Genomic DNA, 122,118 nt, shown 5'->3' on the forward strand with positions numbered 1-122,118 from the left:
GCCCCTCGTGTGAAATACACGCCCCTCGTGTGAAATACACGCCTCTACAACGACTGACCAATCTCAGCGTGATGACGTAATACGTAGGATTGTGATTTCCTCTCAGCGTGATGACGTAATACGTAGGATTGTGATTTCCTACTGAGATCGGGGAGTCATTTTCCAACGTAGCACAGAGACGGGAGCAGTTGTCTTGTTGAGCAACAATATCGTTAACTCTTCTGTTACGAAGCTGTTCCGTTTTTGTCAAAACCTACAAAAGTAGTTATCTTTGCCATACAGCTACACAGCCTGCCACACCATAGGTACACAAAATGGGGCTTCAATATTTCAGTTAACTTCTGTAAGTCCAGATATTGCCTGGTGTTTGTAGGCTACGGGAGGGAGTCAATTTACTGTAACAGTGTAGTTAAAAAGTTAGTGTAATATTTTGCTCATGGGCGGTGTCATTTAAATTCTGGCTCTTAATATTCAAGGGTGTGACGCCAGACGCCGTCGTGAATCAGACCAATCAGGGCCGACTAAATACACGCCCTCCTTACAAGACACGCCTCCTCAAAATACACGCCCCCGTCTTGCAGGACGCAGTCGGACCCTACTCGCGCAGGGGGTGAAACGGCGAGATCGAGCACGCATCAAGAACACTACCGGGTTTTACGACAGTACTCGCTTGATGCGTACTTAGTGAAGGCTTCCCAAAGTGAAGGCTGCAGCCTTGCTAGGACGCGTCCTTGCTAGTCGCGTCCTATGGAGATGAGACTACAGTGCTAGCTCGAGTGCTTCCTACCGTTTGTAACGTCGGACTTTGGGAACGACTTGGTAGTGTGGAAGTGCTTCCGCTTTTTAATACTGCGTGTCCGCTTGTAAACACATGTGCGCTGCTCACTGTCTCAACCCTAACCCTCATTGCTACCCCTCATTGCTAACCCTCATTGCTACCCCTAACCGATCCCCTACCAAATGGGACAACCCTACCCTGTGACGTCATCATGGCCTCCCCGTGCCCCCTAGCAGATAACCAGACCCCTGGTAATGTTACAAGAGACAGACTGGCTGCCATTGTCTCGGGCAACGAGCAAGACCCATTGTAAAGATGTTTAACCTGAAATGGTATTTATATTTTGTAATTGGCATGTTTAAATAAAGTATTAAAAAAATAAATAAAAATTAATACTATTTGTCCCTCGTAATATACCTTTATTTTGAATGTCACTTAGCTACATGTTAAAGGTGGTATTAGGGTGCACTCACACTAGGCCATCTGGCCGTGGCCGTTGGCCGTTTTCACACCTAACCGTGCTCAAATGGCCCCATTGTTCTCTGGCCTGCACTCACACTAGGCCATCTGGCCGTGGCAGTTGGCCGTCGCAGCTGTGGCCTGGCCACGGAAAGCTCTTGTACATACGTCATCACGTCGTAACACGTCATCACCAAGCGTCCGCTGCATGGACCATAATAAAGTCTGCCGCCAGTCAGAGTTTTAACAACAATGGACAACAACACAGAGAACACACCAACAGTTGAACTGCTTGACGCGATGTTTACCGTTTAATGGGAAAGAAGGCTCGTCGCCTTTATTATGTCCGTGGTCGTCGCATTGACTATACGTCATCCAGCTCAGGTTGCGTAGCCGTGCGTGTGCGCGTGTCGGCTCATTAGCATCTGTACCGTAGCGGCCCGTTCCGTAGCAGCACACCTCTCCCAAGTGGCCAAATTGGCCCGGCCTGGCCAGACTGGCCACACTCACACTGGCAGATTTGACCATGGTTAGGCCACGGCCACGGCCAGATGGCCTAGTGTGAGTGCACCCTTAGATAATAATCGGTTATGAACAAGAACACTTTAGAAGAAACACTTAATTTAAATAAGAAACACTAAACCACACATCTAAAAATACACACACACGCATCTAAAAATACACACACACGCACACCTAAAAATACACACACCAGGGATGGAAATTAACACCCGCCACACGCCATTTGCGGGTGGATTTGTATGGTGGCGGGTGAATTGTGTCACTTCACCCGCCACTGTGGCGGGTAATACTTTCCAGTCAGGTCCGATCAAATTTGCATATCTAATACATTCGTTATACGGCGCTGCACAGTTCCACAACCATTACTGTCAACATCCGGGCCCCTTCTTCCTCTACGCCTCTTTTGCTGAACTGCGACTGTCAATATCCGGGATAATATCGGCAACAGGGCTCTCAAGTCTCACGCGTTCGGCGTGAGACACACGCAATTCAACCCATGCACACGCTCACACGCCACACGGTAGGGTAACCAGACGTCCTCTTTTGCCCGGACATGCCTTCTTTTTGACACACTTTTAAAAAATGTATGTCGGAATTTCAAAATCGTCCGGGATTTTATTAAAGCCTCATATATGTTCACATTGAATTTGAGTTGCGTTTCTCTGGGTCGTTCACAAACTAGTTAGGCTACGCCCTCCCCTACTCAGTTCTGTTCGCTTCGCATTGGTGGAAGTGAGTAGGGGGAGTGGTTAAGTAGAGCCTTCAGATTGGACGGTTTGACCTACTCAGTTACCGTCGTGTTTTGTATTTATTATTTTACCATTATTGTTTTATAGGGACAAACATTAACAAATGTCTCCTACAGGGGATTGATAAAGTTATATCTATTGAACAGAAAGAAACACTTGGTCATACTTTACACACTTTACCACAGCATTGGCCTACTGAATGCCACAGATATATTTTCAGCATTGGACTGAATGCCACACATATTTTCTTCTGAATATTAGTGTTAAGGGCATATAATGCTTACTATCATATGTTAGTTACCATGTCTGTGTGGACACATTTGTATGCAGTCACATGTAAATACAAAAAAACAAATGTTCCTATTGACTTATGATGGTGTAGCCATGCATGTTGTTTTATTATTAATATGTCAATTCGTTTTTTAATGAAAATACTTTGTATAGATGAATTATCCCCAAACTTGTCATCGTAACACCAACTGATGTGTATGAAAAACATTTTTCTTATCTATTGTTACTATTATATTGTTTAAAATGTACGCATATATTATATAGCGTATAAAAAGTGGCTGGTAAAAAAGATGAGTGGCTGGTAGATTTTTAAATCTACCTGCCACAGTGGCTGGTGGGCAAAAAAGTTAATTTCCATCTCTGACACACACACACACACACTCTCTCTCTCAGCTTTTGAGAGAATGGTGGAGAATCACATCTTCTCAACCATTCCGCCAACTTTGCCTCGCTCTCCTCATGCCTCGCCTGCTCCCTGGCACTCTCCTCTTGGAAGGGGTGTCTGGGGTGGTGGAAGAGGTGCCTGGGGTGGAGGAGCATGAGGGAGAGGTGGGGGGGGGGGCTGGTGGCAGTGGACTCAACAAAGTCCTGAAAGAAAACGAATAAGAAGGAATTAGGAATTATATGCCAGAACTGGTTGATATGGCCATATGTTATGTACAATATATAATAGCTATGTACACAGTATAGTACTGCCAAAAAATACATTGATTAACCATGTAATATTACTAATATAATATAATATATTAGTATATATAATAATACTTATAGAATATTACTAATATAATATAATATATTAGTATATATAATATTACTTATAGAATATTACTAATATAATATAATATATTAGTATAAAGCTTATTTTTAACCTGGAGTCACTAGAACATGGAAGATCTGGATATCATACGACATGATATGCAGCCCGGTCTGCAGCCCGGTCGATGGCCGGGCTGCAGAGCCCGGTCGACGGCCGGGGTCGGGCGGCCCGCGAAAGTCGGCCTCGCGATCTTCCGCGAAAGTCGGCCGCGGACTTTCGCGATCTTCCAAGAGTCCACGGCCGGGCTTCGAAGCCCGCGGCTGGGCTGCAGAGTATAATTAATAAAATAATTACTAGTTAATTACAGAGAAAACACTTACATTTGGGTTTTTCCAATCCTGTCGCATCTTTTCGCCCTCCATCTTGTCTAGGATATTTCTTGATTTACCGTTTTCTCACAAGGTATTGTGGGAGCAAGTCACAACTGAAGCGCTTTGAGGGTGCCCATCGAAAATCTCAATTTTGAGGGGATGTTAGCCCTCCCCCTACCCCTTAAGCTACCTTTAAACTGGTATTGGGACATGGCTCCACGGCGCGTGAACGCGCAACAGCGAGGGTTAGGGCTGAGATTTTGAAGCGAGCCAAGTAATGGGATTCAACTATGCCTTGTGCTCTGTTATGCAAGCTCCAAGTCTACAATTGAGCGATGTCTTTTTGCAGTTTTGAGTGCTTTGTGCCAACTTGTGCTCCGTCATGCAAGCTCCAAGTGTCACACTGCTTAAGAAACAGATTCCTTCCAACTAACTATTTACGAAAAATGCAATCAATAACTTATGTACAAATAAATGGTTACATTTCAACCAGCAACGAAGTTGGAGTGGCCTACACACATAAATAATTGTAATACACCAACATTGTTATCTTTCATACATATGTAGCTAAACAAGCTAATGAAAAATTAAATACCAACGCTGAAATGTTAGACTATTAACAATAATATAAAATGATACCGTAATCTGTTCTTTGTCTTTGTATCTTTTGAATAAATGGATCAATATATGGTGAATCACATGATCGCAAGCAGAGGACCGTGAGAGTTATTGAGCAGCAGCTGAACCAGTCTAAAAATCGGATACGTTAACGGAGCACTGAACTAGGCCCTCTCGGATGCCACTTCGAAAAAAACAACATTTGTTTCACTACGACTCCTTTCAGCTGCACACCTCCTTCTCCAGCAAAAAATAATTAGAGGCCGTTTCTCAATTCGCGTACTTGTGCGTGCTCGTGGACTCATGAAACGTCATCAGTCGTTGCCCGAGCACTGTTCCAATTCTAAGGCTGTTTCCCAATGTCAAGGAAGCATGCTCAACGGCCGCCCTTTTAAGGACGCTACGTCATAGAAAGCCGACAAGCACTGTTCCAATGTTGAGGACACTCGAAAGCCGCGCCATTTTTGCGTCCTTTGTTTTTGAGAATTCCGAGATTTTTCAAGGATGCATCGCTGCATCCTAGACGAGCCAAAACTACCCACAATCCTCTGCGTTCACTGGGCGGGTTCTTGAAAATGGCAGAGCAGTACACGTTCAAACAAAGTGAAGTTATATTAGTTTTCAGAAATATTTTGTGCCGTATTGCTTTTTATAGATTTGTCATGTTAATGCAAATAATCAAGCCTAAAGACCTGTGCCACTTTTCAAACGTTTTTGCAACTTAATGATATGTTGCTATATTTTGCATGAACGTAGCTCAGGGGTGGGCAAACTTTTTGACTCTGGGGCCACATTGGGTTCTAAAATTTGACAGAGGGGCCGGGCCAGGAACAGATGGATGGAGTGTTTGTGTGAACTAATATAAATGACGTGTAAAAATCATCACACGAAAGGATTTGGCCTTTAACAGGTAACATTTTTTATTTGCAAGAACATGAACAATGCAAAAACATGTTGTAACGTGACTGATCAAACATCTGAGGCCTGCGCCCAAACAAAAATTGTAAATAATAAATAATAATAATAATAAAAAAAATATTACCTCACTGCGCCCAAACCAAAATTGTAAATAATAAATAATAATAATTTAAAAAAATAAATGTTTTTACCTCATCTTTATTATTTACATTAACAGCCACGCAGGCTGTGTGTAGGAGATTTGGCTCCTACCTCGCTGCAGCAGCACATCATCTCTTTCAGTTTCAGTGGGAACAGTGTTGTTGATCTCCCAGTTTTGCCAGTGCATCCAAGTCTGGAGTTATTTTGGTTGTGGCAATTCTCAGGATAGAGCTGAGGTGCTGATCCGTTAACCTTGATCTGTGACGGGATTTGTTGGCGTTCATGACGCTGAATGTCTGCTCACATACATAAGTCGAGCCAAACAAAGTCAGCATCTTCTGGGCAGCATTCCAGAGGTTTGGAAATGTGGCTTTGTTAAGTGAAGCATAAAAGTCATTCAGTTTAACAGAGTTGAACTTCTCTTTTAGGACGGCGTCAGACTGAAGATCTATCAGTTCCAACTGCAGCTCCTCTGGTGCTGTGTCAGGGTCTTGTGACAGGGGACAGGACACCAACTGAAGTGACGGTTCAATTTTTTCGAAATCAGAGAACCTACGGCTGAATTCTCCATGCAGGTCCTCAAGTGATTTGCAGTATTTTTTTGCGTTTCGCGGTGCCTCTTCCTGCATGGCAAGTGTGGGGAAATGAGCGAATGTTTTGTTCGCAATTTGTCTGGAAAACAAAGTGAGCTTGGAGATGAAGGCTTTCACATGTTTGTACATGTCGTGAACAAACAGATCTTTCCCCTGTAGTTTCACATTCAGCTCATTCATGTGTGACAATATGTCCACAGCAAACGCAAAGTCACTAAGCCAGTTCTTGTCGCTTAGCTCAGGGAACTTGTCAGATTTCCCCATCAACTCCAAAAATGCAATGATGTCATCTTTCAGCTCCCACACTCGTTGTAACACTTTCCCCAAACTTAGCCAGCGGACGCGAGAGTGGTACAGCAAGTCCTGATGATCCGCATCAGTTTCCTCCAGGAACGCGATAAACTGACGGTGCTGAAGTCCCCTTGCTCGTATAAAGTTCACGAGTTTTACGACTGGATTCACGACATGATTAAGCTGCAATACAGACTTGCACAGGGATTCCTGATGGATGATGCAGTGAAGGAAAATAAGATCCTGGTCAGGGTTTTCCTCTTTCACTTTATCCGCGATTCTTATCAGCAGCCCAACATTTTTGCCAGTTAAATTTGGCGATCCATCTGTTGTGACATTGACAAGTTTACTCCAAGGAAGCTTCATTCTTTCGATGACAGCAGACACCTGGTTATACAAGTCCTCTCCCCGCGTTGTTCCTTTCATTGACTCCATGGTCAAAAACTCCTCTGTTATTGTAAAACTGTCGTCAATGCCTCGGATAAAAATGAGGAGCTGAGCAGTGTCTTTTACGTCCGTACTTTCATCCAGTGCTAATGAATATAACTCAAAGGAATCAGACTTTTTGTTTAATTGGTTGACTATATTTTCATCAATCAGTTCCACACGGCGAGTCACAGTCCTGCGTGATAAACTGACATTTTCAAATTAGCTTTTGTTCTCCGGGCACAAGATACCTGCTGTCTGTACCATGCATTCTTTCACAAACTCGCCTTCAGATAAAGGCTTGCTAGCCTTTGCTATTTCGTATGAAACCAAAAAACTTGCCTTGGTAGCTGACTCTTGAATCACATTTTGTCTGTGAAAAATGTTTTGCTGAGTCTTTAAATTAGCCGCCAACCTCTGAGCCGTAGCCACCCGTTCTTGCGTTGACAGATTGCTAGCGTAGTTCGCATGTTTCGTAGTAAAGTGACGGCTGATATTGTACTCCTTGAAAACCGAGACAGTTTCTCTGCATATCAGGCATACAGCCTTCGATTGGAATTCAGTGAAGAAGTATTTTCTTGTCCACTCCGTGTTAAAAACTCGGCACTCATTGTCAACTTTTCTTTTTCGTGATCCACTCATTCCACAGCAGGGAGCACCGTATCTAATTCAGAAATATAAACAAACCCTGTAACTGGCGCTACGGCCCACACATGCATTGCGAGATCATGCGCCATCTAGAGGGGAAATGGGGGCATTACAGGGGAAAGGTAAAATGTAATTTAATAATAATAATATATGTGTCTTCCGAGGTATAAATAAATAATTAAAAAAAATAAATAATAATAATAATAATAATTATATATATATATATATATATATATATATTAGGACAAGTTCCGCGGGCCGGCTTAAAAAGCCCAAAGGGCCGTAGTTTGCCCATGCCTGACGTAGCTGGTGTTAAACACCACTGTCACCAATGTCAATTTACTCGCTCACAAGATTACATTATTTATGTATACCTATTTATGTTTGTGTTGAATCGTTTTTTTTAGGGTCAGCCCAGCAAACGGAGGCTTTTGTGCGCCTTAGGGTGGCGCACAAACATTTATTTATCGGTGGAAGGGATAGTGCCACTATCCAATGTTGTAAAATGAATGCACAAACAATCATTTGCAATGTTTGTAATTTTTAATGAACGTATATAATTGTATTTTATATTATATACTTATGTGTTCAAAGCACTGGTAGATTGTAGGCATTTATGAATGAATGAATCAGATCAGTTAAATAATATATCCAAATAAATACACGTTTATCATCTCTTTCTTTGTCTTTTTCCCCCTGCATAATAGTAATCAACCGTACTGTAAATGTGATGCATGAATTAAGTTCTCAGACAATTTCACTTAGTTTTATAAAAATTGAATGGACAATGGACAATTCGATCAACCACAACAAAGCTTTTGTGACTTCCCCAAAGAGGCTCCATGCGAAGGAGACATGACCGCATTCATAACAGACAAAAGTCAAATAAATATCGATCAGCTTGATTGCTGCCATATTTCTTTTTGAACAGCACATCCGATCCATGACCTCTGTAATTTTTGTACATTTAAATGTATGCCCATCACGAACTGAGTTTAGCTTTATCTATTATTACTTTTATTTTCTACCCTACTTTTCTTAATGTTATGTGTATTTTGTTTTTAAGATAAAACAAGAGAAACCCAAACATATCTTATTGTCTCGTAATTATGTAAATGTTTCATGTATTTATGTTTTTTACATGTTGTGACTGTCTGAGTTTGTGATGTGGGTCTATGGTCTCATAGTTATGTACATGTTTCATTTCATTTATATGGTTTTGTTTACATGTTGTGACTGTCTGAGTTTGTGATGTGAGTCTTTGTTCTATGTTCCCACTCTTGGCCTGCACCTTGACTTGGTAAGTGGGCTTTAAACTAAGACAGGCCTTTTATATATTTTTGTTTCTGATTGATTGTATGTCACAGTCTATCTTATTAATGATACAAAGCCTTAACTAAACCCCTTCTCTTCTGTTTGCAGAAACTGGAAACATCAGAGTACATTTTATCTTAAGTTAGAAAATCTTTTTTGTTTAATCATCAGATCCCAGTCCATCATGCTCCCCTACTTGTCTGCCGTGCCACCATCATGCATCACCTCTCAGCGCCCTATAGCTGCATCTTATTCCGTCGTTACTCCAGCTCTTTCCAGCTATTTCACAAAAGTGACAAACACGCTCCACCCAAGTGTTTTTAATCTATTATTAATTATACATGTAAGGTGTGCTGAAAGGTGCCCATCAATAAAATGCATTTTATTAATATTTTTATTAATAGAACATTATGGCTCCATCAAAAGCAAAGTACACCTGCCATTTACAGTTATCATTTATACTATCCTAGACATCTTTAATCTTATTTACATAGGCCTACAGTAGGCCAGATTTCCTCTGAATGTTTAAATAAAAAAAATCCCTGTCCATGTCAGATCCCTGTCCATCATACTCCTGTTGTTGTCTTCCTGCACACCTGACTGCCTCCTCCATCGATTGCTGCCACAGCCCTCTCCCTGTACAATATTTCATGTTTGTTTTTGTTTTTTTTTAACTTTTATTTTCGTGGTTTTTACACATACAACTGCACACATACAGAAAAAAAATCAGAATAAGTAGACACATACAATACGTACCCCCCCCTCCCCCCTCCCTCACACAATCAGACAGGACAGTCAAAATTACAATAATATGTAAACACTACCTGGATGTACAACTAAGTAGCAAACCTTGTAACAATGAGTCAAGATATACACAGAAAAAATAAATAAATAATAATAAATAAAATAAAATAAAAGTAAAACAATAATTAAGAGTATAAACTATAAAAGTAAATAAATAATAATAAAAAATAAATAAAAAGAAAAAAGTAATAAAGTTGGGGCAAATTTCACACGTACATCAAAATATTCTCTTCACTGCAGAATTCAAAAGAGGTACCCATCAGGGCGAGTGGCACTAAGGGGGCAGATATTTCAGTCCTTGATGTGCTGCAGCACTGGGTTCCATATGGCGAGGAACTTTTGAGAGTTGCCGGACAGGTCATATCTCAGCCTCTCAACATGTAGAATGCCCATTAGTTCGCTTAACCAAGTGTCAAACTGGGGGGCTGAATCTGATTTCCACAATTTCAGAATACATCTCTTAGCAATTACCATGCCATAAACCAGAATTGTGCGAGCATTATGGTCTAGATTTTCCAGGGTTGTGGAATGTCCGAAGAGAGCGGTTTCAGGATCAGGGGTCAAAGAAACATTCAAAACAGTAGAATACCATTGGAATACCAGACACCAAAAGTTGTAAAGATTTGGACAGTCCCAAAAGTGGTGGGCAAGCGTACCCTCGGCGATCTTACATCTGTTACATAAAGGCGAGAGATTTGGGAAAAAGTTATGCAGTTTAACCTTAGAGTAGTGCAATCTAAGTGTGACCTTAAATTTAATTAGCTGGAGCCTCGAGTTTATAGAGCAGGATTTTATGTTTTTTAGTGCTCCCTCCCAGACATCGTCAGAAATTTCGATGTTTAAGTCTCTTTCCCAGGTCTGCTTTATTTTTAAAGTGGATTTGTCCTGCTGGTTCAAAAATATTCCTACGAAAGATGAAATCAGGTTTTTAGCTTCTGGTGAGCCCAGCAAAATTTTGGACATTGAATCATCTGCAGGCAAGGACTCAAAGGATGGTATATTTTGTCTGACATAATTTCTCAGCTGTAGATACCTGAAGAATTGAGTTTTCGAGAGTGAAAACTTTGATACAAGCTGATCAAATGAAGCAAAGTGACCATTTATATAAAGGTCTTCTACTGTCACTATTCCCTACCGACTCCAATCCTTAAATGCTGAGTCTGTGAACGATGGGGGGAAGGCATGATTATGCCAGATTGGGGCATGAATGGATGTGTTCCGTAGTTCACAAGCCTTTCTAATTTGGTTCCAAATTCTCTGACCGTTGGACAGGGTAAAGTGGTCTTCCCTGAACGAGGCAAGGGGTCTGGGAGAAGAGAAAAGGGTCGCAGTAAGAGAAGTTTTTGGGGTCAGGCTTTTTTCAATGGCCAACCAGGGGGGCAGAGCAGGTCTAACGTCCTTTTCTTGTGCAAATTGCCAGTACACCATCACTCTAGCATTGGCAGCCCAATAATAGTGTAAAAAACACGGTAACCCCAGTCCACCATGCTCCCTGGGTTTCTGAAGATGGGCTTTTGAGATCCTATGCGATTTATATCCCCAAATGAAAGGCATTATAATAGAATCAATCGACTTAAAGTACGATTTGGGAATATAAATTGGCACATTCTGAAATAGATACAGAAATCTCGGCAGGGAGACCATCTTTATTGCATTCACACGGCCAATAAGGGAGATTGGTAACGTTCTCCATTTCTCTACGTTCTCCTTTAGTTTGTTCAACCTTTCCATGAAATTTATCTTAAAGAGTCTTTGGATTTTTTGATAATTTAATGCCCAGGTACTTTATACTGACCAAATTTGTTTTAAACTGCGTATTGGCTAGGAATGTTGGGTCCAGATCTGCTGTCAACGACAAGAGTTCACTTTTTTGCCAGTTTATGGTGTAGCCCGAGACTTCGCCGAAAGAATCAATTAGCTGGAGTAGGTGAGGGACGGAATTCTCGGGGTCGGATACAAAGATGGCGATGTCATCCGAGTACAGAGAAATCTTGTGATCCATCCCACCTAGTGTTATTGGCTTTATCAGTGCGTGCCCTCTTATACTAATAGCCAGAGGCTCGATGGCCAACGCAAAGAGGAGCGGCGAGAGGGGGCAGCCCTGACGCGTACCCCTCTGAAGGGCGAAGGGTGTGGACCTGTCCTGGTTCGTTAGAATGGAGGCGGTGGGATGGGCGTATATTAAACGCACCCAGGAAATAAAAGAAGCCCCGAGACCGAACTCCTCCAGTACCTTGAGCAGGTACCCCCACTCAACCTGGTCGAAAGCCTTTTCCGCGTCCAGGCACAAAACGGCTTGTTTGGAAGAGCTGTCAAATTTGTTATACATTATATTTAGGACTCTTCTAACATTAAAAAATGAGAACCTATTGGGGATGAACCCGGTCTGATCTGTGTGAATAATGGATTCTATAAACTTGTTTAGTCTAATTGCCAGAATTTTTGTGAAAATCTTAAAATCCAAGTTAAGCATAGAAATTGGTCGATATGAGGACGGGTTAGTTTCCTCCCTGTCCTGTTTCAACAAGAGAGAAATGTTTGCGTTATACAGTGTTGGTGGGAGCCTCTTCACTTCGATTGAGTCAGAAAACATTCTATGCAGGATCGGGGTTACCTGGTCTGCAAACTTCTTATAGAATTCGACTACGTAACCATCTGGCCCAGGACTCTTGCCGTTATGCAGCGACCTAATAGCGTCTGTGATTTCGGCAGGGGAAGTCACAGAGTTTAAGGCCTCACAGGAGGCGCCGTCTAGTTTTGGTATGTCTAGCTTTTTTAACCATGCGTCAATATCACCATCAGCTTTGGATTTATACAGCTCCTTGTAGTATTCCTTAAAGCGATTATTTATCTGTTTCGGATCAGTTAAAGGCATACCCCCACTAGATTTTATTGTATGTATGGATCTGCTGGCTTGTTGCCCTCTGAGCTGGCGGGCTAACAAAGTATGTGGTTTGTCCCCTAATTCAAAATAACGTTGTTTAAGTCTGAGAAGCTGATCACTGACTTGACTAGTTAAAATAGTGTTATACTCGTGTTTAAGACTAAGAATATTTTGCAAAGTTTGGGGGTTATTCGTGTTTCTGTATAATGTCTCCAGCGAAGAGAGCTCCAAGTCAGCCTCCTTTAAATGTCTTTCCCTAGATTTCTTTAAAAACCCTTCATATGAAATGATATAACCTCTCATGACCACTTTAAAAGTTTCCCACAATGTGGAGTCAGAGACATTCGAGGTATCATTGGTCTCCAAATAATCAGTGATTTTCCCCGACATGTATTTACAAAAATTTCCGTCATTGAGCAGTGAGGGGCGTAGCCGCCAATTAGCTCGCTGCTTGGATCTTTTAAAGTCAAGAATAATAGCTGTTGGGGCATGATCCGAGATCAGGATGTTGTGATATTTGGTGTCTATTACATTGGGTAAGAGTTTTGAGTCTAATAAAAAATAATCAATGCGAGAATACGAATTGTGCATTTTTGAAAAAAAGGAATAGTCTCTGTCTGTGGGGTGTTGTATTCTCCAGATGTCAACTAAATTAGTAGTTGAAATCAAGTTTTTCAGAACTGTAGATGCATTAGAAGGGTAGCTCGTTTTCTTTGACGACCTGTCCAGACACCAATCAAGGATTACATTGTAGTCCCCCGCAGCAATCACATTTGTGCCCGAAAGGTCAGGTAACGTATCAAAGGTTTTGCGGAAAAAGGCAGCGTCATCAATATTCGGACCGTAAATGTTAAGAAGCGTTACATGAACAGAGCAAAGGTACCCAGTCACTATAAGAAAACGACCATTTGGGTCACTTATTGTAGAGACATGTTTAAAATCTATGTTTTTCTTAATAATAATTGCCACACCGCGTGCTTTGCTTGAAAATGCGGATTGAAATATCTGGTCCGCCCATCTACATCGCAGCCGGTTCCGCTCTGACGGTCTAATGTGAGTTTCTTGGAGGAACGCAATATCAGCCGATAGGGATTTAAGATGCGAGAACACTTTAGCTAGTTTAATTGGATGACCCATGCCACGCACGTTCCAGCTCACCATAGTAACCCCCCCACGTGTATCATCACCCCCGGGTACCATACAAAGTTATAATTCGAAATACCCGTGCAGTGACACCATAGTTTGCCCCAAACAAAAACACAGTTAGACCACTAATACAAAAACACATACATCCCTTGAACATGCCTTCCCATCCTCCCCACTTTCCCAAACAAAGTGAGGGAAAATACCCTAGCATACTGTAACTGGGGGTTACTCCAGCCATCTAGCCTATTCAGCCCAAAGGCCAGCTAAATGCTATGCTGTAGAACCGCTAGCTAGTTAAGAACTTAGCTGCCCCCCCTCCGATGTACAAATAAAAGTATCAAACATAGTAACGTTTCCCTTAAAATAAAATAAAAGAACAGGGACCCATCCTGTACAATCAACCTGCTTCCGGAACATGTTAAGTCACATTTAACACCAACAAAACCATCAAACCATCAAAACTAAACATACATATAGCCCAGCACTGAACCTGTAAGTAAATATGTGTCCGTGGCTCAGCTTTAGCTCGTGCATGGCCCGGGCTCACGTTGGCCGATGCACGCAGTCTATTCAGTGTCGGCGGGATGGACATAGATGAACACGAACAAAGTCTGTGCAGCTGGGCTTAAGATACTGTCCTCTGGCTTCAAGCCTACCCCACAATAAAGTGACCATGGTTCCCAGTCGAGGTGGATCTTGGCTATCATGACTCTGGGGCATGCGGGGTCAGTAGCCGGCTGAGCCCCCAGTCTATGCGCTCGGTCAATCGCTATTGGGTTCGGGAAGTTTTCTGCCCCCAATAAATCTTTAATGAAGCTGGCGAAAAATTCTGTGGGGCGACCACCTTCAGCTCTTTCTGGTAGTCCGACCACTTTTATGTTTTGGCGCCTTGAGCGCGCCTCAAGATCAATCACTTTGTCCTGGAGAAGCTTGTTAGCATTCTCCAGCCGTAGCCCCTGTTGCTCTAGGATAGATAGCCGGGTATCGTGGTCGCTGCTTGCTTCTTCCACCGTAGCTATCCGTTGACCGTGTTCAGTCAGGGTAGCCTGCGTGATTTGAAGAGACACCTCCAGTGCTTGAAATCCATCGTCCATCTTCTTGCTCATGTCGCTTATGGCTGTGAGAATGACGGCCAAGTCAGGGGTACCGTCCGCTGATAGCATGGTTAGCTCGGGTGCCCCGTCGCTAGCCCCCTCGTCGGCCGACGGAGATGCTGGGCTTTCATCATTAGTTCTCGGCTTTTTACGGACCATTATGTTTCGTTGCCGGTAGAAACGTATGCAGCCTCACTTAAAAGTGGGAATTGTACAATAAATAGTCTTTCTTTCTGCAAAACTCGATTAATCGGAGAGGAGCTCAAGCAAAACACGTCTACTCCATCACTTGCTCACTAGCGCCCCCCCAATATTTCATGTTAAATACATTTCAGGATCAAGTTTGAGATTCAGTTTCAGTATTACTTGTTTTTGAAACCTGACGTGGGGCTGGCACCGCCACCATCATATCTGTCTTATTTATTGCACCCACACATAATAGGTCCATGATACCATGTGGGGTAATTTCGGCCCCTTTGTTTCCTAACACCTTGTTAGTTCCCTGGGTACACCAGCTGATGGGTCTGTATATATATTGGGCATTTGATTCTCGTTTCAGAAACAGAAATATATTAAAAAACGAGTGGTAATTATTATTTCTGTTTCAACATTCAAAAAGGTATATACAAGGTGCTTTTCTTATAAAGTCAAAAAGGGGCAAACTAATCTAAAATAATAATTGTTAAACATATAGAGAATCATCGGGGGATTACTTCCATGTGTAGCCGAGCTAAATTTAATTTTATTTTGTGTTATTTTTTTATCATTGTTCATACCTTTTTTATTGTGAACTCCACCAAATATTGGTTCCTAGTTGTAAGTTGATTTCGTTGTTCCGTATGGCATGCCTTTTGTTTCCCGGGGGAGTGGTTTGGCGTTGCACCTGTGTCTAGCGTCAGTGAGCGCTGATGCACGGAGCTGGTGAGTTCCGTTTGTGTCTCTCTCCGTTAGATTTTTATGTTAACCCCTTGTTTGTTGCCCTTGAACGGCTGTGGTGGTTCACACTGCTTTGTGACGCGCTTTTAGGCACGCGGGAGAAACTCTGGTGCTTTAGACAATTTAATTGAACTGTTGGAAGGGTGGATTTTGATTAACTCGTAACCTAGCTTGAGCCGGTGGTAGCTTAGTTTTTTCCCGCCTTGATATTTCAAATGCGGTTGTTTTATCCGGTATGTGTGGTCAATTGTTTGCTTCCTTTGTTTTGTAGAGTGGAGAGTGGTATCCCGGATTGTGTGTGACGCCCGTGTTGTTTTGTCTCCTTTGGAAAGGTATGCCTGTTATGTGTCTTTGTTTATGGTAAAATATGTAAAATGAGTGTGAGGAAAATGACAATTCTCTATTATATTTTATTTCCTTTATTAGTGTATATATTTAATATACTGTCTTTTTATTTAATTAATTTTATGCTTTGTTTACATTTTTATAATTTATTCCTTACATGTATTTATTGAAAGTCACAGGATATATGTGGCTAGCGTCAGTGAGCGCTGATGCACGGAGCTGAGTGGAGAGTGATATCCCGGATTGTGTGTGACGCCCGTGTTGTTTTGTCTCCTTTTGAAAGAATAAACCTCCAGTACTCGACTCCTGTGTGTGCCTCACTCAAAGATAAAAGACACAACGCAGAAAGACATCAGTTACAAATGGTGCCGTGACCCGGATTCTTCAGATCAGCCGCTGCAGATCGCCGAGGTTATGCTGTGAGCAAGTAAGCGTTATCGTACAGCAAGCAGGATATCGTGACTCCGTTAATTTGTGGCTGTGTTATTCCACAATTTATCATTATTTTTCCTCAAATACAGTGTCCCTGTACAGTTAGATATTATTTTAACATCACATTTCGACTGTTATATTCCACCATATTCATTGTGTTTTAATTATAATGGATTTTACACGATTTGGGATGGGTAGAGGGTGTTTGCAACCAGGGAATGCAGAGCAAACTAGGACGCCAGGCATTAGCAGCCCTCAGAGTATAGATAATGGTACGCCTGTAGCAAGGCAGATGTTTTCCACTCCCGCCACTGCTGATAATGACACTCTGGCACACCTGCGTGACCTCTTAGGGGAGCTGGGAACCCACATTGGTAACACTGTTGTGAGTCGCATATTAGCCAACCAAACACCAACCCCCAAACTCAATTGCCCACCCCCCATGACTCCCCATTCCGCCATTCGCTTTGCCACTGGGGCTCCATTCACCACCCCCCATGACTTCCCCTCCACTCGTGCCCATGCCTTCCCCAGTTGATATGTCTCGACTAAACATCATGGTAAACTGTCAAGGAACCAGTGATGTTTAGAGGAGATGGCTCTGACAAATACACAGTACAAGAGTGGATAGAGGTGATGGACACTTACCTGCATAAAAATAACTGTCCAACCTCAGAGCAGGCCGATGAAATCCTCAGTCACCTTTTGGGACGAGCTAAGAGTATCGTTAAAGTGGAGCTGAAGAGTAGTGCCGATGTCAACACACACCCTGAAGTGGTATACGACATACTCAGAAGATACTGATGGCTGATTCTACACATCCCGATGCAAATGAGAACCCAGTAGATTACTGGGTCCGGCTCAATGCAGCAGCTGAGCATGCTGACCGGTATCTGGGGAAAAGTGGAGAAAAGAGGGAGACCATGTCAGCGTAAATTGCTATGATGTTCATCAGGAAATGTCCCAATCCAGAACTCTCCAGTGTGTTCCGGTGTAAGCCTATCAGCAAATGGTCAGCCGTGGAAGTGCAAGAGGCTATCGATGAACACCAGAGGGAGCACCAGGCAAGGAGGAGGCCCATTAAAGCAGAGAAGTTCAAAATGGTGACAGCAGCTGCCACTACCTGTTTACCTGTAGTCGAAGAGCTGACTGCAATGAGGGCTGGAGTTCAAGAACCTCCTACACAGCCAAAGGTGAGTGCAGTCACCTCTTCAGAAGCGGGGGCCTTAGAACGAGTACTGAGCATGCTGGAAGGCATCATGGCCAGAGCAGCTTCACCGGTCCAACGGCCGACCCCGTGGACACGCCCCACTTCTTGCCGTGTATGTGGTGACAAGACTCGCATCACACGTGAACACTGCATGAAAGAGAACAGGTGCTTCGGGTGCCTGGAACCTGGCCATGCAAGGAGAGATTGCACATGGGCTGTATCACGGCAAACCCAAGCAGAGAACCACACACCTAACAAGGGAAACTGAGTCGCTCACACTACGGAGGGCCAAGTGTGAGTGTGTTATGTCAGACCCTCAAAACTGAAGAAGACTCGCGTTCAATATATGAAGAGAGCTGCAAGACTGCACCGAATGGCAGAGTCATTATTTTCCAGAATATACACAAGCTCGAGAAAGCAGATGATCTATTCTACACTGATGTGCTGGTTGATGACCAAGTTGCACTGCACGCAATGCTAGACACAGGTTCAATGGCTTGTACAATGAGTGAAGAAGCAGAAGAGGAGCTCCACAAGGCAGGGTTGCTCTCAGAGGGTGCTCAGTCCAGCGAAGACATCTTTCTGGTGGGTTGTGGTGGTGTGCATGTGCGGCCCAAGTGCATTCATCAGTTAAAGTTGAAAATCTAGCAATCGTGCCCACATTAGTCGTGCCAGGTCAGCGTGACCAAATGATAGTAGGCACCAATGTGCTGAAACACCTGCTACGCCAATTCAAGCAAAATCCCAGCTATTGGCGCGTGATTAGTAAAGCTGACTCCACTGGTGAACCAGGCATCGAACAGTTCTTGAGCATGCTCTCGGGCATAACAAGATGGAAAGGTGACACTATCCCAGACGTCATTGGGACTGTGAAACTTACCAATGCTGTGACGCTGATGCCCAAACAGGAGCACATAGTGTGGGGAAAGCTTCCTGGAAAGGCTCCTATCTCAGAGGGAAGTACCATACTGGTGGAACCTTCAAAGTCCCACTCAAACCGGAAAAGCATCATGGTAGGGAGAACTGTGTCATCAATGAGTGGAGACAGGTGGGTTCCTGTGAAGGTCGTGAACCCAAGCGACAAGCCTGTAACAATGAGGAGGAACATGAAGTTAGCTGATGTTTCACCATGTGTGGCACTTGAAGACTTCGAGCTCGGAGTGGACCATGTCACCGACACAGAGCTAAAAGCACAAGGCCAAAGCGTAAGAGTAAGCACTGACCATGTCCCTGATACCTCTGTAACTACCACCCTTCAGGACAAGCTTGCTGGTCTTGGATTGAACGATATAGACATCAACTCTTTTGAAGTGTCCCTGTATTGGAAGAACCAGCTTGTGGAACTCATACAGCGGCATGGAGATGTGTTCTCCAAGGACAAGCTGGACTGTGGCCTGGCCAAAGACTTTGTCCACCGGATCCATCTGACTGATGAGCGCCCCTTCCGTCTAGCATACCGCCGTGTCCCACCAAGCCAATACCAGAAACTAAGAGAAGTCCTCTCTGAGATGGAAGAGAAGAACATCATACGCAAGTTATCAAGTGAGTGGGCTTCGCCATTAGTACTGGTTTGGAAAAAAAATGGAGAGCTACGCATCTGTGTGGACTACCGGTGGCTTAATGCACGCACAGTGAAGGATGCCCACCCAGTACCGCACTAAGCTGACTGTTTGGCTGCGTTAGGGGGAAATACCATATTCAGCGCCATGGACTTGACATCGGGGTCCTACAATGTCCCCATGCATGAACAGGACAAGAAGTTTACTGCCTTCACTACACCAGTAGGCCTCCATGAGTTCAACCGACTACCCCAAGGCCTGTGCAACAGCCCGGCGAGTTTCATGCGCCTCATGATGAGTGTCTTTGGAGACCAAAACTTCTTGACCCTGCTGTGCTACCTTGACGATGTTTTGGTCTTTGCCCCAAATGAAGAGGAAGCCCTGAACAGACTCGAAATGGTCTTTAAGCGGTTGAGAGGACATGGGCTTAAGTTGGCACCGAAGAAATGCCATTACTTTAGGCGAAGCGTCAGGTTCTTGGGCCACATCATTAACGAGAACGGAGTTGCCACTGATTCTGAAAAGATACAAGTCATCACAGACATGAGTGAAGCGGATTTGATGATGGAGGATGGAGTCACACCTTCAGCAAAAAGGATCAAGTCTTTCCTCGGTATGATAATGTATTACCAGAGATTCATACAAAACTGTTCCAGCATGGCAAAGCCCCTGTTCTCTCTGACCGCCGCTGCCACTGGAAAGGCCAATGCAAAACGGGCTTCGCACTTCAAAAGGCTAAGCCCAGGTGATTGGACTCAAGAACAGAGCAACTCATTCAACCAACTCAAGGCTGCTCTACTGAACTCAGTTGTGTTGGCTCATCCAGACTTTGGTCGCCCTTTCATTCTCTCAACCGACGCTTCATTGGATGGATTGGGCGCTGTACTCTCTCAAGTCCCCGAAGGAGGGAGCAAGGCACGTCCCATAGCCTTCGCAAGCAAGGCTCTGACTCGCCCTCAAATGAAGTATCCAGCTCATCGGTTGGAGTTCCTCGCTCTCAAATGGTCTGTGTGTGATAAATTCAGCCATTGGTTAAAGGGACATTCCTTCACCGTCTGGACCGACAATAACCCGTTAACCTACATCCTCACAAAGCCAAAGTTGGATGCCTGTGAACAGCGGTGGGTGTCGAAGCTGGCTCCATTCGACTTCAGTATTCAATATATCCCAGGCAGCAAGAACATTGTCGCGGATGACTTGAGTAGACAACCCTTTGTCAAGCCACGGGTCAGCAAGAGACTTATAGCAGAGCCGTATGGAGCTCTGCTGGAAGAAGCGCAGCAGATCCGAGATGACAGGATAGAGGTTGTTCTCGGCTGAGCACCAACTGCCAAGAGGTCAAAATGGGTGGATCTGAAATGGCATGCAGTTCAATGAGCAGTGAAGAAGTGACAGCCGTCCTGGATGGTCAAGTTGAGTGGGTTGAGGGACCCAAAGGACGAGTGATCTCCTGGCTGGCAAACAATGTGCATAAGCTCGTTCCACCAGGTGAAAGTGCCTTACCTGTCTTCTCCCTTAAAGAGCTCCAAGACAAGCAACAGGAAGACACTATACTGGCAAGAGTCATACACTACGTGTCACGTGGTAGTAGACCATCGAGGAGAGAAAGAGTCAAAGAGCCTCACAAAGTCCAGAAAACTCTAAACCAGTGGGAAAAGCTCAAGTTGTTGGATGGTATCCTGTATAGAGTGATCAAAGACTCACTAACTGGGAGAAGGCGTTACCAGTATGTCGTGGCTGCATCACTGACCAAGCAGGCTCTGCAGGGTGTCCATGATGAGGCTGGAGGTTCTTCTGGATTGACATGGAACGAGATGTCCGTGAATATGTCAAGTCATGCAAGCGCTGTGTGGTAAGCAAGACACCCGAACCTGAAGGGAGAGCGCCTCTCGAGAGCATCAAAACAACAAGCCCTCTCGAGATGGTCTGCATTGACTTTTGGTCAGCCGAAATCCCAAATGGAAAAACTGTCGATGTCCTGGTCATCACTGACCATTTCACAAAAATGGCTCACGCTTTTCCATGTCACGATCAGTCAGCAAAGCAGGTTGCCCGTCAACTCAGGGATCGATACTTCTGTGTCTACGGCTTCCCAGAGAGAATTCACTCCGACCAAGGAGCCAACTTCGAGAGCCAGTTGATCCGAGAGTTACTGCTGATTTCTGGTGTAAAGAAGTCGAGGACAACGGCTTATAATCCCATGGGAAACGGTGTGGTTGAACGCTTCAACCGGACATTGGGAAGCATGATTAGAGCTCTCCCTCCAAGAGCCAAGCAAAAATGGCCCCAGATGTTACAGACGTTGACTTTCGCCTACAACTGCACTGCCCACGAGTCAACAGGCTACGCCCCGTTCTATCTAATGTATGGGAGGATCCCCAGACTCCCAGTTGACGTGATGTTCCACAATGTGGAGAGGGACTGTGACATCGCTGACTATGATAAATATGTCCTTAAACTGAGGGAGGAGTTAAAAGAGGCATTATCATCTGCTCAAGCCAATGCTGTCACCAGTCAGCAGCACCAAACTGAACTGTACAACAAGAGGACCAAAGGTCATGACATCGCTGAGGGAGACCAATCGCTCTTGTCAAACAAATGTGAAAGCGGACGCAAGAAATTGTCTGCCAAATGGGAGTCTGTCCCGTACATGGTGGTCTCAAGAGATCCTAGGTGTCATACCTATCGGATAAGGAATACAAGCAGTGGCCGTGAAAAGGTTGTGCATCGCAATCGCCTCCTGTGCGCAAACTTTCTTCCACTTGAGGTGGAAGATGAAGAGGATGTTGACGCATCGTTCACTGAGTCATCTGAGTCGAGCCATGACGAGACACAAAGCCGCGTGTCAGATGTAGCGACAGGTGATGTCACAGAAGACAGGACATCCAGTTGGGTTCTGGATAGTGCTTCAGTTGTCCAAACATGTCTTGACGATGATGAAGAGCTTGGAGACATTGACCTGCGGGAAAGTGTTAGCCGGAGGTCAATGAGTGTGTCAAGTGTGGTCGATGAAACAGGCTGTAGCAACGACCACCCAAACAGTGTTGTCTCCCGTATTAGAACAAGGGTGGGTAGGCTGGTGAAACCTGTAGATAGACTCATTCAGAACATGACCCAGAGGAAAATACTAGCTTGAGTGATGAACCTCTGTAAGCCATCAAGTACCTTAAGACAATTCTTTAATCCAGTGTTTGGGTTGAACATGTGTTAGAGTAGCAGAGATAAATATTAGGTACTCCTTGTCTTTTGAAAGGTATATTTAAGTATTACCTTTATGAAGTAATGTGTAAGGTGGTGTAAAGGGCACCCTTTTTTGCAAGTGTACCCTGGAGGGTTGCGCAGCCCTCCTCGGCCATTTTCTCAGTAATATGAGTAACTAATGAGTTGCATAACGTGAATGTATTGGAGTGTTCTGCTAAAGTCTTGAGGTATTTTGGTGAAGTTCAGAGGGGAGTATGTAGCCGAGCTAAATTTAATTTGATTTTGTTTTATTTTTTTTATCATTGTTCATACCTTTTTTATTGTGAATATATATACAAATATTGGTTCCTAAGTAAGTTGGTTTCGTTGTTCCCTATGGCATGCCTTTTGTTTCCCTGGGGAGTGGTTTGGCGTTGCACCTGTGTGTCTAGCGTCAGTGAGCGCTGATGCACGGAGCTGGTGAGTTGCGTTTGTGTCTCTCTCCGTTAAATTTTTATGTTAACCCCTTGTTTGTTGCCCTTGAACGGTTGTGGTGGTTCACACTGCTTTGCGACGTGCTTTTAGGCACGCGGGAGAAACTCTGGTGCGTAGACAATTCATTGAACTGTTGGAAGGGTGGACTTTTTAACTCGTAAACTAGCTTGAGCCGGTGGTAGCTTAGTTTTTTCCCGCCTTGATATTTCAAATGCAGTTGTGTGATCCGGTATGTGTGGTCAATTGTTTGCTTCCTTTGTTTTGTAGAGTGGAGAGTGATATCCCGGATTGTGTGTGACGCCCGTGTTGTTTTGTCTCCTTTTGAAAGGTATGCCTGCTGTTATGTGTCTTTGTTTATGGTATAATATGTAAAATGAGTGTGAGAGGAAAATGACAATTCTCTATTATATTTTATTTCCTTTATTAGTGTATATATTGAATATACCGTCTTTTTATTTAATTAATGTTATGCCTTTGTTTTACATTTTTTATAATTTTATTCCTTACTGTATGTTATTGAAAGTCACAGGATATATGTGGCTAGCGTCAGTGGAGCGCTGATGCACGGAAGCGAGCTGGAGAGTGATATCCCGGATGTGTTGTGACGCCCCGTGGTTGTTTGTCCTCCTTTGGAAAGATAAACCTCTAGTACTCGACTCCTGTGTGTGCCTCACTGGAAGATACAAGACACAACGCAGAAAGACATCGGTTACACATGGTCGGTAAACAATGCGACTGCTATCTCTCAGACCTCTCGCTTATGAGGCTACAATGCTAACAATGCTAAAAAACAAGAATATTTCTGCATCCGGTACGTCATGAAGTAGGGCGTGGCCATAGACCCACGATGCGGAAGCATATCTCTCCTTGATGTTGCCCTGCACCGCTGAGCAGTTTACATAGGAATGAATAGGCGCCATTTTTGAATCCGTTGTCCATTTTATAATATGTCCATGCTCAGTACCCCAACGGAGGAGTACTGAAGACGAGGGCAAAACGAGTACGGCTCAGTAAGGGTCCAAACAGCAGGGAGGCAGAACTCATCGCGAGCATCTTAAATGTTGCTGCAACGATGCATCATATATTCCGTTGCATCCACACGTCCAAAGCATCGATCAACGAAAGATTGGAGCATGAGTTAGAGAGAAATAGAAGAACAACGAAGAAGAAAGGCATTGCGAACGACTGCGTTACCAGAGAAAGAGTTGTTTTATTTGCTTTGTTTCACACAGGGACAAATGTAGTAGATTTCTTTGTTTAACTGAAAAAGCAGGGAGTGGAAGGCCGGGACCCTATAATGTACAGCTAACTGTTGTAAATAATAATAATACAAAATTATTTCCTATGTACTTGTGAAGCTGTGAACTCATGCATTGTAATATATTGTATGATGTGTAGTTTTAGGGTTATGATAGGGCTTAACAATTCGCATCGGCTTAGCTCAGGAGTAGAGCAGTTGTCTTGTAACCGAAAGGTTGCTAGTTCGATTCCCCAGCTCCTCCTACCAGAGTAGGACAGCAAAGTCAACCATGCAAGGCTACAGTCAGCTTGTCAGGAGCAGTTAGCGTTAAGTGTCTTTGAGCAAGACACTTAACGCTAACTGCTCCTGAAGAGCTGGCTGTCACCTTGCATGGTTGACTTTGCTGTCGGTCTGTCAATGTATTAACCGATGTAAGTCGCATTGGATAAAAGCTTCTGCTAAATGCCCTAATTGTAATTGCGGTGTCCACCACAAATGGCTCTAAAAAGCAGTGGCAGCATCCCCATTCAATGACATGCAAATGCAGACTGAAGCGTTATCGACACGCCCACTTAAATGGTGTGAAATGCCGACTTTCTCCTCCTCATTCACGCATAAAGTAATTAACAATTCAGCCGGCAAAACTACTTTCTCAGAGGTAGTATTTTTTCAAGATATTTTCAGGATACCCATTTTAGGATATGTTACATATACAGCCATCAGGAGAATAGCGGCAGAATAGCAGGACTTACGTATATGTGTGAAAGCAGCTTATATTTGTGTGTGTGTGTGTGTGTGTGTGTGTGTGTGTGTGTGTGTGTGTGTGTGTGTGTGTGTGTGTCCTTATTAGCATTCCCCTGGCTGCCAGCCAGTGTCGTCAGCCAGAGAGAGAGAGCAAGAGAGAGATAGTGGTAGAGAGAGAGACAAATTACTCAGGCTGGGTGTAACAATAAGTAGCCCGAGGGGAGAGCGAGGGGTATTGATCAAAGCTTTGCTGGAGTTGAGAGAGCCAATCACATCAAGGTGTGACAGCCTGACATCACTCCTGACTGAGGAGCAGGAGGGCATACTTTAGATTCCTCTCAACATAATTTACATAATACTCCATTGCCGTCTAAGCCAAGAGACGAATTAAAGAGCTTTTACACATGGCCTGAAGCTCTGCAGAAACAGGATTTGAATGTTGGGGGAACTCTAAAAGACAAGGAAAAACTCCTTCATAATTATGGAAAAAGCCTTTGGAAGGGACCTGGAAGGAGGTCTCACTCTCTGCGTTATTTAGGAGTGCTATGGTATGGCGACACATTAGTGCCATAATTCACTAATGTGATAAAAGATGCATTCGGGCGTATTATATTATTCCACACGCGTATACATTAATTGCACGCGCAAAACAGCCTCTCGCGCGCGCAAATTACCTCAGCGCACGCAAAACCTCTCGCGAAAGATGTTTTTACGCTCTTGCTCGAATTTAATTTTGGTACTATGGGGGAGGGAACCAAGGCAGGGCGGGCTTTCCTATGATTGGCCGTTTCTGAAGCGCGATATTTGATTGACAGCCCTCCTCTCATTAAATTCTGAATTGTACAGTAAATGGCTGAAACGATAGTTACGTATTGTAACTCTAGATTCTATGAGTATAGGCGCAGCCTTTTAAGGCTATTGCTATTGGGTTATCCCTAGGCGTGAGCCGTAGCACTGAAAAATGTGTAATCCCCGCCCGCCAACAGTGTGGGCCTCAATCACGTCCGCGTGCGGCGTGCCTCAACGTCGTCCGCATTTCGCAGATATAGTCGGGCGCCGGCGGACGTTCTGCTCCCAATAAAAAGCTTTTCTTCAGCTATTTAAAGGACAATCAGAATCAGAATCAGAATCAGAATTATTTTAATGGCCAAGTATATTCACACATACAGGAAATTGACTTGGTGTGGTTGGTGCATAAGACATGAGACATAACATAACAACAAAAAAACATAAACAAGAACAAAGGACAAATGTTTTTTAAGATAATAATAAATAATGATAAATAATTGGGCATAGAAGGGCAAGTTAGTTTGAGTACGTAAACCCAGAGTCATTGTGATGCAGGGGGCTTGTTTGTGAGCCCAACTGCCGTGGGGAAAAAACTGTTCAAGTGGCGAGAGGTTTTGGTCTTAATAGCCCGGAACCTTCTGCCGGATGGGAGACAAAGAAATAGGTGGTGACCGGGATGAGAAGGATCAGCGATGATCTTCCCTGCTCTCTTGCTGGTCCTTAAGTGAAACAGGTCTAGAAGAGACGGCAGGTCGCAGCCGATTACCTTCTCGGCTGACCGAATGATCCGCTGCAGTCGGCTTTTATCCTTTGCAGTAGAGGCAGCGAACCAGATGGTTATTGAAGAGGTGAGGATGGATTCAATGATGGCTGTGTAGAATTCCACCATCACTTTCTTCGGCATGTTGAATCTCTTTAGCTGTCGAAGGAAGAACATCCTCTGCTGGGCCTTCTTGATTTTGGAGGTGATGTTCTCCGCCCACCTTAGGTCTTGTGCCATGACTGTTCCCAGGAATCTGAAAGACTCCACCATGTTAACTGGGGAGTCACACATGATGAGGGGGATGGTTGGGGCTGGGCTCCTCCTGAAATCTGCTACCATCTCTACAGTTTTTAAAGCATTCAGCTCCAGGTGGTTCTGGCTGCACCAGAAAGCCAGGCTGTCGACTTCATTTCTGTAGGCGGCCTCATCCCCATTTGAGATTAATCCAATAATAATAATAATAATAATAATAATACATTTAATTTAGAGGCGCCTTTCAAGACACCCAAGGTCACCTTGGTGAGGGTGGTGTCATCTGCAAATTTTATGAGTTTGACAGAGGGGTGGCTGGAGGTGCAGTTGTTGGTGTAGAGGGAGAAAAGTAAAGGAGAGAGCACACAGCCTCGGGGGGCTCCAGTGCTGATGGTCCGAGGCTCCGAGACAAGCTTGCCCAGCCTCACTCGCTGCTTCCTGTCTGACAGGAAGTCAGTGATCCACCTGCAGGTGGGCTCAGGCACGTTCAGCTGTGTTAGCTTGTCTTGGAGGAGAGCTGGGGCGATGGTGTTAAATGCCGAGCTGAAATCAACAAACAGGATCCTGGCATAGGTGCCGGGGGAATCAAGGTGCTGGAGGATGTAGTGGAGTCCCATGTTGATTGCGTCATCAACAGGGTCAGCACGAGGCGCTCGAAGGTCTTCATTACCACAGAGGTCAGGGCGACTGGTCTGTAGTCATTAAGGCCTGAGATCCTCTGCTTTTTCGGAACGGGGATGATGGTGGATGTTTTAAAGCAGGCAGGTACCACACATTCAGCCAGTGAGGTGTTAAAGATGTTTGTGAACACTGGAGACAGCTGGTCAGCACAGTACCTTATTGTGGAGGGAGAGACAGCATCTGGTCCAGCTGCTTTGCGGGGGTTCTGTCTTTTTAACAGCTTGTTGACATCCCTCTCCTGAATGGAGAGAGGTGTGATGGGGGGGGAGAGGGCTGTCTGGGACCATTTTGTTGGAGAGGGTGGTGTCTATGTCCAGGCTGGGAAGAGTAGGTGTGATAGCTGTGGTGGGGACAGGGTTAGGACCAGTCCATTGTCTGTCAAATCTGCAGTAGAAGTCGTTCAGGTCATTTGCCAGTCTAAGATCTTCCATAGAGTGGGGGGATTTGGTTTTGCAGCCTGTGATCACCTGAAGGCCTTTCCAGACTGACGAGGAGTCATTGGCTGCAAATTGATGTTCCAGCTTCTTAGAGTACTGTTGTTTTGCCTCCTTTATCTCCTTGCCAAAAGAGTATTTCGCCAGTCTGAACCTATCCTTGTCCCCACTCTTGAAAGCCTCCTCCTTCTCCAAACGAAGCTGTTTGAGTCTTGCAGTGAACCAGGGCTTGTCGTTGTTGTAGCTCACCCTGGTGCGTGTTGGAATACATACGTCCTCGCAGAAGCTGATGTATGACATCACAGCATCTGTATATTCATCCAGACTGCTGGAAGAAGTTCTAAAAAGGTCCCAGTCTGTGTCATCCAGGCAGTCCCGCAGCTCATCCACAGCTTCTCTGTTGTTCCAGTTTTTTGTAGTCCGCACAGCAGGTTTTGAAATTTTAAGTTTTTGTTTATAAGCTGGGATCAGATGAATAAGAGCATGGTCGGATAGCCCCAGAGCAGCGTGTGAAACTGCACGATAAGCCCTGCTGATGGTGCTGTAGCAGTGGTCCAAAGTATTCTCCTCCCTGGTCGGGCATTTGACTAACTGTTTGTATTTCGGGAGTTCGTGAGTGAGGTTGCCCTTATTAAAATCGCCAATGACAATAACCGGAGAATATGTATTCTCTCTCCTACTCTCCACTCCTAATATCTGATCAGCGAGTTGACGTTGAGCCTCTCGCACGTCAGCTTGCGGTGGGATGTAAACTCCAGCAAGAATAAAAGAAGTGAATTCACGGGGGGGGGTAAAACGGTTTGCAGGTGATAAAAAAAGATTCCAAGTCGGGAGAACAGGATTGTAAGATCACTTTCACGTCACTGCACCAGCACTGGTTTATATAGAAACAAATACCTCCGCCTTTTGATTTGCCTGAAAGAGTTACCAATGAGGCAGACACTTAAAAGGCTGCGCCTATATAGAATCTAGAGTTACAATACGTAACTATCGTTTCAGCCATTTACTGTACAATTCAGAATTGAATGAGAGGAGGGCTGAGGAGGGCTGTCAATCAAATATCGCGCTTCAGAAACGGCCAATCATAGGAAAGCCCGCCCTGCCTTGGTTCCCTCCCCCATAGTGCCAAAACTAAATTCACGCGCGAGAGCAGAACATCATTCGCGAGAGGCTGTTACGCGCGAGAGGCTGTTTTGTGCGCGCAGAGGTAATTTGCGCACGCGAGAGGCTGTTCTGCGTGCGCAGAGGTAATTTGCGCGCGCGCAGTTAATATCTACGCGTGTGGAATAATATAATACGCCCGAATGCATCTTTTATCACATTAGTGAATTATGGCACTAATGTGTCGCCATACTATGGGACCATAATGGGGAAACATAATGGTAAAATAATGAGCAAATCAGTTTAAATACCAAAACTCTTTAAAATAAGGTTCAAATGGAAAGGTAATACATTTTGTCTGACTATCAAATTCTGTGAAATGTAATTATCAGATATGTGTGTATTGAGTGATAACTTGAGTGAAGATGAAATTGTAAAAGCATTTAAAGGGATACTTCACCGGTGGTGATATGAAGGTTATATGAAGTAAATAATTCTTCGTATAATAAATGTCCAAATAAAAATTGAAATCGGTTCATCCTAGCCCAAGAAAAGGCAGAAAGTGGTCTCTCAGTGGTCGCTCACTCGTGCGCGTGCGCGAAAGCTGCAGGCTGCCGGTTACGTAGCTCCAGCCTTTGAGTTCGCTTTTTTAAACTTTCTTAACTTTTAATACTTTTGTTCGTTCTAGTTTGTTTCACTTCTAACCCGGTGAAGTCCTACCCTCTCTAACGAGGCTGCTTTTGAGGGTTTTAGTGCTTTTTTAGTGATTGTTTTTTATGCCGCAGCAACAAGCTGCCTTTGTTTACTCCGGGGAACAGCTGTTTGCGCTAATGCCGACCGGCATAGAGGACAGACCAGCTGATATCCCACCTGAACTCTGGAGGAAAGCTCACCGGGGATGCAGAGGAGGGAAACAATGTCGTGGGATGAGAGGAGGGTCGAGACGGGAAGGGCTTATGGATAGGAGAAGATTTAAGCCGTGTCTCCCCTCGGTTGTTATGGGAAATGTGCGGTCTCTTAGCAACAAAATGGACGAGCTGACAGCGCTGACGCGGAGTCACCGGGAGTACCGGGAGTGCAGCCTGATGTGTTTTACTGAGACATGGCTGCACAGGGACATTACGGACCATATAGTCTCTGTGGATGGCTTCCACACCATCCGAGCTGACCGGGATTGTATTGAGAGCGGTAAGCGGAAAGGAGGGGGGGTTGCCGTTTTTGTAAACAGCAGTTGGTGCAATCCTGGTCACATCACCATTAAAGAACAGCTCTGTAGCCCGGATGCTGAACTGCTTGCCGTTGGACTTCGTCCATACCATCTGCCTAGAGAGATCCCGCATGTTATCATTGTTGTACTGTACATACCTCCCTCTGCAAACCCAACATCTGCCAGCAGCATCGTCCACACCACCATCTCCAAACTCCAGACTCAACACCCCAGTGCCCTCATCATCATTTCGGGAGACTTTAACCACGTCACCTTGGATAGAGTTCTGCCGACCTTCAAGCAATATGTGAGCTGTCCTACCAGAGAGGAGAGGACCCTGGACCTGATGTATGCTAACATTAAGGATGCATACATCTCCTCTTCTCTCCCCCCTCTGGGCAGGTCAGATCATAACCTGGTTCACCTCAAACCCTGCTATGTGCCGCTGGTGAAGAGGAAGCCTACGACCACAAGGACTGTGAGGAGGTGGTCGGGGGAGGCTTATGAGGCACTGCAGGGCTGCTTTGAGGTGACTGACTGGCCTGCACTCTGTGAGTCCCACGGGGAGGACATTGATGGGCTTACAGAGTGCATCACGGACTATATCAACTTCTGTGTGGACTGCAATGTCCCTGCTCGGACTGTTACCTGTTATGCCAACAATAAGCCGTGGATCACAAAGGACATTAAGGCCATCCTGAATGAAAAGAAGAGGGCGTTCAGAGATGGCAACCGTGATGAGGTGAGGAGAGTACAGGTGGTACTCAAACTTGCAATCAAGGAGGCAAAAGGTAGATACAGGAGAAAGCTGGAGAATAAACTCCAGCAAAACAACACGAGGGATGTGTGGAGTGGTATGAGAAACATCACTGGGTTCCAGAAGACTGGTGGCATGGGGTTGGAGGGCTGTGTGGACCGGGCCAATGAACTGAACCTATTTGTCAATAGGTTTGATACAGCGGCCCCTCCCCCACAAGACTCATCTGCTGGCTGCCAAACACCTACTGCCACTCCACCTCCCCCTACTCCTTCTCCTTACAGACCTCTTGTCTGCCCCTTGACACCTCAATTAACTCCTACCTACTACACCCCTCCTCCCTGCTCTGCATCATGTCCTCTACAACCTGAGGACCTCACCCCTCCCCCAACTGTCACCTCTACAGTGTCCTTCACGCCTGACCTGGTGAGAAGACAGCTAACAAGACTCCACTCCGGCAAAGCTGCAGGCCCCGATGGTGTGTTGCCCAGGGTGCTTAAAGCCTGTGCCCATCAGCTGTGTGGAGTACTGAGTCTGGTCTTCAGCCTGAGCCTGCACCTCCAGAGGGTCCCCGTGCTGTGGAAGACGTCCTGCCTCGTTCCTGTACCTAAGAAGCAGCGTCCCAACGGCCCTCAGGACTACAGACCGGTGGCCCTGACGTCCTATGTCATGAAGACCCTGGAGAGGCTCATCCTGGAGCAGCTAAGGCCTATGGTCAGGCCCTTCACTGATCCACTACAGTTCGCCTACCAGCCCCGCCTGGGAGTTGAGGACGGCATCATCTACCTGCTGAACAGAGTCTACACTCATCTGGACAAGCCGGCAAGCACTGTGAGAGTCATGTTCTTTGACTTCTCCAGTGCCTTCAACACCATCCGTCCGGCTCTACTGGGTGAGAAGATGACTGCGATGGAGGTGGAGGCCCCCATCGTGTCCTGGATTGTTGATTACCTGACGGGCAGACCACAGTACGTACGCCTACAGAACTGTGTGTCTGACAAGGTGGTCAGCAACACTGGGGCCCCACAGGGGACTGTCCTCTCTCCCTTCCTCTTCACCCTTTTCACCTCAGACTTTATCTATTGCACTGAGTCCTGCCACCTTCAGAAGTTTTCTGATGACTCAGCAATAGTTGGTTGCATTGAAAAGGGGGATGACCGTGAATACAGGACTGTTGTGGACAACTTTGTCACTTGGAGTGAGCTGAATCACCTGCAACTCAAAGTGACAAAGACGAAGGAGCTCATTGTGGATCTGAGGAGGGAGAAAACAGCAGCTGTGACCCCTGTTTCCATACAGGGGGTCCTAGTGGACACTGTTGAGGAGTACAAGTACCTGGGGGTGTACTTTAATAACAAGTTGGACTGGTCTAGAAATGCAGAGGCTGTCTACAAAAAAGGCCAAAGCCGACTCTTTTGCCTCAGGAGGCTGAGGTCCTTTAACATCTGCCGGACGATGCTGAGGATCAGGGACGTGCACAGGGGGGTTGCTCAGGTTGCTTGGGCAACTGCCCATATGCCCACCTCGACTCAGGTTGCCCTTCCGAGGAAAAAAAAAAAATATATATATATATTTTTAATCATTTAATGGATGCAGAATTTCATGTAGGCCTAGATAATAAAAATCGCCACTCGAAACATTTCATAAAGTAAGCGTAGCCTCATTCAATTCCGTTCGGGCACTGAGAGTGAAAGTCAGTAGGGGGAGGGCAAACTCTGCCGCGCGGCAACAGCCGCTTTTGCCGCCTCCCCTCTGCCGCCCTTCCCCCATTGAAATGAATGGAGGCGGTGAGTTGTCGCGCGGCGTGTGCTTTACGTATAGCTGCAGTGCTGCACGCGACCGGAACACCGGCACCTGTGAGACGACTGCCTTGATGTTCTCGGAAAAGGTGAATTTGAGATGTATAACAAACAAACAATCATCATCACGTTTTATGAAATGAATTACAATCTTCATAAATCCAGGCTCAGTATGCCACGTAACGTTTAGCCTCAATAATCAGACAGCTAGCTAGCTTGCAGACAAGCAGCCCATTATCACATAGTCTACACATTTTTTGGTAGGCAAACTAAGCTACATGTCTGCTGATAGTTAGTTTCTAACATTTCGTTTTAACAAGAAGAATAAATGATGGAAGTAATGCAACACATGAATTCTTTCATTCAAAATGGTTCATGCCTAAATCTTATCACTATTTTGGGTATTGTTTGTTATTGTTAAGTGAAGCCGAAATGCCCAGTGAAAAGAGGAGGATTCAGGAGAGAGAGAGACAACTAAAGGAGGCAGCAAAGAGGAGCACATCACTACAGGGTAGTGATGTGCTCCGAAATCCGAAATCAGTGTGGTCAAGAGCGGCTGTCTGACCTCCTCCTGCTGTCCATAGAGAAGGACATACCAATACATTTTTTTTTGGGGGGGGGGGGGGGGGGGGTGCCCTTTTTTCAGGTCAGAGCAACTGCCCCTCAAAATTCCTGTGCACGTCCCTGCTGAGGATGTTTTACTAGTCTGTTGTAGCCAGTGCAATCTTCTTCGCAATCTTCTTCGACGACCGTGGCAGAGAGGAGGATGCTGTCCAGGTTTCAGTCCATCTTGGACAATGTCTCACACCCTCTCTATGACACACTGGCCCTGCAGAGGAGCACCTTCAGCAGGAGATTCCTCTCACCCAGATGCACCACAGAGCGCCACAGGAAATCTTTCCTGCCTGTGGCCATTCAAATTTACAACGCCTCCCTTAGAATGTCAGACACCGTCCCTCTCTGTAATCTCTGACCTCAAACAAGGACTATAATTCTTGCACCTTTTGCACAATACTGTACAATTATTTTTGTACAGTGCTGTCTTTTGTGTATGTATGTGTGTGTATATATATATATATATATATATATATATATATATATATATATATATATATATATGTGTATGTATATATGTATGTATGTATATATATATATGTATGTGAATATATGGTGTTGTATATATATTTATATTGTCCTTAAATTTGTTATTTGTATATTTTGTTTTTCTTAGGTTGTATCTTTTATCTTTTGTGTATGTATGTGTATTTATGTTGTATGTATATGTATATATATATATATATATGTGTGTGTGTATGTATATGTATATATATGGATATGGATATATATATGTTATATTTTGTATTTTTTATTTTATTCTTAATATTTATTTATTTATTTGTATGTATATCTGGAGTTCGTGACAAAAATAATTTCCCTCTGGGATTATTAAAGTATTTATCTATCTATCTCTGGCTCAAAGTAAGAAATCCTCCAACTACCACAGTGCATTGCGCTCACTGCACCGCCCGCCTGTTTCCGTTTGGAGGGGGAAGGACCCATTATACTAGCGTGAGTGGTAGCGCGAGCAAACCTTGTGCAAACATATCCCTGTGATACGTTGACTAGTTTAGACCTCTGCTCTCGTTTTTTCAAACGCATCATTTGTATATTACTGTACAGCATAAAAACATTTTCTAATTACAGTAGCTCAAGCATTTGTACTCAACCTTTTCTGCCCAGTTTTAATAATTGTTTATGTAATACAGTAGGCCTACTTTAGTATAACAGCACTTGGGTTAGTCAACAAATCAGGGTGTAGGGTGCGTTTGCTAGAGTCAAAATAGTCACAGCTCATCTTGAGCATCTACTGTCTCCGCCACGGTACTGCCCATCTGGTGCTTGGTAATTATCTCTGATGGCCTGGACAACACAAGAAGCCAATACTGTCTAAGAAAGAAAGAGAAAAACATTAGCAAAGCAAGGTAAATCATGCCTTGAGTAGCCTATACAGCATTACACAGACTTCAAGCTAACGTAACGTAGTATATGCTCTGCCAATAAGATCGGCTACTTTCGGATAACTACATTGTCACGTTCCCCGGGACTCAGAACAATTGCAGCCAATGTGTTCGTAAAAAAAATCAAACACTTACTCTATGCTCAGATATCTGTTACTCCCGGCGGGCCTTGGCTGGCGTTTCCAGTTCACTTTCTGGGTCCGGAAATATGTATCCAATACCCAACTGTTCAGATGAGGCGTAAAGCCTGGGTGAGAGGTTACACACATGGCCCCGTCCTCGCCAGATTCAGCAATTAATTCTAGAAGAAACTTGCATCGCTGAAATTCGGTGCAGCACAGGTTGCTGTCCATAGGCGACGGCGTAGTTCTCGGCCCTTCTAGCAGGCAAGAAAAGTTTTGCTGAGATGACGTCAAACGCGTCACTTTAGCTCAGGAAAGCTAGGCTAAGGGAAGACTGGGTTAGACTGAGGGAAAAAAACTTTTTTTTTATATATTACTATAACGATTTTATAATGATAGAACGCCGGTTCTGAATCTGTGAAGTATCCCTTTAATTCAATTAATCTGAAAAATAATGACGGTAAGCTAATTTAGAAACAAGTAGCCTAACCTCTTAACCAGTATAATATAGTAATGGTATTACATGCTCTCGACATGCCTCATCGGTAACACCTCCAGATTGAAGCTGAAATCTTGCTCCAAAATCAAAGACATCTCACAGCTGGACTATGGTCATCGACCTCATGATGTGTGAGTTCTAGAGTTCTTAATACAAGGACTCGTCATGTGTTAAGACTGTCACAGGAAAACGGTGACATCAAAATAAGAGCAATGGAGTTTAGGACGAGGTCGAGAGTCATAATGTTAAAGCAGCAATCAGACATTTCGGCTCACCACACTGTTTGGATTCAATTGTGTTTTGATTGAGTCTCATGGTTCTCATGCATTTGTTTGGTTACTATTACCATAGAGAAATATACATGAAACTCAATCATGACCAAAGTGGGGTCAGCAAATTGCTGTTGGTAACTTATAATAAATGCATCTATCGTAAGATACTAGATGTGATAATATGAATAACTCAACCTGGAGATAGTTTTGTTCCAAACCTTAAAAAACGATCAGAGTTACTAGATGTGGTGTTGATAATATGAATAACTCTGCCTAGAGATAGTTGTGTTCTAAACATAACAAATCTATTAGATACTAGATGTGGTGTTGAAATTATGAGCTACTCTACCTGGAGATACTAGTTGTATTAGGGTGTGTGTAAAGGGCCAATTAACAAACAAACATACATGCCAACATGCACTCCTCTGCTAACTAGCCAGCCAATCTTTACATTACAATCAAATGTAATGCAACTTGATGTTTCTCTCACACAAACATCAGGTATGATGCTTATAATTAACACAGTAAGTTAAATAAATGGATCTTATCGAAACACTTAGTCGTCCAGATCAGAATCAATATCATCTGTGATTACTTATTAGATGTCCCATTGTCGCTGCCAAGGTCATGCTCTGTCCAACAGCCCCTATGTACAAGAACAACTGAAGCAGTGCACGCACACATACCCACATACACACCTTCCCATCCCCCCCACACCGATTCAGGTCATCCTTTGATCCAGCGTGGGAATTTAAAAGCAGTAGAGTACACAGCGTTCAGTCAGGGCTTTCTTCAATAATTCACAATGCCTGACGAGTGACGGGCTACAGCGTTTACTCAGTGAGCGTTAGAACCGTTTTCAAATCTCAACACCACGTGACCCTGCAGGTAACAGCTGGTAGCAGGTAGGAGGTAGGAAGAGGGTTTGATCTTTTTGAAGCTGTGCTATGAAACAGGCGCTCCAAGGAGGTACAAGCTGCGTGTGTGTTATGTATGTCGTATCTGACTATTTTAATATACATCTGTTAACGTACTGTCAACCTTTTTAGATCTTCAATCCATTAACCTCAGAGAAAAGATGGGTAGTTCAAGTATTTATTGCGGTCAGCGTCATGTTCTGAAAGCTCATTGTCACACTCAATTGATCTAATCATTAATGTATGATCTTCACTTCTAGGTTACAAATGTGTAATATGTAATATGACAAGAAAGGCATTCACTGGCAGACAGGCAGATGGGAAGACAGAGAGGCAGACTGGTATATTCACAAATTCCAGCTCAGCTGAGAAAGGTTTCGTGAGAATACTTAAATTCCCAGAGTAGCTGACAAAAGTCTCAGATCAGAATGGTTCTTACCTTGACTGTGAATGTTGGTCAAATCTTTGGGGTCGTATTAAAGCACTAGAACCTGAGAGGAAACTTAAACGATGGAAGTGAAAACAAGGTGCTTCTCAGGCTCAAACAACCCAAGAATTTTTTTTATGACATTATAAATAATTCAGACATTATACTACGGTTACGTACTCACGGCCAACGGTTTCTGAACAGTGACGTATAACGGTATACAACAAATGAGGAACTAAAATGCGCTGACAGCATGTTGTTGCACAAATTCTCACAGTTTGCCCTCCCCTTCTTCCTCCCAACATCGCTACAGGTGGTTCCAGCGACTGAAGGCCACACCGATAGAAATGCAGGACTCCATGGATTTATTTTCTTCAGCACTTATTTTTTTGTTTTGGTTGATATAATGATGTAATGATGAAATCAGTGCACAAACACAAAAAGGTTACAAAGCAAATTTTTATTTGTTTCTGTAATACAGTAAAATGTCTGCATCCCACCCCGATCCTGATCAGGCCAGAGGAGCTCATCTACAACACATTAGAGCTCCTCTGAGGCCTCTTTTATGCTCTCACACATGATTGAAGTGTTTTGCCAGTAGAGTTTGAACAAGAGAGAACTGAGTACGACTAATTGGTAATTAGGTGTTGAGTTTGGAATGCCAGTGTTTTCCAGGTGAACCAAGGATGCTAAATGATGATATTTGTGCTGAGAGTTCAGTAAACATGTGATTTAGAATTTCTAGGTGAGTGAAAACAATGGAATTGTTCTGAGAGTCCAGCAATATTCTTCTTGTCGTTGACACATTTTCAGAATTGTGTGCATGGTTCCATTTTTTTTGTGTATACAATGGGGATAAGGTGTAATGATATGTTATATTATATTCAGTAGCATGAATGGCCAAACCTCTTTATCTCGCAAATCAGCGACTCCACCACAGCTGAAACTAATTTGTCTTCTGCCAGAGAAGAAGGGAATCGGTTTCAAATGAAAGGTATACTGTGGACGTAGACTGAAATTGGGGCCAGCAGACAGAGTTCCTGCTCCAGGGAATGACATTGGCAGCCACATAGCCTTTGAAAAGGTGCTCTGTGGTCCACCTGCTGTTTATGGGACCACAGCTTCTTTCTATCACTTTATTCATTAATTTTTACAAACGTTCGATAATATCAGACTATAAATATTCTTTGAATAAGACGGTCGACCAACAGACGGAGAGAGATTATTTCTTTTTTGTATTCTGGCTTTACATTTTCATGCTTTACTATGCCAACATTTTAAATTTTCAAACAGCTTTGGCAATGTAAATGTTTATTTTGCCAATTAAGCACTTTTGAATTGAGAGAATAGATTGATGGGAGAGAGTGAGCAAGGAAGAGGGAGTGTGAGAGAAAGAAGGTGACAGAGAGAGAAAGAGAAAGAGAGAAAGAGAGAGAGAGAGGGAGAGAGAGAGAGATAGATAGAGAAAGAGACAGTGAGGGAGTGAGATAGACAAGGGAAATAGAAAGAGAGAAGAAGAGAAATAGAAAGAGAGAGAGAGAGAGAGAGAGAGAGAGAGAGAGAGAGAGAGAGAGAGAGAGAGAGGGAGAGTAAGGGAGAAAGTGAGAGAGAGAGAGAGAGAGAGAGAGAGAGAGAGAGAGAGGGAGACGGAGAGAGAGATGGAAAGATTATGACACAGCAGTTGGTAAGACAAAACATTAAAGTGCTAATTATAAAAAAACAGACGGAGGAAATAGACAGACAGACAGATAGACAGACAGACAGAGGATCATGTTTAGACCATGACACTGCTGAAAATAAGTACAAGATGACACCCTGATCACAACCACACAGATAGGCAGACAGACAGACCGGAAGACAGACAGCCAGACAGTCAAACATGCAGGAAGATAGGTAGAAGATAGACAACCAGACAGACAGATAGGCAGACAGTCACACATACAGGCGGGCAGGCAGTCAGGTAGGCAGACAGACCAGAACACACTGCAGGTAAGTGAGCGCGCTGGACTGGTGGGAACAGCAGGAATACTAACTAACAGGGTGTCAGAGAGGTGATGAATGTACAGAGACAGTGGTGTCGTGTTTCTCTCATAGAGCGATTAATAGGACGAGACTGTCAGCCAACAGATCTCCCACTCACGAGAAGAGGAGCTCGGGACAAAGACCTCCTGAACACCCATTATTCTGGGCTCGCTCCCTTGTCATTAGCTCCTAGATGGAACCGCCCCAATAGGGCTTTCTTGATCTACCGTTGTGGCAGAGGCGATGGGAAACCTCCCAGTGGCACAAGACTATTGCCTAAAACTACGTCATATGCAAATACTGCCTCGTTTGGGATGTTTAAAATCATATGTTGATTATTACCAATACAAATCAAACCGTTTTGAGAAATTATGTCTAGCATTGTCTAGCTTACATTTACCTTCTCTCTCTTCTTTGGACCCTTCCCTTCTCTCTCCACCCCCGCCTTCATCCCTGTCCTCACCCTCTCACCCCTCTCTCCTCACCTCTCTCCCCTGTCCTCACCCTCTCACCCCACCCCGCTCTCTCCTCTGTCCTCACCCTCTCACCACCTCTCTCCCCTGTCCTCACCCTCTCACCCCCTCTCTCTCCCCTGTCCTAACCCTCTCACCCCCTGTCCTCACCCTCTCACCACCTCTCTGCCCTGTCCTCACCCTCTCACCCCACTCCTCTCCTCACCCCCGCTCTCTCCCCTGTCCTCACCCTCTCACCACCTCTCTCCCCCCTGTCCTCTCCCCCGCTCTCTCCCCTGTCCTCACCCTCTCACCCCCTTTCTCTGGTCTTTCCTCACCCTGTAGTATAAACCACAACCTGTCCACCTAGATTCATTCCGTGATGTCATACTGTATTGGATCAATCTGATGTATTGATCCCCGGAGAGGTGTGAATTCTAGTCTCATTTGTAGGGGGAATATTAACCAATCATTAATCCACACCAGCCTATTAACCCATCAATATTCAGTGGCACAATTTAAAAGCCAGTTTCTGATGGCCGCTGCTCACCCCTGACCTATGGGTTATGTAGCGACGCATGTGACAAAGGAGGAGCGCAATCGCAGGTAGTTGGTTGACTGAACACCTACAGCAGGTTGTATTAAGAACGTGTCGTTTAAGAGGCTATGTTTCTCTGAATAATGTCTTTATATCTCCGTCCCTGCTGATTCGTTATATTTTTTCAACAAAGTAGCATCCAGTCCGGCGTTTGTTGGTTTATCAACACTACACGTAAGATCAGCTCATGATTTCAAAATTCACATTCAACAATGAAAAAAACATCGTTCCGATTGGAAGATTGCATCTCATTGCTCCTGTTTTCTTTCAATTGTGTAAAATCATACGACTCTACAAAATCGTATGTTTGAAGTAAGTAACTTTGTTTTTAAAGGATTTTCTAAGAACAATAAAACCTATTCTCTTTTTAAGCTTGCATAATAAAACCCACGGTAAAGTCACGCGCCACACCGAGCCACCAACCGTCCGTAGACGCAGAAAGCGCTCACAAAGTGTTAAGTGACACACCCCACGGTCAAACTGGTGACTGTGGGCCGGATCCACCAGAAAGACGGTCACCTCTCTCCTTCTTCCCATTTATAAATTGCAACCGGGCAGAGCGGCGTGCGCAGCGTGCAGACGGGGCTAACAGTGAGCGGGACCCGGGACGTGCACGGGTAGCGGTCTCGTGCCGAGGGGTCTCGCCAATGTGAGAGTAGGAGGGGGGGGGGGGGGGCGTCAGACGGGAGCGCTCCGGAAAATCCTTACTTGGTGTTTAACTGGGAGAGGAGCGGCCACGACGCCCGGGATATGAGTGGATACATTCTTCAAGTAGAAATAGGTCAACCCTGGGATTACATTGATGGGCACGTGGTGGATATCTGGATCTGTTTGAAAACAGATTCCCTTGTTTTCCTCTGCGTTTTCCCCAAAGGGCCATTTCGTCCGGTCTCTGTCCCCTGCTCCGCTTGGAATATGGGCACATTGAACGCGTTTTCCCCGCTTTTTGTGAGATGGCTTGATCGTTTTTACCGTTTGAAATGAAAAGCGGCACTTTGATTCCGAATTGTGCATGTGCGCGACGTGTGCTCATCCTCGCCCAGCCCGTCGTCTGCTTTGGAAAAAAAACGCGCAAGTTTCCCGCCAACGGGAGCTGTTCGGAGCGACGGACCGCGCGGAGTTTCAGTGTTTTAAGCTCGTGGTGCGAACATGGCGAGCGGCCCGGGAGCTCGCTTGTGGTTCCCGCTGCTGTGCGCGCTGGCGCTCGAGCTGCTGGCCCCTTACGCCTCGCACCCGCAGCCGTGCCAAGTGCTGAGGCGGATCGGCCACACGGTGCGGGTCGGGGCGCTGCACCTGCAGCCGCGCCTACTGTCCGCCGCCGGGAACGAGGACCGGGACGGGGACGCGACAACAGGTGGAGACGCGAGGGCATCAGAGGGAGAACGACGAGAGTTTGAGACGAGTGCGAGAACCAGCGCCGGTGCACCGGCCGGCTACGGGAGCATCCGAACCCGAGGTGGCACCGGCCAGAGGGGGGCTAGGAATAAGAACCTCGCACGGCAGCGCGAGGGGAACGCCTCAAAGGAGAACCGCGTGTTCGCGCCTCGGGATTCGGTTCTGCTCGCTGCCGAGGCCCTGAACCGGGACGGGGTGCTGCCCTACAACCTGACCCTGGAGCTCGTGATGGCGGTGGGCTCGGGCCTCGGGGAACTACCCGCCTTTTCGTACGCCTCCCAGGGCACCGGGGACGGCGAGGACCCGCTGTCCTTCCTGGAGAGCGTGTGCCACACTGTGGTGGTGCAGGGGGTGTCCGCCATGCTTGCCTTCCCGCGCAATCGGGACGAACTGGTCAAGCTGGAGTTCGTGTCGGTGGCGCTTCAGGTGCCCGTGGTCAGCGTGGTGCATCACGAGTTCCCGCGCAACAGTGAGGTAGGCCTACGTGGCGGGAGTTTAAAGTTACTGCGAGTGTGCGACGATGTGAAGTGATTCCCACTAGTGACTTGTTGTTCCACTTCCAGTCATGCATATGTTGGTTTACTGTGGCGTCGAAGGCACGTAACGTTGTTCTGATAATCTGCTCTCATGACGTTACGTAAGAAGTTCGGGTAATACAACGAACGAAATCAGCACCACGCTCACAGGCATGCGCACAAACGCGCGCGCAAACACACACACAAACACACACACACACACACACACACACACACACACACACACACACACACACACACACACACACACACACACACACACACCGATGCAGTCACACACACACACACACACACACACACACACACACACACACACACACACACACACACACACACACACACACACACACACACACACACAATTTGATCACTTATACAAACACAAATGTGTGTATGCACACACAGAAAGATACACACACTGATAGATACAAACAAACAAATAAAACAGACACACACACACACACACACACACACACACACCCACACACACACACACACACACACACACACACACACACACACACACACATCCTAACATCATTAGTTAGCTTGAAGGCTTCTGGGACACCTGCCACCTACAGAGCTACCATGATGTGTGACCCTGTGTGCGTGCGTGCGTGCGTGCGTGCGTGTGCGCGTGTGCGCGTGTGTGTGCGTGTGTACGTGTGTGTGAATGTACGTGTTTGTTGGGGGAGTGACAGAGAGCCTGTATGAGTGTGTGTAACACAGGGATATCTTATTTTCCTCTCTGTTAAATATGACTTGCAATCAGCAAGCAGACAGACAGACAGCCTGGCAGACAGTCAAACATTCATGCTGACACAAAGGCTGGCAGACAGACAGACAGACATACATACTGACAGACAGACAAACTGACACAAAGGCAGGCAGACAGACACAAAGAGAGGCAGGCAGACCCACAGACAGCCAGGCAGACAGACAGGAAACAGACGGACAGTGATAGATTGATGGAAAGCATAACGGTTGGATCTTTCCCTCAAAGCCTCATCTTAAAGGTCCCATAACATGCCCTTATGACATCACAGGTGGGCGTGTCCACCTAGATGAATGACAGATAGATGAGCACTGTTTGCTACAGTCCACTGGGTAGGCTGGTAGACTGATCTATCCAGCACACATCTAGTGGGACATGCCCACCTGTGATGTCATAAGGTGCAGATTTCCAAAACGGCCTCTAACGGCTAATCCCCAACACCTGGTGGCATGTTATGGGACCATTGAGAAAACGATAACCAAACTACAAACCACGGCCTGGAGCTGGTTGCCTGCGCTGGCGGGAGAACAGCTCCGAGGCTCTCATCCCCGGACCACCAAAATACAAAGTACATGGTGTAATATAACTAATATATATATATATATATATATATATATATGTATACATCTAAAAATTTATATATATTTGTATTTATATTTGGAATAAAATAAAACATTATCTTGCAAAATGATTATCCTGCGGCGCATTTAAAATGTCAGTGGAGAGAGATCCCATTAAGGGGAGCATTATTTCGAATCCAGAACAGATCAGAGAGCAGTGGTTTGGCTGCTCAGGAGGCATCCCAGGTACATCCTGATCACAAGGACCTGCACATACATATCATTTAGATATAATTTACACATTTATTGGTAGTACTTTGTAGTCTTATTTGCATTTGTATCTATCATACTCTCCACTTCCAGCCAGACTGTTCTAGTTCTCTCCCCTGCGTTTGTGTTTGTGTGCGTGCATGCTGTGTGTGTATGTGTGTGCGTGCGTGCGTGCATGCATGTGTGTGTGTGTGTGCGTTTGGTCGTGGCCAAGCCTCCAGCTTTCTAGTACACGTCATCCCCTCAACCTGCTCGGTCTACACATCATCTCATCACCACCTTGCATTATTTAAACCCGGCCCCACATCATGTCAACGGCAGATTGTTTGTTGCCTTTCGATGTCAGTCCCTCTTTTGGCCGCTGAGCCACGTTTATTACTGAGAAGTGTTTGAGTCCGAACGCGTTATCTTTAGTTAATTGGTGCTACTTGCCGGTCTGCCTCTCTGGTCACCCGTTTGCGCTGGTGTCCTGGCCTGCTGTATTCGCCCCTCCATCATTAAAACGCTTCCCTTCACACACGTGTCTCAACTTTGTTTCCTGTGCTTGGCTTCTTTGGCTCTGACCGTAAGAGTATATCCATAATTCCTATGAATTTCCTTATGAATGTACTTTGCTGTGTCACTCTCATTTCCGGTGTCAGTCATATAGATATCTTGGATGTCTTCTTACATCTATATCTTCGTACATCTTCTTATCGTTACTTAGAGTTTGGCACTCATCCTCATCGGTCATCACAGAGCCAAAGAGCTGTCTGCTATGACAGAGTCATCTCATCGGTACCAGAGAGTTCACACTCATGTGTAGTCATCACAGAAAGGTTTCAATCTGTCTTCACCTGATGGGGATGAATACAGAGATACCACGTGTAGCTGTGATAGGACAGTAGATGGAATCGCTACAGTTGTCTCGGTCCAGAACAGGCTTTGTCTTTACAGACAGCACTTTATTCTGCCCTATCAATCTCACTCTGTTGTTGCTTCCCCAGCGCTTTTTGGTCAAAAATAAAATAGCAATTAGCAAATTAGTTTTAGGGCAATTAACATATTTATAGTCCAATGTGATTCATTACACAACTTAGCTAATTGGCCCTTGTTTGAAAAGATCAAGGATCAATTTAACAGTATTGATATCCAGGTGAGTTTGTGAGTGTGTGTGTGTGTGTGTGTGTGTGTGTGTGTGTGTGTGTGTGTGTGTGTGTGTGTGTGTGTGTGTGTGTGTGTGTGTGTGTGTGTGTGAGGAGAGACAGAGACAGAGAGAGGGCAAGATAAAGAGGGGGACATAGAAATAGGGAGCCAGAGAGAGAGAGAGAGAGAGAGAGAGAGAGAGAGAGAGAGAGAGAGAGAGAGAGAGAGAGAGAGAGAGAGAGAGAGAGAGAGAGAGAGAGAGAGAGAGAGAGAGAGAGAGAGAGAGAGAGAGAGAGAGCAGGACAGGCTTTTATATGACTATAAGACCTTGAGTATCGGAAGACATGCTCATTGCTGCATGATTGACTGAAAGCTGGGTTTCACTTTGGTTGATTGCTCCTTTATGCTGAAGTGCTATTATTTGTTAAAGCCCTGTCTGTGTATGCCTGTCTGACTCTTCAGTCTGTCTTCATGTCTCTGTCAGCCTGTCCAACTGTCATTCATGATCTCATATTGTTATTAAATATGTATTCCTGATGTCACCAAACCATGATTATGAAGTCATGATCATATTAACTTAACTATATAAAGCACATTTTATGTAAAAAATGATGTACCAAGATGTCATCAAATTAACTAGATCATGACGAAGGCACGATGTCATCAAATGAACAAAATCATGAAGAGGTCACGATGTCCTCAAATTATCAATAGCAATGCGAACAAACTGGCTGTTTGGTGTGTGTGTGTGTGAGAGAGTGACAGAGTGTCTGTGAGTGAGACAGTGGGTGTGTGTGGGAGCGTCATTGTGGTTCAGTTTGCCTGTATGTGTGTGTGTGTGTGTTTGGTGTGTGTGTGTGTGTGAGAGAGAGTGCAAGGGAGAATATGGGACTGTGCGTGAATGTGTCTTTGTGTGTATATGTGTGAGGGTGAGTCAGTGCATGTTTGTTCATGTGTGTGTGAACATGAGCCATGCATGGTGAAGCTCCGATTGGCCACACTGTCCGCAGATAGGCAGCATTATATAAATGGGGTTTAGCATCAACCCAGTGGTCTACAAACCAGATTACCCTGCAACATGGCCTCCCCACCTCCTCCCCCACCTGTCCCATACATCCAGGGCGCAGCGCATGTCAGGGTGTTGATAATCATATTCATGAGAGCGGGCAGAGTCATTGGAGGCAGAAACCATTATGTTCTACAACCCGGGTTCAACAGGAACACACTGATCTTAGAGAAGGCTTTAAGTCTACAGGAGCGCTTTAAAAACAGATCCTCCTTCTCATTGTTCTCTCCTCACCTCCCTATCTCCCCTCACACCCTCTCTGATGTTTCATGGGCTATGTCTCTGAGGCTTGCTCTCTCTCCGTTCTCCATCACCTGTTATCCAACCCCAACCTCTTTCACAACCTTTGACTCAATCGTCTGCAACATCACCTCTCAAATCTTCTCCTTCTCCTCCTCCCATTAGATCGTCAACCCTCTTCCCTGCTCCTTGTCCAGATAACTTCACCTCTAGCTATTCCTGTCCATTCCTCCCTCGGTTTCTCCACACCCTGAAATCCACCTGATTTTCATTTTCCCGTTTACCCCTATCAATGTCCCTTCAATCTTTCTCCCCATCGATCTGTCTCTCGTTTTTTCCACTCTCTGGCCCCTATTTCAATCCCTCGCTCCTTCCTCCTCCCTCTTTCTCCCTTCCTACACCGCTCTCACTCCCCTCACCTCTTCACCTCTACATCTTCCCCTCCTCTACACCACACTTCCCCTCCTTTTGATGGCTCTCTCTCAAATCACCTCTGGCTTCTCTTTCTACAGCTAAACTCCCTCCCCTCACTGGTACTCAGATCCTCTCTTCCTCCATCCCCCGGCACATTCCTCACCTGACCTCCCCAGCGCTGTACTGTTCCATCCCTTCGTCCATCAGACGCCTTCCCACAGTGAACCTGAGGAGCAGGTCGGGATTAGACATCTTCTTCTAGGATGTCCACAGGCAGACTGAGAGTCACACACTATAATCAGTACTCTTTCCTGTGCCCCTCCCCTATCTCTGATCGACCCTTCCTCGGACCCCTTCCCAGAATCCTCTCCACCTCCAGGTGGCGATGCGGTCGGTGGAGGCGGCCCCTGCCCGGCTCCTGTACGCCCTGCTGATGAGGAATGGCTGGTGGGACCTTAGCGTCCTGCTCTGTCAGGAGGTGGACGTCTCCCAGTTCCTCCACCTTGTGAAGAACAACACACACTTCCATCTGGGGGCCTTCGTCAACCTCACCAACACACCTACATCCTCGTCCTCCTCTTCCTCCTCATCCCCATCCTCTTCGCCACCGTCGTCCTCGTGGTCGGGCGCAGGAGTCCCAGCGGCGGGCGGAGAGGTGCGGGCGGAGACCTCGTCTTCGCTGTCGTCCGGGCCTTCTTCGTCTTTCCCCTCTTTCTTCTCGGGAGCCTCATCTTCCTCGCCGTCCTCGCCGTCCAAGTGGGACCAGCAGCAGGGTGTGATGCGCCGCCTGGAGGCTCTGAGGGACCCCCGCTCGGCCTCCTCGACGGTCGCCGTGGTGACCTTTGGCTGCGAGATGCGGGAGGTGCGGCGGCTCTGGACGCTCGCCACCCGGATGATGCTGCCGGACTTCCACTGGGTGCTGGGGGACAGCCAGAACGTGGCCGAGCTGCGGACTGAGGGGCTGCCACTGGGCCTGCTGGCCCACGGGGGGATGGGTTCCCCCTCGCTGGACCACTACGTCCAGGACGCCCTGGAGCTGGTGGCCCGCGCCGTTGGGAGCGCCGCCCTGGAGAACCCCGCAATGGCCCTCATCCCCGGGACCACCAACTGTATGGACCTCCAGGGGAGGAACGGCAGCTCTGGAGCGTACCTGGCCAGGTGAGATGGCCACTCCCACACACACCTGTCTGGAGGCGCTGAGGCGCCAGCTCTCCTTTCTTCTATTTTTCCTCCAATCAAAGGCGTAGAGCTACACATTACTCACACACAATGCTACGGGCACCAATAGATGCACTCGGTTGCAGGCACGTATATGTGCAAGCGCCCGTCCAGCGCTCTAATGGTACGGTATGTGCTGAAAGCGTCATGTGATGGATGGCATTAGGCTGCATGAGGCAGTGAAGCCCAGCTGGGTGCTTTGCATTCGTCCAGGGCACAGCCCGTGAACGATGATGGAGTGCAATCACACACCACTGGGTTACAATTAGACTTTGGCCTCCCCTGCCATGATCGTCTTATAATCCCCCAATCAGCCACATAGATAGCAACAACTTGCATTACAAGGCTTGTTAAGACAGCAAGAACATTCTTTGCTATAGATGGTATTTCCCATGCAGAGTGTATATAGACGAGAAATATAAATCATCCCCAGTAACATACTGTGAAAACAGATACATTTGATATTTATGGGTAGACCGCAGAAACAGGGTTTGAACCGAGAACACAGAGTATGATGTGGGGGAAGAGAAGAGTCTTATCCTGATGGGACCCCATAGTCTGGGAGCGTTGAGGCTGTTCTGCTGAGGACTTCTCGAGCAGCATTCAGAGCAGGAGGCTGTATCCTTCAGGAGTGGGGAGTGGACATTTTCATCTGGGAAAATTCATCTGAACTCCATAGCTGCTATGCAATTGCTCAGCGGTAAGATATTTTAATAGAACTCGCTGCGATGGAGTTCTTAAGATCGTTGTACGATATAAACACAAATAACAGAACATCTGGTGAGCTGGTATTTGGGTTAGCCTGACTGTGGAAACCGTCAGGAAACAAATTGATGTCTATTCTATCATATGGGTCCAGAAAACTAAATAAAAGGCCACTGCTACAGACCTCTAAAGCAGTATGAACATATTTCCATGTTGGACCATGAAAGCGCGTGGTGTGGTGTGCTGATATATTATTTGTATTACCTTAATTTTATTTGCACATAATGTGCTGAAACAATAATTTTATTTTAAACTCATTATTAATTTATCTTTAATACACAACTAACTTGGACTTTAGACTAACATACATTAGTTGAGGTGCTTTTTGTATTTATGAGTAACGATTAGAGCTCTAATTCAGGCCATGTAGAGGGGGGTAACTAAAGGAAAGGCTTTCAGTGTTTAGTGAGAATACCTTTGGAGATGAGGTACGATAGAATAATGGCGACAATGACATTTACCTTAAATTATATAATTAAAGGAACGGCAACACACAGTTAATGTAATTAGTGTTAGAAAAATCGGAGACGTATTCCTTTAAGAGGGTTTGGTATAATTAATATATTGTGCATAATATATAGTTATATTTTTCATTGGAGCCGTCATCTAGCTCGGTTTGGGTGGCGGTTCTTCCGACCTTGATTCTGAGAATGGCCGTCCCCTTGTGGGCATTTAAACGTCCTTTATGCAATCTTCTGCGTCTTTTTGATGATGATGAAAGCTTGCATCTTTACCTTGCACGGAGGGGGAACCTGTTTCTTTGGTCAAGCAAGTCTTTTATTGAGGGGTGGGGTGGATGACATCATCTGACCTCGCTGATGATGGCTTCAGGCTTTGTGTGCATCTGCATATGTTTGGCTTTGATTCTGCTCTGGCCGTCTGTTGGCACCTGCAGTTATTCCCTATCCTCCCAGTCTAAGAGTTGTGAAAGTTAGTTATGTTCACCCTCTGATTTCACTCTGGCTAGTTGTGTACTGTGAATAAACTTGGGCGTATATAATAGTCACTAACAAAATGTGGCAGTCACTGTCCGCAAATTGAACACTGTACCTTGTATTAAACATATTTACATTTGACCAAACTGCTAGTCAGCTGCCCTTAATGCAGCCTGAACAGAGTGAGACTGATATGTAATTAATGGATTTGACAGGTTTATAAAAATATTGGGCATTGAACAGGCTGTAGGGTGCGGGTGTGGTGGTGGAGGGGGAAGAGGTGGTGGTGGTATAGTGGTGGCGGTGGTGGTGGTGGTGGTGGTATAGTGGTGGTGGTGGTATAGTGGTGGGGTGGTGGTGGTGGTGGGGGTGGTGGTATAGTGGTGGTGATGGTATAGTGGTGGTGATGGTATAGTGGTGGGGGTGGTGGTGGTATAGTGGTGGTGGTGGTATAGTGGTGGGGGTGGTGGTGGTGATTGGAGGTGGTGGTGGTGGTGGTATAGTGGTGGTGGTGGTATATTGGTGGTGGTGGTGGTGGTGGTGGTATAGTGGTGGTGGTGGTATAGTGGTTGGGGTGGTGATGCTGGTGGTATAGTGGTGGTGGTGGTATAGTGGTGGGGGTGGTGGTGGTATAGTGGTGGTTATGGTATAGTGGTGGTTATGGTATAGTGGTGGGGGTATAGTGGTGGTGGTATAATGGTGGGGATGGTGGTGGTGGTGATTGGAGGTGGTGGTGGTGGTGGTATAGTGGTGGTTGTGGTAGTGGTATAGTGGTGGTGGTATAGTGGTGGTGGTATAGTGGTGGTGGTGGTATAGTGCTGGTGGTGGTATAGTGGTGGTGTAGGTGGTATAGTGGTGGTGTAGGTGGTAAAGTGGTGGTGGTGGTGGTATAGTGGTGGTGGTGGTGGTAAAGTGGTGGTGGTGGTGGTGGTGGTGGTATAGTGGTGGTGGTATAGTGGTGGTGGTGGTATAGTGGTGGTGGTGGTATAGTGCTGGTGGTGGTGGTATGGTGGTGGTATAGTGGTGGTGTAGGTGGTATAGTGGTGGTGTAGGTGGTAAAGTGGTGGTGGTGGTGGTATAGTGGTGGTGGTTGTGGTGGTATAGTGGTGGTGGTGGAGGTGGTATAGTGGTGGTGTAGGTGGTATAGTGGTGGTGTAGGTGGTAAAGTGGTGGTGGTGGTGGTGGTATAGTGGTGGTGGTGGTATAGTGGTGGTGGTGGTATAGTGGTGGTGGTGGTGGTATGGTGGTGGTATAGTGGTGGTGTAGGTGGTATAGTGGTGGTGTAGGTGGTATAGTGGTGGTGGTGGTATAGTGGTGGTGTAGGTGGTATAGAGGTGGTGGTGGTGGTGGTATAGTTGTGGTGGTGGTGATTGGAGGTGGTGGTGGTGGTGGTGGTGATTGGAGGTGGGGGTGGTGGTGATTGGAAGTGGTGGTGGTGGTATAGTGTTGGTGGTGGTGATTGGAGGTGGTGGCGGTGGTGGTGGTATAGTGGTGGTGGTATAGTGGTGGTGGTGGTGGTATTGTGGTGGTGGTGGTGGTATTGTGGTGGTGGTGGTGGTATAGTGGTGGTGGTGGTAGAGTGGTGGTGGTGGTGGTATTAGTGGTGGTGGTATAGTGGTGGTGGTGGTATAGTGGTGGTGGTGGTATAGTGCTGGTGGTGGTGGTATTGTGGTGGTGGTGGTGGTATTGTGGTGGTGGTGGTGGTATAGTGGTGGTGGTGGTGGTATTGTGGTGGTGGTGGTGGTGGTATTGTGGTGGTGGTGGTGGTATAGTGGTGGTGGTGGTAGAGTGGTGGTGGTGGTGGTATAGTGGTGGTGGTATAGTGGTGGTGGTGGTATAGTGGTGGTGGTGGTATAGTGCTGGTGGTGGTGGTATGGTGGTGGTATAGTGGTGGTGTAGGTGGTATAGTGGTGGTGTAGGTGGTGGTGGTGGTATAGTGGTGGTGGTGGTATAGTGCTGGTGGTGGTATAGTGCTGGTGGTGGTATAGTGGTGGTGTAGGTGGTATAGTGGTGGTGTAGGTGGTAAAGTGGTGGTGGTGGTGGTGGTATAGTGGTGGTGTAGGTGGTATAGTGGTGGTGTAGGTGGTATAGTGGTGGTGGTGGTGGTATAGTTGTGGTGGTGGTGATTGGAGGTGGTGGTGGTGGTGATTGGAGGTGGGGGTGGTGGTGATTGGAAGTGGTGGTGGTGGTATAGTGTTGGTGGTGGTGATTGGAGATGGTGGTGGTGGTGATTGGAGGTGGTGGTGGTGGTGATTGGAGGTGGTGGCGGTGGTGGTGGTGGTGGTATAGTGGTGGTGGTGGTGGTATTGTGGTGGTGGTGGTGGTGGTATAGTGGTGGTGGTGGTGGTGGTGGTATAGTGGTGGTGGTGGTATAGTGGTGGTGGTGGTGGTATTGTGGTGGTGGTGGTGGTATTGTGGTGGTGGTGGTGGTATTGTGGTGGTGGTGGTGGTATAGTGGTGGTGGTGGTGGTGGTGGTGGTATAGTGGTGGTGGTGGTGGTATTGTGGTGGTGGTGGTGGTGGTGGTGGTGGTGGTATAGTGGTGGTGATGATCGGAGGTGGTGGTGGTGGTGATTGGTGGTGGTGGTGGTGGTGGTATAGTGGTGGTGGTGGGTATAGTGGTGGTGGTGGTATAGTGGTGGTGGTGGTGGTGGTGGTATAGTGGTGGTGGTGGTATAGTGGTGGTGGTGGTGGTGGTGGTATAGTGGTGGTGGTGATTGGAGGTGGTGGTGGTGATTGGAGGTGGTGGTGGTGATTGGAGGTGGTGGTGGTATAGTGTTGGTGGTGGTGATTGGAGGTGGTGGTGGTGGTGGTATAGTGGTGGTGGTATAGTGGTGGTGGTATAGTGGTGGTGGTGGTATAGTGGTGGTGGTGGTGATTGGAGGTGGTGGTGGTGGTGGTATAGTGGTGGTGGTATAGTGGTGGTGGTGGTGGTGGTGGTATAGTGGTGGTGGTATAGTGGTGGTGGTGGTATAGTGGTGGTGGTGGTGGTGGTATAGTGGTGGTGGTGGTATAGTGGTGGTGGGTGGTGGTATTGTGGTGGTGGTGGTGGTGGTGATCGGAGGTGGTGGTGGTGTTGATTGGTGGTGGTGGTGGTATAGTGGTGGTGGTGGTGGTATAGTGGTGGAGGTGGTGATTGGAGGTGGTGATTGGAGGTGGTGGTGGTGGTGGTGATTGGAGGTGGTGGTGGTGGTGGTGATTGGAGGTGGTGGTGGTGGAGGCGAACAGGTCCAGAGGTCACGTGTCCTTGAGGTGTTGACGGGGCGTGATGAAGCTGTCATTTGACGTAGGCTGTCAGGCGGAGATGATCTAACATGGTGATGAAGCTGTCATTTGACGTAGGCTGTCAGGTGGAGGTGATCTAACATGGTGATGAAGCCGTCATTTGACGTAGGCTGTCAGGTGGAGGTGATCTAACATGGTGATGAAGCCGTCATTTGACGTAGGCTGGTGGTCAGGCTGTCAGGGGGTGGTGAGCTAACGACAGTCCGATCCCCAGACCCTTCAGCACCAGATGAGAACCACACCACCTGGAACATGGCTCCAAACTGGTTCTATCTGGTTCTCTCTGCTTCTATGATGGGATTCTAAAACTAAAGTAGAATTCAATAAAATCGCTTATGCAACATCTAGTTTACATAAACATTAGTCAATGACTCTTATTTAGAATGAATGTTCCTACATTAGCAGGTAGGGGTCAGGGCGCGTAGGGCTAGGGCCAGCTTGCTAGGAGGCTCCAGGCTTCGGACGTGGGGATCCTACCAGCACCAGCACACAGAGAACTGTACTGGGAGGCAGGCCAGTGTAGTGCTTAGGGTGATCCAATCCCAGGCCAACGACCCCAGTTAGACCACCAACAAACCACTCACCCTTGAGAAGAGAGACTAATCAATGAGCTGACAGCCTCCCTGGCCCAGCCCCCCTGGCCCAGGGGGGGGTCGGGGCCTTCTGGGGGAAGGCTTTGGTGGCGAGCAGGTGGGGGAGCAGATGGGGGAGCAGGTGGGGGAGCAGATGGGGGAGCAGGTGGGGGAGCAGGTGGGGGAGCAGGTGGGGGAGCAGGGCTGCGGGGAGAGGGCTGTCAGGAGGTGCAGATACGGACAGCCAGACGGCCTAACAGGCCAGCAGCAGAGAGTGGCGCTACAGACAAAGGTTGGAGCGGGGGCAGATTAGAGAGGGAAGCAATCAACAAGTCAAACACACAATCCGTAGCGTAGATGGCCCCGGGGTTGAGCTCTGTTGACACACCAGGGGGGAGTTTGGCTCTTTTGTGGAAGCTTTAACACATAGAGCTTATTGGGTGGCGGGTGCATTCCAGAGGTCTTTGATGAAGAGCAGGGAAGAAGAAAAAAAAGGTGCCTTAACCTCACAATCCCTCTAAATTCTCTTGCCAGTAAAGGTGTCATTGACACAGGTGTGAGTGTGATTAGCCTTTGCAAGCCGTTTGGAATCGGCCTCCTCTGACAAGTGGGCGTGTCCACCTAGATGTGTGTTGGATAGATGAGCAACGTTTGCTACAGTCCACTTGGTCGGCTGGTACACTGATCTATCCAGCACACATCATGGGGACATGAGGCAGATTTTCAAACCGGCTTGTAACGGCTAATCACACTCACACCAGAAGCGAGTCACAGATTAAAAAGTTGACACAATAATTTAGTCGCTTTGGATAAAAGCGTCTGCTAAAGCCCCTAAATGTTAATGTAAATGTATACACTACACACATTTTGAAATTTATATCCACATTTTAACATGTATATGCACATGGCCCAGTGGGGGGGCTAGGAGGTGAGGACACATGTCGTGGGGGACGCCATACTAAAGGGCCCAGACAGGCCGTGCCCCTGTGGGACGAGGCCTGTCCTGGAGTAACGGCCAGGGGGAGGGGGGTGTGGTGGAGGCTGGCCAGCCTCCACCTGACCCCGGAGGAGAGAGACAGCAGATAGAAATCTTATCTGATGCAAACTACACCATAGAGCAGCTGATAGCACGGCCCGGGTGACAGGGGAGATATATTGACCTCCTCTGGCCAGACATTGAACCACCAACCAGGCCTGGGGTCAACCACCACAACCACCACCCTGGGGAGTGTTCAGGAAGTGATGGATGTCAGACAGGAAGTACGGGCTGATGGGGATGGGGCATTACTTTGTACAGTCTGGCTTGAGGTGGACAGTGGAAACGCACAGGTTCAGAGGTACTACAACACACTGGGGATACATCAAATAAAATAAAGACACAGGAGAAAATTATGACGGATTCTGAAGACCTTAGCAGAAAATTATTATTGTGTTGATTTTTAGGCGATATTCCAAAATCATGACCATTGTAGTTTGTTGCCTTAAAGTGAAGGCCACAAAAATACACAGCCACTGGCAGACAGAGAATAAATGAATGGATCTGATGAGCTTGGAGATGGAAGGCTGGACATTAAGCCACAGAGAGCCCAGATAAGGTCCACCACAGGGGCTCAAAAAGTGGTTTCAAGTGTGGGAACAGAAAAGAGCCGATTGAAGGATGGATTGATGATACAGCAAAGAAAATGAAACAAAGTGACTGAGTGAAAATGGAAGAACGAGACAAAAAGACAGGCAGAGAGAGAGCGAGAGAGAGAGAGAGAGAGAGAGCGAGAGAGAGAGAGAGAGAGAGAGAGAGAGAGAGAGAGAGAGAGAGAGAGAGAGAGAGCTGAAGTGACCTTAGTGATCCAGGTATCTGGTCTGAACAGATACTACGTCTAAGGACACATCACACTGGCTTATCCGTCTCCATTTCCCTCGCTCAAACAATCCTATCTGATCCTGTCTCCTTCACCCATTTCCGCTAAGATGATATTCTCTAGAGGATTATTCCTGCTCCACTGTCGGGGGCTGCTGGCCAATAATGTCCTTGTCGTGTTGGTAGCGATACAGACCTAATCACCCTCTGTTTGGGCTGTGGTCACTGGACGAGGTTTCCACGCCTCTTGGAAAACCAGGATTTTATTGTCACCAAATTTATAAAATGTCCTGCACTGTAAAAACGAAAACTCAAAATTGTTGGTCTCATTATGATTTCTGAGTAAAATGAATATAAAACATTAAGTATTCAAGTACAACTGTGCAATGCAATTTAGTCCGACCAACAATGTTGAGTTTTGGGTCAAGAGTTGGGCTCACTGTAGTCTCTTTGTTAGCAAGACACACGGGTTTAAGTCAGACTCTGTCTGAGGCTGGGCCAACTACGGTGCACATGCGCATTTCGACACTACCCCCCGGGGAGTCTGGGTATTCGTGATGCCGGTTGGGAAAAAGGGGTTTATTGCCTTTTGTCAATTTGTTTCTGTTAGGTTAAGTTGGGTTAACGGGTTTGGGGTCTTTATTGTTTGTGTGTTGTTTATTGTGCGTAGTGTTGCCGCCACCGTTACCGAGACCTGCATGTCCGTTGGTTGGGTGTGCGGTGCGCTGTGTGTTGCGGCTGTGTGTTAAATAATGGCAGCTCTCGGGATCGTGCGGTGTATGAGGCACGAGAGTTGCGTCACCGTTTAACCTGGGCTCCCGTCTCGTGCAGACCAAGTTTGACCATAATGTCAAACTTGTTCTGCACTTTGGTTTGCTGCATTTAGACAGCGATTCTCTGCTGCTGAACTAGCTACATGTTGCTTGTTCTATTGCTGTCTGGCATTCAGAAATGTAAAATGGAAGTTTCAAATTATACATTTTAATAAAGTGAATTTAAAACTCGTTTTGCATTCTTTGAAATGTTTTTTTTTTTCAGATAATATTAACCTTAATTTGAAATATTAAGGTAACACCCCTGACTTATTTTTTTGAGTTTGTAAAATATAAAAATCTTAGTTGGTATAACTAACTTTCAAGTTTGTCTAAAGAAGAAAATGACGTTTTCGATGGGCTCAAAACTCAAGAATTGATTGCAGTAAGTTGCCTTGCAATTTTGAGTTTGCCCAACTTTTTATTTTTACAGTGTGGAAAAGGCTATTTTCTAGCTTTTTGTTGCATAATATTTGTGACGTACCTGCTATAAAATCAACATCAGCTTTTTGAGCGCCTTGTGTGAAATGTTAGTGAACATTGTAATGAGATATCCATGGCTAAACTTTCATTGTGATCTGTATCTGGTGGATAGTAGCAATGTTCATGCTGATTTAAACTCATAGTTAGCTAGCGCCTTCACCATGGGGACTGGCTGTTAACCACCTCAATATGAATCATTTGCTTCATCAAGACACAACTCAAAAATACGAGTTGTCTCATTTAATACAGAACCCGATGTGGTAGAGAAGGGTGGTAGAGAAGGGTAATTGTCACTTCTTTAAATATTTGGGGCCTATTCTAGTCCCCCACTAACCCAGATTAATTCAAAGATATTGGTTGATATGTGAAACTAAGAAAGTTTGCATTTGCGATGTCACAGTAACTCGAGTAACTAATCATTTTAGTATTTGATTTTTTTTCCCCATGAGTGCCTTGAATGGCAAATCAAAGTATAAATAAGTCATGAAGAGTATACTGCAATCAAAGGAAATATTTAATCTATTTTGGATTGCCGCCTTATGAGTCCCCACTCCTGTAATTGGACCAATATCAAGTATTTGCTCCATTGCTGGCATTTCCCATCTTCTATCATATTTCTGGGGATAAATATGTGAATACACATGGAATAACTGGTATGAAGGAACACCTGGGGCCGGTTGCACCAACTGGTCTTAACTAAGCCTGGTCGTAACTGCTAAATAGGTCTTAGTTAAGACCTGGCTTTAGAATGGAACTAACGCTGGTTGCACCAACGGGACTTAAGCCTGGTCTCAACTACGCCCAATCTTAGCCATGTGAATGTTCCATGGAATTCGCATGTCACCGCGTTGCTAGGATACCTCGTGCCGACCCCTATTTACTATTTTATTTGACATGCTGTTGGACATTGAAATAAATAATTCATTATTTTATTCATTGTCATTCAACAATTGTGTTAATGCATAACAATAAAACAATGCAAACATATCTAATTAAAATATGTAATTCTGTTGTCTGGTTTACAACGAGCAGGTATTTAGACGGGAATGGTTCTTTTTGACAGAAGCAATGCATTGAACATATTTAAATGACACAGAGCTAAATGAGTTGTTTTGAGACTGAAGGAGAGATCTTTTTAATATGTCGGCCTATATAAAACATATAAACATAATTAAAACAATATTCACAACTGATTAATAAGTTGAAAACGGACTGATCAGCCAGCGATATCTTCAACTGCACCGGGAACAACCAATAACTGATCATGTTGATCAGTTTATGATCAGACAACCAAAGCAGTCGTAGAAAAAACTTCTAAATGAGCCAGCAGTGAAGACGGCAACATCAGTTGTATGGAATTATTTTAGTTACTGATTAGAGGACGTTGAACAAAAAGCTACTTTGTCAAGAGTGGCTTGCAATGTTGCCAAAACAAAAGGCAACGCGTCTAATTATTGTCCCATTTAATTTGCCAACATTTTATTTCATTTCGTTCATTACCATTAATGGTCTCCTCACAGGAGATCATTACAGGAATCAATGCAGTAATCAATGCTTTGCCTTAATGCCTTGCTCTACCAGTGGGAATGGAACCCCTAAACGTTAGTGTTAATGCCTTGCTCTACCAGTGGGAATGGAACCCCTAACCGTTAGTGTTAATGCCTACCTCTACCAGTGGGAATGGAACCCCTAACCGTTAGTGTTAATGCCTTGCTCTACCAGTGGGAATGGAACCCCTAACCGTTAGTGTTAATGCCTTGCTCTACCAGTGGGAATGGAACCCCTAACCCAGCAGTGATAATGCCTTGCTCTACCAGTGGGAATTTAACCCCTAACCTGGCAGTGTTAATGCCCTGCTCTACCAGGGGGAATGGAACCCTAAACCCTGGAAGTGTCGAAAAATATGTTTTACATTTTGAAGTAAGAGAGGAAAGCGGGTTGGAGAAGAGCCTTACCCAGTACAAACCCTGTACCTTTCAAACCTAGTTACTACATATTACGTTATGAATATAATAAAATGTTAATGAATATTTTTTTAATTTTTAAAGAAATGTTCTAGCGATCAAAAACCATCGATAAATTGTTTGTGACGTATAGACATTTAGTGTAGCTGGAGATAATTCACAGTGATCCTGTCCCCAGATTAACCTGGTTTTAATGCGGCTTATTTCCCTATCGCTGACATCAACGTTGACTGCTGGAGTTGTGTTGTTCTTGCATGCTTCTGAGTCTAGGCCTTAGGATTTGCTCTGGGCTCCTACATTGCGTGTCCAGAATGCAGTGGCTCAGGGCGGTGGCTCACGACGTCGGGCTGCTGATGAGGCCTCAGAGGGTGGGAGATGACATAGAGCGTGTGTGTGAGATGGGCTGCACTTCAGCGTAGATTCATAGAGGGATGGAAACCCACAGGCACCACTGTATTCCTTGTCATCCAAAATGAAATCCATTTTTAATATAAAGACTGTTAATTAAAGAAAACATTTAAAATTAATTCCAATAAAAATGATTGACTGTTTTTCCTTTCATGAAGTTGATTGTAGTTTGCTTTAAAGTTCTGCAGATTAAATTGTATTTTGTTAGCACCAATCATTCCAGACCTCTGACCTTTAAATATATCTTGTGGACCTTTGAGTTATAGATCTGAGAACCCCTGCTAAACACCTACATACCCGTGTGTGTGTGTGTGTGTGTGTGCGTGTGTGCATTTCACACCTGCGCACGCGGTTCCTCTGCTTTTTAATTGTAACTCAGTGTAGCTGGGGTTGTTCCAAAAAATGTAACTCCGGTTTGCCCTCTACCCAGCTCGGTGTCGGGAACAGGCTAACGGCGCGTGGTGATGAAACACCTCATAAAACACCGATCAGTTAGCGCGGCGCTTTACGACCCAGTGCCAGGCCTCGCCCTTAGGCCCGGCCCGGGGGGGGGGTGCTGGATGGCTGCGTCCAGAGGGCAGAGGGTTTTTTACTGAGGTTCTTGCATGCAGGGTCTTCACTCTGAAGCCTCATCAGGTCAGCCTTTCCCTACAGCCCGGTGGGAGACGAGGGGACCAGGGGATCTAGAGTTCAAAGGAGAGACAGCTCATCATTAGCTTGTAGACCCGCTGGAAGGCTGATCAACTACTGGCTGGAAGGATCAAACGGCTTTAAAAATAAAAAAACAAATATAGTCATCTTTGCTATAAAGTGATATTATATAACGTTAACTAAAGGATTTTGTGTATAAATCCCAGTATCAAACCATATTTAAACATCATTCATAGATAAATCATCACAGTCCTCAGAGAATGACAGCAATCGAAAGGGAAATGTACGGTATTATTTATTCAGCTAATCACCTTCATTATATTCAAGGTACACACCACCACCACCACTATACTAATTCATAAATAAATAATATGTCAGGAGAAGTATCTGTTTGGAGGCGGTTGTTACCATGTCACTCTATTGATTACTCATTCCATTCTTCTATCTGGAAGATGTCCACAAATGATCTATGCCTGCCAGGCTCGGTCAGAAATCTCTATTCGGTCAGAAATCTAAATCTCGAATCTCTATTTAAGAGGATTTAAAAGTTTGTTGTTACAAAATATAGAAGTTTATCCTCTGCTTGACTGAGAGGTTTTTTTGTACTCTTGTACAAAAGTGCAGAGTGTGTTTTACTGGCCATAGACAGTGAGTTCCCAGCCAGCCTAATGGCAGAACCCACAGCAGCATAAAGAACCGTCTCTCAAACTGCCAAACTCCAACACCGGCTCATTTAGTTAAGACATTTAATTTGACGATGGCTTTTTAATTTGTTACCGACACATGGATCAGTACAAACGTCTCTGCATTCTCTCCCTCCACCTCTCTCCCTCCATCCTGCACCCCTCTCCCCCACCCTCTCCCCCTCTCCCTCTTCCCTCCCTCTCCAGGTTCCTGTCCAACTCGTCCTTTGAAGGCCACAGTGGTTTTATCTCCCGGGGCGGTGGTCTTGGTGGAGCATTGGACGCCGGTCAGAGCGTGGTGTCCGAGGCCCACCACTTCATCTGGTCCCTCCAGCTGGACCCCCTGGGCCAGCCCACCTGGACCCGGCTTGGCCGATGGCGCCAGGGGCGTGTCCTGATGGACCAGGGGGTGTGGCCGGCGCTCCGGGGTGGGGGAGGGGGCGGGGACTGGCGGCGCTCAGCCCGCCTCCACATGCGGGTGGTGACGCTGGTTGAGCACCCCTTTGTTTTCACGCGGGAGGTGGACGCCGACGGGATGTGCCCCGCCGGCCAGCTGTGTCTGGACCCCCTAACCAACGACACGGCCGGCCTGCAGGGCCTCTTCCAAAACCTGGCGGGCCCTAACGGCACCGTGCCCACCCGCCTGAAGAAGTGTTGCTACGGCTACTGCATCGACCTGCTGGAGAAGCTTGCCGAGGACATGGGCTTCACCTTCGACCTGTACATTGTGGGCGACGGGAAGTACGGGGGCATGAAGAATGGGCGATGGACAGGCCTGGTGGGGGACCTGCTCAGCGGGGCGGCCCACATGGCCGTCACCTCCTTCAGCATCAACTCGGCCCGCAGCCAGGTCATCGACTTCACCTCACCCTTCTTCTCCACTAGCCTGGGCATCCTGGTACGGCGAGCTTGTTTCTGTTTGCTCTCTTCCTCCTCTGCTTTGTTGTTTGGCTGTTTCTTTGTTCTTCTCTGGTGTTTATTTTTTCTGGGATTAGTTTACTCTGTCCACCCAACATGTAAACATGTCTCTTTTCGTCTCTGTTTCCCTTGTCTGTTTCTCCGTCTCTAACCTTCTCTGTCTCCAGGGCTCCAGACTGCGACCAAATGGTCGCATTTTGCGACCAAAATTTGAGAGTGTTCGACCGAATTTTCCATTTGCCCTCTTTTTTTTTACACGTTAAACGTGGAAGGGGCGCGTCAATGAATCCGGAATCTTTAGCGGGCCAATGAGTGTAAGAAGGATAGGGAATGGCCGGTTAATGTGTCGAGGGGGAGGGTCCTAGAGATTATCGAGCGCAAATAAACGTCTGTTCGAAGGAGAAAGATTTCACACAACCTGCTATGTGCGTTTACAACGAGCAAGCAAACTATTGCCTCGTTCTTCCGACCTTCGGCTAGTGTGCCAGTGCAAGTCATTCCTGCACGGGTCTTATTTTACAAACCCTGCATCCGCCCGTACCCGCAATACTACAAACCGCATCAGACCTGTGTTCCGACAGTAGCCCGACCAGACCCGCTATGAATTGATATCAACACCCGACCCGCACCTGATGGAAAATTAGAAACATTAAACGTGAATTACACTATCTGGTGTTTGGCTTGGTGCTTTAGATTGTTGTGCAAAAAAAGCACATCATCCGCTGTTGACGGTTTTAGTTGACTCCTCCGCTCCTGATTAACATATCCAGCACCGGTGAAGTCTCTCTCGCAGTCGCAAAACCCGCGCCCGACCCGCGCTGTTTAGGCGTCCGACCCGACTCGTTTCATCCAAATTGTGCGGGTCACCCGAACCAGTGCAGGACTCAGCTTCAGGTGCCAAAAAGGGCTTTTCACACGGGAGGCGTTTGTCGGGCCTGATAATGCATTCTCAATGGAGAGGCGAGCGGGCAGAGTCAAGCGGCACGACAAGGGGGCGCACTCCCGTGAAACTGTCGCTTCCGTACTTGTCGAACGCATGCATGCTCAAACCTGGAATCCGTTGGGATAGATGAGAATCACAATAAAATGTGACACTGAATTTGATCTATTATCAAAATAGTTATTAGTATTATTAGTTATTATTGCTGTTTCTTCCACCTCTTTTTTCATTCTCTTTGTCTCCCCACCTCTCCGCTCCTTTCTCACGTTGGTGTGGTTGATTGTTTCTACTTATCTTTGTTTCCTTCTCTTTCTGGTCGTTCCCTATTTAGTTTTCATCCATCTTTTTGTTACGATTCATTAAGGAGCAGGCAGGGGTCAGAGCTTCTTGTTCAAGGAGACCTATAGGTAGACTGAGAACAATTGTTTCATTTATTCATTTTCTTATTTGCTTAATCCTTCTTTCTTTCCTTGAGTCTGTCCTTCTGCCTTTCTGTCTCTCTCGTTTACTCTGTCATTCCTTTACCTCTGCTTTCATCCCTTCCTCTCTTCCCGCTTGGTTTTGCAGTGTGTACGTGTGTGCTTCTGACCCAATCTCTAGAGAGCTAGACGGCCAATCACCGTCACCGAGTGTCTCCCCCTGACAGATGTTCAACTCCAAGTCTCCTCCTCTCAGCTCAACTCCAAATCACCATCCTTTCCTCTCTGCTCTCCCTCCGCATTCCTCACCTTTCCTTTCATCTTCTCCCACCCTTCCTCCCCCTTCCTCTTCCCCCTCCCCTCTGCTCAGAATCTCTTCTCTCTTTCAACCAGCTATCTTCTCCCCCCCTCCTCTCCCTTCTCCCCTTTGCTCAGCATCTCTTCCTCTCTTTCCACCAAACACCCTCTTCTCCCCTCCCCCCTCAGCTCCTCTCCCCCCTCTTCCCTTCCCCTATCCTCTCCTCTCATCTCAGATTCCATCTGTCTGCTCCCCACGTCCCCTTCTCTTTGACCTCCGAGTCCTTCTGCAGTGTTCCCCTCTTCCCTCTCCTCTGCTCGCTGTGACAGGGCCTGAAACGCAGCCTGTTCAGACCACCATTGATTACACTTCAATCTACCTTTATTTGTTATGCCCTGGTTCATGATAAGTTTCATATATGAAAACGTGAATATATTCGATAGTTGGAAATACTGTCAATTGGTACTATTTTGTCCTAAATGGCAATGCAACAATGGTAGATTATTGTCTTACATGATGACTTCTTATCGTAAGTAGCAGGGAAAAAGATATCTTCCTCTATTCCAGCAGGAATTGAATGATTGAATGATAGTAGTTTGGTAAGTTTGTTTAAACTCCAAACACAGCCAACCAGTGGATCAGACGTCATTAGTAGCCGGAAGGGGTATGGCCTGGTGGATATGATCAGAGTCTAGAGGACAGAAAGTGAAACCTCACCGAAGATCAGAGAACAGCAAATTCTAAGCCTGGTTCTGCTGGTCTATGAAGGTGTTGATCAGCCAATAAGAGCAGAGTACAGGAGGTTCTAACCTCGGCTCTGCTGGTCTATGCAGGTGTTGATCAGCCAATAAGAGCAGAGCACAGGAGGTTCTGACCTTGTCCCCCCCCTCGCCCCCAACAGGTGCGTACACGGGACACAGCTGCCCCAATCGGGGCCTTCATGTGGCCCCTGCACTGGTCCATGTGGCTGGGCATCTTCGTGTCGCTGCACGTCACCGCAGTCTTCCTCACTCTGTACGAGTGGCAGAGCCCCTTCGGCATGACCCCCCGCGGACGCAACCGCCAGCGCGTCTTCTCCTTCTCCTCCGCCCTCAACGTGTGCTACGCCATCCTGTTTGGACGCACCGTGGCCATCAAGCCGCCCAAGTGCTGGACGGGCCGACTGCTGATGAACCTGTGGGCCATCTTCTGCCTGTTCTGCCTGTCCACCTACACCGCCAACCTGGCCGCCGTCATGGTGGGCGAGAAGACCTACGAGCAGCTGTCCGGCATCCACGACCCCAAGGTGTGTACATTCTGCACTGCAGGACGTACCGCACGGACATGTCTGCCATTTAACAGACGGACCAGCATCTAGACATGTATACATATAAACACAGATACACACACACAAAGGCTGCTGCTGAGAGGAATGTTTATGATTTGCAGTAAATCTGTGGTTGAAGAAGAGTATTTTTCATTTCGGATTTCATATTTCAATTAAGGTTTTGTGGACCCATACAGTTGCACTTTATGTGACACCAAACTATATTAAAAGTTGAAGAGTTTGTTACCCTAAACACAGTGCAACAAGGAGTGACACCTCAACAAAACTAACACAGTGTAACCATGAGTGACACCTGAACAAAACTAACAGTGTGATCAGGAGTGACACCTGAACAACACTAACACAGTGTGATCAGGAGTGACACCTGAACAACTCTAACACAGTGAAATCAGGAGTGACACCTGAACAACAATGACACAGTATAAACAGGAGTGATACCTGAATACTGACGCAGTGAAATCAGGAGTGACACCTGAATACCGAGAGGGTGGAATTAGGAGTGACAGCAAAACAACACTAGCACAATGTAATCAGGATCTTCACCTGAACAACATTAACAAAATGTTAACAGGAGTGACTTCTGAATACTGACACAGTGGATGCCATCAGCAACTGGATGACACAGAACTTTCTCAAACTAAACCATAACAAAACAAAAGCCATTCTCATTGCCACACCAGTCATGTTGAAAAAACGTAAACACTCTCAGTTATCCATCCCCGGCTTTTTCACCAACACCACCTCTGAAGTTAAAAACCTTGGTGTCATTATAGATTCCACCATCTCATCACATAAAAAACGTCACCAAAACAGCTTTCTTTCACCTCAAAAACATTTCCAAACTCCGCCCCTCACTTAATCCCACCACTGCTGAGATTCATGCCTTCATATCCTCCAGACAAGACTACTGCAATGCCCTTCTCTTCGTTACTTAACATACTACAATGCGTACAAAATTCCGCTGCAAGAGTTCTCACCTGCACTAGGCCCTGGCAACGCATCACTCCCATCCTCCACCATCAACACTGGCTCCCTTTGGAATACCGTATTCAATTTAAAATCATTCTCCTTGCTTTCAAAGCACAACATAATCTTGCACCTTCCTATCTTTCTAACCTCCTGACCCCCTACCAACAACCTTGGTAGGGGGTCGTTTTTTCCCTCAAATTCTGTAAAAGTCATACTGAAGCCTATACCGTTAGTCGAAAACTCTTGACATTTTCAGGTATGGTTACCATTAACCCCCACTAACCATAAACCCAAATTTGTGGCCCCCAAAGGTGGCGCTATTGTAAAAAAAACATGTATTAGGCTTATTTCTCCTCACCAGATTGAACTGGACTCAAAATTCGTTCATAATATTAATCTCTAGAATCAGATGCATCTATAAAACCCGGGTCTTATGCCCTAAAAATGTTTACTTTTCCCACAATTTCATATTAAAGCCAAACATGAAAATAAGTTTCACAGTCTACAAAAATAATCAGAAAATTCACCAAAATCGCCACGTAAAATCTTTAGACCAAGCCCCATAAAAATCATCAAACAGAATTTGTTTTATTTAGTACCATTTGAGAAATATTGGTCAATAAAGTTGGAGCAGTTAGCCCATTTTTCTTATATGACCATTATTCTATTGTATAAAAAAACCTATGACTATTATTAGGTGGATACCAATACCCCTCTCTACCCATATTCCCAAATTGTGGTACTGCACCCAAAGGTAGCGGTATTTAAAACAATTATGAACTAGCCTTATTTCTCGTTACGAGATTTACCTGGACTAAAATTCTTTCATCATATTAATCTCTAAAACTCTAAAAATGTTTTTTCCCACAATTTCATAGAAAATCCAAATGTCCACAGATAGCCATACGGCTATCATTAGGTGGATACCATGAACAGTGCAAATGTTCAGATCTGTACTCTTTTAAGAAAGCCCTTAAGTCTCTTGGGAAATGTGTGGTTGGAGTTTTCGTGATGTTGTGTGCTGATTAATAGACATTTTCAACATGTGAATGAGGCTTCATGAAGTTCAGAAATGTTAGTGGTTCAATTGGATAATGCCTTGTACTGGTGATCCTTAGGTTGAGTGTTCGAATCCCGATTAGAGCATTATGAACAAGCTGAACATGACATTCTGTCATTGCCACTCATTTAAGAAACACATTATTGAACAGCACCTGAAATTCATCAGGCAATCAACATTCCGGCTCATTAGTTTCCAAGAATCTGACTACCAAGACACAGTGTGGCATTAAGGGGAACTTCTTCGTTAACCATTTTTCCTTCATAATGAACTCTGTCACATTTATGTTTCTTCCGTTACCGACAAATGTTTAATTTCCCAAGAATTTAAACGATTTTTCAGGTATTTGCTTTAAAGAAAGCCCTTCATTCATTTGAGAAATGTTTGCCTGGAGTTTTTCTGGATGTTGTGGGCTTATCAATAGACATTTTCAACATGTGAACAAGGCTACTTTTCAGGTTTGTCAGTGGCTCATTGGGATAATGCCTTGTACTGGTGATCCTGACCCTGCGTTCACACCAAAAGATGCAAAAAGTTGACGCGCGTCGTGATCCCATTCAAAGTGAATGTAGAGACGCGTTGCTGCTTTACTGCCGATGCATTTGCTGCCGAGAAAACGGGCAGCAAAACTTGATTTGACGCGCGTCAAAATCTGATTTGCGGCGCGGCATGCCCGTGCCCGCTGCCGGGCACGGGCGAAGGGCGCGTTCACGTATTTTGCGGCGCGTCAAATGCTGCTCGAGTTGAAATATTTCAACTTTTGACGCGCCGCAAACCTTTGACGCGCCGCAAAACTTGATTTGACGCGCCGCAAAACTCAGGCGTCAACGCGTTCGGGCAGCAAATGCATCTTTTGGTGTGAACGCAGGGTTAGTTTGAGAGTTTGAATCCCGATTAGAGCATGCTGAACATTGTATTCTGCTTTTGCTCTGCAGCTCACCTGAAAGCAGAGGCACAGTATTGCATTAAGTGGAACATCTTTCCTTCATATTTATGTCATATTTATATATCTTCCATTTGTGTGCGCTTGACTTGTCATTTTGCTCGGACCCCGTTAATCACTACTTGCGGTTATATTTATTATTATTATTAGTTGAATCAGGAGTGACACCTAAATACTGAGACAGTATAATCAGGAGTGACACCTGAATACTGACACAGTGTAAACCGGAGTCACACCTGAATACTGACACAGTGGAATCAGGAGTGACACCTGAATACTGACACAGTGGAATCAGGAGTTACACCTGAATACTGACACAGTGGAATCAGGAGTTACACCTGAATACTGACAGTGTATTCAGGAGTTACACCTGAATACTGACAGTGTAAACCAGAGTGACACCATATCTGACTCAATGTCCCATAGCTGCACCACCCATCCCAGGGGTTCCGCTTCGCCACGGTACGGGAGAGCAGTGCAGAGGACTACCTGAAGAAGAGCTTCCCTGAGATGCACGAGTACATGAGGAGATACAACGCCCCGGCCACGCCCGCTGGCATCAGCAGCCTCAAGTAAGACTCCTATAAAGAACAGGGTTCTCCCTCAGGAGGGGAAAGGGACGCCTGCGCAACCCAGCTACATTACAGACGCCATGTTAAATCTCAGTGGGCGGTCGCCTCGTAGACATTTAGGGGGGTTGACATTTTACCCCATTTCATTTCTGAAAAGTTCAATTGGTTAAAACACATGTTTCATTTGAATAAAGCTTCAAAAAGCAAAACAACAATATCAAAGGTAAGCTCTGTGTTAGTCGGGGGCGGGGCCGGTGTGACTCTCATAGGAAACACGACCCACTAAAGTGCCTTTGAACGTATGGGGGGTAATTCAAATGATCATGAAACAAAATGGGGGTTTGTGCATTGTGCAAAGTTTCAATGATATTTAACCGCAGCACTCGTGCCATTCAAGAGCAGGTGGAGAAAGAACGCATGCACTATTCTGGCTGCCGCCAAGAAGAAAAAAAAAAAACATCGTAGCTGGAGTCTATTACCTAATTACTAGAGCTGGGTAAAAATATCGATTGATCAATTGACTGCAATTTATTTGTTCTCGATTACATTTTGATTCAGAATTTTTGGCAAAATCGATTATTTCCATAATAAAAAAAGAAAACAAGAAGAAAAGAAAAAAAGAAGCGTACTCAGTCATTGTAATCTAGAAGCGAGTATGCCTAAATGTACATGCCCTTCTGCATTTGTCCATGTTATGATTATTACTTTCATGCTTTAAGTTTAGCTCAGGAACAATACAATACAATACTCTTCTGCCTGCCGACTCCTGTGCACACAGATACAACTCAGAGCAGGTCTGTTGAATATCAAACATCTCTTTCTAACATTAACCAAACAATATTGACACTACATCAGTATAATATTAACAACTTTTGGATATTTTTCACCCCTTGTTTAAACTCTATAAAATATATACGTTATAAAATATATACGTTAACATTTATATACACACAGAATGTGTGTGGGGGATTAAATGTATGTCCATATATATAAGCATTTATTATATATACATATATATATTATCGATACATATATACAGTATGTATATGCATATTAGACAACCGCAGTCCTGACAGCATAGAGAACCTCAAGCAAGACTGCACACACACGTCACCTGTCATCTACAGCTGCTTCACATTCAACACACAACATGCCGAGAGGAAGAGAGCAGCAGAGAGAGAGAGAGAGAGAGAGAGAGAGAGAGAGAGAGAGAGAGAGAGAGAGAGAGAGACTGAAGCACTACGTTGTGATTAAGCCCATATATATATAATCACATAATCACAATATTTATATATATACCATATTTCTAATAGTTCAGACACTATCTATCTCTCCATACAGATGGACAGTAATCAACAATATTTATCTCAGCTGCTGTCGACATGACATGAAGGGTTTCACTAGACTTTATAAGTCTGGCCCTAACCTTACAGGACAACAAACCCCACCTCATAACCTTTAAAGGAACAAATCAGAGGGATCCATTCTTCAATGGATGGTTAGGAGGACAGTAGATTCACCACTGAACTCCACACACCATCAGATCTCTGCTCTATGTGTTAACAATCTAGACTCCTTGGAGATTCCATGGAAATTCAATGGGAGGGTTTCTATATCACAGCTGGGTGGGCGATGGAATGCAGAAAAAAGAATGACGTGTCAGGTTTCATAGTCTCCAACAACCGTAGTAGGTTTCCTCAACCCAACAAACCAATATAGCCGCTGATGAAAAAGGTCTATGATGACAGCAGAAGCTTCCAATAACAATGATAACACGCTTTGTGGATGTTTGTGTGTGGGTGCATGTGTCCGTGTGTGTGTGTGTGTGTGTGTGTGTGTGTGTGTGTGTGTGTGTGTGTGTGTGTGTGTGTGTGTGTGTGTGTGTGTGTGTGTGTGTGTGTGTGTGTGTGTGTCTCAGGGAAGACCCCCAGAAGCTGGATGCCTTCATCATGGATAAGGCTCTGCTGGACTACGAGGTCTCTATCGACGCCGAGTGTAAGACCCTCACTGTGGGGAAACCCTTCGCTATAGAAGGTGAGGCTCAACAAGTCCACGCAATAACACAACACACACACATTTAATACAATGCAGACACATACATAGACACATTTTAATACAATACACACAGTACACAGACACATTAATATAAAAGACACACACAAACTTATACAATACAATACAGCCACACATGTATACACACACACACACACACACACACACACACACACACACACACACACACACACACACACACACACACACACACACACACACACACACACACAGATTATTGTGAGCGAGAGGCACGTTTGATGGCAGCGGCAAGGAGACGCAGCAAGGCAGGGGCTGCAGACCCATACTTCTTATCACATCTAGATGGCCGCTCATCTCCCGACAAAACGCTTTTGGCAGCTACCACATCAAACCCTTTCTCTTTTGATAAATGCTACATAACCGCGATCTGGCAAGAAATCCACAGCGTGCTTTTATACAGGGTTCCCGCGGATCCTTAAAAAGTCTTAAATTCATAAATCTAAAAATAAGGCCATAAATAGCATTAAAAAGTCTTAAATCCATCTTTCAAACATGGTAAGTAGGATTTTATGATTGTTATTAGTCTCAAATCTAAAGAATAATAGGTAACATTTTTTTTTATATAAATGAAGAGCAGTAATGTTGCGCAATCACGAGAGCGGAACCAACAAATATTTGTTTGCGGCCGTGACTCTCAGAGCAGATGCACATCGTTCAGGTAGCAGTAGCAGCATGAGTAGCAGTTGGCCCGGATCATGGGAAAGTGTAAATTCCACGAAATTTGGCTATCCGACAAGGATTTTTCTGCCTGGCTGAAACCGGTACCCGGCAATTTATATGAGGCACGGTGTATTTTGTGCAAGAAATGTTTCAAGCTCGGCACGATGGGAAGGAAAGCAAATGGATTCCCACATGCAGAGTGCGAAACACAAAGCCTCAACATCAAGCTGTCAACAAATGCCAGGTATTTCCCAGTTCTGTTCTGCTCTCGTTTCTACTGTGCCTCCACCCCCATCTCCGATATCAACAACCGGGACTGCAGCAACAAATATCCGGACAATGTTAGGTTGCACGCCAATGAGGAAAGCAGAGTTACTGGATCTTTGTGTGTGGTTGATCTCCTATCACCACAACTTGCTCGGACTCTATGCCATTTACTCATCTGTTTTGCGTAATGGTCCTGCCATGATCAACCAACGTAATCACAAAAAAATGCGGGAACTCACCTCTCTACCACGGAAGATCCACATCAACTAACTTCAACCTCTCGTCAGTTACCCTTGCATTGATATCATCATCCCTATCCAATAGAAGGCAGTGTTTGAAAGTCAAATATGCCTGCATCAGCTCCTTGAAGTGCACAATGGGTGTACCTCAAGGATCTGTGTAAGGCCCACTACTTTTTACTTTATCTTGGTGTACTACTAGATTCAAATCACAGCTTTCAAAAAACACATCCAGACAATGATCAAAACTATTAAAGATAACATAGCAAATTTTAGACGGATTATATCCGATCTATCTACAGAGGTTGCTTAGATATTTCTACATGCCCTCATTTTTTCACAAATCTCATACTGTATCACCTGCTGGGGACAGGATAGTCCAAAAACAATCAGGCCTTTAGAATCCTTGTACAGCCTCTGAAAATCTTTGACAAGAATCCACTAAGATATCAACACTGTGACATACTACACAAACACAATCTATTCACTTTTGAAAATGTCAGACTATTTTTTAATCTATGTACAGTTTACAAATTTACAAGGTCTTGGCTCCCCCCTATGCGCAAGTTTTTCTGTTACCGTGGCTCTGTAAGGTCCACTAGAATAGCTTCCATACATAACTGCACTGCAGTTATGTATGCCTGCACTGTACCCTTTCGCCATTCAGCATTTGGGCAGGCAGCCTTCTCTGTTAAAACTGTTACACAATGGAACACTATTCAAGACAAAAAAAAAGTTTGTTTGGTGTCTTTAAAGCTTATCAAAAAAATCACTTAAAACTCTCAAAACAATGCAGCCACCATCTTTGTTAGTGTGGTAGATAAATCACATTTAACACTGCAACAACATAAGAGAGATCGAGAAGTCTGAAGTATGAAAGATAAAGAACTAGTAAGAACAAAACAACTTAAGACAAGCTTTTTTTGCTCCCATCTTTTGAAGCGTATGCGTCCTTTGAGACCCCCTTTGATATATAATAGACCCCAAGGTACAGCTTACTTAAATATTGTCGACTCAGTCACCCATTGCATCACACAGGAAGGCAGAGGCAGATGGCTGCCGAAGGCTTGAGTGGTTTGTCAGGCTCCACTCAAACCCTCTTTTACTTAGTTACCTTGTTTTTAATTGGCAGCTTAGTCGTTGCATTTTGTCGAAGAACTAAGGGCACTAGAAAAAACAGACGCCAATTACACATCGAACAGAAAGATGAAAGAAACTTTTGCGCACAATTGCTCTGCTGTTGGCTTTTGCTGTGGATGCTACCACCACCTAGCCCACCTTGTAACAAAACCAAACAAAAGGACCAAGCCGACAAACAGCAGGTAAACATGAATGAAACACAGACACTGAACTCTTTCGGGTACGGACATTTTACAATCTACTTGATTACAAACCAACTTGACCTCCCCCACTGCGGAAAGCCAAGTAAACAAAACAACTCTGTCACTCACCTGGACTCCAAACAATTTAAATACCGCGGACGTCGTGTCATGTTGGGGAAATTATAGAAACGGAGAAGAGACCTTCGCCACAGTTTCAATGTTCTGCTTATCCTGATTCTTCTGGCTGGGGACGTGCAATTAAACCCTGGCCCATCTACGAGCCTTCCTCTGGATGGTGCAGCTGGTAGACCGCTCAGGTGCAAGCCGCGTTCTGGTTCGGGAATGGACGCATTCGCCGGGTCAGCGGGGGTTTCACACGACAGCGGTAACGTCGCCCGATCAGCAAGAAAACAGCGAGAACTCAGATTCTTTCAGACTGTAAACCACGCAAGAGTAATCTGGGAACCGACATCTAAACCAAAGGGCATTCTGGGCGCACATTTGAACATTCGGAGTCTATTGCCAAAACATGAACAAATTCAACATCTGTTAACAGATTCCAACTTGGATTTCCTTGCTCTGACTGAAACGTGGTTGCATAGAAACATTCCAACTAGTTTGATCGACGTCCCCGGCTACACCTGTCATAGAAAGGACAGGGTTGACAGGGGTGGGGGGGTACTAATCTATGTGAGAGACTATTGGAAATGTAACAAAGTGAAACTGGATACATCTCTAGAATGTGTGGCTATAAATGTTGTTTTATCTCTGAAGATGAATTTTAATATTGTTGTTTTGTATAATCCACCATCCCATGGGGTTTCATTTTATGATGACTTAGACATAATTTTTAAACATGTGAAAAGCCACAATGAATCTATTTTTCTTGGTGATTTTAATATCAACTGGCTAGAGAAAAGCCATATGATCAAACTAAAAAGGCTACTACAAAAACATAGCCTACAGCAAATGGTAAAGGGCCCAACAAGGGTTACTCGAACAAGTAAAACTATGATAGATTTGATTGTCACTAACAGACCTGAGCGGATCACAAGAGTGTACAATCTTCTAACAGGGCTCTCTGACCATAATATGATATTGGTTGCTCGAAAACTCACCAAACAGCGCTTCCAACAATTTGCAAACAAAAGCAAACCAGGGAACCAGGTAATCCCCAAAAATAAAATAGTCGAAGTAAAAAATGATCTTAATAACACAGACTGGAATAGTGTAACACAATCCAGCAATTTAGAAAACTGCTGTAATTCCCTGATGAAAATTTTAACAAAAATAACTGAGAAATACACTAGGATATCTAAGCAGAAACCAAAAAAGGTTTCTTTACCATGGTTTGGGAATGATATCCGCCAGTTATTGAAAAAAAGGGATTATGCACTGAAAAAAGCATTGCTCTCTAAAACCAATACTGATCATCTTATTTTTAAAGGACTGAGAAATGCAGTAGTCAGAGAACTGCGCAAAGCAAAAACGGCCTATTTTATGCAATTAATAGAGGAGTCTGAAGGGAACAGCACTGCATTATGGAAGCACCTGAACAGCCTAACTAAACTTAAACCTAGTCAACAAAAAATAATTACAGAACTAGAAGTGAATGGTGTTAATAGCACAGATAACTCAGCTATAGCAAATTAATTTAATAACTTTTTTAAAAGGTCAGTAGAGGAGCTAGCAGAGAATTTTGAACAAGCAATCTTATCCCTGCCCACAAATTCAGAGCCCTCAAAGCTCTTCCATATTAAGGAGGTAAGTCAGGAACAAACACTTAAAATCATTAACAAACTAAATGCTTCTAAAGCAAAGGACGCGTTTGGATTTGATACAGCCTTCATTAAAACTCATTGTTCTGTCCTGGTGAAACCCATAACACACTTAGTAAATCTCTCCATCAGAGTTGGCAAATTTCCACAAAGCTGGAAACAAGCTATTATAACACCGATTTTTAAGGCGGGTGCAAAAGACCAGGCTTGTAACTATAGACCAATCTCTATACTGCCTGCTCTTTCCAAGATCTTAGAAAAGGCTGTTACAGAGCAATTAACAGACCATCTTGAGAGTAATGGTCTCATTAACAATAAACAGTTTGGTTTTAGACTAGGATACTCAACAGAACCGGCGAACTGCTACCTCACAGAGAATATCAAGAGTAGTCTGGACAGAGGTAATGTTGTGGGGGCTGTATTCATAGACCTTAAAAAGGCCTTTGACACCGTCAACCATAACATACTTCTAAACAAGCTCTGCACTTTTAATATGTCAAAACCCGCCATAAGCTGGTTTGCTTCATACTTGGAGCATAGGGAGCAGAGGGTCAGGATAAACTCTGAGCTATCACTGCCATTAGCTGCAAACTTAGGTATTCCGCAGGGATCGATTTTGGGGCCTCTGCTCTTCAGTCTCTACATAAATGACCTGCCCACCTGCTGTCGGTCATCCAACTGCCAAATGTACGCTGATGATACAGTGATTTATGCGTCAGCCAGAACATCAAGCGCAGCAGCGGACATATTAACTAAGGAGATGGAAGATGTATCCCGTTGGCTCAAAGACAACCATCTCACTCTTAACATTAAAAAGACAGTATCTATGTGTTTTTCTATAAGAGGGAAAGCCTCCTGTTCTATCAAAATTGACCAGGACACAATTGACCAAGTCACTGAATTTAAATTTTTAGGAATCATCATAGACTCACAGCTTAAGTTTAATAAACACATTAAGAAACTCACTACAACGCTCCGAACAAACTTGAACTGTTTTAGATTGACAAGGCATCATATACCTGTTAAGGCAGCCTTACTGTTTTTTCATGCCATGATACTGTCTCACTTGTCTTACTGCATCACCGTATGGAGCCAAGCCTCCCAGACATCAATTAAACCTATCATTATACAAACAGGCTTTAAAGATATTGGATCAGAAACCAATAAGGTGGCACCACTGCATCATAGTAAAGAAATATAATCTCTTGAGCTTTGAGAATTGTATGAAGTTCTCTTTTCTTAAACTAATTTTTAAATGTGCAAATAAACTTGCTCCTGCAGTATTATGTCCTTTTGTAACAAAAATAAGTACAAGAAGGGTGGCCACCAGAGGAGCAGTGAACGGCAACTGCATAGCAGAGGTGCGCACAACTTCTTTTGGCCAGTCGAGTTTCTCAGTTATTGGAACTCAAATGTGGAACAATTTACCAACTATAATAAAAACACAAACTGAGTTTAAAACATTTAACAGACAACTGAAACACTGGCTGAAGGAAAACCAAAAATGTAATCATGACAACACACAATAGATAACACACATACATGCACACACAGCATATATAGGTCACACTCATCATATTGTTTCTTCTCTCTGCACAAGGTTTTAATGTTATAGAAAGTTTGATTTTAGATAGCATATATTTGTATAATTGTATACTGTAGGCCTATATATTGTTTAATTGTATAATTGTATATTTTAGGTGACTTATATATTTCATTAGAATAGGTAGCCTGCAAACCTTTTATGTATTCACATCTGCAAGTTGTGTCATGGCCTTGCCATGTCATGTTTGTAATAATGTGCACTGCTTTGTCCCTGCTAAATAAACTACTAAAAAAAAAAAAAAAAACTTCCTTTAGGGCTTCGGCCTCCTAATTGATCATTGTAGTAGGCTATAATTGAATGCCCTCTTTCCTATAGGTATATGATACCTCCACCACTGGGACGTGGCAACAATTCTCCAAATCCATACGGGGAGGGGGGGGGATGCTTGTGGACCGTAGGGGTGTACACTAGACATAAATAGGAAGCAAACTCAGGAGAAGGAATGACCTCACAAATATTTATTTAATAAATTGTTTCAAATAACCCTGCCTCGTTAAATCAATGAGCTTGGTGTTTTGCTTTCAAAAATAGGTTATAGAAGAAGTCTAAACTGCAGAAAATAAAAACATCCATGCTGCCTTTTAAGGATACCTTGGAATATCTGTCTATTTTTTAACCATCGGACCCTAGTTTACGACAAAAACAACACAATTGACGGCAGCTCCTTTGCCGCGGGTTTTTTTAGAGCCATGTATTAGAGCGGGCGGTCGATAGCAACCACAATAGCAACCATGACGGTCAAGTGACTGGATGCAGCCCCGTTGAAAAAAATAGAATACCACCCTACAAACTCAGGAGATTAATGATATTTCAATTATTGTGACCATGAAGTCTTTATTTGCATGGGTTTACATTTCGTTCCGTGTAGCATGGAAAAATCGGAGAACACTCCCATTCAGAATGCATTGGTTTACATTTCGTTCTTTGGAGCACGGTTATTTTTATTTATTTATTTATTTTCAGTTGTTGAGGAGGTGCTGCAAGGATGCAATTTTTTTTGCAATAATCCAAAATCCAATGGAAAAACCCGTTGGCTTTTTGTCAAGGGAACCCAGGGCGACGCCCACTTCCGGGTTGGCCAACCTACGTCATCCCTCCGCCACTCTATACTGTAAAAACACATGTTCAAGTTGAATGATAATGCATGAATTTATTCTTTATTCTGCCATAGTAACACGGTAAATAAATGGCAAAAAATAGGCTGAGAACGAATTCGTATTTACGATGTGTTCAATAAAACGTAATCACAGACAAAATTACATCACGACTCATTACAATGGGTGCCCGGTCATTCAGCTGTTCAGCACCCAGGCTCTGGAACTCCCTCCCCCCACACATAAAACAGTCAGACACCATTACAACCCTCAAGTCACAACTCAAAACTCACCTGTTCAAACTCGCACACAACGTCTAACTGATCACTGTCTTGATTGTTTGTTTGTTTTGTCTTGTTTTTGTTTTATTTATTTATTATTTATTTTTTTTCCACAATATCTTGTTTTTAAACGATTTATGATAACTTTATGCTCTGTAAGGTGACCTTGGGGGCCTTGAAAGGCGCCTCTAAATTAAATGTATTATTATTATTATTATTAAAATATGTTTTTTAGACAAACGTAATTGAGAATGCCCAATAGTTCTCTGGGAACGTAATTTTGATGAGAAAGGGTTGCTCTGTCAGTTGTCAAAAAAAGCGGACGGACGTGGCAACGACCTTAGCTACCCAACACTGACCTGCGTCGAAAAAAGAAGCGCATGGTCCTCCGTTAGCCAATGGGATGAATGCTCATAGCGTCTCTATGTGCAGCCATCGGCTCTTCCGTTAGCCAATGGGATGAATGCTCATAGCTTCATATATTGCCGCGGAGGGATGACATTGTAATGAGTGGAAAACCCCCTGCGTCGAAAAAAGAAGCGCAAGGTCCTCCGTTAGCCAATGGGATGAATGCTCATAGCATCTCTATGTGCAGCCATCGGGTCCCCCGTGAAGGGGTTACATTGTAACGAGTTCAAAACCCCATGCGTCGAAAAAGGAAGCAAAAGGGTATCCCTTTTGCGTCAGAAACTGAAGCCAAAGTCACTGATCGTTCGTCAGAAATCGACTCGCTCGGAGTGAGAATGTGTTGCCGCCATCGGCACACGCGCAGGTTAGAACACACACGGAAGTGCACACACAGCAGCGACACTCGCAAACAAGTTGTGTTTTGTAATTTTCTCACCTCGACAAGAAATGGCGGGTTGTGTCATATAAAAACCGCCTAATTCATACATTGCAGAGACCGGCATATCAACACAGAAGTCACGTGATTCTTAAGAGACAGTATCCCTATAACACAAAACAAAAACATGTCAATAACACAGTATGGTGAATTATCAGTATAATATGGGCAACCTTATGAGTGGTTGTTCAAGACATAGTGAAGGCATGATGCCACCATAGGTTTGCAGAGAGCTTTATACAATATATACTTGAAAGGGGTGGGGCGGTGGTGTGGGGTTGCGAGGGCCGCTGTAACCCAGTGTCCATCCTCACGAGAAGAGGGGGTGGAGGACAGAGAGTGAGAGAGACTACATTACTTGTACTGAAACTTTGCTAGTCTCTCTTTCAGTGCAGCAAAGCGGTCAATGACTTTCTCATTGAAATTACACATGTTGAGGACTAGTTCCCTCTCCATGGAGAGCATGGCCAGTGCATTCAGACGACCTGGCCCATTGCATTTCGCAGGAATGTCTTAATTCTTTGCAAAGTTGAGAAACATCTCTCAGCTTCAGCTGTTGTCATAGGAGTAGTTATTAGAATGTTCAACAAACTCACAGTCTCAGAGAATGTCTCCTGGAGGTTGTAGCTCATGATAACCCTGGTACAGTGCCAGTGCACCACAGCAAGCCTTGATTCACGATTCTCATAGATCAGAGACAGTTCCGTCTTGAGCTTTGCCTAGTTCAGCCTGATCCTTCAGAGTGGCATTCAGAGCATCAGCAGGAAATAAATGTCAGTACCTTTCAAGCATATTTCCTTGTACTAAGGTAGCAATCACAATGTGGCCAGTGAAAGAGAACCTCGCTTTGGTGTGAGCCAGGATGGTGTCGCAGACCTCTTCAGACAGGAGAGTCTCTGCTTCGCCTATTCTGTCAAACCGTCCTTGGTCTGTCGGTTCCTGATGGCTCTTACAGCTGGTCAGAGTCTCTGAATGCAAACAAACCAATAATGTGTTTGTTAGGCTGTGTACAGTACTGTAGTCTACGGGATGCACGTGTTCACACTTTATCCAGTACAAAGATGTCAGTATACCCACTTAAAATGGGCAGGGATGCATAATGTTAGTGTTAAGCACTGTTTTTTTAATCTATTGTGATGGTAACTTTACTCATAAATCTATCTACAGTCAAGTATGCCTTTAGAAAAATATGATAAAATATCAATATAATATGGGCAACCTTTTATGAGTGGTTGTTCAAGAAACACTGAAGGCATGATGAGTAAACCCACTTAAAATGGGCAGGGCATACTGCATACTGTTAGTGTTAAACACTGTTTTTTAAGCTATCCATTGTGCCTTGCCTAACCAGGATGTCTCGCACAGAGTAAAGCAAGCTAGATTACACCACTGGCAATATATTATAAAAAAGAACATATTATAAAAAAGAACACAAATACAGTTTCCATTCATGCATATGTTCTCATAACAAAGCTTTGCTTTGAGAAGGATCAAATAATATAAATGTTATCTTACCTAATGGTCTACACACTGCTTGTGAAGCTCTTAAGGGCCCTTTTGATGAAGACTGCATCAATGTCCTTCTTCTGGAGCTTCTGGTACAGAATGTCGACGTGGGGCATGATGTTGTGAAAAAAACACCAAAAAAACACAAAAAAAAAGAAATCTTCGTCCTGTAGCATCCTCACGTAGCCAGATGCCTCTCTCACGCTGAGCTGGTCAAATGGACCATGTGAACCCATCTTAATGGCTTTGGAAAATTCAAGGAGTCATCTTGGTTCTCGTACACAGTGTTGAGGATCATGCTGTTAAAATTCCACCTTGTAGATGAAGCTCTGGGCAGTCTTCGTGAAACAATCTTGTCTAGAACGCTGCACCGTTTCGGTGACCGGGAAAGGAATAACGCAATACCGCTCAGATCGGAAAAGAAAACGTTGACTTTTTTGATGCGGGAGGTAGCTTGCTGCATGATGAAATTAATAATAATAATAATAATTCATTTTATTTGAGGGCGCCTTTCAAAGCACCCAAGGTCACCTTACAGGGCAGTTTAAAAACAGAAAACATAATCAACAATCATACAAAAACAAAATACATTGAACAGTTTACATAAGTGGGGTGAGATGGGTTAGATGGAATATGTCAGTTTAAAAAGATGTGTTTTGGGACGAGACTTAAAAGTGGAAAGAGTTTCGGAATTACGGGTGTCAGGTGGGAGGGTGTTCCAGAGGTGGGGGGCAGATCTGCTGAAGGCTCTGGACCCCATGGTAACCAGGCGTGCGGGAGGCACAGTGAATTGAATGGAAGAGTAGGACCGGAGAGTGCGGGTGGGTGTGTTGGTGTGTAGGAGTTCACAGATGTATGGAGGGGCGAGGTTGTGGAGGGCCTTGAAGGTGAGGAGGCCGATGTGCCAGTGTTCCACCTAGTCCTGGGTCTTCCCCGAGGTCTCCTCCCCACTGGACGTGCCTGAAACACCTCCCAAGGAAGGCGCCCAGTGGGCATCCTTACCAGATGCCCGAACCACCTCAGCTGACTCCTTTCTAAGTAAAGGAGCAGCGGCTCTAATCCGAGTTCCTCACGGATGGCTGAGCTTCTCACCCTATCCCTAAGGGAGACGCCAGCCACCCTTCTGAGAAAACTCATCTCGGCCGCTTGTACCCGCGATCTCGTCCTTTCGGTCATCACCCAGCCCTCATGACCATAGGTGAGGATAGGAACGAAGATCGACCGGTAGATCGAGAGCTTTGCCAGTGGAGAACAGGGCCCGTGTATTTCCGTCACCTGAACTGATCAAATTGGTGTAGTGCAGGGCTATTCAACCTCCTTAACAAGTGGGCCGAAAAGGAAAACCACTGGGGGTTGAAGGGCCACACAGAGTAAAACTACGTGAATGAATCGCTACAAATAAATCATACTTAAACTAGTGTTAACTTGATATATATAGTACTACTACATGGAATAAACTTGTCAGACGCATTCCTTCCTTCTTCACTTTTAATCATATCATTATAACAGATTTTGTTCTCACATATTTTGGACACGTATTTAGAATTCAACAATGTTGTTTGAATCACCGCAAAACAGAACTACTGTACATATGAGACATTTTGAGCCAGTGAGTCAGTGAGAAAGATTGCACTGCCTAATTTGCCTAGTTTGGCTCATCCTGAGACACTCATGCAGCTTCTCATAGGTCATGGAGCAACGTGCCCTTGTTCTGATGGCATTCATATGAGAAAAGCTAGACTCACACGTATCGGTTGAGCCAAACATTGTCAGAATAAGTGATGCCAGTTCCTGATTGTGGGGTACTAATACTGGCTAGTATCACCGGCTACACACAGAAACCTGATTTGCATGCAACTATGTTTCTCCTATATTTTATTTATTTTTTGCATGCAACCTCTTGCGGGCCAGAAAAAAATTAAGAGGGGCCGCATTTGGCCCACGGGCTGCTAGTTGAATAGACCTGGGGTAGATTTGGCTGTAGAAAGAGTGTCCTTGTAGTGAAGAATGTGGTTGTGATATATTTCTTTATGTATAACAAGTCCAGTTTTCTTGCAGAGGCGTGCCTTTCTCCTTGAGTTTGCGTAGTTCAGTGGTATACCATGGGGCAGAGTGAGTGAAGGAAACAGCGGGATTTAAGGGGAGCCAGGGTGTTAAGAAGATCATGAAGACTGTTGTGTAATGTGAAACCAGATCGTCGGTGGAGGACAGACTGTCAGTGCTGGGGAGGGAGTTGATACCAGTAGAGAGTGTATTTAAATTAATGTTCTTAATGTTGCGGAATGATATAACACGGGGCAGGTTTGTAATGGAAAGTGTAAGGTTGACAGTAAAAGATATAAACATGTTGTCGGAAATGGGGAGTTCAGCAGCAGTACAGGCAAGAGGAGTGACACCAGAACAACAGACCAAGTCCAGAACATGTCCTTTGGAATGAGTGGGGAAAAGAATATGTTGCTGCAGTCCAAAACTATCCAGGCAGGATGTAAATTCACTTGTGAGGGGATTACTGATTTTGTCCATGTGTATGTTGAAGTCCCCTAGTAATATTATGTTGGGTGAGAGTGAGGAAAGATGGGTAGTAAAAGCAGCAAATTCATTTATAAAATCACTATTATGCTTTGGTGGGCGATAGACAGTGGCGTCTATAGTAGGTGTAGGGCCATTCAGTTGAATGGTGATGGATTCAAATGAGGAATGAGCAGGTACAGAAACGGGCGAGACTTTACAATTCTCGCGATATATTATCGCGAGACCACCTCCTCGGCCAGAGGCACGGGGTTTACAGGAGTAAACAAACCCGGGAGGTGTGGATTCGTTCAGGTGTGAAAAGTCGCTAGGCTGTTGCCAAGTTTCAGTCAAACAGAGGAAATCAAGCTTACGGTCAGTAAGGAGCTCCTGGACGAGAGGACCCTTGCTCGTAAGAGAGCGGACGTTAAATAGGCCGAAGTTGACGTCGTTGTGTTGGTGTTTGGTGTTGTTGTTGTTAGCCGACCTGGCTAGGCTGGCTAACACACTGCGGTCAGCTTTACGTCCGGTGATTCCTGGGGGATGACGAGAAGAGGACCAGAAGGAATGGATCTTTAGTCTAGATCTCTAGTTGTTTAGTTAATTTTCGGTTGTCAGTAGGCAACAAACGGAGAGGACGCTGGCGCTGTCTGTTCGCCGCTTCTCCAAGCAATTTTTGGGCCAATTTTTTTTTTTAAAGTGATTTTTTTGTGGACATATAATCTCTATTTGGTTCCCTGCAAGCTACATCAGCGATGAAAAGCAAGCTTATGGACTGTCTTTAGATGTTCCAGTGTTATTGTTATTGTTATTGTGAAGAGCCGTGTAGCTCACTTGCTATTTTGGCGTCCCTAGCAACGGCTAAAAACAACGGCTAAAAACAAGTAGCCGATGTGACATTTTCCTGGTCACTGCTGGCGTTTTTTTTTCTCGGTGATCCTGGTGAGGAATATGCCCTGGTCAACCTGCTAAGCTGTCTCTACTGTCTTGTGGATTTTCTGCACTGCCTCCCAGCTCTTCCCCAGATGCTTCGGGTCCGTACCTAGCTGCTAACAGGCTAACATCACTCTGGCTGGTTCGATGTTGACGTACTTCGCACCACAGCTGCTGAAGTACAACAATCGCTCCATCCCACCCTGTATTTCCACCATTAAGCCAGCTAGGACTATTGCGTAGACCTCGATATATCCACAGAGGCTCAGGGAGAAACGTTATTTATGGTCAGCCTGCCGGCTTCATCAATCTATCAGGTCCGCTGAGACGGCTGAGGGCAAAAGACACAACATCGCGAGATCCCCGCACTCCCGGCTGGATAGATTTCATGGAGTGGATTCCAACCTGCGCGGAGTGGATTTTAAGTCTCTGCGACCTGTACAGAGAATAACCCCACATTCACTGGTCAAATTTGAACTTTTCAACACTCAATCCTTGAATAATAAATCCAGCTTGATTGAAGAGCATATCAGGGAAAAAGGACTTGACTTCATGTGTCTAACAGAAACCTGGCACCAGCCAGAGGTTTACTCTGCCCTAAACGAAGCCTGTCCCCCAGGCTACAGTTACTTGGAGGCAGCCCGCAGAACTGGACGCGGTGGTGGCCTAGCTGTCATCCACAAACAGGACCTGGAGTTGTCCCCCATGGTGCTGCCTACAACTTCCTCCTGTGAATGTCTTGCATTCACATGCAAGCCCCCCCATCCCATGACTGTTCTACTCATATACAGGCCCCCAAAACCCAACTCTGCTTTCATCCCGGAAATGTCTGATCTCCTCACAACACTCTGTACTACCTCTGCCAATACCATCATTCTGGGTGATTTAAATATTCATGTTGACACCCCTCATGCCAGCCCGCTGCTGATTTTCTTCAGCTGCTAGACTCCCTCAACCTACAACAACATGTTGATGCCCCCACACACTCCAGAGGACACACAATTGACCTGGTCATCTCAAACTCCGCCCCCATCAGCAACCTACAGGTCTATGATCTTGGCGTCTCGGATCACAGAGTTGTGTCAATGGAGCTCCCTTTTCCTTCCTCCCACACCAAACCAAAGCGGCAGATCCACTTCAGGAATGTGAAAAATATCAACATGGATGCCCTGGCCCTGGACCTTCAACATCTCTCCTCTGGCTCAACTGACTCCCCCTCTGTTGCTGACTCAGTGGACTTATACAACCAGTCCCTGCGCAGTCTCCTGGATCTCCACGCCCCCTTAACATCGAGGTCAGTCTCCTTCTCGCGCTCCGCACCCTGGTACACCAGTGAACTACGTACAATGAAGGCGGCTGGGCGTGTCCTTGAGCGGCGACTCAAGGCCTCTGGTCTGACCGTTTACAAACAGGCATACAGGGAACACAGGAGGGCATATGCTGAAGCCCTGAATAATGCACGGTCCAGGTTCTATTCCACAATAATCAACAATAGCCCTGGTAACTCCAAACAGCTCTTTTCAACTATCAATCACCTTCTCAAACCCCCTTTACCATCAATCTGATGTCAATCTGATGTCACCACGGAGAGGTGCAACATGCACATCAACTTTTTTAAACAAAAAGTGAATAACATCCGCTCACACCTCTCCACCACTACTGTCCTGCCCCTTCCAACTGCTGACCCACCGATTGATTCTGTCCAGACCCTCTGCTCCTTCTCCAGCATCACAAAGGAAGAGGTGGAGGACGTCATCAGGAAAATGAAGCCATCCACCTGTGCACTAGACCCCTTCCCTACAGCTCTGCTGAAGGCCAACATCTCTGCTGTCTCTCCACTCATCACCAATATCATTAACCACTCCCTCCTCGCCGGCCATATCCCATCTGCAGGGTGAGAAGCTCAGCCATCCGTGAGGAACTCGGATTAGAGCCGCTGCTCCTTTACTTAGAAAGGAGTCAGCTGAGGTGGTTCGGGCATCTGGTAAGGATGCCCACTGGGCGCCTTCCTTGGGAGGTGTTTCAGGCACGTCCAGGGGAGGAGACCTCGGGGAAGACCCAGGACTAGGTGGAGAGATTATATCTCAACACTGGCCTGGGAACGCCTCGGGATCCCCCCGTCAGAGCTGGTCAATGTGGCCCGGGAAAGGGAAGTCTGGGGCCCCCTGCTTGAGCTGCTCCCCCCGCGACCCGACCCCGGATAAGCGGACGAAAATGAGATGAGATGAGATGAGATTAAAAACTGCTGTCATCAGACCAACATTAAAAAAAAACCTACCCTTGATCCAGAAGTCCTCTCCAACTACAGGCCCATCTCAAATCTCCCATTTCTGTCAAAAGTTCTGGAAAAAACAGTTGCAGCACAACTCCAGGATCACCTCATACAACATCACTTGTTTGAAAAATTCCAGTCTGGTTTCCGCTATGGCCACAGTACAGAAACAGCCTTGGTCAGGGTCACAAATGACCTCCTGATGGCAGCAGACACCGGCTCCCCATCTCTCCTCATCCTCCTGGACTTAACAGCTGCTTTTGATACAGTTGACCACAATATTCTCCTTCACCGCCTGCAATACACCATTGGACTATCAGGAAATGTAAAGAACTGGTTCACCTCGTACCTCACTGACAGAACTGAGCACGTTGCCCTGGGCAAAGCGAAATCACACACCAACAACGTCACCTGCGGTTCCCCCAGGGCTCGGTGTTGGGCCCGTCACTGTTCTCACTGTACATGCTCCCCCTGGGTAGTGTCATTAGCAGGCATGGCTTATCTTACCACTGCTATGCTGATGATACACAGCTCTACATCAGGACAACCCCCACTTCTTCTGCCCCTCTGCCAACATCCACACTGACCACCTGCCTGGAGGAGATAGAGGCGTGGATGAAGCTCAACTTCCTACAACTTAACAGCCATAAAACGGACGCCATCCTTGTTGGCACGCCACATCAGCTCCGCTCCCCCACCATCACCAATATCACCTTCTCTGGCCAAAACATCCCCCTTTCCACATCCGTCACCAACCTCGGTGTTAAAATGGACCCACAACTTAATTTTGACACCCACATCAAACACCTCTGTAAGACAGCATTATACCACCTCAGGAACATCGCCAAACTCCGCCAATCACTCACCCTGGCTGATGCAGAGAAGCTCGTTCATGCCTTTGTCTCCTCCAGGTTGGACTACTGCAATGCACTCCTCATTGGGATCCCTGGCAAGAGCATCCAGAGGCTCCAATACATTCAAAACAGTGCTGCCAGGGTCCTGATGAGGGTGCGCAAGCATGACCACATCACCCCCATCCTGAAATCACTGCACTGGCTCCCTGTCCCACTCAGAATTGAGTACAAGGTCTCCCTCCTCACCCACCAGGGCCTTCACGGACTTGCCCCCCTCTACCTTCAGGAACTCCTCACCCCCCGACAACCTCACGTACACTCCGTTCAGGATCCACTCACACCCTCCAAACCCGACATACGAAGCTGTGCACCATGGGTGATCGGGCCTTTTCTGCTGCTGCCCTTGACTATGGAACGCCCTCCCTGACCACCTGAGGGCTCCACAGACTACAGCTCTTTTTAAACGGAACCTCAAAACCCATCTCTTTAAAAGAGCATTTAGCCAGACTTTCTTTGAGGTTCCCCCTTTTAATCGTTTTTTTTTTTTTTTTTTCTCTGAAGCACTTTGAGATTCTTGAATATAAAGTGCGTTATAAATACAATTTATTATTATTATTATCTGGTTGCTGTCGTCGATGTGGAAGCTCCGTCGGGATCCGCGGTGAACATATTTCCGACAATAGGGCCGAGGGAATTCATGGCGGTGGAAAGCCGGTGGTGGATCTGGCAGGTGGAAACGTAGCTGCAGGAACTCAGCGGCTGTGTATTGGAGTACTGCCGCTGACGAGAGATTGAATATGAAGGACAGGGAAGTCCAGCCGAGCACACCACACAAAATACGTGTCGATCAACATTGTTGATAATCCACGGGGAGACTTCAGGCAGCGGAGGTGAGGGCAGCCCAACAGCCCGGTGCAACAGGTAATGCTAATCCAGGCTAAGACACACGCTGGGTAACAGAATAAAATCTAGCAGGAGTCAATAGATGCAAAAGATCACTTGCAGTAGCTGAGTCAGTGGGCATCGGTTAAAAAAAACAAAACAATTAAAACAGTTAAAAACAGTCAAAGGAACCGGAGAGCAGCGGCTGCTAATCGCGCCAGCGTTCACTCAGTTAAGCTGATGTGCATAGCAAAGCACATAATGGGCATTCTTAAAATGTTCACGCACCTTTTGCTTCACACCATCCTTCTCTCCCCTCATAACACTGGCACCATCATAAGCTTGTGCAACGAGACTGAACCAGCCAAAAGCTGGTTCAGTCTCTCCAAAAATACATTGGCAATTGAAACTGACGTTGAATCCAGGATGGGAGTAAACTCAATTTTTTTTCCTGCACTGCATGGTTGTCATCATTGTATCTAAGCACAAGCACCAGCTGTGTCTGCGTGGAGACGTCCGTAGTTTCATCAGCTATCCAGATAGCGAGCTGACTTGGACCTCCTCCACAATCCTTTCCCGTGCGACCGCTAGCATACATTCCAAAAGCTTGTTCTGCCCCGTCTTGGATGTGCCCTTGAACACCGTTGCATTTTGAAAAATGCAACGGTGTTGGATGAAGTGAAAAATACCTGGGTTTGTGGAGCCCTCCGTCTCATCCTTGCCTCGCAAAGCCAATTTAAACAATCCGCAAAACTTCATACATTGGATGAGCCGGTTGAGGATGTGTCGGTTCTTGCTCACCTCATCGTTGTGGCGAAGAACAGCTAGCCGTTATCCCTCGTCCAGTTGAGTGGCAATGTTCACCCACCCAATAGTCGCAAATCTCAAGCAGCTATCCATGTGGCTATCCATGTGCTTCTTAATTTTCTCAGACAGATGATGCATATCCGTCACAGCAGTCGATACCCAAACAGTCGTCAGGGTGGAAAAGTAGGCAGGGGTAGCAGAAGACTACGTTAGCTTCTTCACAACCTGCTAGCCAGCTTTTTTTCTCATAACAATTTGTTGAAAATCCTCGGGTGTAGGACTTTCCCCCCTTTGTAGAAATTTGTTTAATTATTAATTTTGGTCTTGGAGGTCCTGATTGCTTTAATGCCAATTTGTCGACTAAAAGGAACTTCTTTCAGCGACACAACAGAATTGCACACATTAGCAGCCATGTTGAAATTAGCAAGTGACTTGATCGAAGATATCCCTTCGCGCTCTTTGCTCAGTTACGTATGACGGAAGGACTTGAGGGCGAGTCCCAAATCCCCATTGAAAATGCATTGAAGGCTCATTATCCGAAATAACATTAGTCAATGGGAGAATGCTGATTGGACAATGACAGATAATATGTCTAGAACACTCAAAACTACTTTTGCTGTGATAGAAAAAAAAAAATCCTCTTTCTCCCAGTTGCTAGTGCGTCAGCCAAATTGGCCCTATACACCATCTGCCTCTGCTCTCCTCCTTGAGCCTCCCCAAATGTCTTGCGATATTGATGTCCCCCTTCCACCCTGCAGACTATTTTAGTTGATTTATTTTTCTTATGTTTTGTGTGTATTTTGTGTGTATTCTATGTGTGACTGTAGGCTACTGCTTCCTGTCTTGGCCAGGATACTGGAAGGGATGTTTATCTCAATGATGATTATTATTTTCAACTAACCAATAGTAGTTTTTTTTATTTTTAAATGTCAATGCACTTTTCAGCCCTGAATAACAGTAAAAGCTATTTAATAATTGATTTGCATGCATAGTATGCTACACTTTCCATTGAACAATTACCTGTTACCATAAATTGACTAATTTTATAATGTAATCCAATGCTCACACACTAGCTGCTTTCAGACACACGTGTAAGGCCGCGTTCACATCTGGCGGTTTTTGTAATAGGGAAAAGTTGAGACGACCGTTTTTTCAACAAAAAGAAAAGCTGGCAGCGTTTTTTTTCCCTAAAATCGCCTAGCAACGAACCCATTCTAGACCCGATGTTACTCGCCTACTACGTATCCAGGCTAGAGCCCATTAGACATGTCGTAGATCTCGACATGTTCTGTAATTACAACTATTAATCGCTCCGACGGCACTTTCCCGAGTGGTTTATCTGCCATTGTTTCTTGTTTTGACAGTTGAGAGTTTCCTTCGTGACAAAGTGTCAATGTTCCGCTTGGGATTGGTCAGTTGCCCAAAAGACGCCTGACGTCGGCCGCTTTCTTCCTGAAAGCTGAACTTTTTCAACTCTCCTCATGCCAGAAAAAAACGCTGGGAGAGGCATTTAAAAAAACGGCCGTGACTTTTTCCAGAAACGCTCTGCTCCATAGGAATATAATGTTAAACAAGCGCTGGCAGATTTAAAAAAACGCTAGATGTGAACACGGCCTAAGTCCTGATATTCTTCTGATGGGCAGTATGTGTGAACAACATATCCTGACATTTGTACCTGAAAATCTCTCTAGGAAATGTAAATTAACTTATATGTGAATGAGGAGTAGAAAGTCTGTATTTCTCACAGCACTTCAGTGGGCGTATTGATGATGCTTCTAGATGTCATTGAGTGGCCCCCTAAAAGATAACCAGCCTGTTGCCTTTTGTTCGCTGAATGGTTAAAAAATATTTAAATGTTGGCACTGCTTTTAAGAGTAATTTGTGGTGAACGAATGTTATACGTTGTAAAATTATAGTCAAAATTTTATTATATTATGCGCCCAGAAATTTGTTACATTATCGACTGACCCACATTATTTCTATGGGTTTAATTACAACTTGAGGTTGAGCGCGCACATTGCGTGCGCGGATATTATAGTTATCATTAAATGCCAGAGGAAATTTCAACCACATAAGTGACTGTCATTACTTTTTATTTCAGTCACCTTTATCTTCCCATGGGACTGACAAGGTGTGTGTGAGGGACCGATGTGGTCTCTCACTGGACTGGACAGTGTGGACAAAACGAGGGCTGTCAATTCCGTTTTATTTTCTTATGTTATTGAATGTTTCACAAAAGAGCTTTTAGCAACTTGGCATAGTTTACCATAATTTAGCATAGCATAGCATAAATTTAGCATAGCATAGCGTAGCATTACTAGTACTGGCCTCACAACAAGCCAGCACCTACCCTCACTCACCTCAACAAAAAATTAGATACCCCTTAAATAAGCAAAGGAATTTGTCTCAATTGGACAAAACAAGGCCAGTTAGGCCATTCCAATAACATGGGGGACCATTTCCTTGACAAGGTTAGATTGACTGACATACTGCCCCCTACTGCGGTGGAAGTACAATTCCAACCAACAGTTTGCTGGTTAGTGAGAGACAGTGAGGGGGTGAGGAGGGTGAGGAGGTCTGAGGAGGGTGAGGAGGGGTTTCACTTTCTCAAAGTTTGTATGTTTGTGGGTGTAGTGTTGTGTGCTTTGCATGTCACCATACCCCCTGATCATGTAGTGTGTGTGTGTGTGTGTGTGTGTGTGTGTGTGTGTGTGTGTGTGTGTGTGTGTGTGTGTGTGTGTGTGTCTGTGAGGGACATTTCATGTGCGATACATTGCTATTTGTTACATGTACTTTTTGGGTGATGTTTTCGATTTTATGTGTTGTATTTACTTGTACCTAGGGACTGCAGATGTAAATTATCCTAAGCCTACCTCTGGAGTGATGCATGAAATGGTTACCTTTATGTTTGATTTACATGTTGTCTCCTTTCAAATAAAATGGAAATTGAATTGAACTGATCATGTTTTGAGGAGGTTGGATGTTTGTTGTACACTGATATATTAAACTTCACTGGATTCTGTTTGAGTGTCCTACTAATCTGTGTAATCTAATGTAATCCAGGCTACGGTATCGGCCTTCCGCAGAACTCTCCCTTCACCTCCAACATCTCTGAGCTCGTGAGCCAGTACAAGTCTGACGGCTTCATGGACCTGCTGCACGACAAATGGTACAAAGTGGTGCCCTGTGGGAAGAGGAGCTTCGCTGTGACAGAGGTGAGTTAAGGAAGGATGTGAAGTCATCTACCATCATCACTTCAGGATGTGATATCATATTACCATCATCACCTCAGGATATGATGTCATCACCTCAGGATGTGATGTCATTTACCATCATCACCTCAGGATGTGATGTCATCACCTCAGGATGTGATGTCATCTACCATCATCAACTCAGGATGTCATGTAGCCTAACCATCATCCTCTCAGGATGTGAAGTCATCCACCATCATCACCTCAGGATGTGATGTAATCTACCATCATCACCTCAGGTTGTGATGTCATCTACCCATCCCGGTGCAGTTAGGGGTTAGGGACCGTGCTCTATGATGTCTATAGGTAGGGGTTAGGGGCCGTGCTCCATGATGTCTACAGGTAGGGGTTAGGGACCGTGCTCTATGATGTCTACAGGTAGGGGTTAGGGACCATGCTCTATGATGTCTACAGGTAGGGGTTAGGGACCGTGCTCTATGATGACTTCAGGTAGGGGTTAGGGACCGTGCTCTATGATGTCTACAGGTAGAATGTAGACATGACAGGAGTGATACTGGACCAGTGGAAGCTCTCCCTTATAATACCAGAACCTAAACACAATAGACCTAAAGAAATGAATGACTTGAGACCAGTTGCATTAACTTCAGTTCATATGAAGTGTCTTGAAAAGATATTGTTAAACCACCTGCTAACTGAAGTTTCATCATGTCTTTACCTAAACCTGTTTGCTGACCAACCAATAACAGGGGTGTATCATGCACTGCTGACAATAATCAACAGTATATTGAAACATCTAGAAAGGACTAGTACCTTTGTTAAGATTGTCTTCATTGATTTCAGCAGTGCACTTGTCAACTGCCAGATGTATGCTGATGACACCATCATCTGGCAGTTGACACTTTTGCAGATGTTTGGCAGGTCATTAATGTACATAGTGAACAGCAATGGACCAAGCACGGATCCTTGTGGTACACCCATGTTGTTTGCTAACATACTGGACTTCACCCCATTGACCCTAACACACTGCTGTTTACCCTCCAGATATGATTTAAGCCATTTAAGAGCTTCAGGCGACAATTTGAACTGCTTTAATTTTTTGAGTGGAACACTGTGGTTAACAGTGTCAAAGGCCATTTTTAAATCCAAGAACACTGCCCCTAAAACATTTCTTTTATCCACGGAAGTTTTGATCTTCTCCAGCAGATCACAATTTGCTGATTCTGTGGAGCATTTTAGTCTAAAAACAAACTGCTGTGGATAAAGCAGTTGGTTAGACTCTAAGGGCCCTATCTTGCATCCGGCGCAAGTGACTTAGTCACTGGCGCATGTGTCGTTGCTAGTTTACAACTGGCGCAGAACGTTCTTTTCCCACCAGCGCCACTCGCCGGAAAATTAGGGATTGATCATGCGCCATAAGGGGCGGTTCGGCGGAAGGAGGAGGCGTGTTCTGGCGCAAACGGTATTTTGGCGTCTCTGAATACCATTACGCTACTGACCAGGAAATACCTGGTTTAAAGTCAGTGGCGCGTTGTTCAGACGCTATTTTAAGGGCGCATGCATACATGCGCATGCGATGCATACGGATTGCTTGTGCACCTCGCGCATACACTTTGCTTCTCTCATCTACCTAGCCGCACATTCTTGGTAAATTATTTGGGAAAGAACAGCTGATGCAGCGGTAATAAGTTGTACTTTTAAATCAATGCATCTGCAAACACCGTACAGCAAACACATATTTTCTTGACACAGACATCGTGTAGGCCTACATGCCCATAACTTTTAGGATTGATGAGTAGGCCTATTTGATCGTGAAAAACATTGTTTTACCGCGAGTGAGTGTTAAAAAGAATGAATGAATGCGGGCGCGCGTGTGTGCTCTGTAAGGCGCCCAGTTTCCAACCTCGAAATTTCACTTCATTTAAATTTAATTTGCATGGTATTTCTTATCCTTGCCCGAACCACCTCAGCTGACTCCTTTCTAAGTAAAGGAGCAGCGGCTCTAATCCGAGTTCCTCACGGATGGCTGAGCTTCTCACCCTATCCCTAAGGGAGACGCCAGCCACCCTTCTGAGAAAACTCATCTCGGCCGCTTGTACCCGCAATCTCGTCCTTTCGGTCATCACCCAACCCTCATGACCATAGGTGAGGATAGGAACGAAGATCGACCGGTAGATCGAGAGCTTTGCCTTGCGGCTCAGCTCTCATTTCGTAACAACGGTGCGGTAAAGCGAACGCAATACCGCCCCCGCTGCTCGATTCTCCGGCCAATCTCACGCTCCATAGTTTCCCTCACTCGCGAACAAGACCCCGAGGTACTTGAACTCCTTCACTTGGGCAAACTAAACACGTAACGCATAATACAATCAATGGCAATGTCTATTACCGCGGGGACACATGCATATTAGGATAGCATACAATACTGATAAGAAACAATTTTTATAATGTATTGCGTATATCATTAAATAGAACCACATACCGCATATCATATGTTATAATACGTTTTCTTTGCCGAAATTTATTTGAGGACTCAGTATTTCTGAAGTTGTGGAAGAAAACCCCTTATTCCATGTGTGAATTAGGCCATATTATTTGGCAATAAACTAAGCCATTTGCAGTTTGAAATTCTCAAAATATCAACTCGTCCGATTGAAATGCGCTCATGGCTCTTAAAGGGGATGGGAGCTGGCACTCTCATTGGTTTGTTGCACGTTACGCCCAAACCACACCTACGGGTAATTAGGGCTGCTTCAGACCAACCCTTTTGACACTTGCGCCGCGGCGCAAGCGTCATTTATCCGCCTGTAAAATAGCGATAGCGCCGTAGAACCGCCCACAAAGCTACTTGCGCTTTGCGCTTCCCACTTGCGTTTCAGACCGTTAAAATAGGGCCCTAAGTGTTCCATTAATCGTTCAGCTACAATTTTCTCTAGAACTTTTGAGACTACCGGGAGGATGGCGATAGGCCTGTAGTTACCTGGTAAGTCCCTACTCCTGATTTATAAACTGGAGTAATTATTGCAGTTTTCCAGCATTCTGGGAACCTATCTTTTTGGATGGATATGTTTACTAGGTAAGTGATTGGCTCCAACAGACAACTATGATTTTTCTTGATAAATACAGTATTTAAATGATGGTTATCCTTTGCCATGGACATACTCATGTTTGCAATATTTCTTTTCACTTTATCCTGGGTTACTTATTTTATATAGATGGAGTTTGTGTGATCATGGTCAAATTCATCACAAGGTGGCTCAGTAGATTTAAAAAAAGAATCCTAATTCTTTCACAGACTCAATAAAGAAATGATTAATACCATTTGCAATTGACTCATTACTAGTAGTGAGTTCATCACATCCATTAAGGCAGTTTATCTTTGGGTGCTTTTGTTTACTTGAGTTGGTTAGTCTGTTTATGTGTTGCCACAATTTAAAACTATTCCCACTAGCCTCTTCAATGAGTTTGTAAAAATGCCTAGTCTTTGCTTTCCTCAGCTCAGACACTACTTTATTCCTTAAACTAGTGACAAACTAGTGTCATACCTATGGCCGCACCGCAGGTCCAAAGCTATTGACATAATTCTAAATAATAGCATGTTTCCCTCCCCCCCGCCAACCGTCAATGATACTACTGACATTTATACATACTATATGGCCAGATCACCCCCGACCCAAACGCTGACCCCGCCCCCTTGGTCCACAAGCATAGAGACAGTTATCCCAGATTATTATCCATCCAGTGCTAAATTCACCCTTGAAGAAGTAGATAAAGTTATTTCCCACCTGCCAAATAACAGTGCCAGTGGATACGATGGGGTGACATATTATACCATCAAAGCCAGAAAACCCTAGTCCACCCAAATATATATATACCTAAGAAAGACAACATTCCAAGCAACCCATCCACATGGAGAGACATCTCTCTCCTTCCCACTGTCTACAATATCTTTATGAAATGTCTGCTTGGCCGCATCCTCCCATGGCTATTGTACACAGGCATCCTCTCACCTAAACAAAAATCGTACATAGACAGACAGGGTATGAACGAGCATGTGTACTGCCTTAAAACTGGAGTTGATGATTCCAAACATAAAACATGTAAACTTTATACTGTATTCCCAGATTTAAGAGATGCCTTTGGAACACTATCCCACAAAATTATGCTGAATGCACTGAAGGAGATCCATCTACCTCAGCCCTTTGTAGACATCATAACGGATGTATATAAGGGATCTTTTCTGCAATGGATCTGTGGACACCAACTCACAGAGCACATTCCGCTACAGGTTGGGATTAAAACAGGTTGCCCCTGGAGTGCGGTGAACTTCATCCTTGCAATTAACCAGTGGCTAAAGTGGCTCTGTCAGTGTGCACCACCTGATATCAGATCCCCAAACCGTGTTCAGGGTTACGCTGATGATGTCGAGGTGTCCTACCAGAGACGAGAGTGTCATACACAACATGGTCGCCAGAACAGATGAATTTCTTGACTGGTCAAAGCTGGAGGTGAAGCACACCAAGTGTGCAGCTCTTTGTGAATGACACAGCGGTGGCAACCGCTGGTATAAAGCCAAATCTGACAAACCACCCTCCTTCACAACAATGGGACAGCCTATCACGGTCTACTCACGCCACGAGCCATACACCTACCTTGGCCATAACATCAACATTGCGGGTGAGTGGGGGGAGCAGGCATAGGAGCTATGTTGTGCCTATAAGAACAGAATCTATTTAATTGATTCCTCCCCACTCCCTGTAGTCATGAAACTGGACGCTATCAGAGAGGTGGCCCTGGCAAAGTTACAACACCTCTTGCAAACGTCCACATCCTGCAAAATGTCTTACAGGACATGAACAATAAAACAGTCCAAGCTGTCAGAAAATGGCTAGGACTGAACTCACACTCTACCTGGGATCTCATCTTCCTCTCACATAAAGAGGTGTCCCAAACGTGGAATGGGTATACACTGCTACCAGGCTGACACACCTCATCAGCATGCTCAACAATGATGATGCCACTGTCGGAGAGCTTGCTAGAGCTTCCCACCTGCTGGACCTCAGGAAGAGAAAGGTCCCTCTGGCCAAAGCAGGCCAGGACAGCTTCTTAGGCTTTCCTCCTGCTTGACCTCAGGAAGAGAAATGTCCCTCTGGCCAAAACAGGCCAGGACAGCTTCTTAGGCTTTGGGAGGAAAAGCAGCGGGAAACTGGACACACAAGCTGCAGGCTTTGGAGTTCGGTCGGACTGGCCGGACCTAAATGATCTGTGCAACAGAATGAGGTATATAACACAACTCACACACAGCATCATAGGCATCTGATGCAGTTGTCACCAACCCAACTGTAACCGCAGAGCCAACTGTGTATCACAATGAGGCACAACACATACTACAGAACACAACAGCAAGGAGATTCCTTCTTAACATAAAACAAACCGACCAAACAACACTGGACTGGATTTAGAATGCAGGGAAAGCTAGCATGCCTAGACTTTATCGACCACTCTGCTTCCCACTCAGCTAGGCTGCAGGTGCTACCTACCAAATACAATCTGGCATTATGGTATCCTACAACCCACCATCCACACTGTATAATGCAGTCTGGCCATCAACTTGAATCAGTTGCCCATATTGTGAATGTCTGTACTATCTACAAAGGACTGTATATTGCACGCCATGACCGACTTGTCGATCTGATTTCCAGCAATGTTAAAGAAGTATTTCTAGAAAATGTGACCATGTACAAACATTCACACATCATGCTGGAATGATTTAACAGCTCTATTGATGTGATGTGTCACATCCCAAATACCCCTGATGTTGTGTTTTTAAACAGACAGAAGGGAAGTGCTCTTACTTGAGATAGGCTGTGTGTTTGATCTGTACATGGAAATTGCTTTCAATGATAAAATCGTTAAATACCAGCCCATTCTGGAAATACTAAGGGACCTAGGCTACCAATGCTAGCTAATAGTGTTTATTCTTGGCAGCTTGGGGCATGTCCGCAACCGTGTTTTCAATGGGTTAAGGCTTGCTGGGCTCTCCAGCAGAAAACCTAAACAATTAGCAAAGTTCTGCTCGATATCAGCAGTGATAGGCAGTCTGGCAGTGTGGCGCAGGAGATGTTTTTTGTACCCTTGAACAAAGAACACTGGTGTAGTCCAGGGTATACATTTACATTTACATTAAGGGCATTTAGCAGACGCTTATATCCAAAGCGACTTCCAATAAGTACATTTGTCATAAGAAGTGCATCAATATATAGCTGTTGGTACAGAAAGGATGTTCATAGAACCAAGTGCAAGTACAACAATCGCTAGGATAACCAATTCCCTGTGTTACAGCAATGATATCAGCTACTGCAGTTGCACAGTTAGGATTAGATCTCAAGTACTATAATACAATACAATACAACACAACACAATACAGTTTACAATGGTGGCCAGAAGGGGGAGGGTGGCTATGCAGAGTCGAGGTGGACTCTGAACAGGTGAGTTTTTAGTCTTTTTCCGAAGATAGTGAGCGACTCTGCGGTCCTGAGAGCGGCAGGGAGCTCGCTCCACCACTGAGGTCCCAAAACCGAGAAAAGTTAGCTCTTAGCGATGGCGGTACCAGACGTCCAGCTGAGGTAGTTGAGCAGAAGGATCGAGCTGGGGTATGTGGCTTTAGCAATGCTTGGAAGTAGGCAGGGGCAGTTCCATCGACTGCCTTGTATGCCAGTACCATCGTCTTAAATTTGATGCGAGCTACTACAGGGAGCCAGTGGAGGTCCCGGAAGAGGGGGGTCACATGGGAGAACTTCGGTAGGTGAACACGAGGCGCGCTGCCGCATTCTTGATGCGCTGCAAAGGTTTAATCGCAGAGGCAGGAAGTCCAGCCAGGAGTGAGTTGCAGTATTCGAGGCGGGAGATGACCAGTGATTGGACTAGAAGCTGAGCTGCTTCCCTTGTGAGGAAGGGCCGGATTCTGCGGATGTTGTAAAGTGCAAATCTGCAGGATCGGGCCACCGCAGTGATGTTTGCGGTGCAGCATAACTGATTGTCCAATACCACACCGGAAACCACTGCCAGGTTTCTGGCAGTTGGAGAAGGTGATGGGCATTTGTCCAGCTGCTGACACCAGATATTCCGATATGCGTGTTGCATCAGGGCTTCATCAGATGAGGGGAAAGAGAGAGATAGCTGAGTGTCGTCAGCATAGCAGTGATAGGAAAAGCTGTGTGATGCAATTACCGAGCCCAGAGATCTGGTATAGAGGGAGAACAGAAGAGGCCCCAGTACAGAGCCTTGAGGGACACCAGTTTCAAGCGTGCAAGGTTTGGACAAGGAGCCATTCCATGTCACTTGATAGTTGGATTCGTCAGGTAGGATGTGAACCAGGAAAGAGCAGATTCAGCAATGCCAAGTTCGGCAAGAGTGGCAAGGAGGATCTGGTGGTTCACTGTGTCAAATGCTGCGGACAGGTCGAGGAGAACGAGAACCGATGAGAGCGATGAGGCTCTGGCATACAGAGGGCCTCAGTCACCGCGAGGAGAGCCGTCTTAGTGGATTGTGCCTTCTTGAAACTTGACTGGTGAGGGTCAAGGAGGTTGTTAGATGAGAGATAGGAGGACAGTTGGTTAGCAACGGCACGTTCCAGTGTTTTAGACAGGAATGAAAGAAGAGATACCGGTCTGTAGTTCTGGATGTAGGATATAATAAGAGTTTTTTTTTTGAGGGTTTATTCTGGCAGTCTTGAAAGACGCTGGAACAATGCCTGAAGTGATGGCGGAGTTGATAATTGGAGGAATGGCAGGATGTCGCGTGAGACATCCTGGAGGAGAGAGGAGGGGATAGCGTCAAGGGGGCAGGTGGTGGCATGGTTAGATGTTATTATTCTGTTGACCTCGTCAGAGGTGAGAGGGCTAAATTGGGTAAAGACAGAGGAGGGGTTTGGAGGAGGGAGAATTGAGGCACGGATAAAAGATGAGCTAATGTCCTTTACTTTCTGGGTAAAGTAGGTAACGTCATCAGCAGTGAGGCAGGTAGGAGGTGGGGGTGAGGGAGGGTTGAGGAGGGACGAGAACAGGGAAAACAGTCTCCTGGGGTTTGAGGCAGAAGAGTTGATTTTGTTCCGGTGGAAGGCAGAGGTGAAATCTGAAAGAAGGAAAAGATAGTGAAATAGATCATTAGGAAAGTCTGATCTCTTCCATTTCCTCTTAGCTGCTCGCAACTTTGTTCTACAAGTCTGCAGAGGATGGGACAGCCAAGGAGGGGGGGATGAGGATTGCGCTGGTCTGGAGTAAGAGGGAGTCAGAGGGAATCCAAGGAGGAGGAGAGGGAGGATAGCAGAGTGTCTGAAGATTCATCTGTAGATAGTTGAGAGAATCGTTCGATAGAAGGTAGTGAAGACAGAACAGTAGAGGCAAACGTAGAGGGAGAGAGGGATTTGAGGTTACGGCAAATGGTGACAATGTGGGGACTAGAGAGGAGGGGGGAGAGGAATTCAAGGGGAGAGAAAAATCAACAAAGTGATGGTAAGACACGGGGAGCGGGGTAACTGAGAGAGCAGAGGTGCCACAGGACCTGGTGAATAGTAGGTCAAGCTGGTTCCCGGCCCTGTGTGAGGGAGGAGAAGGGGATAGTGTTAAGTCAAAGGTGGCGAAAAAGTTGGTTAGTTCAGGTGAGTGCAACTTCTCTGGCAGGATGTTGAAGTCGCCGAGGATAACGAGTGGTGTGCCATCCTCAGGAAAGCAGCTGAGGGGGGCATCCATCTCGTCGTAGAAGTCACGGTGTGGACCTGGAGGATGGTAGATCACCACAATGGAGATCTTGATAGGAATGGTGACAGTGACAGCTTGGAGTTCAAACGCAGATCTGGCCAAGTATTCTAGTGGAAGGACCTGGTAGGACCACATGGGCGAGATGAGGAGTCCGGTCCCCCCTCCTCGCCCGGATGGTCTAGGGGTGTGCGAGAATGAGTAGACGGTGGAGAGGGCAGCAGGAGTAGCAGAGTTCTCTGGACTGATCCAGGTCTCTGTCAGGGCCAGGAAGTGAAGGGTCATGAATGCGTAGGCTGAAATCAAGTCTGCCTTCTTGACCGCCCATTGGCAGTTCCAGAGTCCTCCCATCACCTCAAGGTCAGTGTAAGCAAGGGTAGGTGGATGGCAAAGATCAGACAGGTTACTGCGCCGAGCAGAGGAGCCATGGTAACGCCATCTACGGGTAGAAATCCTGACAATGTACGACACATAGCTACGATAGGGCAGGTGGCCTCCCCGGGCTTCCTCGAGGGACTCCCGCAGAGAGACTCCCTTAGTATTTGTTTCCCGGGTCCTGACGCTACAGCTGACGCTAACAATAGCTAGCCCTTAAATGGGCATGGTAGCTGAGGCAGACTTAGCTCCGCCCAGCTATCAAGCCTTTTGTTTCCCCTTAAGTGGCAGAAACTATAGCAGAAGAACGACCTCTGAACTAATCACAACACGACAGGTCTAAATCACACTGTAGTAACAGATGGAAAGTTAGAACAAACAATCGTAATTCTAATCACTAGAAATCTTAGTTACCAAATTCACCTACAGCCAGATATGACACAACCTACTTGTAAGACAAAATGTATTGTGTTTACTCAGCTTCCCGACTCTGCTAAATAGGCAGACTTGGCTCTGCCCAGCTATCAAGCCTGTTGTTTCCCCTTAAGTGGCAGAAACTATAGCAGAAGAACGACCCCTTAACTGATCACAACACGACAGGTCAAAATCACACTGTAGTAACAGATGGAAAGTTAGAACAAACAATCGTAATTCTAAACACTAGAAATCTTAGTTACCAAACTCACCTACAGCCAGATATGACACAACCTACTTGTAAGACAAAATGTATTTTCTTACAGGGTAGGTATACGCGGGTATACGGTGTATACCCACTTATTTTTCAGTCAGCATTGCGTATACCCACTTCTAAATTCCCCCAGATGTGCACCATTCAGTAGTATCTGCAAGCCAAATTGCCCACTTTTTCCTGTGCGTTCACACCAAACGCTACGGGGCGACAAGATCCCATATAAAGTGAACGTAGAGACGCATATTAGGCGAATTTTTCACGAGAGAAAACCGACGTTTGATTAGTTGCGCCACACTTTTGCCGTGCACAGGCGAGCCCGTTCACGAGGATTTGTGGTGCGACAAATTCGCTCGAGTTGAAATATTTCAACTTTGACGCGAATTTCGCGTGATGACAGCCAATCAGCGTTCAATCAGCGTGGCCACTGAGTGACATGTGTAACGTAACAACCAATCACCGTTCAACCGTCAAACTCAGTGCAGTGCAGTCCGGGTTGAACTGCAGCATGGAGGAGAAAGTGATTGTTGCCGTTTGCGACTCCCGGAGCTCTATAGTATATGATGAAACCTGGTGCTGACCCAACTGACCTTAACCATTACCGGCCCATCTCCAATCTCCCTTTCATCTCCAAAAAACTTGAAAGGGTGGTTGCCGCACAACTACAGTCCCACCTCGACATTAACAATCTCCACGAACCGTTCCAATCTGGCTTCCGTCAAAACACAGCACTGAAACAGCCCTAGTCAAAATCACCAACGACCTCCTCCTTGCAGCCGACTCTGGATTACTCACCATTCTCATCCTCCTCGATCTCAGCGCAGCATTCGACACCATCTCCCACCCTCTGCTCCTGGACCGCCTAGCTGGTATTGGGATCACTGGTGCTGCACTCTCCTGGTTTACATCCTACCTCACCGGCCGTCAACAATTTGTTCAACTAAGCAACCACAAGTCTGGGTGTTCAGGTGTCTCACTGGGTGTCCCACAGGGGTCAGTCTTGGGTCCACTCCTCTTCACCACTTACCTCCTCCCCAGTGGCGGCGCCAGAAATAATTTGTTGCAGTTGCTTAACAGTTGCTGTATGAATTCAAGAGGTTGCTGGTCAAAAAAAAAAACCTTGATCAAAACACCTGAATTTGGCAGAGGCACGGCCGGGAAGACATTTTCGGCACGGGTTGGGGTGGTTGCGGTCCCGTACGAGGCAAGTTTACAGTACAGTAACAACACAGACTAATCTCACCACTGTGATTGAGTGTGATCCTATCATTTGACAGTTCAACGTGCGCTATCTTTCTCCCTCTCCCTCACAAACGCACAGATATAAAGACGTAAAGACATAGAACAATATAGAGGAAGATCTTTAAGAAGGCCAACATGAAAATAGCCCAGCGGCATGTACACATTCACTGCTAGTCCAGGGCCCTGTACCACGAAGCTCGCTTAGAGGGTTAGCGAGGTATGTTGAGCTCCAAGCCTGGGTTAGTTGTACCACGAAAGTCGATCTCTTTTAGCGTCGCTGTATCACCATGGTGACTTATGCTCGCAACCAAACCTGGTCGGGAGCAGTTTTTTTCGGCTTAGTCTAGCCGGAGATCGGCTACTTAAATCGGCGTGCGCAGCTTCCTAGCCCCTCCTCTGACAATGGCGTCACCATTTCTGGGTGTTCCCGTGGACCTCTGCGCACTTCTCGTACAGGCGTCTCTCCGGAGACAGAGGGTTTTACGGGACAGAACCGATTCCCTGGCATTGTCTGACGATATTCAGATTTCAGACTTTATTGTCATTGTGCAAACAACGAAATTGGGGTTCTTCATGAGAGATACAGATTCTCATAAGAGGGTGTTCGTTATTTGATCGTCCTTTTGGACCTTATGTAGACAATGCTTACTGTTGCGCATTGTGTCTCCGTGACAGAGTGCTAGAGTGGAGGTCGCGCGTCAGTCTTGAATATCTGCGCGGGGGGTTCGACTCCCAAGTGACGCGAATTTATGTGAAGCTTAAAAAGTCCCAATTATCATGCATATGGAATGCTTATTCACTAAAGCTTATGGAATTATATTTTTGTGCTTATTTCGAACTTGAACCCATATTTTAAAGGCCGTGCTGGCACCACATCTATGGGGGTAAAATGCATGATGATTGACCGGCGAATTTGAACCCCGGTCGCTGGCGTTCGGGTCTTATACTAATCCACTACGCTACAGCCGCTACCTCTCGGCGGTTGAAAACATGCGATACATTTCTTACATAGGGTGTATTTAAAGTGAATTCCCTAAATGATAGAATAAGGCAGGATGGACGTTGCTTATGCATTTTTAAATCATCATCATTCTATTTGGATTAATGGCGAACAATTCTGCATTTGGCATAGTTATTTTACAGACAATATGCAGAATATTTTCACTTATACGCATATAGACTGCTTGATCTATCGTAAAGGTGAGAAAAATGACGCAAAAAACGCCCCTTTCACGTGAACGCGCACTGAACCAAAAGCGGAAAACCTGGTTCAACTAATTGAATCTAAAGTGAGCTTCGTGGTACCATTTAACTCTGATTGCGAGTTGCGGCTCTGTCGAGCCAGGTTTTCCCAAGAAAGCCTGGGTATGTTCAGCGAGCTTCGTGGTATACCCCCCAGGTGGCACTGCGGCCACACGACATATAACAAACAACATAGTTCTCTCAATCAACAGCCCGTCAGCAGTCCCCCAACTACAAGGTTAGCTGTCCTGTCAATAGTGGTGAATTGCACATCTCAGACCCACCGTCGCCACGGTACATTCCAAAGCATTCACATTAGTTGCGCGATACGTCTCAAATGTAGGCCTATGTGGAACATTAATACAATAGTTGCTATTATTGTTGATACTATTATACTTCATAATACTTCTATTAAGGGCGGATCATACCAGGCTACGATAAACCCATCCTTTGGCATGAGCCAAACCTATAATCTAGTTCTACTTCAAAACAAAATCACATGGGCCCCAAGTCAATATGCTGCGACGGGCAAACTTAATTACCAAACGGCCTACCTTAAATCGATGTCTTGATCAGGACTTCTTGCAATATTCCACTTTAATCCATACGGTTTAACACACCAACATTGCTAGCAAGCATGTGCTAACATTGTATTGCTAATTCAGAACTGTGTAGGCTACAATATTTTCTTCCGTTTCTTGACCTCAGCATAACCCCCCTCCGAACAACTGCCAAGTCCAACACAAGTCTGGCTATTAACGAGCCCATCCTCAGCCTCGCCATCGCGAGTCGTGTTTGAACTTGATTTCTTTCGAAATAGTAAAAACTTGTCCATATTTTTTAAGCGCCAACGAGCCGGCAACGAACATCTCTGACTGATAATCTCGCCGCGAGATGTCCGCATATTTGAAATGTTATTTATTTTTCGTAAGACTGCTATTAATGAAATTATTGTTTCATGTACATAAAATAATAATTAATATTGTACATATTGCTTGGGATAGTTTGTGTTAATTGTGTGTATGTTTTCTTTCGGGAACTGGGCACGGTGAGGGGGAGGGGAGGAGAGGAGAGTCCCAGGCTGACTTGTGTTGATTTGAACGACAGTCCAGTCACGGCCCTGAAATGTTGACGCTACTCAGTGATTATGCACTTAATCTGGTGATTCATATGACAGGAATGGTCGGTATGGTGACGGGTACCGCATTCGGCCATAGGTTTAGTTTAACTTATTTAATACCATTTTACGGAAAATGGCATTATTTCAAATATGTTGTTTGAGTTTGACAAAAAATCAGGGGTTGCTCTGGGGTTTCTGAGTAATTGCTTGGAGTTGCTATAGCAACGGCAAGCAACCGTTTGGCGCCGCCCCTGCTCCTCCCGCTGGGCACACTCCTCCGTCACCATGGGGTCCATTTTCACTGCTACGCTGACGACACACAGGTCTACATCTCCACCAAACCCACCGCTGCCATCCCCCCCACCTCCCTCATCACGTGCCTGGAAGAGATCCGGAGCTGGTTGAGCAGGAACTTCCTCAAACTCAATGGAAACAAGACCGAGGCCCTGCTCATCGGATCCAAATCCACCCTCACTAAATCACAACACACCCCAGCTCCACTCATAATTATCGATGGATTCCCATTACCCTTCTCCTCCAAAGTCAAGAGCCTCGGCGTCATCCTGGACAACACCCTCTCATTCGCACCCCATATTCACACCCGGACTGCATTCTTCCACCTCCGCAACATCGCCAGACTCCGCCCATCACTGACCCAATCCAGCACTGAAATCCTAGTTCACTCATTTGTCACATCACGCATAGACTACTGCAACGCCCTCCTCACCGGACTCCCCACCAAACTCATCAACAGACTGCAGATCATTCAGAACTCAGCCGCCCGGATCATCACCCGCACCAAATCATCTGACCACATCACCCCTGTCCTCATTCAACTTCACTGGCTCCCAGTACACTACCGTATCCAATACAAAACCCTACTCCTCACCTACAAAGCTCTCCACAACCTAGCCCCCAGTTATCTCTGCGACCTCCTCCAAGAATACACTCCCTCCCGCTCCCTCCGCTCAACCTCTGCTGGACTACTATGTATCCCCACATCACGACTCACTACAATGGGTGCCCGGTCATTCAGCTGTTCAGCACCCAGGCTCTGGAACTCCCTCCCCCCACACATAAAACAGTCAGACACCATTACAACCTTCAAGTCACAACTCAAAACTCACCTGTTCAAACTCGCACACAACGTCTAACTTATCACTGTTTTTTTTTTTTTTTTTTTTTGTTTTATTTATTTCTTATTGCTTATGTTTATTTATTTATTTATTTTCCACATTGTCTTGTTTTTTTTAAAAAATGTATGATGACTATATGCTCTGTAAGGTGACCTTGGGTGTCTTGAAAGGCGCCTCTAAATTAAATGTATTATTATTTATTATGATATAATTGTATACATAATATCACGGCCAAAAGCTCTGTGCGCCTCCGGATGGCCGTAGCGTGGGAAGCTCTCACAGGGATAAGGCTTCTCTGGGTTTGTTTACCGGCATTGCTATGGTTTCTGGTCTTGTGTGTTCCAACGGTTTATTAGGTAGGCCCTAGGCCTATCTAATAAATCTCTGTGTAATCAATACTCACTGCCTCTTCCGTGGTCATTACAATATTATGAATAGACTGCGTCGGGTCCTCCGACGTCTCTCCCTCTTTGTCACGACACAGAACGGGAATCAATAGCAGATCAAAAAGGATTTATTTCCATACAGTCCAGCGGGCAAATCAGATTCCAGGTACAGGCAGGGTTCGTAAACGGGCAGGCAGGCAGACAGATACTGACGGACAGCTACAGGCAAGAGATCCAAAACCGATAGGCAGAAGGCTTAATCCAAACAGGCAGGGTTCAAAACCGGGAAGAACAGTAACTATAGTCTCTTTAAAGAGCTTCACGCTAGTCGCACTCACGTGGCAGTCGGGTAGCAAACAGTATCTAACGTGACGATCTGACAAAGTGAGCAGAAAGGGCAGCGTTTAAATACTCCACCAATCAATGCAAAATGAGGGACAGGTGGACAGAGAAAATGGAGGGAACAAACAAAAGGCAGGAAGTTGCCCAAATAAGGACATGGGTGTCACCCCGGACACATGACCAACACATGGCTCCAAACATAAACAAAGTCCAGAATTATCACACTAGGTAGGGAGAGACAAAAACAACAGTCCATGCGAGAATCCTGACAGTACCCCCTCCTCTACCAACGCCTCCTGGCGTTGACCGTGGAAGGAGCAGGATGCTGACGGTGAAAGTCTTTGATGAGCGAGGGGTCAACAATGTTCCGGGCAGGGACCCAGCTCCTCTCCTCGGGGCCATAGCCCTCCCAGTCCACCAGGTACTGGTGGCCCCGACCCCGACGGCGGACGTCGAGCAGGCGGCGAACTGTGTAAACCTCAGACCCATCAACGAGTCTGGGGGTTGGTGGGGGTTTGGGGCCGGGGTTGGAACCCGGACGGCAACACCGGAAGGGCTTGACACGGGACACATGGAAGGTGGGGTGGATGCGGCGGAGGGCAGGAGGGAGATTCAAGCGAACCGCAGAGGGATTGACCACCTGGGAGATGGTATAGGGGCCGATGAAGCGTGGATTCAATTTTGGGGAAGTCACCTTCAGAGGAAGGTCACGCGTGGAAAGCCACACCCGCTGCCCCTGGGTGTAGTGGGGAGCCTTGATGCGGCGACGGTCTGCCTGACTCTTCATTCTGGTCTGTGAGCGAAGAATGGCGGCCCGGGTCCGCCTCCACGTTCTGCGACAGCGTCGGATGAATGTCTGTGCTGAGGGAACCCCAACCTCCTCCTGGGCCGGGAACAATGGAGGCTGGTAGCCGAGGCAGCACTGGAACGGTGACAGACCAGTTGACGCAGAAGGCAAGGAGTTCATGGAGTACTCCACCCATGGTAGCTGAAGGCTCCAGGCTGTAGGGTCCTGTGACGTCAGGCACCGCAACGCTGTCTCTCCGTCTGCTGGTTGGCTCGCTCCGACTGCCCATTTGACTGGGGATGAAAGCCTGAGGACAGACTGACCTTAGCACCGAGAAGGTTGCAAAAAGCACGCCAAAAATTAGAGGTGAACTGGGGACCTCCGTCTGAGACCACATCCACTGGGAGCCCGTGTAGCCTGAAGACATGCTGCACGAGTAAGTCCGCTGTCTCCTTGGCAGAGGGTAACGGGACCAAGTGCACGGATTTGGAAAAGCGATCAACGATAGTGAGGATTGTAGTGTTACCGTGAGAAGGTGGCAAACCAGTGACAAAGTCCAGGGCAATGTGGGACCAGGGTCTCCTGGGTACTGGTAGGGGTTGCAGAAAGCCGGCAGGTGGTTGGTTTGATGTCTTATTCCGGGCACATACAGAACAGGCTTCCACAAACTCACGCACACTCCGCTCCATAGCAGGCCACCAGAAGCGTTGCTTGATTAACGCAGTGGTACGTCTGACGCCCGGGTGACAGGCCAGTTTGGATGAGTGACCCCATTGCAGGACCTGGGAGCGGACGGATTGTGGTACAAAAAGACAGTTAGGAGGGCAAGCACTGGGGCCGGACTCACCAGACAGGGCTGTGCGGACAATGGTCTCAATATCCCATCTAGCAGCTCCTATGAGGCACTGTGGAGACAGGACGGTGCTAGGTGCAGGAGCAGGATCCGAATCTGGGAACTGACGAGACAGGGCATCCGGTTTACCATTCTTGGATCCTGGTCGGTAGGACAGACAAAAGTCAAAACGGGTGAAAAACAGAGACCAACGAGATTGCCTGGGATTTAAGCGTTTAGCCGAACGTAGGTACTCCAGATTCTTATGATCCGTCCAAACTAAAAACGGCTCCTTAGCTCCCTCCAGCCAATGACGCCACTCCTCTAGGGCCAATTTTACTGCCAATAGCTCTCTGTCGCCAATGTCATAATTGCGCTCAGTGGGAGTGAGTTTGTGGGAGTAGAATGCACAGGGGTGGATCTTCTGATCTGCCCCAGACTTCTGAGAAAGAATAGCCCCCACCCCAACATCTGAGGCATCCACCTCAACGATAAACTGACGGTCAGGGTCGGGTTGGCTCAAGATCGGGGCCGATGTGAAACGACTCTTCAGGTCGTTGAACACTGCTTCGGCAGCTGGTGACCAAGAGAACTTCACCCTGGAGGAGGTTAGAGCGGTTAGGGGAGCAGCCACAGAACCATAGTTGCGGATGAACCGCCGGTAGAAGTTAGCAAGTCCCAGGAATCTTTGTAGTTCCCGCCTAGATGTTGGACGCTCCCAGTCGGTGACTGCTTTTACCTTCGGACCATCCATCTGGACCCCTCCAGCTGTGATGACATACCCCAGGAAGGAAACAGTCTCTTTGTGAAATTCACATTTCTCCGCTTTAACGAACAGTTGGTTCTCCAAAAGGCGCTGCAGGACACTACGGACATGTTGGGAGTGCTGGGAAACCGACGGAGAAAAAATTAAAATGTCATCTAGGTAAACAAAAACAAACTTGTTAAGCATATCCCTCAGGAAATCATTAATCACACCCTGGAACACAGCTGGGCAGTTGGTGAGACCAAAAGGCATGACTAAATACTCATAGTTACCTGAAGGAGTATTAAATGCAGTCTTCCATTCATCCCCCTCCCTTACTCGGACCAGATGGTAAGCACTGCGGAGATCCAACTTGCTGAAAATCTTGGCCCCCTGCAACAACTCAAAAGCTGAGGACATCAAAGGCAGAGGATAGCGGTTCTTCACAGTGATGTTGTTTAGGCCCCTATAGTCTATACAAGGACGCAGGGTGCCGTCCTTCTTCCCTACGAAGAAAAACCCGGCACCGGCAGGCGAGGAAGAGGGGCGGATGATACCGGCAGCTAGTGATTCACAGATGTATTTGTTCATAGCTGCGGTTTCGGGAGAAGACAAGGAATAGAGACGGCCCCTAGGAGGTGACGTACTAGGTAGAAGCTCGATGGCCAGGTCATAGGGTCGGTGTGGTGGCAGGGAGGTTGCACAGGCTTTACTGAACACAGCCTTGAGATCCAGGTACTCAGGTGGTACTTCAGACAGATCCATGGAATCATCTGTGGCTGGTGAGACTGCAGGCGGGGGGGTAAGGGCATTCTTAAGACAGTTATTCAGACAGAATGTGCTCCAGCCTAGGATGGTGTTATTAGCCCAATCAATGTGTGGATTGTGCTTTACCAGCCAGGGCCGGCCGAGGACGATGGGAGCAGTTGGTGAGTCTAACATATGGAACACTAGGTTCTCTTGATGATTGCCAGAAATTAGTAGACTCACCGGAGGCGTGACATGGGTTATCTGGGAGAACCTTGCTCCGGTTAGTGCTCTTGCCTCCAGGGGCGTCTTCAGCTGGGCTGGGACGAGGTGTAGCTCAGAGGCCAGAGAGGTGTCCATGAAATTGCCATCAGCTCCCGAGTCAATAAGTGCAGACACGAGGTGGGAATGAGCTCCTGTAATGAGCGTGGCAGGGACAAGGGTACGGATGGTAGAAGAGGGATGAAGAGGAGTGACGCTCACCAGTAATCCCCCTTCTACGGGTGAGCGTTGCCTTTTGCTGGGCATTGGGCGGAGTAATGGCCCGGTTTACCAAAATACATGCAAGAATTGGTGTCCCTTCTTCTCTGTCTCTCGGCTGGGGACAGATGGGTACGGTCCACTTGCATGGGCTCTGGTAGGCTGGCACTGGCAGGGACGGGAGAGGGGCCTCCGAGGCGGGTGACCTCGGAGGAGGGCGGAACTCTCGCTCCCCGGCGCGCTGCTTCAGGCGTTTGTCCACTCGGATGGCAAGCTCAACAAGGTCATCAAAGGTGGAAGGCAGCTCACGGGTGGCGACCTCATCCTTGATGGCCTCAGAGAGTCCATAGAGGAAGGCATCATACTGGGCATCTGGATTCCAGCCACTGGTGGTGGCGAGGGTGCGGAAGTCTATTGCATAGTCAGAAGCAGACCGCACCAGGGCCAGTTGGACCTGCTGAAGCTGGGCCTCCAAGTCTGTGATGCTGGTTGCGATGGCCCCCAGAGAATTTTCAACTGTCTGAAACTGGGCTTGATGTCGACCGAGAAGCGCTCCTTGCCTCTCCAGCACAGCCTTCACCTGATCCAGATCTGCTGATTCCATTTTGGTCAGATCGTACTGTCACGACACAGAACGGGAATCAATAGCAGATCAAAAAGGATTTATTTCCATACAGTCCAGCGGGCAAATCAGATTCCAGGTACAGGCAGGGTTCGTAAACGGGCAGGCTGGCAGACAGATACTGACGGACAGCTACAGGCAAGAGATCCAAAACCGATAGGCAGAAGGCTTAATCCAAACAGGCAGGGTTCAAAACCGGGAAGAACAGTAACTATAGTCTCTCTTTAAAGAGCTTCACGCTAGTCGCACTCACGTGGCAGTCGGGTAGCAAACAGTACCTAACGTGACGATCTGACAAAGTGAGCAGAAAGGGCAGCGTTTAAATACTCCACCAATCAATGCAAAATGAGGGACAGGTGGACAGAGAAAATGGAGGGAACAAACAAAAGGCAGGAAGTTGCCCAAATAAGGACATGGGTGTCACCCCGGACACATGACCAACACATGGCTCCAAACATAAACAAAGTCCAGAATTATCACACTCCAACAGGTAGGGGGAGACAAAAACAACAGTCCATGCGAGAATCCTGACACTCTTCCACAAAAGGTAAAGACATGCAATGATGATTATGATTTGTGGCGCGACAAAACTTCGGCGACAACAATGTCGCGTTTGGTGTGAACGCAGGATGGTGAAGCCATGACCCACGCTACTCTGCCTCTTATTGGCTAATACTCACTGCCTTTAGATTGTTGAATAATTTGAATGATGATTTTCAATCATCATATGATATTTCTATTATTGCTGTCAAGCGATTAAAATATTTAATCGCGATTAATCACATAAATGTCATAGTTAACTCACGATTAATCGCGAGTGTTTTTTTTTATATGCTAAATATCCCTTGATTTCTTTGTCCCATTAAGTTTTCTAATTTGAATTCTATTATCAACAGAGAAGTGCATCGGCTTGCCTTGTGCAAATGTTTTTTTATTGAGCATATACTGATCAAAACAGGAGTATACAAAAAAAAACGCCGTTAAAATTTGTTCGCGTTAACGCCGTTAATAACACGTTTAACTGACAGCACTAATTTATATATTTGTTGATATTATATATATCTAATGAGATGATTGATGTGGAAGAGAATGATGCACGTTTTTTTTAATCTAAGGTGAAATATGAACAAGGATGCATTGTCAAATTCGGATCTGAAGTATTTTATTTAAATACATGTTCAAAAAATGACTGAAACACCATGTTTGCCTCATCTATATTTTACATTCATGCAGGCTGCCTGTGTGACCAGTAATACCTACAAACTGCTCCTGATCAAGTCATGTTAATTTTATAATAGTGGCACACTCTGGCCCATGCTATGTGTTGCAAATCAGCTGTTCAAAGACAGAGTTTACAAAATAACTTACTGACTTGCCAAGTGAGAGAATAGGTGTCATTCCAGGAGGAATAGTTCCCTCAAATTGCATAGTTGTCTCTCACTAGTCTGTGGGCCAGTGTTGGTTCAGTAATTTCATAATCCTTCCTCCCTGAGATCAAGCAGCAGAAATTATGTGACAATGAGCAAATACTACTGACAGATTTTTGGGTAAACTAAATTGAGTAGTCCCACATGTCACTGTTTCTAAAAGAGGGCGTTCTTCTGGGCTGCGTTAAAAAAGGGCAAACATTTAGAGTATACCCACTTCTCCAGGGACCACTGCACCACTGACAAAGACCTATCTCATCTCTGTAACATTTCAATCCTGTCTCTTGTAATGTGATTGGTGGATTAAAATAAATAATTAAAATGTGTGTTTGTGTGTGTGTCTTGGTGTGTGTGTGTGTGTATGTGTGGGGAGGGGTACCTACTTGTATGCCAATTAGGGATGTGCCGGTCGCGACTGATTCGTTACAACGAACGAATCCCGAACGTGAACGACAAGAACTGGTTCCCCAAAACAAGAAGAACTGGTTCTTTGATTCTTTTTTTTTAACATCAACCAAACATATGGTCACGTAAATAAAATATACAAACGAACAGAGCTCCGTCTCCCCGCGACTTATATTGATTGAGTCTACAACTTCCTCAAAGATTCAGCCAATGAGAGGTAGCAATGGTGTTGGAATGGCACCTGGGTAAACCAATGACAAGGCGGTACCGTCGAATATGCGCGCTTTCTCTCTCTGACATATCTTGGGTCATACCATTCGACTCATATATCCCCCTACATTTTTTCGAAAATAGACTTGACCTCCATCTGTTTATTGGATAAACGCATTTCCCAATCCCAGGAGTCTTTGCTCCATTCTACGTCAATTTAAGAACAAACAAAGAAATTAAACTGCAGTTCGTATTTTTTATTTATGACCATGCAAGTTCTGTAATGCCTGAACAATGAAGAATTAAATGTAAAGTAAAATAAAATTATAAATGTAAAACCATGAATGAAATATAGAGAGTAAGCAAGTGGTATAAATATTGGTGGGACGTTTGACATACTATATAGCAGGCATCTCCAAACGGCGGACTGCGGTCTTGACGGTCCCACGACCAATTAAAATAAATAAAACAAAGTTTTTTTATTTTTAATTTTTTTTAAGATGTAATCTGACGTAAGGAACGAATCAAAACGAACGAATCAAATAAACTAATCGTTATAGTGAACTGAACTGAAAGAACTAGTTCCCGGAAAAGAATCATTTTGCCCATCCCTAATGCCAATGTGTCTTAAAAGTGCTGCTCTTTGACCAAACTAATTGCCCAGCTCTTGGATATAAAATATACTTTGACTTTGAGATCAAAACAACAACTTTTTTGTCTTGGAGACTCCCTAATCCCTACACTATCCTGCCCCCATATGATGATGAACATTCATGCTTGTGTTTGTTGCAGCCGTAGCAAGAGGTGATAGAATTTATCAGGCGTCACACCGATCTAGCTCAATCAGCCTTCAATGCTCGGACACTCCTGCATCCAGTCATGTTTCATCAATCAATTAGGTGTGGATTAACTGGTTACTAATGACAGGCAAAGCTGAGTAGAACAACACATTTGTTCTGGTGAGTGGAGGACATCCCAGTCTAATTCATACAGTATAAGTTTGTCTGCGTTTAAACGCGCTCAGCACTTTTATAAACAGTTCAGCTGAAGAAGTGCCACAGCCCACACGTACAGCGAGCCGCTGTGAAGCACAAAAAGGAAAGCTGTAATAAACCCAATAGCAATAAATTAGTGACTATTTTATTGCAAGCATTAAAAGAGCCATCCTTCTCCTCACTCTACGAGGGACCCCTTGAGGTTTGAGGAGGACCGAAGGTTCAACAAATGTTCCCTAGTTTAATGTGTGATGTTCCCTAGTTTAATGTGTGATGTTCCTGAGCAAAACACTTCAGCAGCAGGATAACATAATGCTAGGCCTTTATCGGCGTGGTAAAGGAAATAAAGCCAGGTAGACCTCTTTTTACTATAGGATAGTCAGTGGCTAGGTGCAACCAGCCAAACTGTTGTTCTGGGTTCGATCCCGATCTCCAGGCCCACCTGGCGTCATTGATCCAGATGCCCTCAGGACTGCCTGCTGCTTCATGGAGAATCCTTCACTGTGTGAAGAGAATCTGATGAATGACTTGAGTAGTAAACCATAAAGCACTCTTTGGTTTTGTTCTGTCACATCAATCCCCTAGTGTATCAACACCATAATAGTACTTCATTAAAATCAGTTGGTTTGTACTTGGTTTTGTGTTATTTTCCAGCTGCTAGTTATTCATGGATGGTGAATGTTTAATGTTTCGCTCTCCTCCAGCGTGTCGCTCTCCTGTTGTAACCTCTATCACCCCCCCCCCCATCTGTTTCTATTTTTCATTCCTCTCGCCAAATATTTTCTTTGTCTTTTTCTTCTCTCTGTTAATCCCTCACCTTTCTTCTGATTCTGTTCTATTATATCTCCACTCCTGCTCTCCCCAACCTCCTCCCTCCCTTCGTTATCGCTCCACCTCTCTCCTCCAACCAACTCCATCCACCTTTATCCCGTTCTCCCTTTTATGTCTGCTAACTGTTCTTGCTCTCCCGCACTAATCTCTCCATCCCTACTCTTTTTTCTCTCTCCCTTCAACCCCCCCCTCCCCCACATGTCACCCTCTCCATTCCTCCTTATAATCCTCCTTATCGCCATCTCCCCCCTCTCCTCTATCCATCCCCCCCTCTCCTCTATCTATCTCCCCCTCTCCTCTATCTATCTCCCCCTCTCCTCTATCTATCTCCGCCTCTCCTCTGAATATCTCCCCCTCTCCTCTGTCTATCTCCCCCTCTCCTCTGTCTATCTCCCCCTCTCCTCTGTCTATCTCCCCCTCTCCTCTGGTCCGCCCCTCCTCCACCCTCCCCTCTGTCTAGCTATCTCCCCCCTCTCCTCTATCTATCTCCCCCTCTCCTCTGGTCCGCCCCTCCTCCACCCTCCCCTCTGTCTAGCTATCTCCCCCCTCTCCTCTATCTATCTCCCCCTCTCCTCTGTTCCGCCCCTCCTCCACCTTCCCCTCTGTCTACCTATCTCCTCCCTCCCTCTGATGATCTCTCTTCCTTTGCCCCAGACGCTGCAGATGGGGATCAGGCACTTCTCGGGTCTGTTTGTGATGCTGTGTGTAGGTGTGGCCCTCTCCCTCATCACCACGCTGGCCGAGCACATGGTCTACCGGCTGCTGATCCCCCGTGTCAAGGAGCCGCGCTTCAGATACTGGCTGCACACCAGCCAGGTACACACACACAAACACACACACACAATGAAACGCACACACACGTACCTACACACGCACCTACGCACGAATTAACGCAAACAGCCACACACACATGCACCAAGACAACAAAGAACCAACGCACACACATACATACTCACCTACGCACGAATTAACTCACACACACACACACACCTATGCATAAACAAACACACACACATAAGCATGCACGCAAGCACACCAACGCACCTACACGCAAACAGAAGCCAGGTAACACACATAAGTCAGGTATAGACCAACACCAGCAAGGTAACACACACACATACACACTTACGCACGAACGGAAACACATACACAAACACACACAAACAGAGAGACACGTGTTCATACACGGCCCAGTGCTCTATAGGGAGGTCAGAGGTCACCCTGGATATTGTGTTCTGTGTTCCAGAGGTTGCATCGTGCGCTCAACTCTACCTTCCCCGACGACAAACTCCCAACTGTCACCAAACCAGAGAAAAGGTGCACACACACACACACACACACACACACGAACACACACACACACACACACACACACACACACACACACACACACACACACACACACACACACACACACACACACAGTGTATGTGTGACTAGAGAGACACCTCATTATGAAAATAGGGTAGAAAGTAGGGTTTAGGACGCCTACAGCGGCACTCTGGGGGCCAGGCCCCAACACTAGCCTGTTCCACAGTCCATAGGTAGGTCAAAGTTCAATGTATGTATTGATCATCATTAACATCACACACACGATCTGCCCTCACAAAACAAAAACAAATAAAGCAACAAACACATCATTCATCAGATGGAGCAGATTGTGATCTTAACACCTCATCATAGATGACGCGGAGCCTCTGTAGTTCTGTGTAAGAACCTCAATCTCCCTTAAAAAACATTCATCAAACAAAAACCAATTCCCTCACCCCTTAAAGGCACATTCAGCCAATCAGCTGTCTGCCAATATGGGTTCACTTAAGTTCTAACTGGTGGCCAAAGGAGGGGTTCTATAAGGAGGCCAAGGGGATGGACATTCTGTGGAGGGTGATTATGAGTGATAAAGAGTGGAGGACCTCCTCTGACGCTGGGAATGTTGAACGCTGTGCACCTAAGAAGTGCTAACAACCTCTGGGTAAGAGTGTCTGTATGAATACAGGCCTGTGGGTCCCGGCATGGACTAAGACATGCACTTTATTATGGCTGTATTCTTCTATTGGGCTGCTGTTCATATTAATCAGAAGCAATCCCTTGGTTTTCAATTGTGATGAATGTACTTTAAACGTGTTTAAACACGTACATAGTCATTAACCCGGACAAACATACATACTCAGGAGTATTAACGTGGTTCGTAAGAAAGTCTTCTATGCCTGTACTCTTTCAGTATGACTGCACTATAGCAGCAGAGAACCAGGAATAAACGTGTAACTTGTTCAAACTGAAAGTTGTAAAATGTTTTTGATGATGACTGTTCTTTAGAAGGGAAGGGGTTAACTCCTCATTGTGCTTCCGGACACAGCCAAACCTTAATAGCACCCTGATGTAAATCCCTCTCTGAGACTGAGGAGCATGGGAGACGGTGTCTGCCGATTTCACCGTGGTTATTGTGAGGACAACCTCTGTGGGCTGTTCACTGAGCTGTTTTACAAGCTTGGCTCATCAATGAATCATGTAAAAATATTGATGTTCGTTTGTGGTCGAAATGGTGATCTGTATAAAAGAGCTCAGACCTTAACGTTTGCATGGTTCAATAGATCTTCATATCATTTCTGGTTTGTTATTTTTACACATTGATGTGATTAGCTGATATGTTGCCTTTCAAACTGACTGACCTTTAAGAGAGGTCCAGCATGACGTGGTGAACCCTGTCTCGCCTGCTGGACCAAGATCAGGAGGGTTTGCTCCAAACTCAAAATCTCTAGCTGGGAGGGAAACCACCAGCTGTTGATGGACGAAGAAACTTCCACAAATCACGAAATCGGAAGGATTCAGAGCATTGTATTCCGTGTAAGACACAGACTCTGATCTCTGTGAGATGACATGAAAGGGAATTGGGCTTGTTAACGTGTCAGCGCTCAAACAAAGAGCGACACGTCTGCTGATTGCCTCAGCGAGTGTGCAGACAGACCATTCCAACCAAGGATAACATCACCCTGCTGGAGTGTCCTCAAAACACTCCAATGCTATGCAAATCCAATCCCCAGGGACTAAAAGCATATCCCTCTCACGTGAAGTATCGTTCCACTGTATTGTTTTACAAGTGCCTTGTATGGGAAGGGCAGCTGAAATCCCTCTTTAATTGAAGCAGTACGGGGCTGGCATTCGACATGAACCATGATTTTGGTATTCACGAGTTTGATTCCAACTGGACGACTAGCTGTGTTTTGGTTAGGGTAGGGTGTTGAATCTTTGATGGCTTCGGGTTCCTGTGCCCGAGGAACAAAGGAAGTGGAGATCAGATGAATAGGAGAGCTCCTTGAATCCAAAGCAGAGAAGGAGGGCTAGTAATTGATGCACACACCCTGGAGACAAAGGCTAATATTATTGTCTTTTTGTGTTTCATTATTACTGATATTCCGGTATTTGTTGAGGGGACCATGGTCATCTATAATTAATAGCAAATCAAATATAAATCTAAAAAGTTTTTTTTATTTAGAGAGTCCCATTCAATTATCTTTTGTCAGTATTTGTATCGTGACCACAGACTATTTGGTCCAGAGACTATTTGGTCCATTATTACCGTTATCTCCAAAAATATAAGGAATAAACCTGAACCTAGAGTGTTTCAATGTGATCAAAAGGATCAATGGCCTTAATAGCAGCACACCAACACTAACACTGATTAATTGGTAACCAGCAGAAATAAACCCAATTTATAGTAATAAGATGAATTAGAAATTATTAAGAGTATTCAAGGTTTTCCTGGGTAGTTTGACTATAATGTTTGTCTCTATTTCTGCATGAGGTTCAAGGAGAAGGTTTTCGGGAAGCATAAGGAGCTATTCATAATAGATTATCAGGGCACGTTTTTGTTTCAGTCTTGAGCGAGGAAACCTTTACATTGTTCTTATCTCTGTCCAATCTCCAGGTGCAACGAGGGAAACAACCAATCGGCCTCCTGGGTTCCCACCGACTCCTCCCACTGCAACCGCCGTAGGGACCCCCCCCAGGAAGTACAGAAGAATGACTTAGAGTGCCTCTCTCCTCAGGAACTCCCCCCCGGACCACACCCCTCTACTCTGGCCAACACCAGCTCCCTCCCCTGTCTGGGGAAGCACCTGTCCCTACTCACCAACGCCAACGGCCGCCTGGGCCTGTGTCTGGGTTCCGGCTCCAGTCTGGGCCGATTGACTGCTGCCTCCGGAAAGGGCGTGGCCCCGGTCCAGTGTCTGGGCCTGGGGGACTGCGGGCCGGGCCTGGGGGCCGGGCCGGGTCGGAAGCCCCTGGTCCAGGAGTTGGCAGAACTGGAGGGCCAGATCCTGGTGATCAAGCAGCAGCTCCAGACGGCCATGAGGAGGAAGAGGGAGCTGGAAGAGTACCAGTTGTCCACCAGTAACCAGCCCACTAACCAGACTACTGTTGCTAATACTGCAGCTAAGCAGCCTGCCTCACACCCGTCCAAGCAGCTCAACCAGTTGACTCAGTACAGCCAGTCCCACCAGCAGACAATCCAACACACAAACACACTCCCAGAGCTCTGAGGGTTCTGCTGCGGCCAGTCAGCTGGTCGGCATTTCTCTGAGATTCAAGAACAAGAATCTCTGAACCGGGATTTTTATGAACAGAAATCTTGCACATGGGTCTGGAGTTAAAAGGTTATTCTCAAACACAGTTTGAGTGGTTTTAAAGTTCACCCGATGCCTCTCTGACGACGGAACATCTCAGACGAAAACCTGTCCTGAGCAGAAGGCTACTCCAGTGGGCCGTAGGACAGAGCTGCTGAATCAAACCTGTGTTTCACCAAACTGGTCGCTTCTCCGTCGCTGCCATTAACCACCCACCTCATGTGCCCCTTCATGCCCCCACATAATTTGTTCTCTTTTACATTCATTCATTACTCTCTACTATATCCCATTGTTTCACCTTTACCCCCTCACGTTCACAAATGCATTCATTTGATTTTTTCATTTTTATATGACCTGATGCACATTTGATTTTTACGGTTTCATATATTGTGTGCGGTCAGTGTTGATCAATAATTCAAACCTCCCTCTGTGTTTTGATGGATGGTTCGGCCTCCTTTGCCCATGTTTAATGTGTTCACTGAAATGTGGAGGATCTGAGTTTTGACCTAGCCAGCTATACCTCTCTATCCTGAGTCCTGCTCAAGCCTGAGAAAAGAAATTCACTTGGCAGGAATTACACAAAAAAGAGATTGATTTCTGAATGGTATAAATGTGATTCTGACTATTCAGACTATGCATTTTACAGTAACTATTTTGGTATGGTCCCTTTGGTATGGTATGTCATTAAATATACATTTTAAAAAGTTAAAGTTGGACTTCAGTTATGGCTTATATGCTTTGTAAAAAAGTATATATTTAAATAATGTATGATTGGCGAGATGGACTTCAAGGTCCCATGACATGCTATTTTATGTATTCTTTAATATAGGTATTAGTGGGCAACTTACACAGTGTTCAAAGACGTTCCCGAAATTCAGCCGTGGTGCAGAGTTACAGCCACTCCGAGCCAGTCGCACATTGAGCTTCCCCCAAATGCGCTGTTTTGGTGTCTGTAGCTATAATGCAAATGAGGAGGAGCGAGGCGGGTCAAGGAGGAGGGTGGGGGTGTGGCCCTGAGCAGCTTGCAGCCACGGTACCATGCGCTCTGTTTACAGTGGATGTATCGCAATGGCGAGGCCCACACAGCCTTTAGCCGTGTTCTGTAAATATTCTAGAACACACGGGAGTCCTGGAGCTCTATATCTAAATATTATTATATAGCTTACATAGATATCTATATCATATAATATATATTATCAAGACCAAAAGCTGTATGAGCCGATATTATGAATCTCAAACGACCGCGTTGGGTTCTCCGACGTTCCTGGTTCTTCAACGTACTCATCAATGTGAAGTAGACTGAACCGCGACAAGGAGGAGAAAGGGATCGTTGCCGGGCAGCGCATAGGCACCTCCGCCTCCGACGGTGGTCCCTCAGCGGGGCTCAAGCGGGAGACATTCGCCGCCAACAATCCCTTTCTCCTCCATGTCGTGGTTCATGTTCTTGAGGGAGTCAAAGCCAAAGTTCCTTCCCCCCAATTCATTCTCAACCTTGGCTGAGATAACCCCCAATACGAGTCTCGTTGTAGAAATACCAGAGACGAGAGTCTGACGTGTTATGCGCCATAACACCAAAAGCAGAACGGTTATCCAAATAACAAGGAAGTGACCAACACTTGCGTTACAGTCCTGGAGCTCTATATCTAAATAATATCATATAATCAAAGAAATCTAAATCATTTAATACATATTATCACGGCCAAAAGCTGTGTGCCCCTCCAGACGATATTATGAATCACAAACGACTTTGTCGGGTTCTGCGACATCTCTGGTTCTTTCCACTTTCACATCAACCTGAAGTCGACTGAACCGCGCGCTGCCTGCTGCCGGCTGCCGGCTGCCCGCTGCCGGGCGATGGTGCCCTCGCGGCAACCGGCGGCAAGTCGCAGTTCATGTACTTCAGCGAGTCAAAGCCAAAGTTCCTTTCCCCCAATTCCTCCTCAACCATGGCTGAGATAACCCCCAATACGAGTCTCGTTGTGGAAATACAAGACACGTCAAAGAACCGACAAGAAACACTTGCGTTACAGTGTGTGTATTTACACACACACACACATGTGGCGCTCGCACGGTCGAGTCTCATTGGCGGGCCAACGTCTCTGGGCGGGCCAGGCAGAGTAAGGGGAGGAGCTGAGATTCTTGGTGACGTTTTTTCAAAGGCGAGCAGAACAGCTAGTGCTCGTTTTACACCAAACGCAAGTTTTAGCCACTGGGGGAACATAGGCAGGCTAGGGGAACTCATATTTATGTTAGAAAACCTCATAAATTGAGATTTTCATGTCATGGGACCTTTAAGGAAAATATTTTCTCCTGTTTTCTATACACCTTCAGATAACGTTTACTGGTACAGATGGTATCTGAACTCATCTCACATGTTTTAATACCAAATGCTAGTTTTAATTCACTGTGTAGCCTGACCAATTTAGGTATCTACCTGATAATAAATGTCCCAAAACAGTTCATTTGTGACTGAGTGGAATCATCTTGAGAACATGTTTGCCTTCAACACCACTGTAACAATGCCAAAGCTACAATCCACCTGGGTGACTTTTATTGGGCCCCTCCAGACAACGGACACATGGTGGTGATGTTGAAGCTAGTTCATTGTACGTTTTGCAGAGGATGATATATGCAGTGGATGATAGATGCCAATGTTGCTCCATGCTTTAATGCAGGAGATCTCTCCATGAGTGTGTGGAGATGACTGGTTTAACCAGTACACACTGATTACTCAAAGTGAAAGAGGTGTGCAGCTTCACCCAGCCCTAGGGTCCAATCAGACTCGACCAGGAGAGGCTGCTTAAACCAGCAATCATCCACACACACTTCAACAACCACCAATAAGCAATATAATAAATTTTGGCTGATCTGGCTATGGGACGTCTGTGACAGCGGGGATGATTATTGTTAATACCTATTGCACTTTTACTTCTGCATGATATCTTCCCCAGTATGTGTCATATGTCACTTCCTGTAGCATCATTACTCCTGTCCTAAAGGATTTGATTACAGAGCAGAATGCCCGCAGCTGGTTTCATAAACAGCAACACTGCGACCCAGCTAGAATATCTATTTCATACAAATACTGTATAACTGATAGGCAGAAGGCAATACGTTCAGACGGACAAAACCAAAGACTGACTATACACGCACGCACGCACACACAAACACCATATTCCCTCTTATCTGCTAATACTTTGGTGTCTACCAGACAGAAGCTGACATTGCAGAAGAACCGTAAATGTCAGTGCGGTGAGTTTTCTTTCAGATTGTACTAATCCATGGCATAAACAACTGTGAAATCAACGTGGCAACCCCTTCAAGACATAAATGCACAGGGAATAAAATCCCTCAGAATGCATTCCTGAAAACAAGTCCATTCATTGCTGTATTCCAGTCCAGCTCAGCAGTGTTTGTGCTGAGCTTGACCTCCTGGGTAAGGCTGGCTCGCAGTGGGCAATAA

At 45.6% G+C, this 122,118-nt stretch overlaps 1 protein-coding gene across 1 annotated transcript; it reads left to right on the forward strand.

Moving 5' to 3' along the window:
• Nucleotides 1-41,204: 41,204 nt before the first annotated feature.
• Nucleotides 41,205-119,228, forward strand: grin3a (glutamate receptor, ionotropic, N-methyl-D-aspartate 3A). Its single transcript, XM_056578922.1, has 10 exons — nucleotides 41,205-41,924; nucleotides 46,798-47,594; nucleotides 60,274-60,964; nucleotides 63,543-63,926; nucleotides 67,367-67,512; nucleotides 69,431-69,546; nucleotides 90,523-90,674; nucleotides 114,688-114,849; nucleotides 115,280-115,350; nucleotides 117,959-119,228. The coding sequence occupies exons 1-10, from the start codon at nucleotides 41,205-41,207 to the stop codon at nucleotides 118,569-118,571; spliced, it is 3,852 nt and encodes a 1,283-aa protein (XP_056434897.1). The 3' UTR covers nucleotides 118,572-119,228.
• Nucleotides 119,229-122,118: the final 2,890 nt, after the last annotated feature.

The sequence above is a fragment of the Gadus chalcogrammus genome, chromosome 19 (assembly GCF_026213295.1).
Source record: "Gadus chalcogrammus isolate NIFS_2021 chromosome 19, NIFS_Gcha_1.0, whole genome shotgun sequence".
In the NCBI taxonomy this organism is placed as follows: Eukaryota; Metazoa; Chordata; class Actinopteri; order Gadiformes; family Gadidae; genus Gadus; species Gadus chalcogrammus.

Excerpts from the sequence above, each read along its gene's own strand:
- grin3a (XM_056578922.1), top strand. The coding sequence starts at position 41,205 with ATGGCGAGCGGCCCGGGAGCTCGCTTGTGGTTCCCGCTGCTGTGCGCG. Across the intron at positions 63,927-67,366 it reads CCGGCATCCACGACCCCAAG|CTGCACCACCCATCCCAGGG; the intron begins GTGTGTACATTC and ends AATGTCCCATAG. Across the intron at positions 90,675-114,687 it reads GGAGCTTCGCTGTGACAGAG|ACGCTGCAGATGGGGATCAG; the intron begins GTGAGTTAAGGA and ends CCTTTGCCCCAG.